This window comes from Ambystoma mexicanum, chromosome 7p (genome assembly GCF_040938575.1).
Source record: "Ambystoma mexicanum isolate Mex_15411 chromosome 7p, UKY_AmexF1_1, whole genome shotgun sequence".
Taxonomy (NCBI): Eukaryota; Metazoa; Chordata; class Amphibia; order Caudata; family Ambystomatidae; genus Ambystoma; species Ambystoma mexicanum.
This window is the reverse complement of record NC_090939.1, coordinates 795,217,839-795,362,017: the sequence shown is the minus strand read 5'-3', so window position 1 is coordinate 795,362,017 and position 144,179 is coordinate 795,217,839.

The following is a 144,179-nucleotide window of genomic DNA, read 5'->3' as shown; positions in this document are numbered from 1 at the left end:
CCTAACAAGCTCTTTAGACTTTTCAAATTAGTGAGATCTTATGGTTTCTGAATTGCTTCCACATATTTCTTTTGCGGATTTAACCACTGTTCTGTCACTTCATGGTTTAGAAAATGTTCCCTTTTGCTGCATCACTGTGCTTTTTGGAAAGATACTTTTGCCACAGCCTTCTGTAGCTGACTGAGCCCATGTCTAATTTCATTGAAATTACTTTTCAAATCTTCATTGTTGATTAAACATCATCCACATACACTGTGGTTCCTCTCTCAGCTGCATCTGGGAGTGCCTTGCTCAGGAATATCCCAAACTCGCTTCCACTATAGACATAATCAAAACGGGTCCGGGAACATGCATATTGTGATTTGTGAAAGGGAAATGCAAATACATTTTGCATGTCTTGAGCTAGTGGCACACAACTGTACCCAGCTGTGAGACTCAAAGTGGTAAACAAACACCTTTGATCCATGAACCCGTGCAAGGCCCTGATCAATAAATGGAAGTGGCCATCGTGAAACAGGAAACCTCTTTTTCAATTCTCTTAAATGTGCACACAAACGCCATTGGCCAATGGGTTTTAGCACACCTAATATCGGAGTATTTGATGTGCTATGAATACGCCTAATGATGCCTCTAGATTCCAAATGTTTAATTATTTCAGCCAGTGACTCCAGACATGCCAGGGGTAACCTATGTTGTCACAAAAATACTAGTTCCCTACCATATCCTTCAGGTAGCGTGCAACATATAAATCGGTCAGCCTACAGTCAAAGGCATCTTTGGCAAAAACCTGTTTGAACTCCATAAATATTTTCCTCAACTGGTCTTTTTCTTCTTCATTTGTGTAAGCATTTACGCTTTGAATCTACTCTACCCTTTTATAAAATTCTGGGAAATCCTCCAAAGGAGGGACCTCTGTACTTTCTTTTAACCATGTGGCAGTGTCTCTTTGGAGAGTAGCTACCCTCAACTATTTTGGACTATTGACCTCCACTTCAATATGCTGTTTTTTTCTTTTCAGATTCAACAAATTCTAAAAGGACACAATTATTCTGATGACAGCATCTCACTTCATTTGGCTCAATAGCGTATACAGACTCAATCCTAAAAAATCCCTTTGGTTTAGAACCCAATTATGCTAGCAATTTGCCCTGTGCCACCACATAGTTTTCAGGGATATTCCCGATCACTGGGTTACTGAAATAAGCAGTGTAGTAAGATCCCTGTACTGCAATTCCTAACGCTGTGATTTCTTCAAAATGAAAGTTCTTACTACATTTATTGTCCACCAGGATTCAAATGGGTCCATCCCCAATCTCTACCAATGGTGTATATTTGCATTCTAGCCCTTGCTGTTTGATGGATTCATTAAGGCACACAGATGCATCAGGGTCTTCCATCTGTTGTCCCTTCCTATAGTTTAATGCTAATGTAAATTGTCTGTTAAATGCAGGGATGGTAGCATCCTTTTTCACTTGAAGTTCAATTGCATATGGCACCATTTGGTCACAATGGTAAGCCTGTCTCTTGTTTTCAAATTCAGGTGCAGCTCCACCCAATCTGGACCAGATCTTTTGATTTAGAAAGTCTAACACCATACACATTCTGTGCATGATGCCATTTCTCAAATAGAATGTATTTTGTGTTGTGCTCACAATCCAGACAAAGTGATGAATGCTCTTAGAGCCAATTTTAATCTTTATCGTGCATCTTCCCACAATTCTACGTCCCAATTCAGGGCCATATAGGCCAAAGATGTGTTGATTTTTTATTATAAAATGTGGGATCTCCTCTCTGTCAAGTATTTGCCTAAATACCTTTCCATTAATGAAACTCCTTTCCTGATTAAGTGCCAATGTGGCTTCACTCATTTCAGAATGCCCATTCTCATGCATAGGGATCCATGCTTTCCCTTATCCTGTGTGTATTTCTGCAATTGTTGAAATGCATTTTTCCTGATCTGACTCTGGAGTCATCTATTTCTGTTTGCCAGTTTTTCTCAGGGTCCAAATAAATCTACAAATATTGCCTCTCTTTTTCACCTCACATGCTATCCTGACACATGAGAATGGCAGTGGCACTAGGCACACATCCATTCTGAAGATATACTTCCACTACACTTTCAGATTTAGCAATGATGTTGCATTCATTTATGAAGTTGCTTTGGGTCGATATGTTCTTAGCTTTCAATGTTTTTTTGGCTAAGGACCACAGTAGCCCATTTATTCCATCAATGCGGGGCAGCAGTCTCCTCGGGCAATTTTTCCGCATGAGGAGTGGTATTTCATTAATGGGTGTGACCAACACTTCCTGTCTTTTCCTATGCTTCCCTATCGTTATATCAACCTCAGTGACACCTTCGATAGATAGTTCTTCCCCATTGAAATTGTGCACGGGCCTTCACTTTGCCTCACCTTTACATAGTTTTGTGGGGATCTCCCCTCATTGATGCTTTACATTAGTTCCTTTGACATAATTCTTGCTTGGGCACCTGTGACAATCATTGCCAATACATTACGGTTCTCTTGAACAGTGATGGGAGCATAGTATATGTCCTGAAATTCTTCTAGAACGCATAGAAATTGTGAATTGTTATGGATTTCAGGACTTACTTTCCTCAGATCAGCCTGGCTAGGGGCATATGAAATGACATTTTATTCTCCATTTTGACCATTTGATTTTGAATTTCTTTGTCTATTTTTCTGTCTGGACTCAGAATCCATTTGAAGTTTAGCCACTGACTGCCCATCCGATTTGGGACCAGCAGTGTTCACACCCCAATCTCTCATTGGTCTTTGCCCGTTGTCTGATGTTCTCTACTTACCTCCACTCTGGAACCTATTGGCTGTGTATTTTCACAATGTCATGTGTCAGCATATCAGTTGTTGGTATGTGACACTTATCTGCATTTTGCATAGTGCCTATCATTTCTGTGGTTTACAATACTCCTCAGGTGATTGACCTGCATCTTCCTTTTGGGGAACTTTCATTCCTGTGGGGGTATAAATAGTATTTCGATCATCAAGGATAAACTGTTGATTCTGACTCTTCATTTTGTGTTTCATTTTCATATGACATATTCTTTTTAAATCTATCTGTGATCTTTAGGTTTTTCTTTTTCATTTTCCTCTTTTTGTTTATCATTTTCAAACACCTGAATGGTCTTGTTCAAGTCCAAGTTAAACCACACTCCTTTTTCTTGTGTGTAATTGTTCCCAGTCTCACTTTCATTCATTTGTTTTCTTGTTTTTAAATTGGTAAGCGATTCAGTGTTTTTATTCAAGGGTGATTCATGGGCATCAGTGTTCTCATCATGGCAGAGGTGACTAGTTAGTCACTTGTTGTGGCTACATGCAAGATCACTCGTATGACCTTCTGCACCTTCACTTGATTGTTGCCTTTGAACTGCATATAATTTCCCTGTTTGCTCAGATAACATTTTAACCTGGGACTCTAAGCACTGAAACTTCCCCATGTCTCTGAATTCCTCTCATTGTTGTCTGGGCCATTAATTGTTAAATTCACCCTGATAGACCTGTTCTGGTGCCTTTCAGGACATTGAGTTCTGTTTGTATTTCCCCAGAATTCTTGTCACACAGGAGGTGGGGAATGAGGGGTGACCATTCTGTCACCATGGCCAACCTGTGGTGGGGACTGACTAAATTGGTGAGGTACATCATTCATATTTTGCCTTTCATTTGGTGGGAACTGTTCCCTATGCTGATTTCTATTTTCAATTACTCTATCTACTTTCTTGATGGCCATATAACATTGTGTTTGGGTCAAATCTATTCTGGACCCCTAATGTCTGGTATGGACCATTGCACATCTGATGTTGATTGTTATTTAGGCCTGGAATAGCATAGTGAAACCCCACTCTGGGAGCATTACCAAGGTAACAAGGACCAATGTAAGAATTTCTGTAACTGGAATCAATGGATTGGAAAATAGGAGAGTAGTCCTCTCTCCCACCTCTAACTTGGCAGAGAACACTATGCAACTACCCTGAGGCACTTTGCCCTGAGAGCGGTAACTTCTATTCTTTGCAATAATTATTTTTGGCAACTGATTCTGCACAGAGAAATGCACTTCACTTCAATAGAATGGGGGAACTCACAGACTTTGGGATGACTCATAGGTAGAAACCCATGCAAAACCGTTATCTACAATTGTGGTTTTAAAACTACACACACCTCAATTATATTTTTCATGCTCACTGAGAGGATGTCTGGTTCAGCATGTGCCCAGACACAGCAAGGTTGGGATTCCCTGTCAGATCAGCTATTGTGAAACACGCCAATGGCAGCCCTATGGAAGGTGCTTGCACTGGCTCTTCCTTTAATCTGCCTTCTCCCCTTCATGCTTAGGACAGTTCAGCTGACACTTCTCTGAGAGATAGCCTGCACACCACCAGTAAGTGCCCCAAACTCCAAACGACAGCCTAGGAAGAACAACCCCTTTGACATAACTGCACAACACTTTAAAACCAACCCCCGGGATCTGCCGCCTGATGTATGTTCCTTTAAAGAATATGTATAAAAAGCCTGCCTCTGATAGTGACATCATGTGCTCATCAAAATTCACCTCCCTTTGGAAAGTTCCAAAGAAACACATGTTGTGTCTGCCACCTTTGACCATGATCCAGGCTGCAGCAACTGATGCAAAAAGCTACATTTCTGCCCTGCTTTCCTGCTCTGACAGTATTTTAAACAACAAACTAGTTTTGAGCAAAACGGATTTCACATTCCACAATTCTGACTTGTCATGTCTTCATTCAAACACAGCACAGCCTTAATTCTGCACGTTTTGTTTCTTGCATTTCCAAGCTATCCTTGCAAAGCCCAAATGTCTTGCGCATTCAGTTCATCAATCTGCACCAAGTTCATATAAAAGTCATGAAATGACTTTCTCTGAATATTAGTAGGGGATATCACTCTGTCCTCATCCTACTCAATCTCTCCTCTGCCTTCAACACGGTCAACCATACCGTCCTGCTCAACCGTCTCTGTGATAACCTGGGTATCACCGATCAGGCTCTGACCTGGCTGACCTCTTTCCTCTCTGATTGACCCTCCCAGGTCCAACTTGGGTCCTTCCTATCATCTGTCTTCCTCTCCACCTGTGGCGTTCCCCAGGGGTCTAACCTATTGCTGTGGCTTTTCAACCAATACCTAGCAACTCTCGCCCACTGTATTGCCATTTTCTGCTCAAACTTCCAGTGCTACGCGGATGACACTCATCTTCAGGCTGCCCTCGGCCACCTCTCCACCTCTCTCATCACTGATTGCCCAACTGCCATTCAAGATTGGTGTGCCGCCAACGATCTTTGCCTGAATGCCAGCAAGACTGAGATCCTCCTCATCGGAACACCATCACCTTCCTTTCCCCTCTCTCTCTGGCCAGCCTCCCTTGTCCCTCCTCCTATCCCCACCTGTGAGACCAAGAACCTTGGTGTCACCTTTGATTAAACACTCTCCTTCCCCGCCCACATCACTGATCTATCAAAAAAGACAAACTTCCTACTGGACCTCCTCAGAGGTACTCTTCCTTTCCTCTCATTCACCCGAAGCTCGCTGTCTCCCAAGCTCTGGTTCTCTCCAAGTTGGATTAGTGCAACAGATTCTTTCTTAATCTACCTACCTCTAAACTCCACCCTTTGCAGCTTATCCAGAACAGGACTGCAAGACATGTCCTTGGCCACAAGCCCTGGGATCGTGTCTCTCCAGCTCTGAAATCTATCCATTGGCTCACAGTGGATGCACGGATTAAATTCAAAACCCTCTGCCTTGTCCACAAGGCTTTCTGGGGCCTGGGTCCAACATACCTTCAGCTATCCCTCTGCAAATACCTCCCATCTCGAGCACTCCGCTCCTCTGCCTCTAACTCCCTCAGGGTCAGTCGTTTCTTAAAGAAATGAGCTGGGGGAAGATCTCTGTCTTCGGCTGGGGCCTCCCTCTGGAACAGCCTCCCTGCAACTCTAAAACTTGAGGAGAACAATCTCCGGTTCAGGAAACACCTCAAGACCTAACTCTTTGCTTCTGCCTTCGCCCCCTCTCTCCCCTGCTGAGTGTACTCTCCCTTGGCACCATGCACCTGGCCACCCTCTTTCCTCTGGGCCCAGGTACCTTCTCCTTTTGCTACCCGCACACACTGCCTCCAGGGCACCCCTTGCACTGGGATCTGTATCTGTACCCATACAGCCCCCACCCTTTTTTTGTTCTTCCTGCACTTATCAGACCTACCTAGCCTGCTGCCTTAAACCCAGCACTTGCCACTTGCTGGCTGCACTCCCCCTGTTTGTTGCCTTTTTATTTATTAATTTATTATTATTTATGTTATTTTCACAGTGACAACATCATGTCATGCAATGCCAAATTTAAACTTTTTTTTTCTGGCATGTGTTCTGTGCATTCACAATATATTGATATTGATATTTTCATTTTTTGTTTGTATTGTGCTCATAAACAAGTGTTTAAGAGCGCGACGAGTCAAGGAAGGGGATCAAGGGGGAACAAAAACAACAATCTTACTAGGCCCAGTGACATTGAGAACACACAAGTGCATGAGAGAGGGAAAGGAGAGAGTGCATGGGGGGAGTGGAAAGTGCTGAGCAGAGGAATACAAAATAATAAATACATATATAAATAAATAATAAAAGCACCAAACAGTGGTAGTGCAGCCAGCAAGTGGCAAGGGCTAGGTTTAAGGCAACAGACCGGGTGTGTCAGATAAGTGCGGAAAAAAATGGCGGGAGGCTGTAGGATTACAGATGCAGATCCTAGTGCCAAGGGATTGCCAGGAGGCAGTGCGGGTCGGTAGCAGGGTGAGCAGGTACCTGGGCCTCAATGTCAGAGGGTAAACACGTGCACAATGCCAAGATAGAACAGATCCGCAGGGGAGAGGAGGAGCGAAGGCAGAAGCAAAGATAAAGGTCTTAAGGTGCTTCCAGAACTGGAGATGGTTCTCCTCAAGTTTTAGAGTGGCATGGAGGCTATTCCAGATGAAGGCCCGAGCCAAAGACAGAGATCTATCCCCAGCTTGTTTCTTTGAAAAACGAATGACCCAGAGGGAGTTATGATATGATATGATCAGATATGGCATTTATATTGTGCCTATACACAAGTGTTTCAAGACGCGACGAGGCAAGGGAGAGGGAACAAAGGGAAGACAGACAGCGATCCTACTAGGCCAGTTGTCATTCAGATTGCACAAGTGCATGGGAAAATAGAAAGTGCGTGGGGGAAGGGAGAGGGGAAATGGCAGTACATGGAATATTAGAATAAATGAGATAAATAAAACGACCAGTTGGTGGCAGGTGCAAGGTAAGTGCAGACAAGTGCTGGTAGGGGGACTGTAGGGATACAGAAAACAGTCCCCAGGTTCAGGGGTTGCCAGGGAGGTAGTGGCCAGGGAGGCAGTGGGCAACTGGTGGGACCTGGGCCCGAGATCACAAAGGGTGACCAGGTAAACAGTGCAGTTTCTGTGAGGAATACAGCAGTGGAGAGGGGGAGAGAAAGCAGAAGCAAAGAGTAAGGTTTTGAGGTGCTTCCGGAACCGGAGATTGTTCTCCTCGAGTTTCAGGGAGGCAGGAAGGCTGTTCCAGAGGGAGGCCCCTGCCAAAGAGAGAGATCTATCACCAACTCGTTGCTTGGAGAAGCGACTGACCCTGAGGGAATTGGAGGCGGATGAGCGAAGAACTCGAGAAGGAAGATATTTAGGAAGAGAGAGTTGAAGGTATTGCAGCCCCATATCTCAGAAAGCCTTGTGGATATGCAAAGTGTATTGCATTTAATCCTTGCAGCCACTGGGAGCCAGTGGAGAGATTTTAGGGCTGGAGAGATATGATCCCACGGCTTGAGTCCAAGGACCAGTCTCGCAGACCATGTTCTGGATAAGTTGCAAAGGGCGGAGAGTAGAAGCAGGTAGATTTAGAAAGAGGTTGTTGCAATAATCCAACCTAGAGAGAACTAGGACTTGAGAGACAGTGAGCTTCTGGGGGAAGGAGAGGGAAGGCAGAATACCTCTGAGGAGGTGCAGTAAGAAGTTTGACTTTTTAGAGACATCAGAGATGTGGGCAAAGAAGGAAAGCGTGGAGTCAAAGGTGACCCCGAGGATCTTAGCCACGCTGATGGAGGGTGAAGGTGTGCCAATGAGGAGGATCTCCATCTTGCTGGCATTCAGGCAGAGATCGTTGGCCGCACACCAATCCTGAAGGGCAGCTAGGCAATCAGAGATGAGGGAAGGAGAAGAGGTGGTGGAGGGAAGCCTGAAAATGAGTTGAGTGTCATCAGCATAGCACTGAAAATTGGAGCAGAATATGGCAATGCGGTGGGTGAGAGATGCCAGGTATTGGTTGAAGAGCCAGGATAAGAGGTTAGACCTCTGTGGAACACCGCAGCTAGAAAGGGAGATAAATGAAAGGAAGGACCCAAGTTGTACCTGGGAGGATTGATCAGAGAGGAAAGAGGTCAGCCAGGCCAGAGACTGATGGGTGATACCCAGGTTGTCACAGAGAAGGTTGAGCAGGATGGTATGGTTTACTGTGTCAAAGGTAGAAGAGAGATCAAGTAGGATGAGGACTGTAACGCTCACCTGAATCCCTCGGAGGCGCAGGTCTGGGCTGGGGGTTCTCGGAGTCTTCTAGGGTCACGCGCAGGCCTCGAATGCCACCCTGGAAAGGCCCTCTCCTTACTGAGATCTTGATCTGAAGGGTGAGGTGTCTGCAATTGTGAGAGCAAGGGGTTAATAGGATATATAAGCCTGACTGGGCAAGCTGACTCCCCTTCCTGGTACTCCCCACGTAGTTCGTAGGCTAAATGTGCTCACCTTATATAGGTGAAAGCGGAGCTCTCCATCCTGCGTCTGTGCAGGGGCGCCGAAGCCAGTTACTTCACTGGTTAATTGTCCAGCCTCTTGGTTGCAGAGGATGAAGATTTGGAGCTAGGCCGTCGTTAGCAGCACGAACGGCGGTTGCTTGAATGGAGAGCGATGGAAAGGCGAAGGTATTGCAGGCAAGTAAGTAAAAAATGTCAATTCGAAGTTTAAAGCACTTCTTAATGTCTCTTTTCCTTTTTCAGGTTGCAGAAGCAGCTGGGTAGAAAAATAGATGTCGAGGAATGCGCCGAGGAGTGAGAAAGATGAGAGCTGCCCAAAACACGTGCGTATGGATGGAGTTTTGTACTTCTTAATGATGTCCTTTTGTTTTGCAGATGCGAGTAGCAGCGTCGGCGGAGGCGAGAAGAATGCAGCGCAGGTAGGAAAAGTTTCACGATGGTTACTAACCAATGTCCTTGCTTCCACAGGGTGCTGAAAAATGGAGAGCTGCAGCCCGTGGCTTGAGATGCACCGATGGATTGGGTAAGTGCTGCGCTGGTTGTTATCTCATGCAAACCTGGTGTTCTTTTCCTTTCTCAGATGCTGCAGAGGATGAAGATGGTATTTCAGAAGGTAAGATTACGGATTTCTCTTCCCTAGATGCAGAAGTTGAAGATTCTCTGGAGCTGACACGGTGAGCGTCTTGCTGCTATTGCAGAATAACGCGAAGCACGTTGCTCTGATCGGGCGTGGTTTAAATAGTCCTACTGGAGTGCTTAGGTGTCTCCTTCCACAGCAGCCTCGCCCAAGTAAGAAGTCCCAGCTTCCAGAATAGTTCCAGTATCCAGTCCCAGGGAGTGGTGCTGGCCACACCCAGAAGGTAAAGTAGTTCCAGCCATGGATGGATGAGGATTTCATCCTGCAGGGGAGTGAGCAGCATGGTCTGCAGCCGGTAGGTCCACCCAAGCACCATTCCTTACATCATGAGCCCGGCACGTCCTGTGCCGGGACTGGGTCCCCTTATGAGCCTGGCACCACTGGCGCCAGGACAACGTCCATAAGGCCCCTATGGGAGCCGATGGGTGCCTGAAAATAAAGTTGTGACCCAGCTTCCGAGGCAGTTGGGCTAAACCTGACTCCTTGGAGGCTGTGGTCATGACAGTACCCCCCCTCAAGGCCCCTGACAAGCTTGTCTTTTCCGGAGGTTTTGGCTTGTTGGGAAAAGCCCAATGAAATTTTCGGACTAAACGAGGTGCATGTACGTATTCTGAGGGTTCCCAAGATCTCTCCTGGGGTCCATATCCCTTCCAATCAATCAGGTAGTATAGTTTTGATTTGGAAATTTTGGAGTCCAAGATGTCTCGAATTTCAAATTCGGATTCTCCGTCAACTTGGATTGGCTCAGGAGGTTTAGTCAAACGGGTTCCGGGTTGCACAGGTTTCAGGAGAGAAACATGGAAGACAGGCTGTATCTTCATTCGAGTAGGTAATTCTAGTTTGACAGCCACTGGGTTAATCACGGCAGTGATCGAGTAGGGTCCTAAATATCTTGGGTTGAAGGTGCATGGCCCTTTTAAAGATAAATGTTTAGTGGACAGCCAGACTTGATCTCCTTTTTGATATTGAGGAGCCTCTTTTCGATGTTGGTCCGCTCCTTTTTTGTATGATTCTTTAGCTCGTTGAAGATGAGCTGTGGCTTCTTTAAATGCTTGAGTTATCGCCGAATGCAGATGGTCAACAGCAGGTGTTCCGAGAGCTTGAGGTGGGTCCAGATTTGAGGTTTCGAGGATGACTTCCATACAGCAGGAAAAAAGGGGTTTTTCCTGTCCCAGAATGGATTGAATTATTGTAAGCGTATTCAGCAATCCAAAGGACATCCTTCCAAGTACCCTCGGATTGATGCAACATGCAGCGCAGATATTGTTCTAGAGTTTGGTTAGTTCTCTCAGTCTGCCCATCGGTTTGAGGATGATGGCTGGTGGAAAGTCGTACATCAATCTGTGCTAAACGACAACAACTCCGCCAAAAATGGGAAATGAATTGGCTCCCTCGGTCAGAGATTAGTACTGAAGGGAAACCGTGCAACCGGACAATGTTTTCAAGGAATTCTCGGGCTAGAATGGAAGCTGTAGGTAAACCCTTCAGTGGGATAAAATGAGCCATTTTTGAAAAAAGGTCCACGATCACTAGAATTGTGTTGTATCCGGAGCAAGGGGGTAAATCCGTGATAAAATCCATCGAGAGCGTGTGCCAAGGGCCTGGTGGAATGTCTATTGGACGTAATAATCCTGCTGGTTTTTCCTTCTGACTCTTGTTTTGTGCGCAGATACCGCAAGAAGCCACAAACTCCTTAATATCTTTCCTCCAAGATGGCCACCAAAAATGCATTTTAATTTTCTCTGAGGTTTTGGCAACTCCAGGATGTCCTTCCATTAGAGAATCATGGTAGCAGGTGATGACCTGTTTTTGTAAGTCAGCGCAGGGTAAGAATAGTCTTCCTTGGAAATACAATGGGTTCTGATCTATTGTAAAATCCTTCCCTTTCAATTGCCAATTCGATGAATCTTCGGGAGTTATGAGTTGATTGACCCTTGCTTTAATCTCTTCGAGGGATGAGGTGTTGATTACTCCTAGTATCTTTTGTTCAGGAATTATTGGCACCGGCTCCGGATTAGCTGTAAGTTCGTCTACCCCTATCCGGGAAAGGGCGTCTGCTTTTCCGTTCCTAACGCCTGGTCGAAATGTGATTACAAAATCGAATTCTGCAAAGAATAAAGCCCAGCGTAGTTGCCTCGAAGATTGAGCTTTAGCTGACTTCAGGTACTGGAGGTTACGGTGATTCGTGATTACAGTTACTGTGTGCCGGGCTCCCAAAAGATAATGCCGCCAGGCCTTAAAGGCGGACTTAATTGCCAAGAGTTCTTTGTCCGTGATTGTGTAGTTGATTTCAGGAGCCGAAAATTTGCGAGACCAAAAGGCTACAGGGTGCAACTGGTGCGTGTCGGGGTCTCTTTGTGACAGCACCGCCCCCATTGCAAGACTGGAAGCGTCTGTCTCGACGATGTAGGGAAGTTCTGGACGGGGATGCCTTAAGACTGGAGCAGAGATAAATTTGGTTTTTAATTCTTGGAAGGCTTGTTCGGCTTCTGGAGTCCACTCGAATTTTTTATTCTTTTTCCGAAGAGCCGTGATAGGTTGGACTACCCGAGAGAATTCAGGAATGAACCTTCGGTAAAAATTAGCGAAGCCCAGCATGCTCTGTACACCTTTCACGGAAGTTGGGGAAGGCCATTTGGTGATAGCATCCACTTTTCTTGAGTCCATGTGAACTCCGTTGGGTGATAAGATGAACCCTAAAAATTCCACTTCCTTTGCGTGAAAGGTGCACTTCTCCAGTTTAGCAAACAAGCGGTGTTGGCGAAGTCTCTGTAAAACCGCTGTGTTGTGTCTACGATGATCACTTTCTGAGGCTGAGTATACCAGGATGTCGTCAATATAAACGACTACGCACACATCAATAAGTTCTCTGAGGACATCATTCATGAAAAACTGGAAAGCGGCCGGGGCGTTACATAGTCCGAAGGGCATTACTTGATACTCAAATAATCCATATTTAGTGCGAAAGGCCGTCTTCCATTCGTCGCCCTCCTTAATGCGTACCAAATGGTAAGCTCCTCTGAGGTCTAACTTTGTGTATATGCAGGCACCTTTTACCTGGTCCAATAATTCAGGAATCAAGGGCAACGGGTATCGGTTTTTTACTGTAATCTGGTTCAGGGCGCGATAATCGATACACGTTCTTAGGTCACCTTCCTTTTTCGGGACGAAGAACAAAGCTGAGGAAGCCGGGGATTTCGAGGGGCGGATGAATCCATTAGCCAAGTACTGGTCCAAGTATTGCCTGAGATGGAGGTTTTCTGGTTCAGTGAGGGCATATATTCCACTGCACGGAGGGGTGGACCCAGGTATCAGGTCTATCTGGCAGTCGTATGACCGATGTGGAGGCAGGGTGTTGGCTTGATCTTTCTGAAAGACGTCGCTGAACTCTTGGTATTCCAGAGGTAATCGGGGGTCCTCGGAAGTGATGGCTGCTAGCTTGATTTCGGGCTGAGGATAACAGGTTGAAGCGCATTCTGGAAACCGAATCACCTTGGCTCGCCAGTTTATCTGAGGATTGTGCTTTTCCAACCAAGGCATTCCCAGAATCACCTGAAACTGCGGGGCCTTGATTACATCAAACACGATCTTCTCCCGATGTCCGCCTTGACATAACAACGTTACCTCCACGGTGGTATGAGAAACTGGTCCGGAAGCTATTTCAGTACCATCCACTGTAGTGATTACGTCCTTTACCATCTTGGGACGTAGGGGAAGATCCATCCTGGTAGCCAAGTCGTGGTCCACATAATTACCGATTGCTCCGCTATCGATGTATACTTTGATAGCATGCATGCAATCTGGTCTATTGGGACATATGAGGACCATAGGCATTACCAAATGCGAGGTCAAGGAACTGGTTCTAACGCTCGGCAAGCGGACCTCTACGCTTGTCGGGCGAGGTCGTTTCCCAATTCCAGTTTCTCAGCAGTTTTATCAGAAGCTCCTACGGTCTTCTTGACCGGTTTCACTGAGCAATCACGAAGGAAATGTCCAGAATTCCCACAGTATAGGCACAGCTGTAATTGCCTTCTTCTTTCCCGTTCTTTCTGGGTTAATGGTCCTTTTACTACGCCTATTTGCATTGGTTCCACGGAGTCATTCCCTTTAGCGGAGCTCTGAGGTCTTGAAAGTACCCGGGTTTCAAATCTGGATCGATCGGTCTTCCTGTTCTGTAGCCGATGATCTAATTGGACCACTAGGTCGATATAATCTGAACAGTCTTGCGGCGGATTCACCACCTGAGCTAAAACGTCTTTAAGTTCCCCACGTAGACCTCTGTAGAAGAGCGTGATTCTCTTATCTTCAGGCCATCTGGTCTCAACCACCAGTCTATTAAAGGACGCTATGTAAGCCAGGAGATCCTGATTACCTTGTCTGAGTGACAGGAGTTCATTGTCCGAGGCCTGCCCCTGCAAATGTCTTGCGAACAACTTTTCCATACTGGTCTGAAAGTCTTCAAAGTTATAGAGGAGCGGGTCATCCTGTGTCACGAGAGGAATGGACCAGTCTGCAGCACTACCGCTAAGATAGGAAAGTACAAACGCTACCTTGGCTTGGTCCGTTGGGAATGCGGCGGGTCTACACAGAAAGTGCAAGCGGCATCGATTGATGAATACTGCATATCGCTTTGGATCACCGGAAAAACGTTCGGGCGGGGCCAAAGGCACATTCCCTGGCAGATTAATTTGCACCGGATTACTTGAGGTTGTAGGCGTGCCGCCCCCTCCATAGAGAGGCAGTGGCGTCTGTCCCGCTTGAGCCTGTAGCAACTGTCTGGCCAGATCATCAGTCCGTTCCTTGGCCAAGATCAATTCCCTTCGTAAAGCGTTTGTTTCTTGGCGAGATGCGTGTACTTCTGCCCTTAGTTCCCCAAGCAATTGAGCCAGTTGATCTGTGTCCGAGGTTTCCATTGCGCCTGGGTGGGAATATTGCGGTAGGCTTCGCGTTCTGTAACGCTCACCTGAATCCCTCGGAGGCGCAGGTCTGGGCTGGGGGTTCTCGGAGTCTTCTAGGGTCACGCGCAGGCCTCGAATGCCACCCTGGAAAGGCCCTCTCCTCACTGAGATCTTGATCTGAAGGGTGAGGTGTCTGCAATTGTGAGAGCAAGGGGTTAATAGGATATATAAGCCTGACTGGGCAAGCTGACTCTCCTTCCTGGTACTCCCCACGTAGTTCGTGGGCTAAATGTGCTCACCTTATATAGGTGAAAGCGGAGCTCTCCATCCTTCGTCTGTGCAGGGGCGCCGAAGCCAGTTACTTCACTGGTTAATTGTCCAGCCTCTTGGTTGCAGAGGATGAAGATTTGGAGCTAGGCCGTCGTTAGCAGCACGAACGGCGGTTGCTTGAATGGAGAGCGATGGAAAGGCGAAGGTATTGCAGGCAAGTAAGTAAAAAATGTCAATTCGAAGTTTAAAGCACTTCTTAATGTCTCTTTTCCTTTTTCAGGTTGCAGAAGCAGCTGGGTAGAAAAATAGATGTCGAGGAATGCGCCGAGGAGTGAGAAAGATGAGAGCTGCCCAAAACACGTGCGTATGGATGGAGTTTTGTATTTCTTAATGATGTCCTTTTGTTTTGCAGATGCGAGTAGCAGCGTCGGCGGAGGCGAGAAGAATGCAGCGCAGGTAGGAAAAGTTTCACGATGGTTACTAACCAATGTCCTTGCTTCCACAGGGTGCCGAAAAATGGAGAGCTGCAGCCCGTGGCTTGAGATGCACCGATGGATTGGGTAAGTGCTGCGCTGGTTGTTATCTCGTGCAAACCTGGTGTTCTTTTCCCTTCTCAGATACTGCAGAAGATGAAGATGGTATTTCAGAAGGTAAGATTACGGATTTCTCTTCCCTAGGTGCAGAAGTTGAAGATTCTCTGGAGCTGACACGGTGAGCGTCTTGCTGCTATTGCAGAATAACGCGAAGCACGTTGCTCTGATCGGGCGTGGTTTAAATAGTCCTACTGGAGTGCTTAGGTGTCTCCTTCCACAGCAGCCTCGCCCAAGTAAGAAGTCCCAGCTTCCAGAATAGTTCCAGTATCCAGTCCCAGGGAGTGGTGCTGGCCACACCCAGAAGGTAAAGTAGTTCCAGCCATGGATGGATGAGGATTTCATCCTGCAGGGGAGTGAGCAGCATGGTCTGCAGCCGGTAGGTCCACCCAAGCACCATTCCTTACATCATGAGCCCGGCACGTCCTGTGCCGGGGCTGGGTCCCCTTATGAGCCTGGCGCCACTGGCGCCAGGACAAGGTCCACAAGGCCCCTATGGGAGCCGATGGGTGCTTGAAAATAAAGTTGTGACCCAGCTTCCGAGGCAGTTGGGCTAAACCTGACTCCTTGGAGGCTGCGGTCATGACAAGGACAGAGGGGATGTTAGAGTCAAGGTTGTAGAGCAATTCTACGGGGATGTTCAGGAGAGCAGTTTCCATGCTTCAGACAGCTCTAAAGCCAGACTGATGGTCATGGAGACAACCAACAGAATTAGAGTGAAGGTTAAGCTGCGAGATGGCCAGTTTCTCTAGGAGTTTGCCCAGAAAAGGAGTGATGGAGATTGGGCTATAATTAGCCAAGCAAGAAGTGTCAGCCGTGGGCTTCTTGAGAAGAGGGTGCACAAGAGAGTGCTTCAAAGGGGAGGGGAAGGCCCCCAGGTGATGAAGAGGTTGCAGAAGTCAGCCAGGGCAGCAGCGATTGTGGCAATGTGGTCCTTGATGGTTTTGAATGAACAGAGAAGAACCTGTTTGATGAGACTTTCATAGATCGGACTTGTCTAGGGACCTTGTCAGGGGAGAAAAGAGGAAAGGATGAGAAAGAAGCTTGGGGGTGGCAGTTTTGGGAGAACAGGTATAAACCAATACTGACAATACTGACATCAACTAAATTCAACCCGAGTCTAAAACATGAGTCTCCACCTATCAGTCTTTGTCCGTCCACATGGGCAGTCTAGCACCGAAATGCTATGGCAATTCTCTTCTGAACAAGAGTACCAACAGCAACCCCATACATGTGTTTCAGCCTTGTTGGGCCTCATCAGTGAGGTGGAGCTGTGGTTTAGTCACCTTAAGTTTCCTAGGGTCATCCAGATGTGAACCTCTTGCTCACTGTGCTCAGAGAGGCACAGTCCACTTCACTGATGAGGCCCAACAAGGCTGAAACACGTGTATAGGGTTGTTGTTGGTACTCTTGTTCAGAAGAGAATTGCCATAGCATTTCGGTGCTAGACTGCCCATGTGGGCGGGACAAAGACTGATATGCAAATGGGTATTTCCCATCTGTGAAAGGTACAATGAGCTAAAGTGTGGCTGCAGACTCTCGAGTGGGTACCATCCCAAAAGACAGGTCATGGGCCATGTTTCTTCTTGCAGAGTGGCGCCTATGGACTATTTTTTGATTATTTAAGGGACTTAGGTTTAGTCACCCTAACTTTCCTAGTGTCATCCAGACATGGTCCCCTTGCTTACTGTGCTCAGAGGCACAGCTCCACCTCACTGATGAGGCCCAACAAGTCTGAAACATGTGTATAGGGTTGCTGTTGGTACTCTTGTTCAGAAGGGAATTGCCATAGCATTTTGATGCTGGACTGCCCATGTGGGCGGGACAAAGACTGATATGCAAATGGATATTTCCCATCCGTGAAAGGTACAGTGAGCTAAAGTGTGGGTGCAGACTCTCGAGTGGGGACCTTCCCAAAGGACAGGTCAATGGGCCATGTTCATTATCGCAGAGGGGCGCCTATGGACTATTTTTTTTATTACAAAGTGAATTACACAACTTGAATGCATTCTTAATGGTGAAAAGAGGAGGTATGTTATAGAGCAGGTTCTTAAATCCCATTGCATGGATATCCGTTTCTCATTTTGAGAACAAACCAGCATCACGTAAACCTGCATAATTTGCCCACGGCCTCACCCTCCCCCCCCCCCTATTACCTCCCACACCCCTCAGGAACGAGTTTGCCATGTATGCAAAAATATCCGAGAGAGTTATTCTTGCTTGCATGGCTAAAGTACAGTGTCCATGAAAGTGTGTGTTGAAATTTCTCAAAATGTTCTTGAATGCACATTTTTCCAATTAAAACAATGGTACCAGGTGTGCGGTGAGGATGCACATTTATCACTTACAGCCCTTTAAATTGTTGTAAGCAAATGGTAGTGAACCTTGTTCACTGCAAATGATTTCTAAATGCTTTGGAAATGAATATGGATATTAGGCTGATCAAGTGTGTAATTGCTTTACAATGCAGTAAACCTTACTGCCCCAACGCAATTGGTAAGGATTTTGACTTGCAAATAAAAAGTTATTTCATGGCCACTTACTTTCACAGTCCTATGAAAGCTTATGATGGAGTATTACTTGCATCAAACACTTTTGGTGTTAACCTGTCTCGTAATGACCAATAGCAAAATAGAACTTTTGCTGTTGTTGTTTTAATGGGTTTAAAACGCAAGTAGTGATCGAAGGAATCTCAAAGTAAACGCCCAAACCTTCACTTGGCCACCATCCCAGCTAGATTCCTCAAAGTAAAAAAGCTGCTTAAACCTTGCGTAAAACAACATGCCGTTTTCATTCCGGTTTAAAACTAATGTATTCTTATGATTTCCATTGTATATTTCGTCTGCGTTGCACACCTGACAGGCAGCATTCACGCTGTTTCCGAAACGAAATGCAATAAAAGACTTTCAGGCAATTTAATCCTTTCTGACACCGTTTTTTGGTTGTTTATCTTGCAAATGTGGAACAATGCTTGCAGTCGGTCTCAGCGTATGTAAGTGCAAACTTTGGTTGTACACGTTATGCAATTACCACTTTTACCAAAATGTTGGTTTTGATTTTCTCGGGTGTCAAAAAAGTGTCAAAGCTTTACACCTGCATTGTCAACTGTTTTTTCACTACAGAGCATGCTTATTTTTTGGCAGGCAGAGTGGGGACATGGGATAGAATTACTGTGTCCACCTGCCCTGTATGCTCTGCCTGTCATTCTGAAGCTAGTCTGAATGCATAGGATTCTGGATCTGCTTGCTTTGCTCGATGTTTTACAAACATGTTTTTACATGGAAAAGTCACATGAAAACGTTTTTTGTAAATCGATCCCTTTATCTGCAAGGTTTAACACACATTTCTTGCACTTCATAGTGCAAATCAAGAGAATTGCACAGGGAGGACGAAAGTGCATTACAATGCCCATGTTGACTGACCTGCTCTGTGCAGTTACCTGTCACGCCTCAGGGAACCTGGCGGCTTTGGAAGAAGTGGAAGCTGCGCCCGTCATAGCGGGTTCCATCACGTGTTTTTTTTGGGCGTGCTGTACAGGTCTAGTTGTCGTTGCGACGTTCCTGACACCGGTATTTAATCCTTTCACTTCCGGGGTCAGGTGCGTTGCAACGTACAGTGTTTTCGTCCTGTTTCCAGCGCCGCTGAAATTTATCGTGAAGTTTCCTTTTTTCCCTCCGTGGCCCTCTTTTCTTTTCCTCCTCCCGTTCTTTCGCTCCGTACCTTTATCTAGTTTATTTTCCTCGTCTTCTTGTCCTTCCTCCCTTGCCTGTTCCGTTCCCATCTATTGTCCTTCCTCCCATCCGTCTTGAGCTTTTTCTCTCTATTTTTTTCCGTCTATTCTTGTCTTCTTCCTGTATGGTAATAACCACTCTTGGTCCTCCTCTTTGTCCTCCTCTGTTCTATCTGTGATCTCCCGGTGTACCGACCTCAGCCTGTCTTGTGGATTGCCTCGTCCAGCCCTCACCTGCTTATCCAGTATCGGAATTACTTCCTGTTGATATCCCGTGTACCGACCTCTGCCTGTCTAGTGGATTCCTCGCCTAGCCCTCTACTGTCTATTGGTTCTGGAACTTCCATTGATCTGGTCTCATACCCGATTCTTCCTGGGATTCCTTCTATATCTGGACCGTGTTCATCAGATTCCTCTCCTTCTACTGCTGCCTCCGGAGTGTGAAACTACTACCTCACTACGTTTGAAGATCCTAATCTTCCGGGGTTTTTTGTGCCATTGGCTTTTTCCCCATTGAACAGCGACCGAGGAGGGTTGCCACAGATCACCCAAAGGGTGTCACTGTGGCGCCCTACCTTGGTCGTCCCTATCTTCAAAAAAAAGGAGTGAAGGCTCGAACAAGGGACAATCCTACGCTAACTCAACGCCGGAGACTTCAAGGTGAGGAGGAAGGGGAGGAGGGGGAGTCTGGGGTATCTCAGGAAGAAGAGGAGATTACAGACCTTCCTGACAGTTTGCAACGCCACGAATTCGACATGGCCACTCCGCAGCAGGTACAGGAACTAGTAGCAGCCGTCCAAAACTTGAGCCTGGAAGTCCAGAATCTAAAGGGCGCGAACGCAGTGCTACAACAGAGGATAGCAGAGCGGGAACTACCGACTACAGATTTGCCTCCCCTACCGTTGGTCTCTGGGAAGTTTGATGGGACGCCCAAAAGGCTAAAGGAGTTCTTGGATGCGTGTCACTTGCATTTCTCATTTCATCCACAGGCCTTTACTTCTGGTCATACCAAGGTTGGGTTTATGATAACCCACATGTCAGGTAATGCCTTGGCTTGGGCCACCCCTTTAGTCAATAGAACTGATCCTGTGCTTCAGGATTATGAGGCCTTCAAGACCTTGATGAAGCAAACCTTCCTTCGAACCGAGAGCACCTTTCTGGCCTCCGAAGATCTGTTGGACATCAGACAAGGAAATTCAGACTTAATGTCCTATATCACCTCATTTAAACAGATCGCCGCGGAAGCTGGTTGGCAAGAACAAGCACAGTATGCCATCTTTCGGAGGGGTCTGCGAGAAGAGTTAAAAGATGAACTTGCACGTATCGAACGCCCCTTAACCTTTGCTGATCTAATCACTGCAACACTTCGGATCGATTTCCGGCTGTCTGAACGGCGAGCTGAACGACGTAAGATTAAAAGCGGTCTTCCGATGCCCCCAGTACCTTCTCCTTCTGCACCACCTCCCTCTACTCGTCTCTCGCGTGAAGAGCCTATGCAGATCGGCATCACCCGTTCCCCTCTCTCGGCTGAAGAACGCAGGAGGAGGCGAGAAGGAAATCTATGCATGTACTGTGGATCTTCAACTCACCATCTTCGAGATTGTCCTGATGTGCCTCCCAGACGCTTGGGAAACGAGCACCCTCGGTAAATTTAGGGACATATTACCGAGGGAAGGATTCCAGTCCCTTTGTTACCCTCTCAGTCACCACTTTGGAGTGTTCTGACAATGATCGACTTATGGTGATGACAGTCACTCTTCTGAGCGGCCAGACCTCAATCCAGACTCAGGCCCTTCTGGATTGTGGAGCCGCAGGAAATTTCATTGATACCCACTGGGCAGAGAGTCAAGGACTGACTCGGATAGCTAAGACCGAGGACCAAACGGTGGAGGGAGTAGATGGCGAACCTTTGAGCTCAGGCCTTATTACCCATTCTACTGAAGTTCTCACCATGCGAATCATGCAGCATACTGAACGCCTTTCCTTTGATATTATCAGAGCTGCTCACTTCCCTTTGATTCTAGGCATTGGATGGTTGCGTCGGCATAACCCTACCATTGACTGGTCCAAAAACCTGTTAAGTTTTCATTCAACCTTCTGCAAAGCAAGCTGTTTGCCGAAACCCACCTTTTCTATGATGCAAACTTCCTGTGGGATAGAATCTAAGTCCATACATTGCTTACCATCCTATTTGAGTGGTTACACTGAAGTGGTGACAGAGAAGATCCCGTTAGAGCTCCCTCCTCACAGACCCGAAGATTGCTGCATTGAATTGCACCCAGATGCCTTGGTCCCATTTGGTCGTATGTATCCCTTGACTATGCAAGAAAGACATTATCTGAGAGACTACCTAGACAAAAACGTAGCCAACGAGTTGATCAGACCATCCAAATCTCCTGCTGGTGCCTCTTTATTTTTCATTCCCAAGAAAGACACGCAAGAGCTACGCCCCTGTATTGATTACAGAGGATTAAACAAAGTAACCATCAAGGACAGATATCCTATGCCTCTCATCTCTGAAATCATTCATGCTGTGCAGTCGGCCACTGTGTTTACAAAACTAGACTTACGCAACGCTTACCATTTGCTTAGGATCCAAACCGGAGATGAGTGGAAGACTGCCTTTAGGACCCCTTTTGGTTTATATGAGTATCAAGTGATGCCCTTTGGCCTTGTAAATGCTCCATCGATAGTCCAACGTTTCATGGACAGACTTTTTTCGGATCTTCTGGGACACTCTGTCATCATTTATCTTGATGACATATTGGTCTTCTCCCACACACAAGTAGAGCATAACACTCATGTCAAGGAGGTATTTCACAGACTCAAAGACAATCATCTCTCTGTCAAATTGGAAAAGTGTGTGTTTTCGGCAACGTCCATATCATATTTGGGATACATTCTTTCCTCTGAGGGAATTGCCATGGACCCTCAGAAGGTCAATGCTATTCTAGATTGGCCGTCTCCCAAGTCTGTTAAAGACATCCAAAGATTCCTTGGTTTATCGAATTTCTACCGGAAATTTATACCCAACTTCTCTCAACAGGTACTCCCGATGACCACTCTCCTTAAGAAATCTTCCTCTCCTTTCCAATGGTCTTCTCAGGCCGAAGAGAGTTTCCAACAACTCAAACAGGCTTTCTGTTCAGCTCCCATATTAAGGCAACCTGACCAGCTCCGTCCTTTTATAGTGGAAGCTGACGCATCTTCTGCTGCTATCGGGGCAGTATTACTGCAAGAGTATGAGGGGAAGGAACATCCAGTGTCCTACTATTCCAAAACACTGAACCCCAGCCAATGTAACTACTCTGTGATAGAGAGGGAATTGCTGGCCATGAAATTAGCCTGCACAGAGTGGCGACACCTCCTCCAAGGTGGAGAACACCCTTTTACCCTCCGAACGGATCATAAGAATTTGCAGGTATTACGTCAATTTGAATGTTACAACACAAGACAGGCAAGGTGGGCACATTTTTTCGCCCAATTTGATTTTAACATTACTTACATTCCGGGTGACCAAAACTTAGTGGCTGATGCCCTGTCTCGACGTAGTGACTACCTGTCTGAACAAGAAACGACTACAGAACTGATGTTTGCAAGATCTCAGAGGATAGGAGTGGTGTCCACGTTCCTGCAACAGGTCAAGGACGATTCTGGAGGGAGATTTGAAGCAGAAAGACATAGCGATAAGACCGATTATGTAATCAAGGATGGGTTATATATGGTTAAGGACAAGTTGTATCTGCCAACTCCGTTGTTAAGGAAGACAGCATTATCCTGGTGCCATGATACCAAGATTGCGGGTCATCGTGGTATTCGGAATACTCAAGAACTCTTATCGAGATATTTTTTTTGGCCTGGGATGAAGGAAGAGACCAGACAATACGTTCAGTCTTGTGTTACCTGTCTTCGCAACAAGTATTCCACACAAAAACCTCTGGGATTGTTGGAATCAGGTGCCATTCCCACAGGTCCATGGACCCCCATATCGACCGACTTCATCGTAGAGTTGCCAGAGTCTCTGGGTTGTACCTGTATAATGGTGGTCATCGATTCATTCACTAAAATGGCACATTTTTCACCTCTACCTGGGGTACCTTCTGCATCTCGCATGGCTGAGGTCTTCTTGAGAGACATATTTAAGCTACATGGTATGCCTACTAAGATCATCTCAGACCGTGGCAGCCAGTACACCTCTCATTTCTGGTCTGCCTTATGCAAGAGATTAGGCATTGAAAGGGCCTTGACCTCGGGATTCCATCCACAATCAAATGGACAAACCGAACGTCTTAATGGTACGTTGGAGCAGTATCTCCGGTGTTTTGTCAACCAACAACAGGAGGATTGGGTCCAGTTACTCCCGACGGCCGAATTCTCATATAACAACACTTGCCACTCAGCCTTAGGTTCCAGCCCTTTTTTTTGTACGTACGGTTATCATCCCCGTACCTTTCTTCCCTTGGCCAACATTGAGTCTTCGGTGCCCTCTGTGGAAGCTTCGTTAGCAACTATTCGAGAAGCCCAAAACAAGGCTAGAATGGGACTCATAGAGGCTCAAGAAAAGAATAGATCCCAAGCTAATAAACACAGGAGACCAGTGCCCAATTGGGAAGTTGGATCCAAGGTACTTCTGTCCACAAAATTTTTACCACGTTGGGTACACCCATCTAAGCTGTCCCCTAGATAGCTTGGACCATACAAGATAACACATGTAATAAACCCTGTAGCCTTTCGCTTACAGCTGCCTGCTCGATTAAGTCGTGTACATCCGGTGTTTCACACCTCTCAATTGAAGACTTTCATGGAAGATAAGTGGTCCCGAAGACGGAAGAACACTCCGGTCCCACCAGACCCCACTGAAGACGTCTATGAGGTATCCCAAATTTGTGACTCTTGATACCATAAGGGACGTTTAGAGTACTTAGTCCACTGGAAAGGATACCTGAGGTCTGAAGACACATGGGAACCCAGAGCACATTTAAATACACCTCTCCTGTTGCGTAGGTTCCATTTCAGACACCCCAATAAACCTGGTGGGGTGGACCTTCGGAGGGGGCATACTGTCACGCCTCAGGGAACCTGGCGGCTTTGGAAGAAGTGGAAGCTGCGCCCGCCATAGCGGGTTCCATCACGTGTTTTTTTTGAGCGTGCTGTACAGGTCTAGTTGTCGTTGCGACGTTCCTGACACCGGTATTTAATCCTTTCACTTCCGGGGTCAGGTGCGTTGCAACGTACAGTGTTTTTGTCCTGTTTCCAGCGCCGCTGAAATTTATCGTGAAGTTTCCTTTTTTCCCTCCGTGGCCCTCTTTTCTTTTCCTCCTCCCGTTCTTTCGCTCCGTACCTTTATCTAGTTTATTTTCCTCGTCTTCTTGTCCTTCCTCCCTTGCCTGTTCCGTTCCCATCTATTGTCCTTCCTCCCATCCGTCTTGAGCTTTTTCTCTCTATTTTTTTTCCGTCTATTCTTGTCTTCTTCCTGTATGGTAATAACCACTCTTGGTCCTCCTCTTTGTCCTCCTCTGTTCTATCTGTGATCTCCCGGTGTACCGACCTAAGCCTGTCTTGTGGATTGCCTCGTCCAGCCCTCACCTGCTTATCCAGTATCGGAATTACTTCCTGTTGATATCCCGTGTACCGACCTCTGCCTGTCTAGTGGATTCCTCGCCTAGCCCTCTACTGTCTATTGGTTCTGGAACTTCCATTGATCTGGTCTCATACCCGATTCTTCCTGGAATTCCTTCTATATCTGGACCGTGTTCATCAGATTCCTCTCCTTCTACTGCTGCCTCCGGAGTGTGAAACTACTACCTCACTACGTTTGAAGATCCTAATCTTCCGGGGTTTTTTGTGCCATTGGCTTTTTCCCCATTGAACAGCGACCGAGGAGGGTTGCCACAGATCACCCAAAGGGTGTCACTGTGGCGCCCTACCTTGGTCGTCCCTATCTTCAAAAAAAAGGAGTGAAGGCTCGAACAAGGGACAATCCTACGCTAACTCAACGCCGGAGACTTCAAGGTGAGGAGGAAGGGGAGGAGGGGGAGTCTGGGGTATCTCAGGAAGAAGAGGAGATTACAGACCTTCCTGACATTACCACTTTCCCAAAAATTGCACCAGCTGTTCTTTTGTATGCTGGGTTCTCTTTTACTACAAGGCAATGAATACACTGCTCTCAGTGAAATGGACTGAAGCACTGGTCAAAGCGTGAGCAGTCTAAGCACAGAGGAGATTTATGAGACTTATGCGAGTCTTCTCAGACCATGCATGCTCAGCACCAACCACCAACCACCAACGACCATCCACTGTGGGGTCCCTGAAGGATCCTGTACTGCACCCACACTCTACATCATCTTTACCCTACCTCTCTTCAACGACTTGGATGATCGCAGTGTAGCATACACAAACTATGCCAACGACACTCAAGTCCTACTCCCTCTCACAGAATCCTATGAACAAGACACAGCAACACTAGCCAATATATATGCAGCCATACAAGCATGGAGGCCAGCTAATGGTCTATGTCTCAAAGGAGATAAAACAGAGATCCTCCTGGTAGGCACCAAAGACACTCTCAAAAGGCTTGACCCTCAATACAAGACCTTTAACATTGATAATACTTCTCTTACTGTGTCATCAGATCAGAAGTCAAAACATTAGGGGTCTTCATTGAATCCTCTCTGTCTTTGGTGCGTCAAGTTAGCAACATTACTTCCTCTGCAGCACACACCACCAAAATCAACAGTGCTGTCAAAACCTACACGCCAACCAAAAACTGCCCACAATAGCCAGGGCTACCATTGGAGCCAAACTGGACTAATATAATGCCCTGTTCATGGGCACATCCATCAAAAACCTCAACAGGTTATAAGTCACTCAAAATTATGCCCTCAGAGCTGTGCTGAGCATTCCTAAAAGGGAACATCTCTCGCAGGCTAGAAGAGATTAGCACTGGCTGCCATTGAAAGAGCGCATTTTATTTAAAACCATGGCCATCACACATAAGTGCCTCTCATGCACTGCCCCCCATACTTATCGGAAAAAATAATACCAGTCACCTCCTCTCGACCCATTCAAGCTCACCTCTCCAACCAGATCTACGTCCCCACTTTCAAAAGAGCTAAAGTGGGAGGCTCCAGCTTCCAACATTTAGCACCAAAAAACTGGAATGCCGTGCCCACAGCACTCAGAAATGAAGCCTCATATACCCTCTTCTGTAACACTCTTAACACCAAACCTCTTCAATTGATACATGCACGATAGTCCATCATCAATAGACTCTCCCTCATTCCTCCTGAATTCCTTTCTCAAATACCTGACAATTGCCCTTGTGTCTAATTTAGGTTCCCTGAAAACCATTGATCTGTTATTCCAAGCATCCTACCTATTTCACTGTAATTAAAATGTCATTGTTTTTCTATGCTTCTTCTCCATGCATTGAAGTCTAAAGCCACCATGATCTGATTCCACTGTAACCAAGGAACAGCTGGTTAACCCCACCTCTAATTTTAACTCTCACTGTACCTTTAACCATGTTTTGTGTGTCATCATTATCTTTATTCTGTATTCCTCTCGCAACTAAGTAAGCCTACTCTAAGAGCGCCACGATGCCTAAGGGCCGTAATCTTTATAAATGTAATACATAAATAAATAAATAAATAAATAAATAAATAAATAAATAGGGTTGTTCGCAAAAATAAACTGAAAAATGCCCTGGTGTACTCAATTGATTTCCCTGACAGTGTTTGTATCTAAAAACAGCAATAACATATAGGGCACTCCTTCTATGGAGCAGGAGATCATATTAATAACACAGTGTAACTATACAAATTTAAAGACAAAATATGCTGTGTTCAGCAGTTACTCTGGTTACCACCAGGTAACCAAACCCACCCATGTCTGCAATAATAATCATGCTTTAGTTGTGCTGTCGAAAGAGGGCAAGATATCTACTAAAATTCCACCATTGGAATCCCTGTAGATGTTTCAGTTCCAATCACAGACTAAGTAGTAGAGTATGGGTAGCAAGCATTTAATCAGTTGCTAAAAACTCAACTTACTAACAACCTACACATACTTTTTCTTTCACAAAGTAAGAAGCAATTAGCAAACTTGAATGAGACACCTACATTACTGTACTAGTTCCTGGTGCCCATTATTGAATGTATTTATAAATTGTTTACATTTGTTGCCGCAAAATTAACCCTTGGGTATCTAGGCACTAGTTACATTGTGAGAAATACAAATACAGAGAAATACAGAATGGGGTGACATAAAAACAGAATAGAGTGAATACAGTAGACATATGCAAGCACAACAGAGTAGGAGGGGTTTTATAGTGTCTTAGAGTCTTGGTTCGAGGAGTAAGGCGGGAGGATGGGGAGACAAGTATTCGAATGTCTTAGTCTGTTAGCTCGGGAAGCTTTTAGGTGAAAAGTCAGGTTTTTGAGTTTTTTCTGAATGTCCGGTAGGAGGTTTCTTTTTTCAGGGTGAAGGGTAGATTGTTCCAGAGCTTGGCGCCCATGATGGAAAAGCACTGTCGTCCTGCAGTCTTTCTGGAGAAGGTGGACACTCTGAGGAGATGGCTGTTCGTGGATCTTAGATGGCTTGGGGGGGCATATTTCTTCCCCCGGTGTGAGAGGTAGGCCAGGGCAGTGTTTGTGATGCATTTGTGTGCAATGGGTAGGGTATTTTCCCGGATTGGGAGCAAGTGGCCATATTTTATAGCATTTGTGACGTGTTCATGCTTGGAAAAACCTAGGGCTGCTTGGAGGGAATTGTTTTGGATCGTTTGCATCTCGCACGAGTTACATTTGGAGGTTCCTGCAAAGAGAGCATTACAGTAATCCAGTTTAGCACCATTGATGTCTCTGGCTATCGTAAGGCGGTTGGTTGTGGTGAGGAATTGCTTGCTGGCGTTCAGTTGTTTTGCAGTGTGGGCAGCAGAGGAGGCAATAGCGTTGACCTGGTAGGAGAGGTCAAGGGTGGCATCTAGGTAGATGCCTAAGGTTTTAGCTGCAGAAGATGTTTGGATCCAGTTGCCGTCAATGTCAAATGTTTTGTAAACTGGGTCTAATCTGCAGAGGGTGGAGTGAGAGCCTACAATGAGGATCTCAGTGCTGTCATGGTTGAGGCATAACTGGTGTGTTTCCATTCAATCCTGGACAATGTCATTGATGGTTGAGAAGTCAAGGTGATACGAGCCAGAGAGAGGGAGAGGATTTGGGTGTCGTCAGCATAATTTGTGTAGGATATACAGAGGGCATCCAGACAATCAAAAAGGGGTTTAGTGTAATTGTTATAGCAGTGGGGAGGATAGCGATTTATAGAGCAGGGCCTGCTGCAGGGTAGAGCCATGTTTCAAATATGGTAAGCAGGTTGAGATCATTGGAGGTGAGTAGGACGTGAATTTCGGGGGTGTGTGCAAGGACTGATCTGGCATTGTTCAGGGTGCATTTAAGGGGTTTGCTGGGAAGGGTCACTGTGGGGGGATGATGGTGAGCGGGCACAGTGTTTGGGGGGGTGATGGGGTTCTGGAGGGCCTGGTTTGCAGACAAAGGAGCTTGTTTCTGGTGTGGATGGAGGGTGGATCTGAGTGGGGCAGCATGGACTGATTGTGTGTGTGGGGTCTTCTGGTGCAGTGGTAGAGGTGCCAATTACTGATCAATATTGGGGGAGGCAGGCAAGTGGGGGCCATGGCATCTGCAGATTTAGAGGGGTTTTTTGTAGGAGGTGGCGGGACTGTGCTGGTTGCAACTCAGGTCATGACATGCGGGGACCTGATGCAGGTAGTGCAAATTGCACTTGCCTTGTGCAGCACGAAGCAGGCCTGGGTGGGAGTTGGGGTGAAGCTTGGGGTATAAGATGCAGGGCCTAGATTTAAGTGGCACGATTGCACTTGACTAGTCCAGCGCAAAATGTGCCTGGGCGGGAGTCGGGCGCAGTTCGGGGAACAAGAAGTGGGGCCTACATGCAAATGGCGCAGCTGTGCATACCTGATGGATGGGGTATTGGGGCACCATATCACCTGCAGCGCATGACACTGTGCCCTTGGCCTGCACAGGCTTTGCCCCAGAGGGTTTGGTAGGCCGGTTTCCAATGCTGGAAGGCGTTAAGCATAGAGTGCGTGATGTAGACGTAGTGGAGGTCGATCGGGCAGCATAACCTGTGGACCTGCGGCGCACAAAACTGCACCCTTGGCCTCTGCTGGCTTGGTCACAGAGTGTTCAGTTGGCTGGTATTAAATGATGGAAGGTGTCAAGCATAGGGTGCATGGTGGAGACATAGCAGACTTTGATCGGGCCGCGTAACCTGCAAATCTCTGTCGCACAACATTGTGCCCTTGGCTTATGGGGGCTTTGCCACAGAGGGTTCAGTAGGCTGGTTTTAAATGCTGGAAGGCATCAAGTGTAGTGTGCGCGACATAGACGTAGTGCACATCGATCAGATAGCATAACCTGCAGACCTGCGGCGCACAACACTCCACCCTTAGCCTGCGCTGGCTTTGCACCAGAGGGCTCAGTTGGCTGGTTTTAAATGCTGCATGGCGTCAAGCATAGAGTGTGTGGTGTAGACGTAGCAGACATCGATCGGAAAGCATAACCTGTGGACCTGCAGCACACAACACTGCACCTTGGGCCAGTGCTGGCTTTGCTGCAGTGGGTTTTGTAGGCTGGTTTTAAATGCTGGAAGGCCACAAGCATAGGGTGTGTTTCGTAGACATAGTGGATGTTGATCAGGCAGCGTAACCTGCAAATCTGCATTGCACAACACCGTGCCCTTGGCTTGCACAGACTTTGCCAAAGAGCATTCAGTAGGCCAGTTTTAAATGCTGCAAGGCATAAAGCGTAGTGAGTGTGGTGTAGATGTAGAGCACATCAATCTGGCAGTGAATCCTGTGGACCTGCGGTGGACAACACTACATCATGGCCTGTGCTGGCTTTGCAGCAGAGGGTTTGGTAGGCTGGTTTTAAATGATGGAAGACGTCAAGCAGTGGGTGCCTGGGGGTAAATGTAGCTGACATCGATTGGACAGCGTAACCTGCAAACGTGCGGTGCACAACACTGCACCCTTGGACTGAGCAGGCTTTGCCGCAGAGGGTTAGGTAGGCCAGTTTTAAATTCTGGAAGGCGTCAAGCATAGGGCGTGTGGTGCAGATGTAGAAGACGTCGATCGGGAAGCAGAAGCAACAGACATGCAGTGCACAACACTGCACCCTTGGCCCACATGGGATTTGCCACAGAGGGTTTGGTAGGCCGGTTTCAAATACTGGAAGGCATCAAGAATAGGGTGCATGTCATAGATATAGCAGACATTGATTGGGCAGCTTAACTTGCAGACCTGTGGCGCACAACACTGCGTCCTTGGCCTGCACAAAGTGTACGGTAGGCCAGTTTTAAATGCTGGAAGTCATCAAATGTAGTGTGCGTGGTGTAGACGTAGTGGACGCCAATAGGGCAGCCTAACCTGCCTAACCTGTGGACCTGTGGTGCACAACACTGTGCCAATGGCCTGCGCTGGCTTTGCAGCATAGGGTTCGGTAGCCCTGTTTTAAATTCTGGAAGACGTCAAGCATAGGATGCATCGTGTAAGCATAGCGGATGTTGATCGGGCAACATAACCTGCAAAACTGCGATGCACACTGCACCCTTGGCCTGTGCAGGATTTTTGGATGAGGGTTTAGTAGGCCGGTTTTAAATGCTGGAAGGAGTCATTTGTACCATGCATGGTGTAGATGTAGCGGACATCGATCAGACAGTGTAACCTGTGGATTTGCGGTGCACAACACTGTGCCCTTGGCCTGTGCAGGCTTTGCTGCAGAGGGTACAGTAGGCCAGTTTTAAATGCTGGAAGGCATCAAATGTAGGGTACTTGGCATAGACGCAGCAAACTTCAATGGGGCAGCATAACCAATGGCACACAACACCGTGAGCTTGGCCAGAGATTGTTCGGTAGGCCAGTTTTAAATGCTGGAAGGCTTCAAGTGTAGGGTACATGGCATAGACGTAGCAGACATCAATCAGGCAGCGTAACCTGTGGACCTGCATCACACTGCACAGTGACCTTGGCCTGTGGGGGCTTTGCCACAGTGGGCTAGGTTAGCATGTTTAAATGGAAGGCATCAAGTGTAGGGTGCATGGCGTGGGTGTAGCAGAAGTCGATCAGGCAGCGTAACCTGCAGACCTGCGGTGCACAACACTCTGCCCTTGACATGCACGGGCTTTGCCGCAGAGGGTTCAGTAGGCCGGCTGTTAAATGCTGGAAGGCATCAAGTATAGGGTGTGTGGCATGGACGTAGCAGATGTTGAATGAGCAGCCTAACCTGCGGCGTAAAACACTGCCCCCTTGCCCTGCGCGGGCGTTGCCACAGATAGTTTGGTAGGCCATTTTTAAATGCTGGAAGGCGTCAAGCATAGAGTGTGTGGTGTATCCGTAGTGGATGTCGATCAGGCAGCATAACCTTCGGACCTGTGGCACACAACACTGCACCCTTGGTCTGCATAATGAGGTCAAATGCACCTGCATAAGCACCTAACATGTCCAGGAATGCATAGGGCCCGAATTCCTATCCAACACCATCCTTTCCCACACACTGGAGAAGCAGACTGTACTAGTGATGCTGACATCAAATCAGTGTGTTGGATTATATCAGCACCTTGGGAATTCTTCTATCAGTAGAACCTTCTGATGGCTTTAACATGCAATCTGGCAATCTTAAAAAGAATGAAACACATAAATATATACGAAGGGAAATTACATGAGGAGGTAGGAAACAGGGATGACATGAGATGGAGCCAGGCACTTTCAGCCAGGAGAGATATTTATGGATGATCGAGTTGCAGTCAGGATCGGCCCACCAAGAAGGTTACACCCAGGATGCTCTTCAGGACATCCTTGTTCACACGTCTACACTGGGACACCCTCTGACCAATTGGGTGTGAGAAGGGAGCACTGCACACGATCTAACATATGGGCACTACATATAGCATAAGCACCTTGAGCCAACAAACCTCTGTTTTTCTCGGAGGGTGGTTGGTGGTGTGGCACACTTGCCTTGTGGAGGGCAACACATGCCCTATATCTCGTTGCTCTGAATTCTACCCCAGATGGAGGCTGGGTGAGCACTTTTGAAGGATCTGGTGCATTGGTTAGTGCCACAGCCACCAAGGGCAGTGGGGTTTCTGCTGCCCTACTTACCTGGGCCATAGCTCTTCCAAAACAGAGCACGACTCACCACAGGAGATGATCATAGAACAGTGCCCAAGACAGAGGTGCATTTGCTGCAGACCACAAAAGTGGAAGATATGTCTAGGTATCTAAAAAGGTCGTGGAATGCATCACATCTACCTTACAGTTTAAAAAGAAATTTCAAATTTTCCGTTCATGATACCTTCTTAGCTCTAGCTGCAAGCCTTTCTCAGTACCATGCCAATTTTACAACAACGCAGGCAGCAGCGTGCTGTGCAAATATATCAACCAATTAAGGGGAATGCACTTGATCGGGGCTTGGACCTCTTCAGGCAGCTTCTGGCAGTTGTTATGTAATGGCTGCCACATTCAGTCTCTCTGGTCATCATCCACTGCCAAATACTCAGATGTGGCTGGATAATAGCACTGTTCTGAAGCAGCTGACCATCCGCTAACAAAACAATACCTGTTGCAATGAATTGCAGTGCTGCAGAGGGAAATCATTCATTCGATAGAGAAAAAAACCCAGGCAGCTTAAGATTGGCTGGAAATCAGCATCACAATTTTCCTGATCAATTAAGACGCTGGAGGATCGAGTTGACTCTAATGTACGTGCAGCATTACGGTTTAGGACGTGTAAAATTATATCACTGGGTCTAAAAGGGTACTAGATGAATCCAGTCAAGCCCAAGAACTGGCTCTGGACAGACTGGAGACCTGGGAAATCATCATTGATTGGAGAAACTTAGTGTAAGAAGACTGAATGAGGGAAATTAGGGTTCAGATCTTGAAGGATGCAATGCCTTATCTTTGTCCTGGGTGGCACAAAGAAATATTTCCTCAATCTGGCAGTGGAAGTGTGTAAAGATGTATGTTGTTGAATTGTGAGCATAGGGCAAGGCCACTTAGACATGTGCCTCAGTGGCCCCCTCCCCAGAGAGATATTGTTTTGTTTGACGTACATACTATGAAAGAGGGGGTCACCTGATGGGTGGGGACTCACACATGGATTGCGTGCAGCTGGCCCACTTGGTTTTGTTCTTTGCTGCGGACCCATCTGCAATCACATTGATATCTAATTTGGGTGAGGAGCTGCTCTGGCACCATGCTGCTGAATGTTGTGTCTGTGCAAGCCTGAACTAATGGAGCTGAGGAAGATTGCTGCACGTCCCACACTACGTTAGAGACAGTGTCAACCTGTAGTGGAGTGCAGTGAGGACATGTGCCACCAAAGAGACTGCATGCACGTGAGGGTGAAGCAACGATCTGCCGAATCTGTGGTAACATGGGGACGGAGAGGTGATACTTGTGCTTTTCTGCTTCTTTGGAGAATGGCGGCAGTTGTCTGGATCTCCACCTCAAGTAGAATAGGCATTGGAGGACTGAAGGCTGGTAATGGAGGGGGTCACCTTACCTCTTGGGAGGATAGCGTGTGTCGTGTGTTGCTTGGAGCCAGAAACAAATAATAGTGAACAGTGAGCCTTATACGAATTGCATCTGTGCCTCTTTGCCACCAAGATGGAATGCAATTAAGGAACAGCAGGAATCTGCAATGTGTTAATATTGGGGTGAGGTTGGTGGAGGTATATGCACTAAATCCAAGGTGAAGTGGGCCTCATGTGCCAAGTGAGGAGTGTAACATTGGTCAGTCACAGGCCAACACTACTAGTACACACAGATTTAAAAGGAATATCTAAATGTTTAAGTGCCAAAAATCCCAAAATGGTAGCCCCTAAATTACATAGTTTGCTTTTGGAGCAGTGGAGATATTGAAAAGCACACACACAAAGCAGGATGAGATGGGTGATCTACCAGAGAAGGATGTCTTCTAAAAAAAGATAGTGGAAGAAGAGAAATGAACTATGACAAGCATTCCTTGAAAATAACTGGGGTGGCAGGGATAGTTGATAATATTTAAACTAGCTACAGAAATGGAGGCTTGCATCGACCTGGCAGAGGCTGTGCCTATCAAAATCAATAAGGACTTGAATCAGGTTGCACACGATACCAAACTGCTGGCGGATAAGGTAGAAGATCTGTAAGGAATTTCACAAGGCTGCAATGTTTTAATTTTTGGTTTGCGAGAAGGAAACATATGCTTGGAAACTATGCAGAGTCACTGCTTCAGAAGATTTGACAAGAATGCATCTTCTCTAAAATGTTTGTGGTGGAATGCACCCATAGATCACTTGGGTCACCACCTAAAATAGGAGCTCCTCCATGCACATGAACTCTGAAATCTTTATCTACACAGACAGAGATACTATGCTTTGAATTGCCAGGGACACAAGAACAAACAACCTTCCAGATGTTGGGCCAATGGTTCAATGTGCCATTAGAGAATTCAATGCAACAAAAAATGTTTTAAGATTGAAGGAAGTACACTATGGTGCATGCAGTGCTACTCCCAGTAATACATGAAGGGAGAACCCACGCATACACAGATCCAACGCAGGCAGCTCAGTTTGCTAAATCAGTCCTAGTGAACACATAGAGGCAAAAAGATTCTTACAGTTGCTAAGAGAGCAGAACTCAGCACAAAGTATACACAAGGAGATCCAATGGGGTTAATATAGTATACATTCATGAATACTGCTAGTAATGGTACATAGTTAATGATTGCTGCTACTGAATACTTGTAAGTAATATGAGATTAACAATAACAATGATGGGGGCGTGGCTAAGCGCCGAAGAAGATGGCCGCCTGACTGCGCTACTCTGCCTCATAATTATAAAAAAAAAAGCATTAGGTATATTATATAAAAATAAAACTTACCTTTTCTTCCGCGTTACATCCCGCGAAGAAGCTGGGAACAGGAACGGGTGATTTTCGGCACCACACTGAACAGCTGGAGGTGCCGCTCGGCTGCCGCATCACGCAACGTAAGAAGACTCCGTGAAAGTGTGGGAGGAGCGCTGCCCCGCATGAAGAGAAGCTCGGCGTCGCACTTCACGTGACGTGCCGGCCTGGGCCTAACATTACGGGCGCCTAAGAAGACGCTGCCACCTGGTGGGCACATATAAAAAAAAATATAAAAAAAAAAAAAAAGGAGAAAGCAATATTTAAAGTCAACAAAGGTTTGTTGAGGACAGACTGATATCAAAAAGGAGGAACAAAGTAAAAAGAAATGAAAAGGTGAGGAGTGGAGGAGGTAGGGAATATATAGAGGGGTGAAGGTAATAAGTTGAAGTATATAGTCAAAGAATTATCACAAATAACAACAGAAATCACGATTTTTTGCCACAATCCCTTCAACAACCCTTATCTGCAAGCGCCACGGCCTTGTCTTTTGTTCCCCAACCTCAAACTCCTCACGTCCATAACTAGACTAGCAGAATCCTCTTCGAATTATACATTGCACTGAAGGATTGCTTCTGGACTCATTTATTTTACCAATTATACCTGCTAGACATTTTCAAAACTTTAATTTTCTGTAGTATACGCCTTATTGTTCTGCTGTGTTTCCATTTTGGTCTCTTTACACAAGAGTAACATAGCACCAACAATATGGATGTAATAATTGCATACTACAGGCCGTCATAAACAATATTCATAAAGAGGTTTTGCTAAACGCCTTCAAATCAACAAATCAACAAACCTCTCTATCTTTTTATAATAAGGAGATAATATAACTGAATGCAAACTATCCACTGAGCTGACATATTCAAACTCATCTACAACTCTACACAGCAGTCAAGGCTCTAATCACAAGGTTTACTTTACATTCTACAATTATGGCAGCAAATCAAGCTAACTAAAAAAAAAATGCATCCTCTGCTAAAGACATCACCTATTTCACAACGAACCTGAAAAGACCTAAAAGTGAATCACCACCCCCACTAGGAATTTCTGATCCTGCCATTGAAGTCATACTAGCGGAAATTAGGGCACTTAAACCCTTCATTGAAAATACCAACATTAAGCTACAGCAACTAGACGAAAAGTGGATGGGTGTTAATAACAGAGTGGAAGAAGTAGAGAAAAGAGTCGGTGTACTTGAAGATATATCCCCTAAAGCAGCACAGTTAGAAACATATATTAAAGACCTCCAAAGGCCCAACGAAGACTTAGAAAATTGCAGTAGGCGCAAAAATCTACGCATTTCAGGTTTAACAGAAGGAGCTGAGGGATCTGACCCTATTACCTTCATACAAAAATTCTTATCAGCTATTCTACATTTGCCCTTGGACACAAAATTCAACATACAACAGGCTCATAGAATAGGTCAACCTTCAGCTTCCTCCACATCTCGTCAGCTGCCTAGAACAATGATATTCTATCTATTGGAATATTCATAACTACAACTCATTGTTTAAATAGCAAGGGAGCGTAAATCACTTATCTGGCATGGCAGTAAACTATATATCTCGCAGGATGTGGCCAGAAGCACGGCTCAGAGAATAAAGGTCTTTCTATCCTTCCGCCCTGCTCTAAAACAATTAAATATCCGATATGGCTTATACCACCCATGCTCCTTTAAGATAACACATGAATGTCGCACAGCCATATTTGATGATCCAGCTGACTTGAGATCCTTCATACAATCTCTAAAATGTGATGGTATGGATACCTCCAATCCGCCTAGTACCTCAACATCAAGCACTACATGAATTCTTGGTCTCAATTACTTATAAAGGTGTTTTATTATATATTTGTTTATACTTGCAATTACCTAATGCAGATATAACCTAATTACACGATTTTAATGAGGCGAGTACCGTTCAGGTGTCCCTCTTCCACTGATGGTCGCTCTTTTCCCTTTGGCGACCCAGTTGGCGTTACCTATCCCTGGTATCTCTTTTCTCCCGAATCCTTCTCCCATGACCTGTTTGATCTCTATTACCTTTTGTATTACATTGTCTGAATTCTCCCAAAATATGATCAAACCCCTTTCTCCCCTTCCTCACCCTCAGTGCTCTTTCCTTATGTATCACTGCTTGGGTATATACGTTTTTATCTACACTACTAAAGATCTGATTCTATTTCGTACCACAGTGTTCTCTTAGTAGAATTAAGGATAAATCATTGACAGGTTGAGTGAGTGTGGGTAAGTAGTTGCACACTGCCTATTAAACGAACCGATATACAACAGACAGCATGCTACACACATGCTGGATTTGGGGACATAGGTCGGATGATGCTACATTATTCAAAATGTAGGCATAATGTTTGAGTTAGCAATGTACAAGTTCCAAACAATCAACAGAAGACTCCATGGTATTGGCGATTACCAAAGGACACATGATCATCATTGTATGCCTTCGAGAAACACGCCTTTGCACTTATAGCACAAATGACATTGGCCAAACTGGGGTGACAATAAGTACACTCTTGTTAATCCTCATATTCTAGCGGCACAACAATTCTGATACATAAAGACCACAACTTTATCTGTAAAAGAGTAACATCAGACCCAGAAGTAAGATATGCACACGTGTCGACACAATTAGAAATCATTGAATACAAATACTTAATGTATATGTGCGAATATTGATACATCCATTTTCTTTGTTGAAGGATTATCTAAATACAGTTGGGATTTCAATACAATTTGAGACCCACTGACTAACAAAATCACAGACATAACTATGCCCAAAAACTAAATTAGCACACACAATTGAGGGATGTTACAGTACAATAATTTGGAGGACATCTGGAGACAACACAATTCCTTACTGAATGGATTCACATATTAGTCTGTCTCCCATTACTCCTCAGCCAGTAATTATTGCATTTGTCTCCTGAAAGAATCCGTATTGTGGATAAAGGAATGTGTATAACGCTCCCGGATCATAATCCATTAGTGATTGTGCTTGGGCTCCCAAATTAATCTCTTAAACAGAGACAATGGGCACTTAAACCAAACTCTTTACGAGTCCAAATCTTCAGAGCAGTGATTCAGTTGGCTATATTTGAATACTTTGATAACAATATGGGAACGAGAGATAGTATGCATGCCACATAGGTGGCATTTAAGATATACGTAAGACTTATTAGAGTAGCACAGGAGGTACTGTGTCTCAAGGATATACGAAATATGCTCAAGAGGTTAGAAACAGAACTGAAAGTGACACAACTGAAAATACAGGCATCACCCCTCACCAACAACAAAACACCAAGTATGTGAAAAACGACAAGAATTTGCTGAAGCAGAGGACTCAGAAATTCAGAACATAAACAGATCATTGATTGCCAGAAATGATGGGCAGAAAGACAGGCCTAATAAGGCACCGGCATGGATAGTTAATAGAGTAAAAGCCTTGCTGTGGAGGCCAGCTATTGAACCAAATACAGACGTAAGATCTTGAAACCCTTTAAAGATAAACAAAGCATGTTAAATCTTTTGTAAATGGTTATACACATCCACAGTGAGTTACTCAGACGGACAAATAGAGTACTACTTGAACACAATAGGACTTCCTGCACGCTCCCCATCACAAGTGGGTAAAGTAGACATTACACTGTTGCTACAGGAAATTAAGGATGCCATACAAAGTGTTCCTTACACCAGGATAGTATGGGCTCCCTGCACATTTTTATATTGAATATGTGCATATTTTGATCCTTTTTTCATTAAAGATTATCTGAGACAGGACATTTGCCAGAATCCCTATTGAATGTGGACATCATTATTTTCATAAAGTTTGTCAAACCTGTGCAAAGCTGTGAACCACATCATCCATTATCAATGCTCAAGATATAAAATCCCTGCTAGGATCCTAATGAAGCACATATTTCAATACATGCCAAATATGAATCATCTAGATCCATCTGGCTTCATACTAGGCAGGGCCACGCAATTAAGAATGTGCAGAACATTTTCCACAGTGGTGGCGCTGACTCAATCACACAACACTGCTCTGCTGCTCCTAGATGTGAGGAAAGCTTTTGATTCAGCGGCATTACGGTTCGTCTGGACAGTAGTGGCTTGGTTTGGTATCCCAGCGACTTCTGTGCATTGAATACTACTCCTATACAAGTCCCCAGCATCTACGGTTATTAGGAATACAAATATATCTCAAGTATTTGAACCCTCTAAAGGAACCAGGCAGGGATGCCTGCTATCTCCAATATGGTTTACATGAACCATGGAACCTTTGTCAGACCCATATTAAGAGGTTCCCTGATGAAAATGATTTGTTATTTGTATTTTGCTTTCACAGAGCCATATATAACATATTTTACATACAGTTACAATTATTACCCACCTGAAGCTGGTACTGATTTATGGACCTCTGAAGGATGAAAGGCTGAGTTGGCATTGCCAGGATTCGAACCTGCAGCCTGCAGATCACACACAGATTCCAGCAGTGAGTGGTCAACTTGTTGAGCTAGTTTACCTGCTATCACTATATGTTTATGATGTGCTGCTGTATGTATCAGACCCTTTTGAGAATGGTTCTACGTTATTTTGCCGAATGAAATTTAATCGTGGGACTTTTCATCGGCGACACTTTCATCGCCAACATTTAAAAAAAAAAAAATTATTTAGGGGGGGCGGCACCCGCCCTAACCCCCCCTTACTTAAATAATTATACCCCAACCCGCACAAACACCCCCCTCAAAATAATTTCGAAAAATAAAATGTTGGCGATGAAAGGGTCGGCGATGAAAAGTCCCACGATGAAAAAGTGGTTGACGAAATGCGTGTATACCCTGAGAATACACCCCACATTATTATGGACATAACACTATAAGGGTGATTTGCGGGACTACAGATGCATTGGAGTAAATAGGAAATAACGCCACTGATAGAGATGGTTAGCCATCACCTTATGCAAGAAGATATGAAAATGCACCCGGGATTAGTTAAGTACCTAGGGCTATGTGTAACATCCAGGAAAGGGGCCTTATATAAATATAATTTCCAGCCAATCCTTTAAAAGATCCAGAACAGAGTTAGCAGATTAGCAGATGGACTCCTCCCACTTTTGCTAATTGGTAGGCTAGCAGCACCGAAAGTGGTAATACTCCCAAAGCTCCCATACATGTCCAAGTGATAGCAATATATTTAACAAATGTTTTTTTTATTTTTTTATTATCAACTCAATGCCTTGTTTAGTAAGGTTATATATTTATTTGTTTATTTGTTTATTACGATTCATATACATATAGCCGAATGGCTTTTCATATACAACATAATCACAAACATGACAATTATCGCAATTTTAAGTTATACATCATAAGATAAAACTTATCAATAATAAAAAAAAATACATCATATAAATTAGTCATCATCATTAACAATACCAAAACTGTTGATTCAGGTGGCATAACATTGAGCCGCCCAGCCGTAAATGAGCCTGCAAAGTTAAAAAATGTGCAACATCAGCAAAGCAATTGATTGGTATAAATGAAGCACAACACAGCCAGAATCAGTGTATGTCTAAATCTCAACCTAAACAAGAATAACTAAAATCGAGTGTTTCAATAGGATAATATGTCATTCATCTCAACCCATTTCAAATAACATTTTACTAAGTAGAAAATCAGATTGTGGTCACACCCTTTCATAAAAACAGACCACGTTAAAAGTTTGCCATCACAGTATTCACCACTACGATCTGAGTTAAGATAACTGCATCGTAATTTTTGTAGACTTTCACAGGTAGTCAACAGGTGCTCAATAGTTTCAAGCTCAGTATTGCCACACAGACGAAAACATCTAGTGTTCCGAGGGATTCCAAGTTGAACCCCTTGGGTAATCAGGGCATTACTAATGTTACATTTTAGCCTCATATATTGCCTGCCAATCATGCATCAGGGTAGGCAGTTAGGTACGTCAATTTACTACTGCGTTCTACAATATAGTCACAAAGTCCTGTAGCATTACACATTCACTAGTTGCCCTTTTTTACAAATTCCTTGCATTTTTTATTTTAAACACTACTTTATCGTTTACACAGACCAATTAGTGGTTGAACCAAGACATCCTTCACTCCTTCAGTCCATTTTGCATGTTTGGAAATCAACATCCCAAGGGTCCCCATTGAGAGGAAATTATCAACTTTCAGAAACACGCCTAAAACATCCCCATCATAGTATTTTTCATTAGTTTAAAGAAGTTGTCACCGAACATTATCTTCTTCACTATGGAATCAGCAACTATATTGCTGAGCTCACATTCTAAATAGAGGTATTCAATTGGGAGGGATTTTGGCAGATACAGCAAATGATGAAATATGGCTGCTTCAAAGCCTTTTAGTTTTTCACCACATTTGTTTCCCCAAATCTCTATGCCATACATCATAAATGTGCAGATTTTGGTTTGGTACAACAGAACGATGGTCACTATAGATATGCCGGCTTTCTGGCCTATACATTGACGTAATGAAAAATTGTGAAGTGGGTAAGCACACCAAGTTATCAAACTGATATTTAAGTTCTTAGGGTATGTTGAGCTATAACATTCTTAGGGTATGTTGCGCTATAGATTAGCTCATAGAAATTTGATTTGACTTGAGGGTGCGAGGAATAGATAACTGACTCGGTTATCGAAAGTCAATAACATAGATGAGAATTAAGCAAAATTTCCATATTTTATGGGCACTCCCATCCCTTGCACACCTATCATTACTGAAACCAATTTTCAGTCAATGTTCTAAAGAGTTTATGTCCGATGTTGTTTCTCATCGAGAAAGAAATCTTTGACAATATTTGTAGTTTTACTTCTCAATAGAGTTTACTCAAGATGTCTACCTCTAGACATCAATTTATATGATAATGTGCATCCAACATGCAGTAAATAATACATTGACAATTTCTCACATCATGTTTAAATTGAACATTTGTTCACGCAACATATACATTGTTTGCTAGTGTTCTTTACAAAAACAAATAAACGGAAGCTTGACACATTTCGAGATTTAAATCTCTTCTTCAGGAGCAAAATTATCTTAGTCTTCAATTTTCATATTGAGATCATATTTCTATAAGGCAAATTACAAAAATGCACACGTTAGTCTATATTCTGTCTTTCTGGTTGTTGATGAACTATTCTCAATACTTGATGATCATAATGGGTACATCACCTCAAGTGGTTCCTTTTAAGGATCGCTGATATACATTTTAGAGATCACTGATATTATTTTCAATGTTTAAGGGTGACCTGTAAAGCATATATTTACAGATCGTTACTGATGGGGTTACTGATGGGGTCTTTTATTCATATATAATCTTTTACCTTAATGGTTTCTTGTATTTGGTTAGGGGTGGTGCTCCTTTACCATGTACTTCCGCTGTAGAGTCGAACTGCTTATGTTGACTGTATATGGTACATACAGTTGGTTACCCATAGGGGAGGTCATAATGTTCAGTACTAATGGTCTTGTAACTCTGTAGTTCTATTTCTGCTTTAAATTATCTTAACATGAGTCATAATTCTTGATACTCACCGACATGCTACGGTGACAGTGTAGTGCTGAAGCCTCTTTTTCTGGGTTTCATGCGTTATGCCCTCCTAAAAAATCGAGCACATAACGTATTACGAATGCGTTCTTTATAAATTGAAACAACTCATGGGTATTACAAATCATTTACAGTCTATGTGTATACTCACCCCCAACACATTTGGGTGAGAATCTTTGCACTTCTAATGTTAATGCCGCCAACTCAGATTGTGTCTCGTTACCATAGTCACTTGTTTTGATTAGCGGTCCGTTGCATGTCCCTAGGGGCAAGGGCCGTGATGTTTTTAGTGAAGATTTGATTTGTAATAAGCAGCATATAAACTAGGTTTATGTTCTTGACCTTATGCTCTTACCTAATTTCGGTTGCAATATCATTCAATGAAGTTTCCCGTCCAAACACGTATTCACTGCGGTCGTTCTTTGATAGGAGTCATTCTTTTTGTTCAACGTGTTGGTGCATAGCGTTCTCACGTTCTAACCGATAAGCTTTCTGGGATATTGAGGGCATCTTTATTGGACCTGTCCTCACTGTTATGTCACCAATTCTTTACTCCTTTGGATATTACATGTTGTTTAACATTAAGTATTTCTCATACAGTTGTTGCATTCATTAGAAATCGTTCCTAAGCGATGCTTTCTGATTATTCAACATGTGAGTGTGTAGTATTATCACGTTCTGACAGATAAACCTTCTGGGATATTAAATGCATGTATATTATAACTTTCCTAACAGTTGTGACTGTTATATCATACAATTGTTCTCTGTCTATGGCTGGGGCCTCCCTCTGGAACAGCCTACCTGCCAATCTAAAACTTAAGGAGAACCATCTCCGGTTCCGGAAGCAAGTCAAGACCTTCCTCTTTGCTTCTGCCTTTGCTCCCTCTCTCCCCTATTGATATGCTCTCTATTGGCACTATGCACCTTGCCACACTCTGTCCCCTGGCCCAGGTACCTGCTCACCCTGCCACCCTCCTGCACTGCCTCCTGGCCACCCCTTGCACTGGGGACTGTATCTGTACCCACACAGTCCCCTGCACCCTCCTTTTCCTTCTTTTCCATCACTTATCAACTCACCCAGTCTGCTGCTGTAAACACAGCATTTGCCACTTGCTGGCTACACTACCTCTGCTTATTGTCTCTATCATCTATTTATTTATATTTATTATTATTTATCTGTTTCTCCACTGCTCCACACTTTCCACTCTACCCCTTCCATGCACTTTTCCTCTTTCCCTCTCCCATGCACTTGTGTGTTCTATATGTCACTGGACCTAGTAAGATTGTTGTTTTGTTCCAAACTGTTCCCCTCCCTTGCCTTGTCATGCTCTGTTACACTAATTATATGCAGTACCCTTTGGGAACACCACACACAATTAAGACTACAAGTGACATTACAATTTCACCTTTGGTACAAGCCTGTACTACACAGTAAAGTGGTAGCAATGGCTGAGCAGCCAGACTTATCTTAAGAGTAAAGTGAGCAGTATCAATAGTTACACAAAGGACAGCAATTACTATGATTCACACAAACACTCGTTCAAGGTTTCTGAGTAAAATAATATAGATTTATTTACACATCAGTTATAAAACATTTCACTATTATCAAGCAGTTGAAAAATCATGATCTTAATACACAACACCACACCCAATAGATTCTGGACAAGTTAAGCTCAAAATGAAGTTGAGCAAAATGGCACTCCAGTAATTAAAAAGGGAGGGAAAGACAAAGTTAGACAGAAGTTGAGCAGCACCAAAAAGTAAGTAAGCAGGGCAATCTAGAAAAAGGAACTACAGTGAGGAAATCAAATCAAGGGGCCTGGCCCAAAGTCAATGGACCAAAGTCTTTGCAGAGGATCACACAGTTCAGGGTAGCTCGCAGTTAAGTCTTTGCCAAGAGTTCACATTGAAGCTGGTCGGACGAAAAGTTACTTTACAGAATAGAGAAGGACAAGCCCTCGGATTAGCGAAAGATTTCACACACTTTCACCGTGGCTAGACAAAACGAACAACCGGATTAGCACAGTACCTTTAGAGCAGAAGAATGCTGTAGCTGAGGCAGACGTTCCTGGCAGGTCCTGCAGGCTCACGGTTCCTGAAGCGACTGTCGGACTGACAAGAAGAAGGAAGACTGGTGGGTCCTGCACTGCCCAGGGAAGAAACCAGCGACGGAGCAAAGAGATGAATAAAAGGTGCGCTCCTTAAAACCCAAGCAGGGTCCGATCCTCCTGGCTATCCGGTTCACTGTAGCTGTGCACAGCAAATTCAACCAGAGGAGGGAGGCCTGGCTTGCAGTTTGGTGAACTGGTTGTTCCCACCAGCTCAAGGGGAGAAGATTCCTTGCAGATCTTCCCTGTCGTCGAAGTTTGGAGATTCAGACTCGCAGCAGGGCTTCACCTGTAGGTTCGGTCGTGGTAGAGGTCCTCTTCTGTCACCTTCTCTTCGATTCTCTTGATCCAGTGGAGACTCTACCTTCTCAGTCCCAGGGGCCTGCCTTTTATGCAGTGTTTCCCCATTCACACAGCCTGGCTGTCAATCAAACAGCAGGGCGGTTGTCCTGGTGAGACAGTCACCTAGCCAATCAAACAGGAGTGTGACTTGGGTTACCAAGGGAACCCATGGCATGGGTACTAAAACCCCTCCCTCACATCCTGCCTACCCAGACTTTCAGGTGCCTAAGGAGGGCTTCTGTGCAGAAGCCCGCCAAAGGTTGGCGAACAAAGGGACCAAACCTGCCTGGAATAGCCTTAGCACAGCCTGTGCCGTAACAGTCCTCATAGGTATTGCTTCAGGATACCTAGTAGCATGGTCTACAAGAACCATGATAAACCTGCTTCCTGAAGATGTGGCAGGGTCAAGGGGACCAACAATGTCGATGCTCACCCTCTCAAAAGGAACTCCCACCACTGGGAGAGGCACCAGGGGTGCCACATTCTTGACTCCACTCTTGCCAGAGGTTTGGCAAGTGTGACAGCTCTTACATAATTTGTCAACTTCTGAAACCATATTAGGCCAGTAGAAGTATAAGAAGAGCCTTTCCTTGGTCTTTTTGAAGCTCAAATGACCAGCCAAAGGATCTCATGGGCCAACTGTAGGAACTGGAGTTTGTTTTCTAGGGGCACTACACGTCTTTTGCAGTCCCCATGGATAGAGCAGTCGGTTCACTGTAGAAGAGGCGATCTTCCCAGCTCAACCTATGCTTCCCAATGTCTTGCCCATCAAGTTGAGAAGCTGGCTGTTGTTGAAGATCTTCAAGAGTAGGACACTCTCTTTGTCCTCCACTGAAGTCTGCCTTGTTGGGTCCACCTTCTGCCAGTGAAGATGCAGCTCAGGATGGTCAACAGGGTCAAGCTCTCCAACTAAAACAATGTCTTCCTCCAGATCTGATTCTTCAGAAACTGGATCAACCACGCAGGGTTGTACCTCACACTCTGCCTCAGCAGGAGGAGGAGTCACAGGGGTGATTTTGGACAGTCTTGGGTATGCCCTTGTTGGTAGCAAAGGGGAGCTATCTGTCTTTTTCTTGGAGGTCGTGGGTTTCCCTTTTGCATCTTTCTTTCCAGAAATAGCATTGAGCAACTCCTGTGGAGTGGGAGTGATAGCTTCCTCTATCAACTCCTCTGGAGAGCCTCTCAAGGTCCTCTCCCTTGCAGGCCTAGCAAGCTGCTGTTTCCTTTTACTGGGAGGCCTGGGGGTACTAGACACAACTCCAAGAGATTTCAGGTCATTACCCAACAGGACTCTCGCAGGCACTTCACTCTGCACACTAACAGGAATTTTGACAGTCATATCATTACAATGGATGAGAGCTAACTGGGGAAGCATTTGCACAGGGCCTCCAGCTAACTTGCCTAGGTGTTTGGGTGCCTTAGCAACATCCTCCACCTTGAAAAATTATTCCTCAACCACAGTTATGCTGGCTCCGGTGTCTGTGATGGCAGGAGTCTCTTGGCCATTTACAAGAACACTATCTTTATAATACTATTTAGTATTATCTGTGATGGAATTATATACATCTAAATTCTGTTGTTCCCACAAGCCCAGAGACACTAAAGAAACACTAGCTGAGACTCTCATGGGTTCATCAACCAGTAGGTGAAAGTTTCCACTTGCCATAGGGACTTCTTCTTTTGAGTAGAAGGCTAAGGAGACAGTGTGGACCCCTGAAGGTTTACCCTTACATCTGAGATCCCCTTTCACATGGTCAGTTGACCCACAAACATAACATTTCCCAAATGTCTTGATGAATGGGGATTTGTTCTGACCTCCATCTGGTTTGGGTCCAGATGGTGCACTAGCCTGATTTGGTGTCCCTTGTGGTTTACCCTTATGTTGCTGTTTGGGGCCCTCTTTTGGAGTGGAGCTATTTGAATTATCTGTGTTATCTTTCTTTGGCTGCTTTCCCTCATCCTTCTTCTGAGTTGCCCCAGAATCCTTGTGAGTAGCCCTGTTGGCAACCCACAAGTCAGCATCCTTGGGTAAATTCTTTGGTTCTATCTCCTTAGAAGCAGCCACGTGCTGTCTGAGCTCAGGAGAGCAGGCATCATAAATTGACTCCAACATAACAAGATTTCTCATACCTTCATAAGTGTTTACTCTGTAACCCTTACCCCAACCATCACAGTTTTCCAAACATTCACATACCAGGTAGCCCAAGGGGTACCAGTTTGCTTTTTGAGGGTCCTAAACCTCTTAAGGTACTGGGAAGGGGTCTTCCCAAATCTAGCAATTAAAGCTAGCTTCACACACTCGTAATCCATCTTATCCACCTCCCCAACTCCATCACAACATCAGATGCAACAGTGGGTAGCCTATAGAAGAGCCAAGGAAGCAACTGATTCCCTGTAATGTCTTGAATCCCATGGCACCTAATGAGGGCTTCTGTGCAGAAGAAGAAGACAGTGAATAAAGGAACCAAACTGGGTTTGGCGCGTAAAGACAAACAAGAGAAAGACTTTTCCAAAAAGAAATGGAGACTAAACCCAGCCAGAACAATATTCAAAACAATATGGTCAAGCGGGTTTAAGTTTGAGGCTACCAAGATAGCCTAAAACAATACCATGGTTATTTAAGATAACCGAGGTAGAAAAAATAGAGTAGTTACCACTGCCACCAGCCAATTCTTAATGGAAAGAGAGCAAAACAATGCTCCAAGAGAGGCAGACAAAAAGGGATAAGTAGTAACCCTTTCCAGTCTTCCATGTAAGATGGTTTGCACTGGGTCTGTGGATTTAAAAGAGACTAGTAAAGTTAATTGCAACTTTACATGTTCTGGGGACAGTAGTCAGCCCCAGAAAATGGAGTCTGAGTTGGGAAGTCTAAAAAGACAACCCTGTGTCACTGCACTGAAGGTGCTGTGTAACACACAGTAAGAAGACGATACCTATGGAGTAGGAGAGGCTCCACAGTCTATAAACACACAAATGTTAAACACACACAGCAAAACACATGTAAGAGTGGGGAAAAAAGGCTCACACTCTTACCAGGTGAAAAAAATAAATCCTAGAAATCCAGCAAAGCTGCTGAGGGACTCAGTGGGTAAGGGAAAATATCCATCTTGGAGAATTCGCCCTAACATGAACGAGCGTGATACAAATAAAATATCATATCATATCACATCATAAACATTTCAACAAAGACATTTTCCAAACAACAAATAGATCTCCTGAGTCTAGGACTATCGTTTGTTCCTACAAACAATTCAAGCTTGTTCAACAAAGAAATCAACATAGCTAAGCTAATAAGGAAAATTAAACTCAAACTATTCTTTGATTCAATACCTCAACACAGTAAAGATCAATAACATTTGACACTTTAGAAATTAAAGCCAAAAGTACATTTAATTCAACGGTAAGGAATTCAGCTTTGGAACTATTTGAAACCAAGATGCAGAAAGATCTTAAATCAATCAAATTCACAGACTCTAAACATCACAATCTTCATAAACATCAACACAAGTTGCTTAAACAACTTGCAGATAGAATGATCGAAATAAAACCAGCAGACAAGGGTGGAGCTACTGTCATTATGGATAGTGTGCTATTACAGGACAAGGACATATACATAACTCTAGACCATGATTCAACTAACGAAATTCAAAAAATAATGGAGATAGTCCTCAATAAAGCACACTCAGAAAAATGGATTACAGACATACCAAAGATTTCTTACTCATCATAATTCCAATAACGTTGTTTTTTATGGACCCCATACAGTACATAAAAACAGTACCAACCCACTTTTCAGACCAATTGTGGCAGCTACAGACAGCATTTTTGATCCGCTATCTAAATATCTGGGCAAATTGCTACAGCCTTTAATTAAAAAAAATATCCACATACTTACGGGAGACTACTCACTTCTTGAATACACTCAAAGAAATTGAAAATATGAAAAACCACTGGACACTATTCTCCCTAGATGTCCAAAGATTTTACACATCAATACCACATGGAGAGGGCCTGGAAGCATTAGAATGGCTACTCCTGAAAGAAGAATACTTTCCTTCAAACAAAGTGTTTGCAATTGAATTAACTAAAATCATCCTAAATCACAATTTCGTCAGATTTCAAGAACAATTTTATCTTCAAATATTGGGCACTTCTCTGGGCTCAGCGATGGCACCAGCCTACACAAATACCTTCATTTTCATTTCGAGTCACAATACATCCTGGAACACCCCACATGATCAAACAAATTGGCCATGTGGAAAAGATACATAGACGATATCTTTGGAATATGGAAAGGACCAGCAGAAGAACTACAAGGTTTCCTGAACAACTTGAACAGATGTAATGCAAAAATCCAATTCACTTTAGAAATTGGCACTCCAAATGTACATTTTCTTGATGTGAAGATCACACCAAAAGACAATAAACTACATACCACAATTTTTAGCAAACCGACTGATGTAAACAACAGTTTTCATTACACGAGTCACCATCCACAACATTGAAAAAATAATCTGCCTTTGAGTCAATTATTGAGAATAAGACAAATTGTATTGGATGATGACACATACAATGGTATTGCAATGTGCTATTGCTAGGTACCTCCATATCCAATCTCACCAAACTGCAACTCATGCAAAACAAAGTCCTAAGGGCAGCATTGGGGATAGAAAGTTTGATCATATCACGATTAGAAAAGATGCCTACTGGCTACCCATCAAAACTAGCTTTATCTTTAAACACTCTGCACCACCCGCAAATGTCTTGCTAAAAAAAAAAACCTTTACCTCAAAAAAGCCATACAGAAAAAAGAATCCATTAGAACACTGAGATCTAACGACAATCTCCTCCTGATGCCTCCACGCTACAAAACCACCAAAGCGGGTGGCAGCAGCTTCCCGGTATTAGCACCTAAACAGTGGAACACCCTCCCCTTCCTCATCAAGAAAGAGGCCTTGCTCACTGGTTTTAAGAAGAAGTTAAACACATGGTTATTTAACCAATATTAGCAGCTCATCAGTCTATTCCTCTTTTCTACTCACTCGACTGTAAACTGTAACTTTGCTATGAATGTATTGCATGATCTTTCTAGCTCCTTATACAATGTTCACTGCATAAATGTATACTCAATGTTAATAGGCTATCTGTAACCACGCCATGATACCCCAAGGTCTGGGCGTGTAATAAATAAATAAAATAAATAAAATAAATAAATGAAGCTGCACAAGACCAAATCCAAAGATTCAAAGAAAGAGGCTTCCCAGATAAAATTCTAACTGAAGTCGCAACTAAATGCCAATCAAAAAATAGATCTAGCTTATAAGCCCCACAGATGAAACTCAAGGAAGATCCACCATTGATATACCTAACACAATTCTCACAATAAAGCAGGCAAGTATCATGAATCTTGAAGAAAAATTGGAAAATCACCAGACTAGATCCACAATTGAGCAGACTGTAAAAGCTAAAAGAGTGGAGAATAATGAAAAAATGGTTCCTCAGCAAATCCAAGAACGGTACCTTCACGTGCCTCTATTGCTGCCATTGCAACAATGTCCAAAAAGGGAATAATATTAGACATCCCTATACAGGCCAAAAGATTGAATTGCATGATTTCTCTACATGCAATAGTAAATATTTAATCTATGGACTCATCTACCCTTGTGGACAATATTATGTTGACCAATCCTTAAGAAAACTGAAGGAACGACCTTCAGAACATAAGTCGAATATAAAAGTGAGGAATGAGAAATCACCAGTAGCTCGACATTTTGAAGTAAAACATCACTCGATATCTCAACTGAAATTCATAATTCTAGAAACTATATCTAGACCATAAAGAGGAGGAAACATGCAAGACATTATGTCACGCAGAGAGATGTTCTGGGTCCACAAATTCAATGCAATAGAACCTTGTGGTATGAATGAAGAATTCTCTGTAGCTGTTTACCTATAATCACAAGTTGGTAAAACATTAAACTTTTGTGGAAGAAGCAGTGAAATCAATAAACATCTAACCAATTCATCACCTCGATTATTTATTTATTATGTATTATTTTATTTATTACATGTATTACTCACCCAGACCCGAAGGTATCATGGCGAATTGCAAGTATATTAACACATTTTATATGCAATGTTGTGGTCATAGTCATATAAAAACATTTCTTATATGCAAGTTACAAGCAGTCAGGCAATGTGATTACAGATAGAATCTATCAATAAATGCTGGCCGAGTAGTGCCCACTGGACCAACATATGGTCAATACATATGGACATACAAATGGGTTAGTATTTATTGAATAGCCAAGTTTTCCGCGCTTTTTTGAATCCTGGTAGGCTGTCCTCGTTTTTAATACTGATTGGTAATGTATTCCAATGCGACGGGGCTAGGACTTTGAAAATACTTCCTCCTGCTCTACTTAAAAGCCAAGAGTTTCCACTCAATAACTTAGAGTGGTCATCATTACAATAGCATAAATAATACAATAAATAGGAAAATCTATACAATTCTGCTAGGTAAGAGCATAATGTCAAGAACATAAACCTAGTTTATATGCTTCTTATGACAATTAAAATCTTCACTAAAAACATCACGGACGCTTGAACCCTAGGGACACACAACAGACCGCTAATCAAAACAAGTGACTATGGTAACGAGACACAATCTGAGTTGGCGGCATTAACTTAGAAGTGCAAAGATTCTCACCCAAATGTGTTGGGGGTGAGTAAACACATAGACTGGAAATGATCAGTAATACCCATGAGTTGTTTCAATATATACAGAATTAATTCGTAATACGTTATGCGCTCGATTTATTAACAGGGTATAACACATGCAAACCAGAAAAAGAGGCTTCAGCACTACAGTGACACTGTGGCATGTCGGTGAGTACCAAATGAAGACTCATGACTCATGATAAGATAATTCAAAGCAGAAATAGAAACTAGAAAGTTACAAGACCATTAGTTCTGAACATTATGACCTCCCCTATAGGTAACCAACTGTGCGTACCATATACAGTCAACATAAGCAGTTCAACTCTACACTGGAAGTACATGGTAAAGGAACACCACCCCTAACCAAATCCAAGAAACCATTAACATAATATGTTTTCTCTGACTTATCTGATTCACAGATTATATATGAATAATAGACCCCATCAGTAGCAATTTGTAAATATATGCTTTACAGGTCACCCTTAGGCATTGAAAATAATATCAGCAATCTCTAAAATGTATATCAGCGATCCCTAAAAAAAACCCACTTGAGGTGATGTAACCATTATGATCATCAAGTATTGAGAATAGTTCATCAACAACCAGAACGACAGAATATAGACTAACATGTGGATTTTTGTAATTTGCCTTATAGAAATATGATCTCAATATGAAAATTGAAGACTAAGATAATTTTGCTCCTGAAGAAGAGATTTCAATCTCAAAACGCGCCAAGCTTCCTTTTATTTGTTTTTGTAAAGAACACTTGCAAACAATGTATATGTTGAGTGGACAAATGTTAAATTTAAACATAATGATGTGAACAATTGTCAATGTATTATTTACTGCATGTTGTATGCACATTACCATATAAATTGATGTCTAGAGGAAGACATCTTGACTAAACTCTATTGAGAAGTAAAAATATAAATATTGTCAAAGCTTTCTTTCTTGATGAGCAACAACATTTACCTTGATTCTAAAATTGTGAACTTCAGACATAAACCCTTTAGAACATTGACTGAAAATTGGTTTCAGTAATTATAGGTGTACAAGGGATGGGAGTGCCCATAAAACGCTTTGCTTAATTCATATCTATAGATTGACGTAAAGCACCAGTGGCTCGGGTGCTTTTTACATTGGTTGCTAGCTAATGGGTTTCCCAGTTCAAAAACCTAGGTAGTTGTACGTGCTGACATTGGCTTGTGAAAGCCCAGTCATGGTACACGTGACTGTAGAGTTCTTAACTTTGACTGAGTACATTTCAATATTTTACTTTTATCCATGTTAATAGACAGCCCATTGATTTGGTGTAGATGGATTAAATCTAAAATGAATCTTTTCAGCTTTGTGGGAGTGTAATCAAGCAAGAGCAAATTGCCTGCTCTGGCTAACCAACTAATACAGTGTAAGCCTATTTTAAGAGGGCATAAAATGGGATTCAATAATGCAACACCTAAATCCTAACAGTTCAAATTAAATAAAGTAATTGCAACAGTGCAGCCCTGTTTGACTCCGCATCGGGTTGGCATAAAGGAAGATAGTCTACCGTCAGCGTCGAGGCTGGTCTTTACAGATGTGTTTGAATATAATAACATTAACATTTACAATAACCCTGTCTGTATGTTCCATTGTGCTAATTCAAACCACAATCTGTTGCTCAGCACAGAGTCAAATGCTGTAGAGAAATTGATAAAAGCAGCATAGACATGTGTCTCTCTGCGCTTCCATGCGTATTCAATAGAGTTGACTAGGATGACCAGGTTGTGAATGGTACTCAATTTCTTGATAAATCACATCTGATTTGGTGGCGGTATGTTATATGTTCCTATCCACTCATTTAATTCTGCAAGTAATATCTTGGCAAAGATCTTGGATGGAACATCCAACATGGCAAGCATGCAGTAGTTTGAAGTGAGGTTCCATGACCCTTTCATATGCACTGGCAAGATATGACTCTCTGACCAAGTCTTGGGAAACCACCATTCACTGTCGGTGGAGGCAATGTGCTCATGAATCTGGGGCAGTTTTCACAAGCATTGCATATACCGTCAGGTCCGGCAGTGTGCGAAGAGTTAAGTTGTTCAAAAATTATAGTGATATCCAAGATTGTGGCACTACAGGTCCATGTAGTATTAGGGAGTGGGAATTGATCATTGTCACACTAGTAAGGTAATTGGGGGAGTTCACAAACCAGAATCAGATGCAGCTTGTCCATAATGGTCGAAAGGGTATCAATACACCCCCATTATGATTGAGTCTGCCAGCACAGTGAAAACACTGAGTTATACCCCATCAATAGCTTGTAGGTGAGTAAGCACTCCTGAAGTGGTTTCAACTGAACTGTAAAAGGGAAACATGGTTGCTCTTTGACAGGCCTAAATGTGCAAGGGGGTGGTATTGAGGGGTGCAGGAATCAGGAAGCATTCTATGTTTTCTGTTTCCTGCTGATTGCTGGAGATCCTTCACGGGAGCAGCAGATAACGTGAGGCCAAGTCGACTGCAAATATGAAAATATGACAAGGTAAAGGGCAATATATAGAGCACCTTTTGTATTTTAATATTCTGACTGTCACTGAACAAAACCACCTGGCCTAGATATAAGTGGCCCAGATATGTGATGTCATTGTAATGTCATCTTTGATGTCCTGGGTGTTAGTCTTAGCAGTGCACAGTGGTGTTGCGAGTTATGGTTGTTTAGCTTACCATAACTGGTGCATTTCTGAGGTTTTTCGGTTTTACTTGTAACCATAACATCCCTTTAATAAAGTTGTTTTAGTGAATTTCATAGGTTTTTATTAGTGCAACTTAAATATAACATCCCTTTAATAAAGTTTAGTTCAGTGAATTTCATGAGTTTTTGCCAGCGCGTGCTATTTTCCTACAACTAACTAATATCATAATTACCCCAAAATAGCAACATTATTGTCCAATTTACAACGTTTCACCTTAGAACTCTGCCATTTCCCAGCTTCTAGCATCATTTTAACACTTCTTGCAACTTTTTCCACTATTTTTGCATCCGTCGATGCCACGTGACCATGAACGTTCGCGTTGCATGAAGACGTGTCTGCGAACGCATCTGCACTTTGCAATTGGGTCTGTGCTTCTTGTACAGTTCAGTACTGCATTTTCTACTGATCTATGAACTTTCAAGCTCAAAATGTAGCCTTGCACAGCTTCTACACCTAAAGTTACTCATTATCCATTAACAATCTAGTACAGATCACATACTTGGAAGAATATTAGCAAAATTGCTATTTATCTTAAAAATGGCATCAGCTATTGCCATCCCTCCTCCCCAACAGCCACCGCTAGCACCAGCTGGAGGATCTATACAACTAAAAAAGTGCAGAATTTCCAAAGACAATTAGGAGGAACAAGAACATGAGGTCAAGGAAGTGCCTACCTCTAGTACCCAGAGAGAATCATGGGTGTGGCAGTTCTTTACCACTGTTGGGAATGTACCAAAGGCTAAAGCTACCAAATTGAAATGCACTGAGTGTACTTTGTACTCAGTCACAGACTACCTGGACAGTACTGAACCACCTCCATGCACCTCCACACCAAATCCAACCACTACAATACTCTCTGAAAAGGTTATTCTTTTTCTGGCAAGTAGTAGGCTGTCTTCCTCCACCTCATCTTCCTCAACCAAACTGTAACCACACAGCCTACTTCTGTGGAAACAAAATCCCACCAGCTAGCTTCCAAGCAATAAAAGAGGCTGTTGATCCATATCTTTCGGAGAAAAGAGTCCTCTGTATGTACTGCAACACAACACTGCAGGGGGAAGCACTTTTGAAGAACCTTGGAAGCTGTAATCAAGGAGCATGAGAAACACTGACCCCTACCATAGAAGTAACAGACTCCCAACATCTTCCACTGTCCACCTGCCCTCCCTACCTTATTTTCTAATCTCTCCTGCAAAAACTAGAACTAAAAAAAATGTATAGACTCCAACTACTTTACATTTCTCAGTAAAGTGCATAGACTTAATAACATTTTCCAACATTTCCATTAGCATTTAGTGTTATCCTAAAGGAAAAATGGAGGTCTTAATCCCCCATTCTAGGGACTGGAATGGCCGATAAAGGCCGGGCAGCCCAAGTTATCAGCCCAAGCGAAGCGGGGGCGCACAATGAGGGCTCTGGACCATTATCTCCCGTTCCAGCCTCTGCAATGGGGGATGAAGGCCATTAGCAACCTGGGTTCCCAATACAGAAACCCGTTGTGCTTAAAAAGAAAAAAAGATTTTTCTTCGAACACCGGGATGCCTGTGGCATCCCGCTGTAGGAAGGAAAATCCTTTTCCAAGAGGGCCACCAGGGAAAGGGAAGGTGGGGCTCTGTACGGATGCCCTCCTCCCTTTCCATGGCTGCCTGCAGAAGGCAAAATGATAACCCTATGGCCATGTTACCACAAGAACTCTTTTTTCCCCTTTCAACCTTATCCCACTTTCGAATAACTTTACCACATAGCGGTCCCAGGTGGATGTGGGCACTTTAACCCTATTTGTCGTCCCTTGTGGTCATGGCCAGTAGCCAGATTGTCCAGGTCATAACCTTATTCCATGAGCTGGACAATCTGGCCACTTCCCATGGCCACAGGCTATACCTCAGTCACCAAAAGTATATCACTATTTATTTTTACCTACATTATGACACAAAACCATGCTTTAAGGTCCTTGCCAATGCTCCTTACATGAGTTTTCTGGACATTCGCCCATATTTTATTTTTTCAAAAGTGTCAAAATGTATGCACATACAATAGTCATGTATCTTAGCTCCCACTTGACAAAATCCATTCAGACTTTACACAAACATTCGAGGTTGGGTCTATAATCTTTCTGGGAACTTTTGTCCACATTCGTCAAAGGGCAACAAAGGTATAAGCCATTTAAGAATGTTGAGACCCCCCTCTAATTTAGCTACCTCTTGACAAATTCCCACAAAACTTTAGAAAAACATTTATATCTAGATCTGAAATGTTTTTTCAAATTTGTGTGTAGATTCGCCGAATCTACACATTTATAAGCCTTTACAATATTTTGGTACCCCCCCCTGTAAATTTGCCTCCTCTTGACAGAATCCCACCAAACTTTGCAGAACCACCATCCAGAATCAGGTCTAGAATAAAAGTAAAAAATTCCATGTAGGTTCATTGAGTGCCGCCAAAGTTATAAGTCATCCAAAAACTGCCTTTGCCCAATGCTGAAATAGGCATAGAAGCCCCAGACATCTGAAGTGTCCACGAAAATCACAGGACTGTCCCTGAACATTGCAGACTTTGGGGATAAAAACCACCTGTTTTTTGGCATTTTAAGGCCATATTCCATCCCATCTTCATCACCCCTCACCTTGACAAGTGCAATGTTGTGTTTTTAATATGTTTTTACCACGATGTCCGCGGACACCGCCTGTTGTCTGCAAATGCAACATGGCGGACATTTAGAGAAATCTGACACAATTCACACTTTTCACCATCGAATCAGTGGGCGTGTCCGATGTCGTAGACATCACGTCACCCTCTAGGCCAATCGGATACACGTCAGCGGACCGAACAGGGAAGTGAGTCCAAGGACCAAACCCAGATATCACTAATTTTTTGGCACCTGCTTTTAGCCCATTTTAAAGAAAACTACCCTATAAATTTGCCCCCCTCATGATGAGACCTCACCAAACTTGCCAGAAAAATTCAGATGTTGCCATATACTTTTTTTCTGTGCAAAGTTTGGTAAGGATTCGTGCAGGGGGAGCAAAGTTATAAGCCACCCAAAAAGTGTTTTTCCTATGAGTTGAGCAACTTAACCATAACTACAGGGCCCCAACCACAGGCCATGTAAAATATATATAATATATATATATATATAATTATGTTTAAGTTGCGCTACTAAAAACCCATGAAATTCAGTAAACAAACGTTGTTAAAGGGACGTTATGGTTCCAAGTAAAACCGAAAAACCCCTGAAATTTGCCAGTTATGGTAAGCTAAGCAACCATAACTCGTGCCACCACCGTGCACTGCTAAGACTAACACCTAGGACATCAAAGATGACATCACAAATGTCATTGATGACATCACTGATAACATCACATGTGCATTTACTTTTCATGAAAACTCTGTACAAGGGATTCCTATTATAATGTTGACAGAAAAAGTGTCAAGGATAATTGAAATAGATATCTTGAGCTATGTAGTGCATTAGGCAATGCATTGATATAAATAGCATTCTATTATGAAGTTCTTTACAGTATACTAAGCTACTCAAGTATAAATATAAGCATTGAATGCATCCTACATGATGGAGGTGCAATATTCATAATCTTACCATGTTCAATAGTGAAATGATAAATGCTTTCTTATTAGAGTTTTGTGTACTGTGCACCATGTAATAAGTAGTTAATAAAACCACTTACTACATAATTTCATTATTACATACAAAACACAAACACACAACAACACATACAAATATGAGTATATATAGGGAAAGTGAAGTATGCAAAAAAGCAGCAGTAGAAGCAGAAAGTGTTCACAACCTAACTGGTTATCTTTATGCACAGAAAGGATTGCTCTGCTTCAAACCTACTACTTCCCTATGTACAAATATCACATTATGTGACTGCACCCTAAAGAAACTAATGTCAATACAAATATGAGCACATCCAGAGAAAGTACAGTAATAAAAAAACAGCAAAACAATAAGAAAGTGTTGATAACCTTACTGATTGTGTATTTTTCCTATGTATATGTTTTATATACTGTGAGTGGACTCTAAGTGAATTATTGTAAGAACATATTTAAAGTATAAGGGCCTCATTATAAGGCTGGCACTCCCAGGATTGAAGGGGGCCGGTACAGCACCGGCCCCCTTCATTCTGGGAGCGCCAACTATCTGGGCCCGCGAGGGGAAGAGGGAACCAATATCGGGCCAGATATAATCTGCCCGTTATTACCTCCCTCCCCATTCCCATTGAGCCCTATGGGGGCTCAAATGGGAATGTGGATGGATCCCTCAAGGAGGAATTACCGGGTCCTCCTATGTCGGGGTAACCCGCTAAGTCCCCATTGCAGGAACCCGGTAATGGAGCCCGGAACGGAGGCAGCCATGGAGCTAATAGCTGCATGGCTACCTCCATTCTTGTAATGAGGCCCTAAGTCTATAAATATACTAGTTTCTTGATTTTTTTGTTTTGTTCCTAACTATTACTGTCTAAGATATATCACTAAAGGAAAAAACAGCGAGTCAGACATGTGATGTTATCAGTGATGTTATCAATGACATTTGTGATGTCATCTTTGAAGTCCTGGGTTTTAGTCTTAGCAGTGCACGGTGGTGGCGCGAGTTATGGTTGCTTATCTTACCATAACTGGTGAATTTCAGGGGGTTTTCGGTTTTACTTGGAACCATAACGTCCCTTTAACAACGTTTGTTTACTGAATTTCATGGGTTTTTAGTAGCGCAACTTAAACATAATTATATATATATTATATATATTTTACAGGGCCTGTGGTTGGGGCCCTGTAGTTATGGTTAAGTTGCTCAACTCATAGGAAAAACACTTTTTGGGTGGCTTATAACTTTGCTCCCCCTGCACGAATCCTTACCAAACTTTGCACAGAAAAAAGTATATGGCAACATCTGAATTTTTCTGGCAAGTTTGGTGAGGTCTCTAGGTTTACTAGGATTCCCTTACTTTATACATGTAATAAAGAACATACTGAAACCCCTGCCAATGATTTTGATGTCCGCGAACGGATGCGGACAACATCAACACTATCCAAACACTCAGGGGGTATCTTAAATTGTACTAGCATGCCATATAAACAATGCACAAGTTCAAAAAGCAGCATATAAACACATTATATGTAATAATAAATAAGAAGTGGAACCCATATATCTAACACAGCAACCATCAATTTAAATACTACATGTACTAACATGGAATATACCAAAACAAAAAAGATATGCTTCCAACATAATGACCTCACAGAAACTGCACAGCTTGGAGCAACAGCAGACCTACACAACAGTAAGAATACAACTTACCAGAAACTAGTAAGTCAACTTTATTTTTCTTATATATTTCTAAACTTTTTGTATTAAGTACACTAAAATTAATATATTTTTGTTTTTTACACAGAAATGTCCAGTACTGGGGGCGCTGTTGCGCCGAAGTAAGATGGCCGCCTAACTGCGGAGCTCCGTGCTGGGAGAGCGTACTAACCCGAAAAAAGGACTCTTCTACTGCTGCTATCCTCCTGCGCACAGGCGGTGCTGCCTCCTGAGCACATCTGCGGCACTACTGCGGACTCCTGGCCCCCGCGGCCCCCCCTGGGGACCGCACTGCTACCCCCGACTCCGCCGGGATCGAGTGCGCCTGGCCGCCCGCCCACGGCTCCAACGTCCGCGGCTCTCCCCTCCACTTCAGAGCGTGGCGCTGTGGGCCGCCGTGGGGGAGGGGCGCCGGAGTCCTGGCCGGCTCCCGTGGGGGCTTGTGCTCCATCGACTGCCTCATCACCCTTCTTGGGGACCCCACACACCCTGTCTGGACCCGTGATCACCTGCATTTGCTGGCTCCCGTGGCGCTCGTGACGCCGCACCACCTGGCTTCCCAGTCTCGTGCCACGGAGTCGTCGCTGCAGGCCCCCGCTTCTCCGCACCACCTACCATCGGCGCCCCCCCTCCAGCAAGGAGAGGGGTTAGGGGGGCAAGATAGTGGGGTTCGGGGGGAGGGGGCCGCTTGGATTTCTCTCGCCTCCCACGGTCTGGGCCGCGGCTGAGCCTACGTGCCGTGCTAACCACGGTGCTGTCCCCTACCCGCTTCAGTGGACTCTGCCTGCAGCGATCTTGGACCCTGAGCCCCAGCTTACACCTGCTCTGGGGCACCGCAGCTCTCTCCGGCCCTCATCTTTGCCCCCCCCTAACTCTGGATCTGGACCCCTCACTGGGCAACCCTCGTGCAATACCCCTCTCAGAACTACCTCTAGCCCACGGACGATTGGCTTCCCTCACCTGTTACCAGCCGGCTCAACTGTGTGGGCTTCCAGCGCTTTCAGGCTTTTGCCAGTGGCCCGCCAACGCCCCTGGAGGAAGGGTCCTTGCCCCCCACAACTGCGGAGCCGCCCCTACACACCACAAGTAACCTTACTCCTGGCCTACCCCTCTGGTCTTTGTACCCGACGGTCTCGCTCTGTCTGCTCTGTCGTGGACCCCTGGTGCCTTCCCCGGCCTCGTCAGCTGTTTTCCACACCTTCCCTTCTCCCCACCTGGTCGCCCTGAGGTCCATCGATCGGGAGGCATCCCGCCATACCTGCACCTGATCCTGGACGCCGCACGCGCTCCGGCAACATGACCAAAGGAGCCGGGTCTAACAAGAGGCAGGCCTCGCTAAATATGTTTGCTAAAACTCCCTCCAGGCCGCTCACTAACCCCCCTGAGGAGTCGCCAGTCATCGCAACTCCCTCTACCTCCGACGACTCGCAAAAAATGTTGGAATACATGCGCGAGGGTTTTACCGCGCTCCACACTAAGCTGGACGATATGAATGGGACCATCTCATCCATAAAGGCCCATATCGAAAGGACGGACAGCAGGGTCGCTGAGATCGAGACAAGGGTTGGCACCGCAGAGGACGACCTGGTCTCCCTTCGCACGGCTGTGGCCACCCTGACCAGCCGGGTCTCTATGGTTGAAAAGAAAAATGACGACCTTGAATCCCGCTCTAGGCGGAATAACCTCCGCATTGTCGGCATTCCGGAGGACGATATCGGTGAGCCCATGGAGGACTATGTGGAGCGCACCCTCTTGACCCTCCTGGATAACCCCAAGCTTTCGGCACAATTTGCAGTGGAGCGTGCCCACCGCTCTCTGACCGCGAGACCCAGGCCGGGTGCCCCACCCCGCCCTATCATTGCTAGGATCCTTAATTTCCGTGATCGCGACGCCCTGCTCCGTGCGGCCAGGGCCAAGGGTGAGCTTCATCTTGGTGCGGCGAGGATACACTTGTACCCGGATTATTCTGTGGCTGTGCAGCAGGAGTGTAAGACCTTCCTCGCGGTGAAAAAGAGACTCCGGGACCTGGGGGTCAAGTACTCCATGCTCTTCCCCGCCAAACTGAGGATTGTACACTCTAATCAAACACACTTTTTCACTATCCCCGAAGAAGCCTCGAAATTTATAGATGAACACTTTCCTGGTTGATCTGGGCGGGGTTGACATTGGTGGTGTGGTTTCTCGATGACTGCTGTTGTAACTGGGCCGCGGTCGGGGACGCCACGGTGCTCCCCCCCGCGATTGCCCCTATTCATCGTACTTAATTGTGGCTCATGTTGCGGTGGTTGCTTCATCTCCTATCTGTGTGGGTGTATCTCGCACCCTGCTGTTACACCACTAACTGTTACGATCATCTCTTAAGGGTCCCTTCCCGGAGTCATCCGACATTTCATCCCAGTCACTCTGTTTGATTTGATCGCGGAACCCAGGTTCCATCTAGCTAAATATGCACCCATCTATGTTGCTACCGCATCTTATCACACGGCTGCACCCCGATCTCTGTTGGGCCCACTCTCCCGCGGATTTGGTCCTGGGGCAACTCGCATGCACTCTAAACCGCCTTGCCTAATCCTACTAAGTAGCATAACTCTCCTTACGCTCTCTCGGTCCGGCGCGCCATAGCCCGGCCGCAAGCAGACCCCCAGGCGTTGATGCCTAAAAGTTTATGTTTGTTGTGGTTGTGCTTGGGTTTCGTCCCTCTGATTGGGGGAGGGATGTGGGTGGGGGTAAATTGGGAATGTTATGGTTTGTAAAAGTCTTGACAGCCTCTAGAGGCGCCGCAGGCACCATGTGCAATCAATTCACACATATGGCCGGAGGGCCGCGTACCACACGGGCACACCCCGTTCACCTTACTGGAATCCACACTTATCTACTCCACCATCACCCCTTCAAATATGGCTGATACGGCTCTTACCTTTATGAGTTGGAACGTCAGGGGACTGGGCAACCATAGGAAGATGAGACAGATTCAGCTTCACGCTGAACGCCACGGAGTTAAGATCCTATGCCTGCAGGAGACCCACGCTCGCTCGGAGCATTGTGAGAGTTTTGCCAAACAATGGGGCCCCCAGAGGTATTATACTAACTACTCCACTCAGAGCCGTGGCACCCTCACCCTAATACATAAAAGCCTGAAGTTCACCTGTCAGCACTCCCACATAGACCCACTCGGTAGGTTTGTACTCATCACTGGTATATTACAGTTACAGGAGATAGCCATTCTGAACATATATGGCCCCAACATTGACTACCCTGACTTCTACCTCCACCTGGCCACTCTACTCGAGAGCTACCCCCTAATTCCCATTCTATGGGGCGGTGACTTTAACACGATACTAGATGTCAACCTGGATAGATCGGGTTCTCGTCCCCGCCAACTCTCTAAGGCAGCATACTCTATCCTTACCTCACTCCCCCGCCTGGCATTGGTGGACGCCTGGCGCCTGATGTATCCTGATGACCACACATACTCCTTCTACTCCTCAGTGCACGACTCCCATTCCAGGATAGATAGGTGGCTTGAAACACAGATATACTCGTTAGATGCATTACCCACTTAGCCATTCTTCCCAGGACACTATCGGACCACTCACCTGTACTACTCTCTTTGAACTGGGGACTAGATGCCAATAAAACTAGACAGTGGAGACTTAGCCCCCACTCACTCCTTGACCAAGTTTTTGTGCCTGAGCTCGAGACCTCTATTGAGGAATATTTCGAATTTAACTTACATTCTGTCCCAACATATGCGGTGCTCTGGGAGGCCTTTAAAGCACACACTAGAGGGGTTGCCATCTCCAAGAGCAGTGGCATACTTTGGGACATCCGTTCCGGTATTGCTGCCTGCGAATCGGCCCTGTCCGCCTATGAATCCCAATACGAGGCGGACCACTCCCCGTCCACACTGGCGCTCCTAGGCTCTGAGTTGGACAGGTTTCGTGGCCTGGCGGAGCGCGAGGTCAGGTTCCTAGATTCTCCTCAATCTGCGAGGAAATATGGCGAGGGTGAACGTCCCGGCAGAGTGCTGGCTAGACTGCTGCACCGCGAGTTTGGGGCCCCCCATATCCCGGCCATTTCTAGACCAAATGGCACACTTGCTACCTCCCCTCAGGACATCAATTCTGAGTTTCTCGCATTCTACACGTCCCTGTACTCGGAGGTAGACAGTTCCCAGATCTCCAACATCAACTCCTTCTTGGAGAGTCTCCCTCTATCGATCTTGTCAGACGACGCCAGCGCCTCCCTCGAGAGGCCTTTCGCCCTAGAGGAAATTGTGGAGGCCATTGAGTCCCTCGCATCCGGTAAAGCCCCCGGCCCCGATGGGATTCCAATGGACTTCTATAAGCTATTCAAGACCCAATTGGCACCGCATCTACTGATGCTTTGGGAAGAATCATGCGACAGTGGCAGACTTCCACCGTCCCTCCGGGAGGCGTTGATTAAAGTGCTCCTTAAATCAGGGAAAAACCCTACGCAGTGCAGCTCATACCGTCCCCTTTCTCTGATCAATAGCGACATTAAAATATTTGCCAAACTACTTGCTAACCGCTTGGCCCCGTACATGGCCCACATTATCCATCCGGATCAGGCCGGCTTCGTCCCCGGCAGGGCCACTTCCCTGAATTTGAGGAGACTTTTCAATGTAATCACCAGGATCGACCCTACCAATCAGGCAGTGGCGGCCGCATTGGACATGCAGAAAGCTTTTGACTCAGTCTCATGGAGATACCTATGGTGTGTTCTTGAGAAATGTAACTTCGGTCCTAATTTCCGTGCCTGGATAAAGCTCCTTTATACCACCCGTCTGCCAAAGTCCGCACAGAAGATAGGTGCTCTTCCCCCCTCCAGATTTTTAGAGGAACTTGCCAGGGATGCCCCCTCTCCCCGCTTATCTTTGCTATTTCCATGGAGCTCTTCGGCGACATGATTAGACAGTCACACTCGCATAGAGGGCTGCGCGCATCGGGCCAGACTGACATAATCTCCCTCTACGCCGATGACACTCTGCTCTATGTTCGATCCCCTGTAGACAACCTTCTGCCCATACTGATGGATGTGGCCTGTTTCTCAGTAGATGTTGATGATTTTAAGTTTTTCAAACACCCAAAAACACCACAAAAAGGCTCTTTTCAGAGCCACCACTTCCTCCCAGAGAAATGTGCATTGGTTTTGCTAGGACAGCACCATACAACTTTATATGTCCTAGAACTGTCCCAGGACTGATATAAATGCACAGGGCCCTGCAATGTTTATTTGCCACTTCTATTTTTAAACTGTGAAAGACGGCTCTGAAAAGAGCCTTTTTTATTTTTGTTCTTTTATATTTCTTTGATTTATTTACACAGGAAACACTAGGAGTGGAGGGGAATGGAGGGTAATGAAGGGACACCAACCACAGGGATAATAAAGGGCACGTGGATAGAGGAAGATGTAGGGTGGGCCTTACTTAGGTAGGTAGCAGATCTTCTGGTGACCGCAGTCTCGAAAGCACTTCGAAGACTCTCCCCCCTGCAGAGTACTGCGGCACAGTACATACACAGTATTGTGACCCTCGAAAGGTAACGGTCAACAGCATTGTGAATGGCCTGTGAGGCAGCTGGAGGGATGCACTCTACCACAGGAGTGTTTCTTGTGGTGAGAGGAGCGGAAATGAAGCGTGTGGTAGAGGAACTCAACCTACTATGTTAATCACAAGGTACAACCTTGTGGACGGCCCCACCGTGGAATGACTTCAGGTGTCGCTTCATGGATGTCGTACCAAATCTGCGTCTCCCATGACGCAGCACCATTTTGCACTGGTTGCAGGTGACCTTGTTTGCACGTGCTTTTGGTACATTACCATGAATGGTAAACAAACGCCACACCCAAGACTCCCGGTGAGTGCTGGTAGTAGGGGGTTCATCTACCTCATCCTCTTCATCCTCTTCATCCTCATCCTCTACATCCTCATGCCTGTTCCCCTCTGCAGGTCCTTGGGGAGGTGGTGGTGGTGGAGGGTTTGGGGGTGGTGCTTAGGCAGATGTAGCAACAGCAGCCATGGATGCCATCAGGGTTGATGAGATAATCTCAGCAAGAGCAGCAAAGGCAGCAAAAGTCAATCTGCAATAGCCAGAAGCACAATGAAGATCAGCTCTGGGGTGTGGCCTTTTGTAGGGGTGGAGGGGTGCGCTTCGCTGACAGTTGAAACACACCCAAAAAGATTCAAAAAGTTACATAAAGTATGTGGAAAGCCAGGGTCAATGTCTGGGACATGTGCAATTGTGAATTTTTACTGTACAATAATTTGGATTGTCTGAAAAAGTTATTTTAAAATGTTGGGGAACAGGGTCCGCAAATCAGGATACACGCTCTCTGTGGGTGTGGTCACATAATGATGTCGGGAACACGTGCGCGAAGGGAACGGGTGTCCGCAGGACACCAAATGCACGGGAATGGTCATGCGCATGCGCACGGGTCATCTACGGACAGTGTTTGTTGTCCTCAACAAATTACAAGTGTGACACAAGTGAGACGGACAGTTACGGACAGGTGCGATGTTCGCAAGACTTATGGGTGTGATGCGCATGTGTGTAGATGTTCTACAGACTGTACAGACAGGTATAGTGTCCTAATGACACCTCCATTTTGTTTCATTACGGACATCACATACACCGCGTGTGTTCTTAGGACAGTTTCAACTTGCCTGCAGACGGTACGGACAGGTATAGTGTACTTAGGACATCTCCATTTTGTTCACTTACGGACATTCCGGACACCAAGTGTGTTCAAAGAACAGTTCCATCTTGCTTGCGAAAAGTACGGACAGGTATAGTGTCCTTAGGACACCCCCATTTTGGCTGATTACGAACATTCTGGACAGGCATGCTGTCCATGGACCACCCCAACTGACTTTAAAAAAAAAAATAAGACACAAAGGATTGAATTAAAAGACACATCATATTTTTCTTTATTATATACAGATACACAATTTATGAAAGAGAGGGGGAAGCAGAAACTGATACAAATATAGGGGAATTAGGGGTTTGGAGAGGCAGGATGGGAGGAGATGAAGGGGTTGAAGTCTTATCAAAACGTTTTTCTTGGTGTTGAGGGTTTGGGGATAGTTGACTGGGACATGGAGAGGGTGAACAGGTACATGTGGGACAATGTTATTTAATTTTTTCATTTATGTGGTCCTCCACAAAATGTTTCAAAAGATTGAAATTTTCCATGAGCATGTCCATTTTTTGTTCCATGCGCTGCAGAGTATTTTCCAGTGTGACTTTTGGTGAATTATTTTCAATGTTTGTATGGTCTGTTAAAAAAATATATATATGTTAAGTGCACATAAAGTAATGATTATTAATTTGCTTATAAAGAGGAGTGTCTACCATTAGTATTACTGTCTGCAGACATTTCCTCACGTGGGAAATTTTCCTCAAGCCATTCCAAAGTACTGGACATTTCTTTTTTTTTTTTAAACTTCTTTTTTATTAGCTTGACAGCACAACAAACAAAAACAAGAGGGAGCCACATAGGACTAGTGCAGAAAGCACGCAATGAGAATTACAGGCAATACAATTTATATCAAAAGATGACGTTTTTGCAGAATGGAGAGTGCAAGTTATCAACGCATACATTTTAACAAGACATCCACTATGGAGGACCGCCTGGGGAGGCAGTGGCAGAGGTTGATGGCGAGGTCAGGACAGAGATATAGTCACGAAATCTCGGCCAGATATCCCTCGGCCTGGAGCGGGAACACTGCATCGCACTCCAGGACTGCTCGGTGTCGTGAGCCCATGTGACCGAGCAAAGCCATTGTGTGTAGGTAGGGGCTCTAGGGCGGAGCCAACATAATAATATGCAGCGAACTGCCAGCAGCATACAGAGACCCGCTAGTTTCTTAGAATCTCGAGGCAACTGAGGGAAGTCATGGAAAAAACAGTGCAGTGGGGTAGGGGTTATCGGGTGTTCCAGAATGTCAGACAATGTAAAGCAAATATCTAACCAAAACTGGGATAACCGGGGGCAGAGCCACAACATGTGCATATAGGAAGCCTGGTCTGCGCCACACCTGGGACAAGAGGGGGGGTTAGCGTCGGACATGCGATGAAGTCTCATAGGTGTATAATGATATCTGTGCAGGATTTTGAACTGGATGAGTTTGAATTCAGTGTTAAAGGAAACCTCGTGGGTGCGGGCGCACATCCGAGCCCACCTCTCATCAGCGATCTCTGAGTCAAGATCCCTCTCCCATTTGCGTCGAAGCTCGGTGAAGTGGGGAGCCGCTCTGGACTGTAGTAAGGAGTAGAGCCTCGACACTTTGCCTCTGAAGGAGAGATAGGAGCAGAGCTCCTCCACTATCGGTTCATCCGGGGGCAGGGCAGGGAAGTCTGAGTATCTGGCTTTGAGGTGTCCGCGGAGTGACGAGTACTGTAGCCACACCGAGGGTCGGCGCCTGAGCAGGGGGGGAAGGTCAGACCATTCTATGAAGTTTCCCTGCTCGAAGGCGTCACGCAGAGTCAGGAAGCCCGCGGTGGCCCAGCGGGTGACCACTGAGAGTGGAACGTGCGGGACACCGGGCAGGAAGTTCCACAATGGGAGATCCCCGTGGAACGGATAGGGAGCGTCGACCATGGACCAGAATTTGGACAAGGCCAGGGATGTGCTGGTCACTGGATTCGCAGAATTCGGGTCAGGGGGGATCGGCTGGAGGATCAGGGAGCCAATCACACGATCACATACGGACAGCCTCTCGAGGCGAACATGTGGGGGGGGTCAACAGTATTGAACCAAAATGCTGCAAACTGTGATTGGGCCACCACCCAGTACCTGACAAAATCGGGTGCACCAAAACCTCCCAATGCCTTAGGGGCGGATAGTGTAGAAAATTTGAGGCGAACAGCCCCGGAGTGCCACAGGAAAGTGTTACATATGCTGCGAAGCATTTGAAAAAAATTGTCCCCCGGCCAAAGAGGCAGATTGGTAAATCGGTACAGTAATTGGGGCAACACAATCATTTTGAGTATACCAATCCTGCCTGCAAGTGAGAGGGGAAGTTTAGACCAGCTGGTGGCCTTGGCCTGCAGGGTAGTTAGGTAGGTGTGGAAGTTATCATCGCGCAGCTGAGGTGTGTGCCGGGAGACCACCACCCCCAAGTAGGTAAAGCTGTAACTCCAAAAAAGTTTGCAATGCATTTTGTACATTTCTCAAAGAAATCTGATTGTCAGCATAAGTAAGATGGTCTCCATCTCTGCGAAAAATGTATGTGCTATGAAACATAATATTTTCATTGTGAAAAGAGGACATGCCAACATCTCTTAGAAAGGCACAAACAGCCTTATTGACATTGCCCCTCGCTTTCTCCATTTGTGGACCAAATGAAGAAGAACGCAGCCACATTTGTCTTTGCGCAATACGAGAAAAAATTACTTGGGAATTTGGAAACATGTCCATGATCTTCCCAAGTCCTTCTTTCATTGCAAATTGCAAAGAAATTCCAGACACATGCCCTAAACTGTTCCCTCCGCAATGAATTATAATTATGTCTAGATGATGCTCTGTCTCTAAAGTAGCACAGAGATGTACCAAGCCCAGCCACTTCATTCCACGCACTCCATGCCAGTGCACTTCTACATGAGGGAATCCAAGATCTGCAGCTACTCCACAGCATTCTGCATGCACCTCCAACCAATGTATCCATGAGTCTCTAAAAATCCAGATAATCTGTTTTCGGAAACACACAGCCATAGCTATCTGTTCTTCTCTCAGGAAAAAGACATTCTGACAAACTCTCTCCTTACACAACACACCCTGTAAACTTTACTGACCAATACCTAGCTCTGCTCATTCTCATTTGCATGCCCCTTCGCCCCAAAACCCCTGTTTGTAATATGCGCTGTCCGCAGACTACCACCTTGTCCGCAGACATATCGAAAACCTGAGCGTTGAGAATGTAAAATTAAATAGTGTTCCCCATTTCCCCTTTGAGGTTAGCTCTGAAACGAGCCATTTTTTTGTTTTTTTTTGCAGATGCTTGACAGACACCTTTTATTTTGTATTTTTTTTTCCTTCTTACTTTACTATTAAAATCTTGACATAACCTTCTCCAAAGCAACCCTTATACTCCAAAACAGCATAGCATTTCCCAAAAAAGATAAGGAAATGCCATCTTCTTTAAAATAAACACCATTATTGGAATCAATATTCTCATTATTACCGAAAACATACCAGCTCTAGGCATGAAAGCATACATGCCTCGGTTGATTGCACACCTACCAATGTTTTGCTGAGGACAAAAAACAGAACTATTGTCCAATATTGCCGTAGGTAGTAATCCAGAAAAAAATACTTTGGCATTGGAAGGATGTTCATTACTGCTTGAGCCAAGTGTTCCAAATCTGCCAACAAAGTAGGGGAACTGGCGTAGCCCAAATAGAAAGCACCATAGTGCAAAACTACCAAATTTGGACTATTCATCCTGCCCATATCTTCACAAACTTGTACAATTCCCTGTACATTGCAATCAGGCACAGTGTTCCACACCACCACCACTCCTTTAATTGTTTGCCACATGCCTGCTTGAGCATAGTGCTGTAAAGCATGCACAAACATATCTCCAAACACCAACACCCTGACTTTCTCCACCTCTGCAATCTTCACTACACACTGCCTCTTTCAATACAAATCCAGAACCTCAACATCTGATTGGCTGAACCCTACAGTCCCCTTTCCATGCTGGATTTGCTGGAAAACCCCAGACGTGGCACTGCCTGCCCGTGGACAGCCACAGTGTCCGCGGAGCGCGTAACTCTTAGCCAGCCCTTCTACACTTTCCACATCACTCTCGGTGCCATTCCCTCATTGGATACAGCTAAGCAGTCACACAACCATCCACCAATCACATCCAAGACCTCTACATCTAACTCCATCATCAGAGTTCCACACTTCAAATGTACTGTTGATCACTCTGAGTACAAGTCTCATATCATTGGAAAGCACCTACTACAAAAACTACTCTACAAGTCTCCAATATTTCTACTTACAGCTGCATGCATATCCACATGCATGAGTACAAACTACAGGTATGCACATTTTATTCACAGTACATGTACAACTCTTATGAATGCATGTAAACAGAGTAATGCCACTAAACCTGCATAAGCTATAAAATGTACTTATTGCATTTTTTCCCATCTACTGTAATCAACTGTCACTTACAAACCTGTCTGCTATCTATTGTAAATAAAATATAAAGGCTGCACATAGTCAAATGAAATGCATGCATACACTATGTTCAGATATCAAACAAGAACATTACTACAAAACATAAAAATCAAAGCGTAAATTAACATCAGTGCTATAAACACATAAAATTACTAACTTCTTTCTTTTACAATTTCAGTGAAGACCACGCTCCTGAAAATCAGCAGCATCTGAACTACAAACAACATATCTGAAGAAACCTGCTCATTCCACAAAAAAAGAGTAACTACAATACTGCCTCAATATTCTTACTGTTACTCAAACACACTCTGTAGTTCATTCATGTAATTTGCGCACCAAAAAGACAGAGATTTCTGAACCATTCTGCCCACAAATCCCAATTTATTAAACAGGGATTAGCAGGCAGAATGGCACACAAATCCCTGTTTTTTGGAACACAAATAACATAACTCAACCCCTAGAATGTTAGTATTACAAAACAAAGAACTGTTTTAATGTTATACCATTAGATTTAGGGCCTCATTACACGGAAGGCGGAGGACCAAGGTGCTACTAGCACCTTGGTCCATGCCGGTAAAATACTGGGACCGCCTTGGTGGAAAGGGGAATTACCGCCCCATTCCAAGGTTGGCGGGGCGCTAATTCCCCCTTCCACCACTGTCCTTCCCAATTCCCATTTTTTAATGGGAATGGGGAAGGTGCTAATTATGGCACCGCAATTTTGCCGTAATTAGCACCAAGGTCACTTAGCGGGTTGGTTTTTAATGCCTGCAAGAAGCAGGCATTAAAGCACCAACCCCCTAAGGGACCTCGTAGTAAGGCGGTAATGGTTAACGGTCACCGTTACCATTGACGGTGACCGTTAACCATTACCGCCTTCCGTGTAATAAGGCCCTTACTATTAGTGCTTCTCCTCACCACTAGCTCAGTTTCTACTGTCATCTGAACCGCAGTATAGTAACACACAAATAGAAGAATAGCCTTCCCAACTAATTGTAGCTGCCCAATGCACAATAACACACCACTACATACATCTTTACCATCATACTCAGACACTCATGCACACAGCTCCCATATATTGCAGAAAGGCCCAACCCATACCTTCTTTTTTTTTTCAACAGACCCAAAAGAATGCCTACCAAAAAGCAAGTCCGTAGAAAGCAACACAGAAATAGAGCAAACAAAAATAAAAGTGTCCAAAACAAGCATCCATCTCTAGCAGAGTTTGTACAAAAAACTCAAACAAAACAGCTAATACAGTCATTTAGGGAAACAAAACAAGCTTCCAGTACCGAAACGTTCCTCCTCTATCAAAATGTAAATGAAACAGAAAATGATTAATAAGAATTCAGCTACCACTACTGCTAAAACTGCTCCTATAAATCTTGATATACTAGCAAGTAACCATACCAAAAAAGTATTTTAATTTTAGCAAACATGTTCCGCCACAGAGTCCTTCAGAATCTTATAAAAACAGGAGACAAATCATGCACAACAGTTAAAACCTACCATAGAAAATTAATCTTGGAAGCTTTAATAGACAGTGCAATACTTCTCAAAAGAAAGTTATTTATTTTAGTGTTAAACAGAATCAAACCACTAACAAAACTAACTACTAAATTACAAAAAAGACTTCTCAATAAACAGAATGTCAACAAAAATAACTTCTTAAATATCTGTGGAGGTTAATGGAGTCATACCACGAGCACAGAACCATAGTTTAATGAAGAAACATACAAACAAAACCAAACAAACACAATTGCGATGCATAGCAGTGGACGAGGTTATGAAAAAAGTAATAATACCATAATGCAACAAGAAATACTGCTTACAAAAATATCTCCAGAAAACTCAGAATTACCTCTTCATTCGACTGAACCAGAACGTCCAGTATACAAATGGCCACGCACGTCAATGTGTAACATTCCCAAAAAATCTTTCAAATCTTTACACCAGTTCCTCAATCAGTATGTGAAAGGCAAAGACAAAATCGAAATGAAACTGCTGCAAAATATGGATACCTGTCTAGTGCGCAAATACACAGGACTATAAGGACATTCATTAGCCTGCATTTCAGGACCTATTTGCAAATGCACCTTCCATCATATCAAAATGATATCAACACATCATTCAACTATAAGAAATTTAGTCTATAAACTGTACTAGGCTAAAAGTCCTGCTTTAGCACTAGCCATTTTAAAGAACAATCTTCTACATGGTACAGCCAAAGACCTACTCGAAGAAATCGACCATATCCAGAAAAAATATGTTGGAAGTGAAAGCCACTTACAAAATGCAATAGCTTTACAACAGACTAGCAACAATTCTACACATGGCAACCCTCTACTACACACATACAAAAAAGAAACACTAAAATTTAAAAGTATCTCCGCTGAAGTACCAAATCATGTGCGTGTGTGTTGCCGCAGAACTTTTTATAAAAGTAACACAAAAACTATAGACGTAACATACAAAATAGAATACAATGAAGATTCCAAATGGTTTGAATTAGCTCTATACCTTATAGCAGAAAACAAATACGAAATAACTGACCCCTTAATAATTTGCAGTTACTGCACTACAAAACTTGACAACAACCAAACTCCTTCACTTGCTATCACAAATAACTTGGAATTATTCCCACTACCAAAACCCCTCCAACAACTCAATTTATATGAGAGCATCATAATTCAAACAATGCACCCATTTCAACGAATAATACGCCTTCAACCAAAAACAGCAAATTACCTCCCTCTGAATTGGTGAAAGGCATTTGTGGCAAAGTAGTTTATTTGCCATTAGAAAATGTGCACACTCTGGGAGTGCAACGTCCAATAGAGCATTCTTTAATTTTCTTAGTAAATGGTGTACCTACAAAAGACAAAAAAATTTGGCAACAACTCGTAGACTTACATAAAGTTAGAAAGCCTTGCAATATCGAAAAGACAATAATGAATACTACAAAGAAATTAATATAAAACTTAAGGGAAACAACTGAAATCTTTCAAGAGTCACCAGAAACAGATCAATTTGAACTTCTAGATCCTGCTAAAGTATCCAATATTTTAGACCATTATACAATTCATCCATTACACTCTAATGACACCATAGATGATGCACTAGAAACGTACCAAATGCGACAAACCAAAGGATCACCAATCAGCATATAGGAAAAAAGTAGAGAAGCACATGCATTTCCTCTACTCTTTCCAACTGGCAAAGGAGGAAGGTACAATGATACACCTATTCAGATAACAGCATCAGAATACCGCTCATAACAAATGTATTCTTAAGATCCAAGATTTAGACAAAATGTGGAATACATATTCAACCTACACTTTAAAAGTGAACTAGCAACTCTATGTTACGGAGTTGCACACACATTGAAATCAGGAACCCACTTTCAAAATATGTCAGCTACGCAATTAATACAAAAATTGCAAGAAAAAGATGAGGTTTTACAATCAAGAATTACAAATCTGTTAGCAAACATGCATTGTACGAAAGAGTACTGGTTCTGACGTCACGGAGATGTACGCTGTATGATAAGAAACCTTGGCTCACCCACTTGGTTTGTTATGTTAAGTTGTGCAGAATATGCATGGGAAGATTTACATGTTTTCCTACACATATCAAACAAAACCAAAACAAACATGATATACTAACACCTGCTCTCTAGATCCTTTTAATGTTTCAAGATATTTCCATCATCGTTTCATTGCTATGCTAAACTTGATTTGTAATAAAACTGTTCCTCCCCTCGGAGAAGTGCAATACTTCTTTTGGAGAAAATAATACCATACAACAGGAGCACCACATATCCACATGCTTTTATGGATTAAAGATGCTCCTAAATTTGGTCAAGAAAGTGATGCCACTGTTTTACAGTTTATCGAAAAATATGTCACTTGTGAAATTCCATCGAAAGCAACAAATAGTGATCTTCATGCACAAATTGTACAATTTCAAAGACAAAAATGTGGCAGATATTGTCGTTGCAAATACAAAAACAAAGGGAACTACTACACCAAATGCTGCTTTGGTATCCCTAGACCAGTTACAGAAAGAGGTGAAGTGAACAACTTAATGTCTTCAGTTAGACATAGTGTTAAAGCTAAATCACCTAAGAATACATATTACATAAAAAGAATAGAAGAAGCAAAATATATAAAATGATTTCAATGCAATCACTGCCCTCTTATGAAATGCAAACATAGATGTGCAGTACATTGCAGACTTTTCCACTGCAGTTGCACAATAGGTTACAGCCTACTTAACAAAAGCAGAAAAAACAGAGCTTCAAGACCTCTAGAATGACCTATCATCGGACAAAACACTATCTCAGAAATTGTACAGCTTAGGCATACAAATGCTCTCTCATAGAGAATGTGGCTCCTATGAAGCTGCAGATTGTTTAACCGGTATAGCTTTGTATGGAAAATCTGAAAATATAGTATGGCTAAGTCTTGGTCCTGCTAAATATAGAAAATGAGTTCTCCAATCATACAACGACATAGAAACAATAGCCAAAAATGATCCCAACAGCCATGACATTTTGAAAAACAATATACCAGACACATACTACCCAAACATGAGTACCACTTTGGAAACCATGTGTCTATACCACATAGCCCAAAACTTCACATACAAAAATAATATAACACCTGATGGAAAAAAAGGTAGATATAGAGTCACACATTGTGGAGGCAGCTTAGTGAAACTTACCAAACAGAGATTAAATAATCATATCAAATTGTCATTAAAAACTCCTCCGGATAAAGAACTATATTACATGTCCCTGCTACAACTTTTTAAACCATGGAGAAAAGAAGAAGAAATACTAGAAAACTGTGAATCCTATCAAGACGCTTTCAAAGCAAATGAAAGCACTATCACCTATGTAAACTTTACACAGTACAAAACAATGTTGCACAATGACCAGCAACACGAAGAAGAGCTCCAGGCCCAACTAGATAAGGACACTCCTGACAGTAGTCAACCTTCTGTAACAGGAAGCCAAGAACCACAGTGACAGCCACTAATAGCAAATGAGGCAGAATTAGCTATGACAGAAGTACAGAACACCATGGGCCTCATTACACGGTAGGCGGTAAGGATTAACGGTCACCGGTAATGGTACCGGTGACCGTTAACCCTTATCGCCTTACTACGAGGTCCCTTAGCGGGTTGGTACTTTAACGCCTGCTTTTAGCAGCCGTTAAAAACCAACCCGCTAAGGGACCTTGGTGCTAATTACGGCTTCGCAAATTTGCGGCACCGTAATTAGCACCTTCCCCATTCCCATTATGGCCTATGGGGCAAAAATGGGAATGGGGAAGGGCAATGGTGGAAGGGGGAATTACCGCCCTGCCAACCTTGGAATAGGGTGGTAATTCCCCTTTCCACCAAGGCGGAGCCGGTATTTTACCGGCATGGACCAAGGTGCTATTAGCACCTTGGTCCACCGCCTACCGTGTAGTGAGGACCCCTGTTTCACTATGAAGAAGATACAGAAGACTTAACTGTACTACAATCAAATTTGAACAAAGAGCAGTGTTCCATTTTTCAAGTAGTAACAAAACAAATTGCACATGGTGTACAACATGAAAATAAAGAATGTACCTGCCAAAATTACAAACCTTTACTACTATACGTCAGTCGTGAAGCTGGTTCAGGCAAAACATTCTTAATTAAAATCATCAGCAAGTTCCTTCAACAATTGACAAACAACAAACTGCCAGCTATTGTAACTTCCCCCAAAGGTTTAGCTGCCTACAACATAGGCGGTGTCACTTTAGACCGAATACTACTCCTTCCAGTAGTACACCAAAAACGTATACACACATTTCGTCGAAGTATTTTTCAACGTGGGACATTTCATCGCCAACCCTTTCAACATTTTTTTTTTTTTTTTTTTTAGGGGGGGTGTTTGTGCAGGTTGGGGTATGATTATTTAAGAAAGGGTGGGGTTTCCATAAATAAAATAAAAAATAAAAATAAAAATGTTGGCGATGAAAGTGTCGGCGATGAAAAGTCCCACGATGAAAAAGTGGTTGACGAAATAACGTAGAACCACCAAAACAAATTAGAATATTACAAACTTTCTACAGAAACTGCAATGGAACTATGCAGAGTGTTAAAACAAATGAAAATGCTACTAATAGATTAAGTGAGCATGGTCTCCAACCTAATGTTGGCTTTGATTCATCTCAGATTTCAAGCAGCATAGGAAATGTCAACCGTTGGCAACATTTCCAATACAAAGAATTAACAGAAAACATGTGCCAATCTGCAGACCTCACTTACGCCAACATTTTAAAAAGTATTAGAGTTGGTGTACTATCTCAATAAGCACAGGCAATATTAAAAACCCAGCACATCCATACACTTTATGGCCATAACTCATGTGCAGAGAAGGCGTGTCGGAAGGCCGGCACTAGAGAACTGATTACCCCTCACTACTATGATCCTAGAGAAAGGTTGAAATCCTTATGGTCACACACATGCAAGCCTACACAGTGACATTACATAGACAGTCAGCAATACAAATACCCACGTATATGGGCATACATGAGAACAAAAAATATTTTTTATTTATATAAGAGCACTTAAAAGGTCAATTTCATACATTTTAAGGGTAAAACAGACACAAAAGGAATGTTTCCTTTGTATCACAACACACAAAAAAAGGCTACCAAAAACAAAAACAAAAGAAACAAAGGAAACACAGGTAAATTAATACACCCTATAATCCTATTAAATAATTTTGAAAACACCTAAACTTAGACATTTATTGAGAAATGGGGTGTCGACATGTTTCGGCCAATATTTTCTCAAGTGTCCATACAAGAGTAAGTATCATGGCCATCTTCAGGACTGTTGATTTCTATACTGTAATCCTTATTGGTGGTTTGATGTTGACATCAAGGATTTATTAGCGCTGGATCGAGTGTGATCAATGTAAAGTCAGTCAATGGCTTATACCAATTGCAACTTGAGATTTCTTATTGGTAGATCTGTCACAGGGTGCATCAAAATATGCTCATCCAAATGAATGACCAGGTCACTATTATCAACACCTACGTTGTTGAGTATTGGGCAGTAGTTCATAATTTAGGGCGTTCCATGGTCAAATATGGAAATACATTTTAACAAAGTCACAAAAATGTCATACTCCGATGCTCAATGGCTGCCTCGAAATGCTAGGGAATAAGAGGAGCAGGCGTGAACAATCGTCGCCACAATATCCAGCGTGGGATTTAAAACATCATTCGCACTTCGCTTGATGTTTGTGGTTCCCGACAGGCCGTCTGGACGTAACTCCAGGGTAACTCCAGTAGTAGTGAGGGGTAATCAATTCTCTAGTACCGGCCTTCCGACACGCCTTCTCTTTATATGGTTATTTATCCCTTTTGAGAATTGTTCCCCCGAAAACAAAAATGTGGGATTTGGCCCTTTTTTCTAGTGCATAACTCATGTGCTACTGATGTCATGGGACAATTAGCACACACAAATGTCAACTCTTGCAAGCTGTTGCAAATTCAATGAAACAATGTTGAAAAAAGAAATGCAACCAATAATTGAAATTTGCTCCACATACAAACTGGACGTACATGGTATGACACTACCCATGTGTCTACAAACCACAACAAGACTAAATACCTTAGAAAATTCTATCTCCAACACAGCTGGTTTGGAGAAAATGTTAAAATTATCCTTAAACTGTAGAGTAATGCTTAAACGTAACCTTGATGTGGAGCAAGGACTAGTTAATGGAGCACTGGCTACAGTTGTTGGCTTTCAAACATGCCCACTTGACAACGACATTCAGTTTGTCAATATTCTCTTGGACAAACTTTCAGAAGTAAAAAGGATAGGGCGCTCAACAGCTTGATTCCTTCTTTTCAAAGACATGTATATACGCAGAGAACAATTTTCTCTAACTCTAGCATACACAGTGACCATTCACAAATCACAAGGTCTTACCCTAGATAAAGCATTGATAGATATTGGGAACACAGTCTTTAAAGAAGGCATGAGCTACGTAGCACAATCACGCTTATGTACACTTGACGCTCTATTTCTAATCAACTTGGATGCAAGTAAACGCTGATATTCCTTACATTTTAGAATACAATAGACTACGTTCACTATACACGCACCATCTAACAACATATCCTGTTCCACAAAAAGGAAAGCGTTGTAAAAGAAAACTAATTCAAACAGAAATGCAACAGGATCTCACTGCAAATCCTCCAAAGACAGCAAAAGAAGCTAATATTTCATCAATTACCACAACCAAAAAAGAATCTATTACTCAAAATAACTCAGGTACTTCTTCAAAGAAGCAACATACACTCTGAAAAAATGACTTGGACACAGAACTATCTGGTCCATTCAAAACCTTCAAATATAACTGGTGTAAATTGCTAGGCAAATGTAGCAATCAATATTCTATTTCAATTGCCACCCATTCTTGACAACATTTACTTACACAGTACAGACCAATTCTGTTTGCAAATGTTAGTCCTTCATAGAAATGCAACCAACATTCCTGACAACACAAATAGTGTTCATGGAATAAGACAAGAATTGGACTACTGTGCTGGAATGGTGAAATTCACTATAAAGTCACAAGAAGATCCACAAGAATTTCTAATGTACTTACTACAAGTACTGGAAAACAAAAACATACCTATAAATGAAATCTTCCAGATTTCATACATGTGGAAACATACATGCACTCTCTGCAACAATGTGGCAGAGCAACTAATCCCTAATCTGTGCTTCGTGTATTTATCCATACCTAATTGTGAATCTGTTCCATTTCAGCAACTTGTACAAACTGCAAACCATGGTAGATTATGTACTACCTGCAATTCAGATAATCTCTCCACCTTACTAATACAAACACATAGTAAATATGTAATACTAATGCCTACACGTTACAATGCAGATAGTACCAAAAACAACTGCAAGCTGACTGGATTTGCACATGGTCAAGTATCACGTGAAACTTTCACAACAATAGGTATAATCTACTATGCAAGAGCCACAAAGAATGCAGGTCACTACACTGCATATCCAAAAAAGAAATGTGGATGGTTCGAATATAATGATAGTGCCATTACTCTAAAGCAGAGATTACCAGCAAATCTGGCAAACGCTTATTTAATCCTCTTAAAACCAAAATGGAATAACTAATGTGTACTTAAACATTAACAAAACTTCAATTAGAAAACTATAAACAGTTAGAATACGCCAACAAGTATCTAACTGCTCCAAGATTTTTCAACAACCAAATAAATAAATCAATGCCACTAATAACTAATCTGTGCATAAACATTAATAAAACTCTAATTAAAAAAACTATAATCAGTTAGAATATGCCAACAGGTATCTAACTGCCCCAAGATTCTATAACAACGAAGCAGATAAATCAATACCACTAAATTATAACCAGAAGTAAACAGTTAGAATACGCCAACAGGAATCTAACTGCCTCAAGATTTTGCAACGACCAAATAGATAAATCAATACCACTGGAAAATAACAAGAAATAAACAGTTAGAATACGCCAATGGGTATCTAACTGCTCCAAGACTTTGCAACAACCAAACAAATAAATCAATACCACCAATAACTAATCTGTGCATAAACATTAATAAAACTTCAATTAGGAAACTATTAACAGCTGCAATACGCCAACAGGTATCTAACTGCCCCCAAATTCTGCAACAACCAAACAAATAAATCAATACCACTAAATTATAAAAAGAAATAAACAGTTAGAATACCCCAACATGCATCTAACTGCCCCAAGAATCTGCAACAACCCAATAGATATATTAGCAACTTGAGAATATAAATAAAAAAAACTATAACCAGTTAGAATTCAACAACAGGTATCTCACAATCTGCAAGAAGCCAACAGATAGAACATTAGCCAAAAACAACAAGTGAACACTGAAAACACACAAATATACTGTAGCATAACAAAAAAAGTTTTTTTTAATCCAACATGGATTTTTTTTCCCACATGCCCAATGATTTAAAAAACAAACACAGAAACTGAGCAAATTGCACAGTACACTGGTTTGTAAACTACTAAATATTAAGGTCGAAAAAAGCTGAAATGTCTATTTTGCAATGTAAATCTTTATAAAATACCTACACTAACATGATCTTTTCTTTTATCACAGAAATTGAAAAAGAATATCTGCTTCAGTTACCCAACTCATGAAAAAAATGTATCCAATAACAAAAAATCAAACAGTAAGTATATTCTAATAGAACGCATATATACTGCTACATAACAGAACCATTGAAGCAAACATCTTACCATACACCCCAATACAAAATGTTTACTTCCATGGATATATTATACTGCAGTGCTTGTTACCAAACTCTACAATCTTAATGACATGACATAGCCAAAACTTCACATACAAACTATACAAATCAAACAGTACACAAACTGTACATTTGCAAATATTTGGTAGATATTCGATTCTATGGGTGTGATCTATGGCTGTCATATGCTGTGTGGTTGTGGCCAGGGCCTAGACTCTTGGGTGCATGGCCTACAGACTACGGCCTTCGGCCATGCACCCAAGAGTCTAGGCCCTGGCCACAAGCACCGCAGCATATCACACCCATAGATTACACCCATAGAATCAAACATTTTAACTATGCCATATGGGCATTTTTATGTCCGCGGACACCGCGCGTGTACTTACACAGTTTCAACTTGCCTGCGGACAGCACGGACGTGAATAGTGTCCTTAGGGCACCCCTCATTTTGACTAATTACGGATGTCCTGGACAGCGCAGGCATGGCGAACACATCAAGGGCACCTGCCACCTAAAGAAATACAGTATTTGACCCATCTCTTACTCCCCAAACCTCCCCAAGCACTTTTGCACACCAACACACTCCCCAAAATTGCATTTTGCCTCTGTTTGCCACCAGGCAGTCAGCGGATCCAAGATGGCGGGTGAATCAGAACAATCTGAGGCACTTCACGCTCTTCACCATCCAATCAGCGAACACGACACATGTCCGAAGACATGACGCGAGCCGATCAGCCAGTCGGTTTCCTGTCCGCGGAGCGAACAGGGAAGTGTGTCCACAGGGCAGACATAGATATCAGTAATATTTATGACCTACTTTTTGATTGTTTAAAAAAAACGACTGGATGGATTTTCACCACATTTACAAAAGCACGCCCTACCGCAAATTTGGTGAAAATCCGTCCAGCGGTTTGGGCTGTAGGATTGCGCAAAGTTTTTTCCCCATTCAGTCTATCCGAAAAAAGACATATTGGGACCCCCCTTATAACTTTTCCCCCCTGAACCAAACCTCACCAAACTTTGCAAAACAATTCAGAGTGCACGATATACTTTTTTTGCAAAGTTTGGTGAGGATTCGTCCAGGGAGAGCGAAGTTATAAGCCACCCAAAAAGTGATCTTCCTATGGGATTAGTAACAGTTTATAACTCTGGTTTCCCTGGACGAATCCTCACCAAACTCTGCAAAAAAAGTATATGGGCGACTCTGAATATTCTTTCAAAGTTTGGTGATGTTTGGTCCAGGGGGAGGAAAGTTATAGGAGGGGTCCCAAAACATATTTTTTTCCCATAGACTGAATGGGGGAAAACTTTGTGCATGCCTACAGGCCAAACCGCTGGACGGATTTTCACCAAATTTGCCGCAGGGGCAGGAGCTTCAACTCGAAAGCGTGCTTTTGTAAATTTGGTGACAATCCTTCCAGTAATGTACTTCAAAATGACCAGAAAGTATGTCTGAAAAAATTAGTGATATCTATGTCCGCTCCGCGCTCACACTTCCCTGTTCGCTCTGCGGACAAGAAATTGATTGGCTAATCTGTAGTGTCATGTCCGCAGACATGTGACTCATTCACTGATTGGTTGTGGAACAGCGTGAAGTGCATCAGATTCTTTCTCTGCGCCCACCATTTTTTGTTCGTGTTTTGATGTACACCAACATCGGCGGTAACACATATAAAACAAGACACCATTGCACTTCTTTCACTTATGAAATACTGTTTCGGAAGGTGAGCGTTAATGAGACTGGGATGGGATGCAGAAGCAGGAATGCCAAAAAGTGGTGTTTTATTGTCACCAAAGCCATACGGTAAATTGGAATTTGATGCTCAATATACGGCGAAGAATTACTGCATCTGTGTTAAAATGTATTTAGAATACAATTACAGTCATACTGGCATCCTACAGTTTGAAATGTGAGGCAGCCACCTGCACTGTTTGATGGAAACAGGGTTCCTGCACGTGTATGGGAGTAGCGGTGCTCATGAATGGATTTTCATATGTTGTTGCAAAGTGAGAATGTATTTGCATTCTGGGTGAAGGTCACTTGATGTGCTTTTTTGGTTCCACTAAACCCACAAGGGTCAATAGTTTTTTGACCTTGAGCAAAAGGGAAAAATAAGCCACAATGCAGGGAATGAAAGTTTGCAAAAAAATACCACTTGATAAGGTTATGTTTTAAAAACGTCTGTAAGGCACATGAAATATCAGTTCACGCAGAATCTTTGGTGCAAGTACATTGCTGTCTGACTTTATCTAAAAGCAATGGAGGCGGTAAATATCATATAAGTTTAATTTTGAAGAACCTACACCGGACCGAGTTTAATTTGTTATTACCAGATCAATAATTTTGACAATATAACTGAAGTATTATCTCTCTGTGCAGTTGTCATTTTTTTTTTTCACTTACGAAGAGTGCAGATTCTCTGTATTTGCAGGCTATGACTAGACTTTCTCTTGTTCAACGCTACTATTTCTTCTTTAAAATGTCAGGTTTGACCACATTGCGTTGTGTATCACTATGCATGTTATTTTAGTCTTTTTTCAAGATGTATTTATTGTTACTTGAACATTCATTTTGGCTTTGTAACTGAAGTAACATCTTTCTGTGTAGGTGTCATTTTTTAAAAACGTATGTAGAGTGTAGATTCTCAGCGTTTGTAGCCTGTCACTAGATTTACCCATGTTCAACGCTAATATTTCCTTAAAATGTCATGTATGACCACTTTGATTTCTGTATTAGTTTCCACGTTCTTTTTTTCTGTTTTGAAATTGTTTGCTGAAGGCTGGGTATTTATACGTACTTTCGCTTACGTTTCCTGACCAGCTACATCCTGCCTCACTGTGCGTGTCATGGATTCCAGATGCCGAGTGATGGCTTCTTTGGACGCTAGATGCAACTGATCATGACCGGCTACCTGTCGGTCACAATTTTGTGGGATGATCGCACCGGTCCCTTTTCTCTGTACGCTGAAGTGGACATTAGGAGTAACATAACATGTTTTATGGTGATGTAGGCCAAAGGTCAATGCAATGTCTTGGAAATCACTGTGCGAGCAAAGGAGTTGCTTTATTGAAAACGCATACTTTGTGTATGGGAAAAGAACAACGTGTGACTCATCATTAACATTTTTAATGACGCACATAGAAACAATGTTACAATTTCATTGAAAATGGGCACAGTCCGATGGTCTCGGACAGTTTTTTTGTAAAATAAAACTACTTTACAAATTCTAAAATGTTAATGTTTTCTTTTAACAACCAGTGTATTATTTCAAAATGCAACGTGCTACGTTGTACGTCGCTGTATGTTCATTTTCAGGTTCTGCGTCACCGCACGTAGTTTTACTTTTTGCAGGCTGCCATGGAAAGCGAACAGAACCCATGTATGGAACAACCGCCTTTCCTTTCTATGGTGGCCATCTTGGAAAGGATTTAGTTTTTTAATCCGGCTCGCTTGTAACCAGAAATCCTATTTTTTAGTAGCACACGTTACTGCTTTGCAAATCTAGATTGTTAATGGCAAATGTTATTAGGTCCATGTCCATTACTGAGAAATATAAAGTAGATGCAGTGTATGCCATTTTTAAAAAAAATATGTTTACACTTTGAAAGGTGGTTCTTAAAGGAACATTTACTTTGTTTCCAGATGGCTTTTCATTTGGTAGGACAGCTAATAAGGAAATTTGCTAACGGAAATGAGGAAGGCGGCACCAAACAATTATATGGGGGAGGGGAGGTAGGTGGACTGCTAAAAATGTTGTGCGTTTGTTATTTGTAAGGTAGAGGCAGTGTTTCTCATGCTCCTTCATTACATCAGTGGGCTGTTTCTTTGGGAAGGAGGGATGGCCTTTGCTGATGTCGTTTTCAAATAAGTAGACCTTTTGATAAAAGTATGTAATGTGTACTACACTGGTAATGGCTAACTACCAATACGTGGTGGAGCTGTGCAAGAGAAATGTTGAAGGTGGACGTTGCTACATCAATATAAAATGTATTTCCACACTGTCCACGAGGCATACATCTTATTGTTAAGTGTGTACGGCTTCTCAGACACGTCACCATGCTGTACGCCAGCAGATGGTCATGAGCCATTCTCCGCAAGGTATTTAATTAAGTCAGAAGTTACTTTACATTATGGTTACGTGCCACTACTAAAAACTGATGACCTTTAGCAAAAAAGTTTCTTAAATGGACGTTATGGTTAAGTTGCCCTACTAAAAACCTGTGAAATTCAGTAAAAAAAACTTTGTTAAAGGGACGTTATGGTTAAGATGCACTAATAAAAACCTATGAAATTCAGTCAAAAACCGTTTTTAAAAGGACGTTATGGTTACAAGTAAAATCTGAAAACCTCTGAAATTCGCCAGTTATGCTAAGCTAAGCAACCATAACTCGCACCACCACTGTGCACTGCTAACACTAACACCCAGGACATCAAAGATGACATCAGAAATGTCATTGATGACATCACTGATGACATCACATGCACATTTACTTTGAATGAAAACTCTGTTGAAGGGATTCTTATTATAATGTTGACCAAAACGTGTCAAGGATCATTGGAATAACTATCAAGTGCTAATTAGTGCATTAAGAAATGCGTTGATATATGTAACATTCTATTATGAAGTTCTATGCAGTATACTAAGGTGCTCCTGTAGAAATATAAGCTTTGTGTGCAGCATACATGATGGAGGTGCAATATTTATAAGCTTGCCATGTTGAAGAGTGAATTGATAACTGTTTTCTTATTAGAGTTCTGGCTACCGTGAAACATGTGATAAGTAGGTAATGAAAACAACTTACTACATAATGCCATTATTATAGACACAACACAAAGAGACATCATCAGATACAAATATGAGTATCTACATAACATAAGTGTTCATAACCTAACTGATTATCTTTATGCAGAGAAATGATTGCTCTGTTTCAAAGGTGCTACTTACCCTATGCATATGTATCACACGATTTGACTGGACCCTAAGGGAATTACTGTAAGAACATACTTGAAGGATAAGTCTACATATATAGTACCTTTTCAATTTTTAATTCCTGACTGTTACTGAAGAAAACCATGTGGCCTATATATGTCAGTAAAGGAAAAAAGGGGGAGCCAGACATGTGATGTCATCAATGACATTTCTGATGTCATCTTTGATGTCCTGGGTGTTAGTGTTAGCAGTGCACAGTGGTGGCGCGAGTTATGGTTGCTTAGCTTACCCTAACTGGCGAATTTCAGGGGGTTTTTGGTTTTACTTGGAACCATAATGTCCCGTTAACAAAGTTTTTTTACTGAATATATATATATATATATATATATATATATATATATATATATATATATATACAGTGAAAAAACTTTGTTAAAGGGATGTTAACACAGTTTTTTTTTTACTGAATATATATATTACATGGCCACGGTAGTGGCCATGTGGTTATGGTTAAGTTGCTCTTTCCATAGGAAGAGCACTTTTTGGGCGGCTGATAACTTTGCTCTCCCTGGATGGATCCTCACCAAACTTTGCAAAAAAAGTATTTGCGTCACTCTAAATTATTTTGCAAAGTTTGGCAAGGATTCGTCCAGAGGGGGCAAAGTTATAGGGGGGTCCCAAAACTTTTTTTTCCCATTTAGACTGAATGTGAAAACATTTTTGCTCGCGTCTACAGCACAAACCGCTGGACGGATTTTCACCAAATTTGGACAAGGAGCAGCGGCTTGGTCCCGAAAGCATACTTTTGCAAATTTGGTGAAAATCCGTCCAGTAGTTTTTTTTAAAATGTCCTAAAAGTTGGTAAAAAAAAAATTAGTGATATCTGTGTTCGGTCCGCGGACATACTTCCCTGTTCGCCCCGCGGACAGTGTCCTGATTGGTCAATCAGCTTGCGTGATGTTCGCGGACATGCAACATGTTTGCTGATTGGACGGCGTGGAGCGTGAAGCGCGTCAGATTTTCGGTAGCGCCCGCCATCTTGGATTCGCGGTCGTCCGCGGACAGCGCGGTGAAACTTTGTTCAAAATCTGTATTTAGTAGAGTGTGTTGGTGTGTGTCCCTCCCCCACCCATGCTCATGCCCCGTGTCTCTCCCCTTCCCCCCACCCCCGCTCATGCCTCGTGTGTCTCTCTCCCTCCCCCCACCCCTGCTCATGCCCCATGTGTCTCTCTCCCTCCCCTGCACTCCCGCTCATGCCCCGTGTGTCTCTCTCCCTCTCCCCCACCTCCGCTCATGCCCCGTGTGTCTCTCTCCCTCCCCTCCACCCCCGCTCATGCCCTGTGTCTCTCTCCCCTTCCCCCCACCCCCGCTCATGCCCCGTGTGTCTCTCTCCCTCCCCTCCACCCCCGCTCATGCCCTGTGTGTCTCTCCCCCTCCCGCCCACCCCCCGCTCATGCCCCGTGTGTCTCTCTCACCTTTCCCCCACCCCCCGCTCATGCCCCGTGTGTCTCTCTCCCTCCCCTCCACCCCCGCTCATGCCCCGTGTGTCTCTCTCCCTCCACCCACCCCCGCTCATGCCCCGTGTGTCCATCCCCCTCCCGCCCCCACTCATGCCCCGTGTGTCTCTCTCCCTCCCCCGCCCCCACTCATGCCCCGTGTGTCTCTCCCCCTCCCGCCCACCCCCCGCTCATGCCCCGTGTGTCTCTCTCACCTTTCCCCCACCCCCCGCTCATGCCTCGTGTGTCTCTCTCCCTCCCCCAACCCCTGCTCATGCCCCGTGTGTCTCTCACCCTCCCGCCCACCCCTGCTCTTGCCCCGTGTGTCTTTCCCCACTCCCACCCACCCCCGCTCATGTCCCATGTGTCTCTCCCCCTCCCGCCCACCCCCCATTCATGCCCTGTGTGTCTCTCCCCTTCCCCCCACCCCCGCTCATGCCCCGTGTGTCTCTCTCCCTCCCCCCACTCCTGCCCCGTGTCTCTCCCCTTGCCCCCACCCCCCGCTCATGCATCGTGTGTCTCTCTCCCTCCCCCCACCCCCGCTCATGCCCCGTGTGTCTTTCTCCCTTCCCTCCACCGCCCGCTCATGCCCCGTGTGTCTCTCTCCCTCCCCCCACCCCCGCTCATGCCCTGTGTGTCTCTCCCCCTCCCGCCCACCCCCGCTCATGCCCCGTGGGTCTCTCTCCCCCACACCCCTGCTCATGCCCATAGTGTCTATCCCCCTCCGCCCACCCCCTGCTCATGCCCCGTGTGTCTCTCCCTCCCCCCACTCCTGCTCATGCCCCGTGTGTCTCTCTCCCTCCCCTCCACCCCCGCTCATGCTCCGTTTCTCTCTCCCCTTCCCTCCACCCCCCGATCATGCCTCGTGTGTCTCTCTCCCCTCCCCACCCCCGTTCATGCCCCGTGTGTCTTTCCCCCTCCTACCCACCGCCACTCATGCCACGTGTGTCTCTACCCCTCCCGCCCACCCCCCGCTCATGCCCTGTGTGTCTCTCCCCTTCCCCCTACCCCCGCTCATGCCCCGTGTGTCTCTCTCCCTCCCCCCACCCCTGCTCATGCCCCGTGTCTCTCCCGTTCCACCCATCCCCCGCTCATGCCTCATGTGTCTCTCTCCCTCCCCCCCACCCCCGCTCATGCCCCGTGTGTCTCTCTCCCTCCCCCCACCCCCGCTCCTGCCCCATGTGTCTCTCCCCCTCCCGCCCAACCCCCGCTCATGCCCCGTGTGTCTCTCCCCCTCCCGCCCACCTCCCACTCATGCCCGTGTGTCTTTCCCCCTCCCGCCCACCCCCCGCTCATGCCCCGTGTGTCTCTCTCAGTCCCCCGCACCCCCTGCTCATGCCCCGTGTGTCTCTCTCCCTCCCCCCACCCCCGCTCATGCCCTGAATGTCTCTCCCCTTCCCTCCACCCGCGCTCAAGCCCCGTGTGTCTCTCTCCCTCCCCCACCCCTGCTCATGCCTCGTGTCTCTCCCCTTCCCCCCTACCCCCTGCTCATGCCTTGTGTGTCTCTCAATGATCCCCCCACCCCCGCTCATGCCCCGTGTGTCTCCCTCCCTCCCACCCACCCCCGCTCCTGCCCCATGTGTCTCTCCCCCTCCCGCCCACCCCCCCGCTCATGCCCCGTGTGTCTCTCCCCCTCCCGCCCACCCCATGCTCAGGTCCCGTGTGTCTCTCCCCCTCCCGCCCACCCCCCGCTCATGCCCCGTGTGTCTCTCTCCTTCCCCTCACCCAAGCCCCGTGTGTCTCTCTCCCCTTCCCCCCACCAACCGCTCATGCCCGTGTGTCTCTCTCCCTCCCCCAACCCCCGCTCATGCCCGTGTGTCTCTCCCCTTCCCGCCTACCCCCTGCTCATGCTCCATGTGTCTCTCCCCCTCCCGCCCACCCCCCGCTCATGCCCCGTGTGTCTCTCTCCCTCCCCTCCACCCCCGCTCATGCCCCCAGTGTCTCTCTCCCTCCCCCCAACCCCTGCTTATGCCCTGTGTGTCTCTCTCCCTCCCCCCACCCCCGCTCATGCCCCGTGTGTCTCTTTCCTGTCTCCCCTACCCCCGCTCATGCCCCGTGTCTGTCTTCTGTTCCCCCCACTCGTGCCCCGTGTCTGTGTCCTTTTCCCCCACCCCCGCTCATGCCCCGTGTCTATCTCCTGTTGTCCCCCACCCCCGCTCATGCTCCGTGTCTGTCTCCTGTTCCCCCTACCCGCTCATGCCCATGTCTGTCTCCTGTTCCCCCACCAGCTCATGCCCCGTGTCTCTCTCTTGTTGCCCCCCACCCCCCCGCTCATGCCCCGTGTCTGTCTCCTGTTCTCCCCACCCCCAGCTCATGCCCCGTGTCTGTCTCCTGTTCCTCCCACCCCCGCTCATGCCCCGTGTCTGTCTCCTGTTGCCCCCCACCCCCCGCTCATGCCCTGTGTCTGTTCTCCCCACCCCCGCTCATGCCCCATGTCTGCTGTTCCCCCAACCCCTGCTCATGCCCCGTGTCTGTCTCCTGTTCCCCCCCACCCCTCGCTCATGCCCGTGTCTGTCTCCTGTTCTCCACCCCGCTCATGCCCCGTTTCTGTGTCCTGTTCCCCCCACCCCCTGCTCATGCCTTGTGTCTATCTCCTGTTGCCCCCCACCCCCCGCTCATGCCCCGTGTCTGTCTCCTGATCCCGCTACCCGCTCATGCCCCATGTCTGTCTCCTGTTCCCCCACCCGCTCATGCCCCGTGTCTCTCTCTTGTTGCCTCCCACCCCCCCGCTCATGCCCCGTGTCTGTCTCCTGTTCTCCCCACCCCCGCTCATGCCCCATGTCTGTTATTCCCCACACCCCCCGCTCATGCCCCATGTCTGTTATTCCACACACCCCCTGCTCATGCCCCGTGTCTGTCTCCTGTTGCCCCAACCCCTGCTCATGCTCCGTGTCTGTCTCCTGTTCCCCCCACCCCCCGCTCATACCCTGTGTCTGTCTCCTGTTGCCCCCCACCCCGCGCTCATCATGCCCCGTGTCTGTCTCCTGTTGCCCCCCACCCCCCGCTCATGCCCTGTGTCTGTCTCTGTTGTTCCCCCCACCCCCCGCTCATGCCGAGTGTCTGTCGCCTGTTCCCCCCACCCCCCTGCTCATGCCCTGTGTCTCTCTCCTGTTGCCCTCCACCCCCCGCTCATGCCCCATGTCTGTCTCCTGTAACCCCAACCCACCCCTCATGCCCCGTGTCTCTCTCCTGTTGCCCCCCGCTCATTCCCTGAGTCTGTCTCCTGTTCCTCCCCGCTCATGCCCTGTGTCTGTCTCCTGTTCCCCCACCCGCTCATGCCCCCTGTCTCTCCTGTTGCCCCCCACCCTCCGCTCATGCCCTCTGTCTCCTGTACCCCCCCACCCCCCTGCTCATGCCCCGTGTCTCTCTCCTGTTGCCCCACCCCCTGCTCATGCCCCGTGTCTGTCTCCTGTACCCCCCACCCCCTGCTCATGCCCCGTGTCTCTCTCCTGTTGACCCCCTCCCCCCGCTCATGCCCTGTATCTGTCTTCTGTTCCCCCCACCCCCGCTCATGCCCCGTGTCTGTCTCCTGTTCCCCCCACCCCCGCTCATGCCCTGTGTCTCTCTCCTGTTGACCCCCTCCCCCTGCTCATGCCCTGTATCTGTCTTCTGTTCCCCCCACCCCCGCTCATGCTCCATGTCTGTCTCCTGTTCCCCCACCCCCCGCTCATACCCTGTGTCTGTCTCCTGTTGCCCCCCGCTCATCATGCCCAGTGTCTGTCTCCTGTTGCCCCCCACTCGTGCCCTGTGTCTCTCTCCTGTTGCCCCCCCACTCATGCCCTGTGTTTGTCTCCTGTCCCCTCCGCTCATTCCCTGTGTCTGTCTCCTGTTCCCCCCACCCGCTCATTCCCTGTGTGTCTCCTGTTGCCCCCCACCCCCCGCTCATGCCATCTGTCTCCTGTACCCCCCACCCCCCTGCTCATACCCGTGTCTCTCTTCTGTTGCCCCACCCCCTGCTCATGCCCCGTGTCTGTCTCTGTTGTTCCCCCACCCCCCGCTCATGCCGAGTGTCTGTCGCCTGTTCCCCCCACCCCCCACTCATGCCCCGTGTCTCTCTCCTGTTGCCCCCCAGCCCCCGCTCATGCCCCGTGTCTGTCTGCTGTACCCCCCACACATCCCTCATGCCCTGTGTCTGTCTCCTGTTCCCCCCCACTCGTGCCCCGTGTCTCTCTCCTGTTGCCCCCCCGCTCATGCCCTGTGTTTGTCTCCTGTTCCCCCCGCTCATGCCCCGTGTCTGTCTCCTGTTCCCCCCACCCGCTCATGCCCCGTGTCTCTCCTGTTGCCCTCCACCCCCGCTCATGCCCTCTGTCTCCTGTACCCCCCACCCCCCTGCTCATGCCCCGTGTCTCTCTTCTGTTGCCCCCACCCCCTGCTCATGCCCTGTGTCTCTCTCCTGTTGCCCCCCCGCTCATGCCCCATGTCTGTCTTCTGTTCCCCCCACCCCCCTGCTCACACCCCATGTCTGTCTCCTGTTCCCCCCACGCCCCGCTCATGCCCCGTGTCTGTCTCCTGTTGCCCCCACCCATGCCCCGTGTCTGTCTCCTGTACCCCCCACTCCACGTTCATGCCCCGTGTCTCTCTCCTGTTGCCCCCCACCCCTCGCTCATGCCCCGTGTCTGTCTCCTGTTCCCCCCATCCCCCGCTCATGCCCCGTGTCTGTCCCCTGTTCTCCCCACCCCCCTGCTCATGCCCCGTGTCTGTCTCCTGTTCTCCCCACCCCCCGTTCATGGCCTGTGTCTCTCTTCTGTTGGCCCCAACCCCCGCTCATGCCCCGTGTCTGTCTCCTGTTGCCCTCCGCTCATGACCCGTGTCTCCCTCGTGTTCCCCCCACCACTCGCTCATGCCACCTTGTTTCGCTCGTGGTACCCCCTAACCCCCCGCTCATGCCCCATGTCTCCCTCGTGTTCCCCCCACCCCCCGCTCATGCCCCTTGTCTCTCTCCTTTTCCCCCCACCCCTTCTCATGTCCCGTGTGTGCCCTGTACCCCCCGCTCATACCCCGTGTCTCCCTCGTGTTCCTCCCCACCCCCCGCTCATACCCCGTGTCTCCCTCATGTTCCTCCCCACCCGCTGCTCATGCCTCGTGTCTCGTGTTCCCCCACCACTGCTCATGCCCCGTATTTCCTTCCTTTCCCCCCCACCCCCTGCTCATGCCCCGTTTGTACCCTGTTCCCTCTCACCCCCCGCTCATGCCCATGTGTCTCCCCGGTTCCCCCCCACCCCCGCTCATGCCCTGTTGTGTTCTTTACACACCCCGCCTTCCCTTTCCATGGTGGCCATCTTGGTAAAAGATTTTCCTTCCTACACCGGGACGCCGCAGGCGTCCCATGTAGGAAGGAAAATCTTTTTTGTTTTTTTTTACCACCCGGCGTTCCCACTTTGAGGACATAAGATGTTAGTGGTCTTCATCTAATGAAAAGGATGTTATGGTGACGTTGCACTAATAAAAACCTTTAAAATTTAGTTTAAAAAAAATGTTACAACGACGTTATGGTTAAGTTGCACTAATAAAAACCTATGAAATTCAATGAAAAAACTTTGTTTAAGGGACGTTATGGTTAAGTTGCGCTACTAAAGACCTATGAAATTCAGTGAAAAAACTTTGTTAAAGGGACGTTATGGTTCCAAGTAAAACCGAAAAAACCCTGAAATTCGCCAGTTATGGTAAGCTAAGCAACCATAACTCACACCTCCACTATGCACTGCTAAAACTAACCCCCACGACAAAGATGGCATCACAAATGTCATTGATGACATCACTGATGACATCACACGTGTATTTAGTTTTCATGAAATGTGTGTACAAGGGATTCTTATTCACTCTAGGACCCAAACAATGTCCGTAGAACACCAACGCGCATGCGCAAAATAGTTTCTGTGCATTTGGTGTCCTGCGGACACCCGCTCCCTTCGCGGACATGTTCGCGAAGCTATCTTGTGACCGTGCCCACGACCAGCTTATGTTCTCATTGCGAACACTGTTTGTGTCCCCGAAAAATGTAAAACTACATTTTCAAGTAATCTACAATATTTTCCAACAAGAACTCACCATAGAACAAGTCCCACAGAGTAATCCTGAGTTTCTACTTACTTTTGTGACATTTTGATCCCTTTTTTCTGTTCGATCTGTCTGCGGACCACGCACAAGCACCCCTATAAAAGACCACACCCTAGAGCTAATTCTTATTGTGTTTCTGGCTATCCTACAGAGCACAGCAAATTTTGCTGCCAATTTGCAGATTTCCATCGCGAACTTGATGGCATCCGTGGCTCCACTACTGTCACCTGGTGCTCTATCTGCCTCAGACCCCCCCCACCCCCTCTACCACCACCACCTCCCCGAGGGCCTGAAGAGGGCAACAGGAGTGAAGATGCACAGGAGGAAGAAGAGGATGATGAGAATGAGGTAGTGGAAGTCCCTACTACCAGCACTCGGCGTGAGTCTTGGGTGTGGCGGTTATTTACCATTTGTGGTAATGGTCCTAAGGCGCATGCAAACCAAGTCAAATGAGTGCAAAATGGTACTCAGTTGCGGGAGGCATGCTTCATACAGCTTTGGGACAACTACCATGAAGCGACACCTAAAGTCATTCCACTCGGGAGCCATTCGCAAAGTTGTACCTTGCGAGGAGCGTAGCAGGTTGACTTCCTCTACATCATTCTCTGTTTCCGATCCTGACACCACAAGGAACACTCCTGTGGGACAGCGTATTCCTCAGGCTGCCTCACAGGCCATACGCAATGCTGATGACCCTTACCTTTCAAGGGTCACAGTTGTGTGTATGTACTGCGACGCAGTACTGTGCAGGGGGGAGAGACTTTGTAGTGCTTTTGAGGCTATCGTTTCAGAGCACGAAAAAGTCTGCTCACTACCCAAGTGAAACCCACTCTACAGCTTCCTCTCAGCTCACACTTTCTTATCTTCGTGGTTGGTGTCCCCCCCTTACCCTCCTTTCCCCTCCACTCCTAGTGTGTCTTGTATAAAAAACAAAAAACAATTACCAAAAACAAAAATAAAAAAGGCTCTTTTCAGAGCCGCCTTTTACAGTTAAAAAATAAAAGTGAAAATAAATGAAGCAGGACTCTGTGTCTTTTTTAGAAGTCCGCGGACAGTCCGTGGACATCTAAAATGTTGGGGTGCTACCCTATCATAACCATTACAGTTTTATCTGGGAGGAAATGGTGGCTCTGAAAAGACCCTTTTGGTGGTGTTTATTTGTGTTTGAAAAATTTGAAATGCTCAACACCTACTATAAAATGGATGACTGTAATTCCAAAAAAGGTTGCAATGCATTTTGTACATTTCTCAAAAAAAACTGATTGCCAGCATAAGTAAGATGGACTCCATCTCTGCGAAAAAATGTATGTAGTACGAAACATAATATTTTCATTGTGAAAATAGGACATGCCAAAATATCTTAGAAAGGCACAAACAGCCATATTGACATTGCGCCTTGCTTTCTCCATTTGTGGACCAAATGAAGAAGAACAAAGCCACATTTGTCTCTGCGCAATCTGTGAAAAAATTACTTGAGAATTTGGAAACATGTCCAAAGATCCATGACCTTCCATGATATTGCAAAGAAATTCCAGACACATGTCCTAAACGGTTCCCTCCACAATGAATTACAATTATGTCTGGATGTTGCTCTGTCTCCAAAGTAGCACAGAGAGGTAGCAAGTCCAACCACTTCATTCCACGTACTCCATGCCAGTGCACTTCCACATGTGGGAATCCAAGATCTACAGCTACTCCACAGCTTTCTGCATGCACCTTCAACCAATGTATCCACAAGTCTCCCAAAATCCAAACAATCTGTTTTTTGAAACACACAGCCATAGCTATCTGTTCTTCTGTCAGCAAAAAAAGTATCTGAGAAACTCTCTCCTGGCACAACACACCGACTAATCTTTCCTGACCAATCCCTTTCTCTGCTCATTCTCATATGCATGGCTCCCCAACCCAAAAAACCCCGGATGTAACACCCGATGTCCGCGGACTACCGCAATGTCTGCTGACATATCGTAACATGAACAGTCCCTCTACCATTTCCTTTTCACTTTCTGTGCCATTGCCTCATTGGATATAGCTAAGAAGTCACATGAACATCCTCCAATCACATCCAAGACCCCTACATCTAACTGCATCATCATAGATCAGCAGTTTAAATGTACTGTGAATCTCTCTGAGTACAAGTATCATATCATTGGAAAGCACCTTCTACCAGAAATACTGTACAAGTCTCCAAGGTTCCTACTTGCAGCTGCATGCATATCCATATGCATGAACACAAACTACAGGTATGCATATTTTCTATATAGTACATGCACAATTTTTATAGATTCAGATAAACAGATTAACTGACTTTTAGCTTGTATAATGTATAAAAATTAATTTACTGTAATTTTTTCCATCTCCTAAATTCAACTGTCACTTCCAAACCTATCTGCTATTTAATTTCTTTTTACACACACATTTTCAAAGCATGTTGAACTAACATATTTAAAGTACAATATGAAGAGTTAACATACTCAAACAAAATTGCATGCACACAGTGGGCCTCATTAGAAGGTTGGAGGTAACCATGCCGCTTTTAGCGGCATGATTGCCTCCATACCGCAATCCGGGCCCGGGTTCCTCGAATGAGGAATTACCGGGCCATCGCAACCTTGGTGGACCCGGTAATTCCCCGTCCGAGGAACCCGGACCCGGTCCATCCCCTTTCCCATTCGAGCCCCCATAGGGCTCAATGGGAATGGGGATGGGGCTAACAACGGGCCCATTAATGACGGGACAGTTGTTAGCTCCCTGGTCCCCTCGCGGGACCCGATAAGGACGCCTGGTTTTTCCAGGCGCCCATTGCAGGTCCCGCGAGGAGACCTCATAATAGGGCGGAGCGGGTTTACCGGCACCGGCACCTTTACCGGTGCCTGTAAACCCATTCCGCCAACCTTATAGTGATGGCCATTATGTTCAAAAATCAAACAACAAAAAAATGTAAACATGTATTTACTTATATTTATATAATGCGCAATCAGCCCATGGCATTGAGGCGCTGTTACTTACAAGAGCTTAGTTACAGAAATAGTGGTATTCAGTGGTACATTATGAATTCCAAAAGGCATACAAATGATATTTTGGTTGATACAGTTAGTCATTACAATACAGTTTATGCATTAGGAACATATGATATGTATTCAACTGGTGTAACACATCTTATGTGAATAAGATAGTTTTCATGATTTTGAGGAAGGCGCTGAGGGTCAATGTCAATTAAAAAAATCAATGTCTAAATTAAAAACAATGCTATATACAAACAAAATTCCTTATTTGTTTCCTTTACAATTTGCAGTTAAGACCATTCTCCTAAAAAGAAGCAGCCGAATTTGAAGTACAAAGAACAACTAAGAAGAAACCTGATCATTTCAGAAAAAAAAGTAAGTTGAATACCACAATATTATTTGTACTATTATTCAAACACACTGTAAGTTTAATTCATGCTATTTCTGTGTCTAAAAATAGAGATTGTGCACAATTCTGTTTACAAATCCCCATTTGTTAAACAGAGATTTACAGGCAGAATAACACACAATTTCTTAGTTTTCGACACACAAATAACCCAACTCAACCCCTAGAATTTTGATATTATAGAACAAACTGTTTTAAATGTATGCCATTAGATTTATAATTTCTACTTCTCCACACCACCAGCTTACTTTCTACTATCATGTGAACCCCAGTTTAGTAGCACATAAATTCCAGAATAGCCATCCCAACTAGTTGTAGTTGCCCAATGCACAATAACACACCATTACATACATCTTTATTATCTTACTCACACCCTCATGCAAACAGCACACATACATTAAGAACACCCCAACCCATACCTCCTTTATTTTTTTCAACAGAACCTAAAGAATGCCTACCAAAAATCAAGTCGGTAGAAAGCAACGCAGAAACAGAGCAAATGAAAATAGAAGTGTCCAAAACAAGCATCCATCTCTAGCAGAATTTGTAAAAAAAAGTTAAAACAAAACAGCTAATACAGTCATTTAGCGAAACAAAACAAGCTTCAAGTACAGAAACGTTGCCTCCTCTATCAAAATGTAAAACAAAATACAAAACAATTAACAAAAAATCAGCTAACGCTACAGATAAAACTGCTCCTATAAATCTTGATATAGTGCAAACTAAACATACCAAAAAAAGTATTTTAGCAAAAATGTTCCATCACAGAGTCCTGCAAATTCTTATAAAAACAGGAGAGAAATCAAAGTTAATCCTTAAAACCTATCATAGGAAATTAATCTTAGAAGCGTTGATAGACAGTGCAATCCTTCTGAAATGAAAGTTATTTATTTTAGTGTTAAACAAAATGAAACCACTAACAAAACTAATGACTAAATTACAAAAAAGAATTCTCAATAAACAAAACGTCAACAGAAATAACTTCTTAAGTATCTGTGGAGCTGAATGGAATCACACTACGAGCACAGAACCATACTTAATGAAGAAGCATACAAACAAAAGCAAACAAATACAATTGCCATACATTGCAGTGGACGAGGTTATGAAAAAGTTAATAATACCATAATGGAACAAGAAATACTGCTTACAAAAATATCCCCAGAATTACCTCTCCATTCAACTGAATCAGAACATCTAGTATACAAATGACCATGCACGTCAATGTGTAACAGTCCCAAAGAATCTTTCAAGTCTTTACACCAATTCCTCAATCAATATGTGAAAGGCAAAGACAAAATGAAAATGAAACTACTGCAAAATATGGATACCTGTCCAGTGTACAAGTACGCAGGACTACAAGGCCAGTCATTGGCTTGCATTTCAGGACCTACTTGCAAAACTATCTTCCATTATATCAAAATGATATCAGCACATCATTCAACTATGAGAAATCTAGTCTGTAAACTGTACTATGTTAAAAGTCCTGCTTTAGCATTAGCCAATTTAAATAACAGACTTCTACATGGTACTGCAAAAGACCTACTAGAAGAAATCGACTATATCCAGAAAAAATATTTTGCAAGTGAAAGCCACTTAAAGATTGAAATAGCTTTAAAGCAAATTAGCAACAATTCTATGCATGGCAACCTTCTACTACACACATACAAAAAAGAAATACTGAAATGTAAAAGTACATCTGCTGAAATACCAAACCATGTGTGTGTATGTTGCCATAGGACTTTCTACAAAAGTAACACAAAAACTGTAGACCTAACATATAAAATAGAAAACAATGAAGATTCTAAATGGTTTGAATTAGCTCTCTACCTTATAGCAGAAAACAAATACAAAACTTGACAACAACCAAACCTCTTCACGTGCTATCACAAATAATTTGGCACCCCTTTCAAGCAATAATACACCTTCAACCAAAAATAGCAAAATTACCTCCCTCTGAATTAGTGAAAGGTATTTGTGGAAAAGTAGTGTATTTACCATTAGATCTAAAAGAAAATGTGCACACTCTAGGAGTGCAACGTCCAATGGAGCAATCTTTAATTATCTTAGTAAATGGTGTACCTACAAAAGACAAGACAATTTGGCAACAACTGGTAGATTTACATAAAGTTAGACAAGCTTTGCAATATCTAAAAGACAATAATGAATACTACAAAGAAATTAATATTGAAGAAAACGTGAAGGATACCACTGAAATAATTCAAGAGATACAAGAAGCTAGTCAATTTGAGCTCCTAGATCCTGCTACACTATCCAATACTGTAGACCATTATACAATTCACCCATTGCATTCTAATGACGCCGTAGAAGATGCATTAGAAACGTACCAAATGTGTCAAACAAAAGGATCACCAATCAGCATCTGGGAAAAAAGTATGGAAGCATGTGCTTTTCCTCTACTTTTTCCTACTGGCAAAGGAGGAATGTACGATGATAGACCTATTCAAATAACAGCATCGGAATATCGCTCATTATGGATGTATTCGGAAGATCCCAGATTTAGACAAAATGTGGAATACATATTCCACCTACTCTTTGAAAGTGAACTAGCAACGTAGGGGTCGATTCATGGAATTAATGTGCGCTGAAAATTCCCGCGCAGAGGTGCCAAAACGTGCGATTCTCAGTAAAAGTGCGAAAATCGCAGTGCAAGTGCGAAAATCGCAGGGAAACCAGCGCACATCGATTCATGGAAGTCCATGCGCGAGAAAAACATTGGATGTGCGCTGAAAAAGTGCGCCGTGCACGTCGGCGCACAGGTCATCCAACAGCCTGCGCCACGGCCACTGCGAAATCGCACATAGCGCGGCGCACATCACAAAAGTAGGCAGAACACGGGGCGTAACACTCAGAATGAGGAACAACGCGTGAAAACATGGGCGTTACGGGGGAAGTACAGCAGGCAAGTGCGCGGAACGCCCACACGCTCGCCTACAACCCGTATTCAAGGAATCGAATAGGGCAAACCAGCGCATGGTGAAAGACACGCATAGGGCCAAACAGGTACGCCACAATAAAGCTGGCGGTAGCGTCCCTGCGCCTGAAATAAATGTGCGCTAACAAAAAGCACCCATATACAGCCATGATGAATGGTCCATACAGTGGCCCTCTAGGACAAATGAGGTGCAAAGGGGTACCGACAAACACGGACACCCGCTTCGGGGTGCGCGGGAAGTTCCACAAGTGTTTGGCCTGGGTACGTGTACTTCGGGATGTGTGGGAAGTTCCACACGTGATTAGCCTGGGTACGTGTACTTCGGGTGCACGGGAATTTCCACACGCGATTGGCCTGGGTACGTGTATTCCGAGGTGCGCGGGAAGATTCACATGCGATTTCAGCAGGGTACGTGTATTTCGGTGGTGCCGGGGAATGCTACACGTGGTTTGGCCGTGTGGGTCCTCTGAGGTGTTCGCTCTACACCCTCCACGGCCCCTGCAGGCAGCCCACACCACAGGGGACTACCCTGCATCCCTGCTCATGTCCCACAGGCAACCCATCCACCATGGCCATGCCCCCCAGCCAACCCACATGTCACCTTGCACTACTGATCACCAACACATGTCTCCCAGCACCCCCACCCCCGAGCATCCAGGGGCACCCTCCACCAGGCCCCCATTAATTTCACCCATCACCCCCACCCCCACCCCCCCAGCAGTGCAGGGCACCCTCCACCAGGCCCCCACACATGTCTCCCACCACTCCCAACCCCAGCAGTGCAGGGGCACCCTCCACCAGGCCCCCACTCATGTCTCCCATCACCCCCACCCCCCAGCAGTGCAGGGCACCCTCCACCAGGCCCCCACACATGTCTCCCATCACCCCAGCCACCAGCAGTGCAGGGGCACCCTTCACCAGGCCCCCACACATGTCCCCCTGCACCCCCACCCCCCAGCATCCAGGGGCACCCTCCACCAGGCCCCCACTCATGTCCCCCTGCACCCCCACCCCCCAACATCCAGGGGCACCCTCCACCAGGCCCTCACACATGTCTCCCACCACCCCCAACCCCCAGCAGTGCAGGGGCACCCTCCACCAGGCCCCCACTCATGTCCCCCTGCACCCCCACCCCCCAGCAGTGCAGGGCACCCTCCACCAGGCCCCCATACATGTCTCCCACCACCCCCACCCCCCAGCAGTGCAGGGACAGACTCCACCCACCAGGTCCCCACTCATGTCCCCCAGAACCCCCACCAACCAGCAGTGCAGGGCACCCTCCACCAGGCCCCCATACATGTCTCCCACCACCCCAACCCCCCAGCAGTGCAGGGCACCCTCCACCAGGCCCCCACACATGTCCCCCTGAACCCACACCCCCCAGCATCCAGGGGCACCCTCCACCAGGCCCCCACTCATGTCTCCTACCACCCCCACCCCCCAGGAGTGCAGGGCACCCTCCACCAGGCCCCCACACATGTCCCCCTGCACCCCCACCCCCCAGCATCCAGGGGCACCCTCCACCAGGCCCCCACTCATGTCTACCACCACCCCCACCCCCCAGCAGTGCAGGGGCAGCCTCCACCAGGCACCCACTCATGTCTCCCATCACCCCCACCCCCCAGCAGTGCAGGGCACCCTCCCCCAGGTCCCCACACATGTCTCCCATCACCCCCACACCCCAGCAGTGCAGGGGCACCCTCCACCAGGCCCCCACTCATGTCCCCCTGCACCCCCACCCCCCAGCAGTGCAGGCACCCTCCACCAGGCCCACACTCATGTCTCCCACCACCCCCACCCCCCAGCATCCAGGGGCACCCTCCAGCAGGCCCCCACTCATGTCCCCCTGCACCCCCACCCCCAAGCATCCAGGGGCACCCTCTACCAGGCCCCCACTCATGTCTCCCATCACCCCCACCCCCCAGCAGTGCAGGGCACCCTCCACCAGGCCCCCACTCATGTCTCCCACCACCCCCAACCCCCAGCATCCAGGGGCACCCTCCACCAGGCCCCGACTAATGTCTCCCATCACCCACAACCCCCAGCAGTGCAGGGCAACCTCCACCAGGCCCCCACACATGTCTCCCACCACCCCCACCACCCAGCATCCAGGGGCACCCTCCACCAGGCCCCGACTCATGTCTCCCATCACCCCAACCCCCAGCAGTGCAGGGCACCCTCCACCAGGCCCCCACACATGTCCCCCTGCACCCCCACCCCCCAGCATCCAGGGGCACCCTCCACCAGGCCCCCACTCATGTCTCCCACCACCCCCACCCACCAGCAGTGCAGGGGCAGCCTCCACCAGGCCCCCACTCATGTCTCCCATCACCCCCACCCCCCAGCATCCAGGGGCACCCTCCACCAGGCCCCCATCCATGTCTCCCATCACCCACACCCCCAGCAGTGCAGGGACAGCCTCCACCAGGCCCCCACACATGTCTCCCACCACCCCCACCCCCCAGCATCCAGGGGCACCCTCCACCAGGCCCCCACTCATGTCCAACTCATGTCCCCCTGCACCCCCACCCACCAGCATCCAGGGGCATCTGCCGCCAGGCCCCCACTCATGTCTTCCACCACCCCCACCCCCCCAGCATCCAGGGGCACTCTCCACCAGGCCACCACTCATGTCCAACTCATGTCCCCCAGCACGCCCACGCACCAGCATCCAGGGGCACCCTCCACCAGGCCTCCACTCATGTCTCCCAGCACCCCCACCACCCAGCATCCAGGGGCAGCCTCCACCTGGCCCCCACTCATGTCCCCCTGCACCCCCACCCCCCAGCATCCAGGTGCATCCTCCACCAGGCCACCACTCATGTCTCCCACCACCCCCACCCCCCAGCATCCAGGGGCACCCTCCACTAGGCCCCCACACATGTCTCCCACCACCCCCACCCCCAGCATCCAGGGGCTCCCTCCACCAGGCCCCCACTCATGTCCAACTCATGTCCTTCAGCACCACCACCCACCAGCATCCAGGGGTACCCTCCACCAGGCCCCCACTCATGTCTCCCACCACCCCCACCCCCCAGCAGTGCAGGGCACCCTCCAACAGGCCGCCACACATGTCACCCTGCACCCCCAGCATCCAGGGGCACCCTCCACTAGGCCCCCACACATGTCTCCCACCACCCCCACCCCCAGAATCCAGGGGCACCCTCCACCAGGCCCCCACTCATGTCCTCCTGCACCCCCACCCCCCATCAGTACAGGGCACCCTCCACCAGGCCCCCACACATGTCCCCCTGCACCCCCCAACATCCAGAGGCACCCTCCACCAGGCCCCCACTCATGTCTCCCACCACCCCACGCCCCAGCAGTGCAGGGGCAGCCACCACCAGGCCCCCACTCATGTCCAACGCATGTCCCCCAGCACCCCCACCCACCAGCAGTGCAGGGACAGCATCCACCCACCAGGTCCCCACTCATGTCCCCCAGAACCCCCACCAACCAGCAGTGCAGGGCACCCTCCACCAGGCCCCCACATATGTCTCCCACCACCCCCACCCCCCAGCAGTGCAGGGCACCCTCCACCAGGCCCCCACACATGTCCCCCTGAACCCACACCCCCCAGAATCCAGGGGCACCCTCCACCAGGCCCCCACTCATGTCCCCCTGCACCCCCACCCCCCAGCATCCAGGGGCACCCTCCACCAGGCCCCCACTCATGTCTCCCACCACCCCCACCCCCCAGCAGTGCAGGGGGAGCCTCCACCAGGCACCCACTCATGTCTCCCATCACCCCCACCCCCCAGCAGTGCAGGGCACCCTCCCCCAGGTCCCCACACATGTCTCCCATCACCCCCACACCCCAGCAGTGCAGGGGCACCCTCCACCAGGCCCCCACTCATGTCCCCCTGCACCCCCACCCCCCAGCAGTGCAGGCACCCTCCACCAGGCCCACACTCATGTCTCCCACCACCCCCACCCCCCAGCATCCAGGGGCACCCTCCACCAGGCCCCCACTCATGTCCCCCTGCACCCCCACCCCCAAGCATCCAGGGGCACCCTCCACCAGGACCCCACTCATGTCTCCCATCACCCCCACCCCCCAGCAGTGCAGGGCACCCTCCACCAGGCCCGCACTCATGTCTCCCACCACCCCCACCCCCCAGCATCCAGGGGCACCCTCCACCAGGCCCCGACTCATGTCTCCCATCACCCCCACCCCCCAGCAGTGCAGGGCAACCTCCACCAGGCCCCCACACATGTCTCCCACCACCCCCACCACCCAGCAGTGCAGGGCACCCTCCACCAGGCCCCCACACATGTCCCCCTGCACCCCCACCCCCCAGCATCCAGGGGCACCCTATACCAGGCCCCCACTCATGTCTCCCACCACCCCCACCCACCAGCAGTGCAGGGGCAGCCTCCACCAGGCCCCCACTATTGTCTCCCATCACCCCCACCCCCCAGCATCCAGGGGCACCCTCCACCAGGTCCCCATCCATGTCTCCCATCATCCACACCCCCAGCAGTGCAGGGACAGCCTCCACCAGGCCCCCGCACATGTCTCCCACCACCCCCCAGCATCCAGGGGCACCCTCCACCAGGCCCCCACTCATGTCCAACTCATGTCTCCCAGCACCCCCACCCACCAGCATCCAGGGGCATCTGCCACCAGGCCCCCACTCATGTCTTCCACCACCCCCATCCCCCCCCAGCATCCAGGGGCACTCTCCACCAGGCCACCACTCATGTCCAACTCATGTCCCCCAGCACCCCCACGCACCAGCATCCAGGGGCACCCTCCACCAGGCCTCCACTCATGTCTCCCAGCACCCCCACCACCCAGCATCCAGGGGCAGCCTCCACCTGGCCCCCACTCATGTCCCCTTGCACCCCCACCCCCAGCATCCAGGGGCACCCTCCACCAGGCCACCACTCATGTCTCCCACCACCCCCACCCCCCAGCATCCAGGGGCACCCTCCACTAGGCCCCCACACATGTCTCCCACCACCCCCACCCCCAGCATCCACGGGCACCCTCCACCAGGCCCCCACTCATGTCCAACTCATGTCCTTCAGCACCACCACCCACCAGCATCCAGGGGTACCCTCCACCAGGCCCCCACTCATGTCTCCCACCACCCCCACCCCCCAGCAGTGCAGGGCACCCTCCAACAGGCCGCCACACATGTCACCCTGCACCCCCAGCATCCAGGGGCACCCTCCACTAGGCCCCCACACATGTCTCCCACCACCCCCACCCCCAGCATCCAGGGGCACCCTCCACCAGGCCCCCACTCATGTCCTCCTGCACCCCCACCCCCCATCAGTGCAGGGCACCCTCCACCAGGCCCCCACACATGTCCCCCTGCACCCCCACCCCCCAACATCCAGAGGCACCCTCCACCAGGCCCCCACTCATGTCTCCCACCACCCCACGCCCCAGCAGTGCAGGGGCAGCCACCACCAGGCCCCCACTCATGTCCAACTCATGTCCCCCAGCACCCCCACCCACCAGCAGTGCAGAGCACCCTCCACCAGGCCCCCACTCATGTCTCCCACCACCCCCACCTCTCAGGAGTGCAAGGCACCCTCCACCAGGCCCTCACACATGTCCCCCTGAACCCCCACCGCCCAGCATCCAGGGGCACCCTCCACCAGGCCCCCACTCATGTCTCCCACCACCCCCACCCTCAGCAGTGCAGGGGCAGCCTCCACCAGGCCCCCATTCATGTCTCCCATCACCCCCACCCCCCAGCAGTGCAGGGCACCCTCCACCAGGCCCCCACACATGCCACCCTGCACCCCCAGCATCCAGGGGCACACTCCACCTGGCCCCCACTCATGTCTCCCACCATCCCCACCCCCAGCATCCAGGGGCACCCTCCACCAGGCCCCCACTCATGTCTCCCACCATCCACGCCCCCAGCATCCAGGGGCACCCTCCACCAGGCCCCCACTCAGTTCACCCATCACCCCTAAACCCCAGCAGTGCAGGGCACCCTCCACCAGGCCCCCACTCATGTCTCCCATCACCCCCACCCCCCAGCATCCAGGGGCACCCTCCACCAGGCCCCCACTCATGTCTCCCACCACCCCCCAGGAGTGCAGGGCACCCTCCACCAGGCCCCCACACATGTCCCCCTATACCCCCACCCCCCAGCATCCAGGGGCACCCTCCACCAGGCCCCCACTCATGTCTCCCATCACCCCCACCCCCCAGCAGTGCAGGGCACCCTCCACCAGGCCCCCACACATGTCCCCCTGCACCCCCACCCCCTAGCATCCAGGGGCACCCTCCACCAGGCCCCCACTCATGTCTCCCACCACTCCCACTCCCCAGCATCCAGGGGCACCCTCCACCAGGCCCCCACTCATGTCCAACTCATGTCCCCCAGCACCCCCACCCACCAGCATCCAGGGGCACCCTCCACCAGGCCCCCACTCATGTCTCCCACCATCCCCACCCCCAGCATCCAGGGGCACCCTCCACCAGGCCCCCACTCATTTCACCCATCACCCCTAAACCCCAGCAGTGCAGGGCACCCTCCACCAGGCCCCCACTCATGTCTCCCATCACCCCCACCCCCCAGCATCCAGGGGCACCCTCCACCAGGCCCCCACTCATGTCTCCCACCACCCCCCAGGAGTGCAGGGCACCCTCCACCAGGCCCCCACACATGTCCCCCTATACCCCCACCCCCCAGCATCCAGGGGCACCCTCCACCAGGCCCCCACTCATGTCTCCCACCACCCCCACCGCCCAGCAGTGCAGGGGGCAGCCTCCACCAGGCACCCACTCATGTCTCCCATCACCCCCACCCCCAGCAGTGCAGGGCACCCTCCCCCAGGTCCCCACACATGTCTCCCATCACCACCACCCCCCAGCAGTGCAAGGGAACCCTCCACCAGGCCCCCACTCATGTCCCCCTGCACCCCCACCCCCCAGCAGTGCAGGGCACCCTCCACCAGGCCCACACTCATGTCTCCCACCACCCCCACACCCCAGCATCCAGGGGCACCCTCCACCAGGCGCCCACTCATGTCCCCCTGCACCCCCACCCCCCCAGCATCCAGGGGCAACCTCCACCAGGCCCCCACTCATGTCTCCCATCACCCCCGCCCCCCAGCAGTGCAGGGCACTCTCCACCAGGCCCCCACTCATGTCTCCCACCACCCCCACCCCCCAGCATCCAGGGGCACCCTCCACCAGGCCCCGACTCATGTCTCCCATCACCCCCACCCCCCAGCAGTGCAGGGCAACCTCCACCAGTCCCCCACACATGTCTCCCACCACCCCCACCACCCAGCAGTGCAGGGCACCCTCCACCAGGCCCCCACACATGTCCCCCTGCACCCCCACCCCCCAGCATCCAGGGGCACCCTCCACCAGGCCCCCACTCATGTCTCCCACCACCCCCACCCCCCAGCATCCAGGGGCACTCTCCACCAGGCCCCCACTCATGTCTCCCATCACTCCCACCCCCCAGCAGTGCAGGGCACCCTCCACTAAGGCCCCCACTCATGTCTCCCACCACCCCCACCCCCAGCAGTGCAGGGGCAGCCTCCACCAGGCCCCCACTCATGTCTCCCATCACCCCCACCCCCCAGCAGTGCAGGGCACCCTCCACCAGGCCCCCACACATGTCCCCCTGCACCCCCACCTCCTAGCATCCAGGGGCACCCTCTGCCGGGCCCCCACTCATGTCTCCCACCACTCCTACCCCCCAGCAGTGCAGGGGCAGCCTCCACCATGCCCCCACTCATGTCTCCCATCACCCCCACCCCCCAGCAGTGCAGGGCACCCTCCCCCAGGTCCCCACACATGTCTCCCATCACCCCGACCCCCCAGCAGTGCAGGGGCACCCTCCACCAGGCCCCCACTCATGTCCCCCTGCACCCCCACCCCCCAGCAGTGCAGGGCACCCTCCACCAGGCCCACACTCATGTTTCCCACCACCCCCACCCCCGTGCAGGGCACCCTCCACCAGGCCCCCACACATGTCCCCCTGCACCCCACCTCCCAGCATCCAGGGGCACCCTCCACCAGACCCCCACTCATGTCACCCATCACCCCCACCCCCCAGCAGTGCAGGGGGCAGCCTCCACCAGGCACCCACTCATGTCTTCCATCACCCCCACCCCCCAGCAGTGCAGGGCACCCTCCCCCAGGTCCCCACACATGTCTCCCATCACCCCGACCCCCCAGCAGTGCAGGGGCACCCTCCACCAGGCCCCCACTCATGTCCCCCTGCACCCCCACCCCCCAGCAGTGCAGGGCAACCTCCACCAGTCCCCCACACATGTCTCCCACCACCCCCACCACCCAGCAGTGCAGGGCACCCTCCACCAGGCCCCCACAGATGTCCCCCTGCACCCCCACCCCCCAGCATCCAGGGGCACCCTCCACCAGGCCCCCACTCATGTCTCCCACCACCCCCACCCACCAGCAGTGCAGGGGCAGCCTCCACCAGGCCCCCACTCATGTCCCCCTGCACCCCCACCCCCCAGCAGTGCATGGCACCCTCCACCAGGCCCCCACTCATGTCTCCCACCACCCCCACCCCCCAGCGTCCAGTGGCACCCTCCACCAGGCCCCCACTCATGTCTCCCACCACCCCCACCCCCCAGGAGTGCAGGGCACCCTCCACCAGGCCCCCACACATGTCCCCCTGCACCCCCACCCCAGCATCCAGGGGCACCCTCCACCAGGCACCCACTCATGTCTCCCACCACCCCCAACCCCAGTAGTGCAGGGGCACCCTCCACCACACCCCTACTCATGTCTCCCATCACCCCCACGCCCCAGCAGTGCAGGGCACCCTCCACCAGGCCCCCACACATGTCTCCCATCACCCCACCCACCAGCAGTGCAGGGGCACCCTCCACCAGGCCCCCATACATGTCCCCCTGCACCACCACCCCCGAGCATCCAAGGGCACCCTCCACCAGGCCCCCACTCATGTCCCCCTGCACCCCCACCCCCCAGCATCCAGGGGCACCCTCCACCAGGCCCCCACACATGTCTCCCACCACCCCCACCCCCCAGCAGTGCAGGGGCACCCTCCACCAGGCCCCCACTCATGTCCCCCTGCACCCCCACCCCCCAGCAGTGCAGGGCACCCTCCACCAGGCCCCCACACATGTCTCCCACCACCCCCACCCCCAGCATCCAGGGGCACCCTCCACCAGGCCCCCACTCATGTCCAACTCATGTCCTTCAGCACCACCACCCACCAGCATCCAGGGGTACCCTCCACCAGGCCCCCACTCATGTCTCCCACCACCCCCACCCCCAGCAGTGCAGGGCACCCTCCAACAGGCCGCCACACATGTCCCCCTGCACCCCCACCCCCCAGTATCCAGGGGCACCCTCCACTAGGCCCCCACACATGTCTCCCACCACCCCCACCCCCAGCATCCAGGGGCACCCTCCACCAGGGCCCCACCCATGTCCCCCTGCACCCCACCCCCCAGCAGTGCAGGGCACCCTCCGCCAGGCCCCCACCCATGTCCCCCTGCACCCCCACCCCCCAACATCCAGAGGCACCCTCCACCAGGCCCCCACTCATGTCTCCCACCACCCCCACACCCCAGCAGTGCAGGGGCAGCCACCACCAGGCCCCCACTCATGTCCAACTCATGTCCCCCAGCACCCCCACCCACCAGCAGTGCAGAGCACCCTCCACCAGGCCCCCACTCATGTCTCCCACCACCCCCACCCCTCAGGAGTGCAAGGCACCCTCCACCAGGCCCCCACACATGTCCCCCTGCACTCCCACCGCCCAGCATCCAGGGGCACCCTCCACCAGGCCCCCACTCATGTCTCCCACCACCCCCACCCCCAGCAGTGCAGGGGCAGCCTCCACCAGGCCCCCACTCATGTCTCCCATCACCCCCACCCCCCAGAAGTGCAGGGCACCCTCCACCAGGCCCCCACACATGTCTCCCGCCACCCCCACCCCCCAGCAGTGCAGGGCACCCTCCAACAGGCCCCCACACATGTCCCCCTGCACCCCCACCCCCCAGCATCCAGGGGCACCCTCCACCAGGCCCCCACTCATGCGTCCCACCACCCCCACCCCCCAGCAGTGCAGGGGCAGCCTCCACCAGGCCCCCACTCATGACCAACTCATGTCCCCCAGCACCCCCACCCACCAGCATCCAGGGGCACCCTCCACCAGGCCCCCACTCATGTCTCCCACCACCCCCACCCCCCAGCATCCAGGGGCACCCTCCACCAGGCCGCCACCCATGTCACCCATCACCCCCACCCCCCAGCAGTGCAGGGCACCCTCCACCAGGCCTCCACTCATGTCTCCCACCACCCCCACCCCCCAGCATCCAGGGGCACCCTCCACCAGGCCCCCACTCATGTCCCCCTGCACCGCAACCCCCCAGCCTACAGGGGCACCCTCCACCATGCCCCCACTCATGTCTCCCATCACCCCCACCCCCCAGCAGTGCAGGGAACCCTCGACCAGGCCCCCACTCATGTCTCCCACCACCCCCACCCCCCAGCATCCAGGGGCAGCCTCCACCATGCCCCCACTCATGTCTCCCATCACCCCCACCCCCCAGCAGTGCAGGGCACCCTCCACGAGGCCCCCACTCATGTCTCCCACCACCCCCACCCCCCAGCAGTGCAGGGGCAGCCTCCACCAGGCCCCCACTCATGTCTCCCATCGCCCCCATCCCCCAGCAGTGCAGGGCACCCTCCACCAGGCCCCCACACATGTCCCCCTGCACCCCCACCCCCTAGCATCCAGGGGCACCCTCCACCAGGCCTCCACACATGTCTCCCACCACTCCCACCCCCCAGCAGTGCAGGGGCAGCCTCCACCAGTCCCCCACTCATGTCCAACTCATGTCCCCCAGCACCCCCACCCACCAGCATCCAGGGGCACCCTCCACCAGGCCCCCACTCATGTCTCCCACCACCCCCCAGGAGTGCAGGGCACCATCCACCAGGCCCACACTCATGTCTCCCACCACCCCCAACCCCAGCATCCAGGGGCACCCTCCACTAGGCCCCCACTCATGTCCCCCTGCACCCCCACCCCCCAGCATCCAGGGGCACCCTCCACCAGGCCCCCACTCATGTCTCCCATCACCGCCACCCCCCAGCATCCAGGGGCACCCTCCACCAGGCCCCAACTCATGTCTCCCATCACCCCCACCCCCCAGCAGTGCAGGGCAACCTCGACCAGTCCCCCACATATGTCTCCCACCACCCCCACCACCCAGCAGTGCAGGGCACCCTCCACCAGGCCCCCACACATGTCCCCCTGCACCCCCACCCCCCAGCATCCAGGGGCACCCTCCACCAGGCCCCCACTCATGTCTCCCACCACCCCCACCCCCCAGCATCCAGGGGCACCCTCCACCAGGCCCCCACTCATGTCTCCCATCACCCCCACACCCCAGCAGTGCAGGGCACCCTCCACCAGGCCCCCACTCATGTCTCCCACCACCCCCACCTCCTAGCATCCAGGGGCACCCTCCACCAAGCCCCCACTCATGTCTCCCATCACCCCCACCCCCCAGCAGTGCAGGGGCAGCCTCCACCAGGCCCCCACTCATGTCCAACTCATGTCCCCCAGCACCCCCACCCACCAGCATCCAGGGGCACCCTCCACCAGGCCCCCACTCATGTCTCCCACCATCCCCACCCCCAGCATCCAGGGGCACCCTCCACCAGGCCCCCACTCATGTCACCCATCACCCCCACCCCCCAGCAGTGCAGGGCACCCTCCACCAGGCCCCCACTCATGTCTCCCATCACCCCCACCCCCCAGCATCCAGGGGCACCCTCCACCAGGCACCCACTCATGTCTCCCACCAGCCCCCAGGAGTGCAGGGCACCCTCCACCAGGCCCCCACACTGTCCCCCTATACCTCCACCTCCCAGCATCCAGGGGCACCCTCCACCAGGCCCCCACTCATGTCTCCCACCACCCCCACCCCCCAGCAGTGCAGGGGGCAGCCTCCACCAGGCACCCACTCATGTCTGCCATCACCCCCAACCCCCAGCAGTGCAGGGCACCCTCCCCCAGGTCCCCACACATGTCCCCCATCACCCCCACCCCCCAGCAGTGCAGGGGCACCCTCCACCAGGCCCCCACTCATGTCCCCCTGCACCCCCACCCCCCAGCAGTGCAGGGCACCCTCCACCAGGCCCACACTCATGTCTCCCACCACCCCACCCCCCGTGCAGGGCACCCTCCACCAGGACCCCACACATGTCCCCCTGCACCCCCACCTCCCAGCATCCAGGGACACCCTCCACCAGGCCCCCACTCATGTCTTCCACCACCCCCACCCACCAGCAGTGCAGGGGCAGCCTCTACCAGGCCCCCACTCATGTCCCCCTGCACCCCCACCCCCCAGCAGTGCAGGGCACCCTCCACCAGTCCCCACTCATGTCTCCCACCACCCCACCCCCCAGCATCCAGGGGCACCCCCCACCAGGCCCCCACTCATTTCACCCATCACCCCTAAACCCCAGCAGTGCAGGGCACCCTCCACCAGGCCCCCACTCATGTCTCCCATCACCCCCACCCCCCAGCATCCAGGGGCACCCTCCACCAGGCCCCCACTCATGTCTCCCACCACCCCCCAGGAGTGCAGGGCACCCTCCACCAGGCCCCCACACATGTCCCCCTATACCCCCACCCCCCAGCATCCAGGGGCACCCTCCACCAGGCCCCCACTCATGTCTCCCACCACCCCCACCGCCCAGCAGTGCAGGGGGCAGCCTCCACCAGGCACCCACTCATGTCTCCCATCACCCCCACCCCCAGCAGTGCAGGGCACCCTCCCCCAGGTCCCCACACATGTCTCCCATCACCACCACCCCCCAGCAGTGCAAGGGAACCCTCCACCAGGCCCCCACTCATGTCCCCCTGCACCCCCACCCCCCAGCAGTGCAGGGCACCCTCCACCAGGCCCACACTCATGTCTCCCACCACCCCCACACCCCAGCATCCAGGGGCACCCTCCACCAGGCGCCCACTCATGTCCCCCTGCACCCCCACCCCCCCAGCATCCAGGGGCAACCTCCACCAGGCCCCCACTCATGTCTCCCATCACCCCCGCCCCCCAGCAGTGCAGGGCACTCTCCACCAGGCCCCCACTCATGTCTCCCACCACCCCCACCCCCCAGCATCCAGGGGCACCCTCCACCAGGCCCCGACTCATGTCTCCCATCACCCCCACCCCCCAGCAGTGCAGGGCAACCTCCACCAGTCCCCCACACATGTCTCCCACCACCCCCACCACCCAGCAGTGCAGGGCACCCTCCACCAGGCCCCCACACATGTCCCCCTGCACCCCCACCCCCCAGCATCCAGGGGCACCCTCCACCAGGCCCCCACTCATGTCTCCCACCACCCCCACCCCCCAGCATCCAGGGGCACTCTCCACCAGGCCCCCACTCATGTCTCCCATCACTCCCACCCCCCAGCAGTGCAGGGCACCCTCCACTAAGGCCCCCACTCATGTCTCCCACCACCCCCACCCCCAGCAGTGCAGGGGCAGCCTCCACCAGGCCCCCACTCATGTCTCCCATCACCCCCACCCCCCAGCAGTGCAGGGCACCCTCCACCAGGCCCCCACACATGTCCCCCTGCACCCCCACCTCCTAGCATCCAGGGGCACCCTCTGCCGGGCCCCCACTCATGTCTCCCACCACTCCTACCCCCCAGCAGTGCAGGGGCAGCCTCCACCATGCCCCCACTCATGTCTCCCATCACCCCCACCCCCCAGCAGTGCAGGGCACCCTCCCCCAGGTCCCCACACATGTCTCCCATCACCCCGACCCCCCAGCAGTGCAGGGGCACCCTCCACCAGGCCCCCACTCATGTCCCCCTGCACCCCCACCCCCCAGCAGTGCAGGGCACCCTCCACCAGGCCCACACTCATGTTTCCCACCACCCCCACCCCCGTGCAGGGCACCCTCCACCAGGCCCCCACACATGTCCCCCTGCACCCCACCTCCCAGCATCCAGGGGCACCCTCCACCAGACCCCCACTCATGTCACCCATCACCCCCACCCCCCAGCAGTGCAGGGGGCAGCCTCCACCAGGCACCCACTCATGTCTTCCATCACCCCCACCCCCCAGCAGTGCAGGGCACCCTCCCCCAGGTCCCCACACATGTCTCCCATCACCCCGACCCCCCAGCAGTGCAGGGGCACCCTCCACCAGGCCCCCACTCATGTCCCCCTGCACCCCCACCCCCCAGCAGTGCAGGGCAACCTCCACCAGTCCCCCACACATGTCTCCCACCACCCCCACCACCCAGCAGTGCAGGGCACCCTCCACCAGGCCCCCACAGATGTCCCCCTGCACCCCCACCCCCCAGCATCCAGGGGCACCCTCCACCAGGCCCCCACGCATGTCTCCCACCACCCCCACCCACCAGCAGTGCAGGGGCAGCCTCCACCAGGCCCCCACTCATGTCCCCCTGCACCCCCACCCCCCAGCAGTGCATGGCACCCTCCACCAGGCCCCCACTCATGTCTCCCACCACCCCCACCCCCCAGCGTCCAGTGGCACCCTCCACCAGGCCCCCACTCATGTCTCCCACCACCCCCACCCCCCAGGAGTGCAGGGCACCCTCCACCAGGCCCCCACACATGTCCCCCTGCACCCCCACCCCAGCATCCAGGGGCACCCTCCACCAGGCACCCACTCATGTCTCCCACCACCCCCAACCCCAGTAGTGCAGGGGCACCCTCCACCACACCCCCACTCATGTCTCCCATCACCCCCACGCCCCAGCAGTGCAGGGCACCCTCCACCAGGCCCCCACACATGTCTCCCATCACCCCACCCACCAGCAGTGCAGGGGCACCCTCCACCAGGCCCCCATACATGTCCCCCTGCACCACCACCCCCGAGCATCCAAGGGCACCCTCCACCAGGCCCCCACTCATGTCCCCCTGCACCCCCACCCCCCAGCATCCAGGGGCACCCTCCACCAGGCCCCCACACATGTCTCCCACCACCCCCACCCCCCAGCAGTGCAGGGGCACCCTCCACCAGGCCCCCACTCATGTCCCCCTGCACCCCCACCCCCCAGCAGTGCAGGGCACCCTCCACCAGGCCCCCACACATGTCTCCCACCACCCCCACCCCCAGCATCCAGGGGCACCCTCCACCAGGCCCCCACTCATGTCCAACTCATGTCCTTCAGCACCACCACCCACCAGCATCCAGGGGTACCCTCCACCAGGCCCCCACTCATGTCTCCCACCACCCCCACCCCCAGCAGTGCAGGGCACCCTCCAACAGGCCGCCACACATGTCCCCCTGCACCCCCACCCCCCAGTATCCAGGGGCACCCTCCACTAGGCCCCCACACATGTCTCCCACCACCCCCACCCCCAGCATCCAGGGGCACCCTCCACCAGGGCCCCACCCATGTCCCCCTGCACCCCACCCCCCAGCAGTGCAGGGCACCCTCCGCCAGGCCCCCACCCATGTCCCCCTGCACCCCCACCCCCCAACATCCAGAGGCACCCTCCACCAGGCCCCCACTCATGTCTCCCACCACCCCCACACCCCAGCAGTGCAGGGGCAGCCACCACCAGGCCCCCACTCATGTCCAACTCATGTCCCCCAGCACCCCCACCCACCAGCAGTGCAGAGCACCCTCCACCAGGCCCCCACTCATGTCTCCCACCACCCCCACCCCTCAGGAGTGCAAGGCACCCTCCACCAGGCCCCCACACATGTCCCCCTGCACTCCCACCGCCCAGCATCCAGGGGCACCCTCCACCAGGCCCCCACTCATGTCTCCCACCACCCCCACCCCCAGCAGTGCAGGGGCAGCCTCCACCAGGCCCCCACTCATGTCTCCCATCACCCCCACCCCCCAGAAGTGCAGGGCACCCTCCACCAGGCCCCCACACATGTCTCCCGCCACCCCCACCCCCCAGCAGTGCAGGGCACCCTCCAACAGGCCCCCACACATGTCCCCCTGCACCCCCACCCCCCAGCATCCAGGGGCACCCTCCACCAGGCCCCCACTCATGCGTCCCACCACCCCCACCCCCCAGCAGTGCAGGGGCAGCCTCCACCAGGCCCCCACTCATGACCAACTCATGTCCCCCAGCACCCCCACCCACCAGCATCCAGGGGCACCCTCCACCAGGCCCCCACTCATGTCTCCCACCACCCCCACCCCCCAGCATCCAGGGGCACCCTCCACCAGGCCGCCACCCATGTCACCCATCACCCCCACCCCCCAGCAGTGCAGGGCACCCTCCACCAGGCCTCCACTCATGTCTCCCACCACCCCCACCCCCCAGCATCCAGGGGCACCCTCCACCAGGCCCCCACTCATGTCCCCCTGCACCGCAACCCCCCAGCCTACAGGGGCACCCTCCACCATGCCCCCACTCATGTCTCCCATCACCCCCACCCCCCAGCAGTGCAGGGAACCCTCGACCAGGCCCCCACTCATGTCTCCCACCACCCCCACCCCCCAGCATCCAGGGGCAGCCTCCACCATGCCCCCACTCATGTCTCCCATCACCCCCACCCCCCAGCAGTGCAGGGCACCCTCCACGAGGCCCCCACTCATGTCTCCCACCACCCCCACCCCCCAGCAGTGCAGGGGCAGCCTCCACCAGGCCCCCACTCATGTCTCCCATCGCCCCCATCCCCCAGCAGTGCAGGGCACCCTCCACCAGGCCCCCACACATGTCCCCCTGCACCCCCACCCCCTAGCATCCAGGGGCACCCTCCACCAGGCCTCCACACATGTCTCCCACCACTCCCACCCCCCAGCAGTGCAGGGGCAGCCTCCACCAGTCCCCCACTCATGTCCAACTCATGTCCCCCAGCACCCCCACCCACCAGCATCCAGGGGCACCCTCCACCAGGCCCCCACTCATGTCTCCCACCACCCCCCAGGAGTGCAGGGCACCATCCACCAGGCCCACACTCATGTCTCCCACCACCCCCAACCCCAGCATCCAGGGGCACCCTCCACTAGGCCCCCACTCATGTCCCCCTGCACCCCCACCCCCCAGCATCCAGGGGCACCCTCCACCAGGCCCCCACTCATGTCTCCCATCACCGCCACCCCCCAGCATCCAGGGGCACCCTCCACCAGGCCCCAACTCATGTCTCCCATCACCCCCACCCCCCAGCAGTGCAGGGCAACCTCGACCAGTCCCCCACATATGTCTCCCACCACCCCCACCACCCAGCAGTGCAGGGCACCCTCCACCAGGCCCCCACACATGTCCCCCTGCACCCCCACCCCCCAGCATCCAGGGGCACCCTCCACCAGGCCCCCACTCATGTCTCCCACCACCCCCACCCCCCAGCATCCAGGGGCACCCTCCACCAGGCCCCCACTCATGTCTCCCATCACCCCCACACCCCAGCAGTGCAGGGCAGCCTCCACCAGGCACCCACTCATGTCTGCCATCACCCCCAACCCCCAGCAGTGCAGGGCACCCTCCCCCAGGTCCCCACACATGTCCCCCATCACCCCCACCCCCCAGCAGTGCAGGGGCACCCTCCACCAGGCCCCCACTCATGTCCCCCTGCACCCCCACCCCCCAGCAGTGCAGGGCACCCTCCACCAGGCCCACACTCATGTCTCCCACCACCCCACCCCCCGTGCAGGGCACCCTCCACCAGGACCCCACACATGTCCCCCTGCACCCCCACCTCCCAGCATCCAGGGACACCCTCCACCAGGCCCCTACTCATGTCTTCCACCACCCCCACCGACCAGCAGTGCAGGGGCAGCCTCTACCAGGCCCCCACTCATGTCCCCCTGCACCCCCACCCCCCAGCAGTGCAGGGCACCCTCCACCAGTCCCCACTCATGTCTCCCACCACCCCACCCCCCAGCATCCAGGGGCACCCCCCACCAGGCCCCCACTCATTTCACCCATCACCCCTAAACCCCAGCAGTGCAGGGCACCCTCCACCAGGCCCCCACTCATGTCTCCCATCACCCCCACCCCCCAGCATCCAGGGGCACCCTCCACCAGGCCCCCACTCATGTCTCCCACCACCCCCCAGGAGCGCAGGGCACCCTCCACCAGGCCCCCACACATGTCCCCCTATACCCCCACCCCCCAGCATCCAGGGGCACCCTCCACCAGGCCCCCACTCATGTCTCCCACCACCCCCACCGCCCAGCAGTGCAGGGGGCAGCCTCCACCAGGCACCCACTCATGTCTCCCATCACCCCCACCCCCAGCAGTGCAGGGCACCCTCCCCCAGGTCCCCACACATGTCTCCCATCACCACCACCCCCCAGCAGTGCAAGGGAACCCTCCACCAGGCCCCCACTCATGTCCCCCTGCACCCCCACCCCCCAGCAGTGCAGGGCACCCTCCACCAGGCCCACACTCATGTCTCCCACCACCCCCACACCCCAGCATCCAGGGGCACCCTCCACCAGGCGCCCACTCATGTCCCCCTGCACCCCCACCCCCCCAGCATCCAGGGGCAACCTCCACCAGGCCCCCACTCATGTCTCCCATCACCCCCGCCCCCCAGCAGTGCAGGGCACTCTCCACCAGGCCCCCACTCATGTCTCCCACCACCCCCACCCCCCAGCATCCAGGGGCACCCTCCACCAGGCCCCGACTCATGTCTCCCATCACCCCCACCCCCCAGCAGTGCAGGGCAACCTCCACCAGTCCCCCACACATGTCTCCCACCACCCCCACCACCCAGCAGTGCAGGGCACCCTCCACCAGGCCCCCACACATGTCCCCCTGCACCCCCACCCCCCAGCATCCAGGGGCACCCTCCACCAGGCCCCCACTCATGTCTCCCACCACCCCCACCCCCCAGCATCCAGGGGCACTCTCCACCAGGCCCCCACTCATGTCTCCCATCACTCCCACCCCCCAGCAGTGCAGGGCACCCTCCACTAAGGCCCCCACTCATGTCTCCCACCACCCCCACCCCCAGCAGTGCAGGGGCAGCCTCCACCAGGCCCCCACTCATGTCTCCCATCACCCCCACCCCCCAGCAGTGCAGGGCACCCTCCACCAGGCCCCCACACATGTCCCCCTGCACCCCCACCTCCTAGCATCCAGGGGCACCCTCTGCCGGGCCCCCACTCATGTCTCCCACCACTCCTACCCCCCAGCAGTGCAGGGGCAGCCTCCACCATGCCCCCACTCATGTCTCCCATCACCCCCACCCCCCAGCAGTGCAGGGCACCCTCCCCCAGGTCCCCACACATGTCTCCCATCACCCCGACCCCCCAGCAGTGCAGGGGCACCCTCCACCAGGCCCCCACTCATGTCCCCCTGCACCCCCACCCCCCAGCAGTGCAGGGCACCCTCCACCAGGCCCACACTCATGTTTCCCACCACCCCCACCCCCGTGCAGGGCACCCTCCACCAGGCCCCCACACATGTCCCCCTGCACCCCACCTCCCAGCATCCAGGGGCACCCTCCACCAGACCCCCACTCATGTCACCCATCACCCCCACCCCCCAGCAGTGCAGGGGGCAGCCTCCACCAGGCACCCACTCATGTCTTCCATCACCCCCACCCCCCAGCAGTGCAGGGCACCCTCCCCCAGGTCCCCACACATGTCTCCCATCACCCCGACCCCCCAGCAGTGCAGGGGCACCCTCCACCAGGCCCCCACTCATGTCCCCCTGCACCCCCACCCCCCAGCAGTGCAGGGCAACCTCCACCAGTCCCCCACACATGTCTCCCACCACCCCCACCACCCAGCAGTGCAGGGCACCCTCCACCAGGCCCCCACAGATGTCCCCCTGCACCCCCACCCCCCAGCATCCAGGGGCACCCTCCACCAGGCCCCCACGCATGTCTCCCACCACCCCCACCCACCAGCAGTGCAGGGGCAGCCTCCACCAGGCCCCCACTCATGTCCCCCTGCACCCCCACCCCCCAGCAGTGCATGGCACCCTCCACCAGGCCCCCACTCATGTCTCCCACCACCCCCACCCCCCAGCGTCCAGTGGCACCCTCCACCAGGCCCCCACTCATGTCTCCCACCACCCCCACCCCCCAGGAGTGCAGGGCACCCTCCACCAGGCCCCCACACATGTCCCCCTGCACCCCCACCCCAGCATCCAGGGGCACCCTCCACCAGGCACCCACTCATGTCTCCCACCACCCCCAACCCCAGTAGTGCAGGGGCACCCTCCACCACACCCCCACTCATGTCTCCCATCACCCCCACGCCCCAGCAGTGCAGGGCAGCCTCCACCAGGCCCCCACACATGTCTCCCATCACCCCACCCACCAGCAGTGCAGGGGCACCCTCCACCAGGCCCCCATACATGTCCCCCTGCACCACCACCCCCGAGCATCCAAGGGCACCCTCCACCAGGCCCCCACTCATGTCCCCCTGCACCCCCACCCCCCAGCATCCAGGGGCACCCTCCACCAGGCCCCCACACATGTCTCCCACCACCCCCACCCCCCAGCAGTGCAGGGGCACCCTCCACCAGGCCCCCACTCATGTCCCCCTGCACCCCCACCCCCCAGCAGTGCAGGGCACCCTCCACCAGGCCCCCACACATGTCTCCCACCACCCCCACCCCCAGCATCCAGGGGCACCCTCCACCAGGCCCCCACTCATGTCCAACTCATGTCCTTCAGCACCACCACCCACCAGCATCCAGGGGTACCCTCCACCAGGCCCCCACTCATGTCTCCCACCACCCCCACCCCCAGCAGTGCAGGGCACCCTCCAACAGGCCGCCACACATGTCCCCCTGCACCCCCACCCCCCAGTATCCAGGGGCACCCTCCACTAGGCCCCCACACATGTCTCCCACCACCCCCACCCCCAGCATCCAGGGGCACCCTCCACCAGGGCCCCACCCATGTCCCCCTGCACCCCACCCCCCAGCAGTGCAGGGCACCCTCCGCCAGGCCCCCACCCATGTCCCCCTGCACCCCCACCCCCCAACATCCAGAGGCACCCTCCACCAGGCCCCCACTCATGTCTCCCACCACCCCCACACCCCAGCAGTGCAGGGGCAGCCACCACCAGGCCCCCACTCATGTCCAACTCATGTCCCCCAGCACCCCCACCCACCAGCAGTGCAGAGCACCCTCCACCAGGCCCCCACTCATGTCTCCCACCACCCCCACCCCTCAGGAGTGCAAGGCACCCTCCACCAGGCCCCCACACATGTCCCCCTGCACTCCCACCGCCCAGCATCCAGGGGCACCCTCCACCAGGCCCCCACTCATGTCTCCCACCACCCCCACCCCCAGCAGTGCAGGGGCAGCCTCCACCAGGCCCCCACTCATGTCTCCCATCACCCCCACCCCCCAGAAGTGCAGGGCACCCTCCACCAGGCCCCCACACATGTCTCCCGCCACCCCCACCCCCCAGCAGTGCAGGGCACCCTCCAACAGGCCCCCACACATGTCCCCCTGCACCCCCACCCCCCAGCATCCAGGGGCACCCTCCACCAGGCCCCCACTCATGCGTCCCACCACCCCCACCCCCCAGCAGTGCAGGGGCAGCCTCCACCAGGCCCCCACTCATGACCAACTCATGTCCCCCAGCACCCCCACCCACCAGCATCCAGGGGCACCCTCCACCAGGCCCCCACTCATGTCTCCCACCACCCCCACCCCCCAGCATCCAGGGGCACCCTCCACCAGGCCGCCACCCATGTCACCCATCACCCCCACCCCCCAGCAGTGCAGGGCACCCTCCACCAGGCCTCCACTCATGTCTCCCACCACCCCCACCCCCCAGCATCCAGGGGCACCCTCCACCAGGCCCCCACTCATGTCCCCCTGCACCGCAACCCCCCAGCCTACAGGGGCACCCTCCACCATGCCCCCACTCATGTCTCCCATCACCCCCACCCCCCAGCAGTGCAGGGAACCCTCGACCAGGCCCCCACTCATGTCTCCCACCACCCCCACCCCCCAGCATCCAGGGGCAGCCTCCACCATGCCCCCACTCATGTCTCCCATCACCCCCACCCCCCAGCAGTGCAGGGCACCCTCCACGAGGCCCCCACTCATGTCTCCCACCACCCCCACCCCCCAGCAGTGCAGGGGCAGCCTCCACCAGGCCCCCACTCATGTCTCCCATCGCCCCCATCCCCCAGCAGTGCAGGGCACCCTCCACCAGGCCCCCACACATGTCCCCCTGCACCCCCACCCCCTAGCATCCAGGGGCACCCTCCACCAGGCCTCCACACATGTCTCCCACCACTCCCACCCCCCAGCAGTGCAGGGGCAGCCTCCACCAGTCCCCCACTCATGTCCAACTCATGTCCCCCAGCACCCCCACCCACCAGCATCCAGGGGCACCCTCCACCAGGCCCCCACTCATGTCTCCCACCACCCCCCAGGAGTGCAGGGCACCATCCACCAGGCCCACACTCATGTCTCCCACCACCCCCAACCCCAGCATCCAGGGGCACCCTCCACTAGGCCCCCACTCATGTCCCCCTGCACCCCCACCCCCCAGCATCCAGGGGCACCCTCCACCAGGCCCCCACTCATGTCTCCCATCACCGCCACCCCCCAGCATCCAGGGGCACCCTCCACCAGGCCCCAACTCATGTCTCCCATCACCCCCACCCCCCAGCAGTGCAGGGCAACCTCGACCAGTCCCCCACATATGTCTCCCACCACCCCCACCACCCAGCAGTGCAGGGCACCCTCCACCAGGCCCCCACACATGTCCCCCTGCACCCCCACCCCCCAGCATCCAGGGGCACCCTCCACCAGGCCCCCACTCATGTCTCCCACCACCCCCACCCCCCAGCATCCAGGGGCACCCTCCACCAGGCCCCCACTCATGTCTCCCATCACCCCCACACCCCAGCAGTGCAGGGCACCCTCCACCAGGCCCCCACTCATGTCTCCCACCACCCCCACCTCCTAGCATCCAGGGGCACCCTCCACCAAGCCCCCACTCATGTCTCCCATCACCCCCACCCCCCAGCAGTGCAGGGGCAGCCTCCACCAGGCCCCCACTCATGTCCAACTCATGTCCCCCAGCACCCCCACCCACCAGCATCCAGGGGCACCCTCCACCAGGCCCCCACTCATGTCTCCCACCATCCCCACCCCCAGCATCCAGGGGCACCCTCCACCAGGCCCCCACTCATGTCACCCATCACCCCCACCCCCCAGCAGTGCAGGGCACCCTCCACCAGGCCCCCACTCATGTCTCCCATCACCCCCACCCCCCAGCATCCAGGGGCACCCTCCACCAGGCACCCACTCATGTCTCCCACCAGCCCCCAGGAGTGCAGGGCACCCTCCACCAGGCCCCCACACTGTCCCCCTATACCTCCACCTCCCAGCATCCAGGGGCACCCTCCACCAGGCCCCCACTCATGTCTCCCACCACCCCCACCCCCCAGCAGTGCAGGGGGCAGCCTCCACCAGGCACCCACTCATGTCTGCCATCACCCCCAACCCCCAGCAGTGCAGGGCACCCTCCCCCAGGTCCCCACACATGTCCCCCATCACCCCCACCCCCCAGCAGTGCAGGGGCACCCTCCACCAGGCCCCCACTCATGTCCCCCTGCACCCCCACCCCCCAGCAGTGCAGGGCACCCTCCACCAGGCCCACACTCATGTCTCCCACCACCCCACCCCCCGTGCAGGGCACCCTCCACCAGGACCCCACACATGTCCCCCTGCACCCCCACCTCCCAGCATCCAGGGACACCCTCCACCAGGCCCCCACTCATGTCTTCCACCACCCCCACCCACCAGCAGTGCAGGGGCAGCCTCTACCAGGCCCCCACTCATGTCCCCCTGCACCCCCACCCCCCAGCAGTGCAGGGCACCCTCCACCAGTCCCCACTCATGTCTCCCACCACCCCACCCCCCAGCATCCAGGGGCACCCCCCACCAGGCCCCCACTCATGTCTCCCACCACCCCCACCCCCCAGCAGTGCAGGGCAACCTCCACCAGTCCCCCACACATGTCTCCCAGCACCCCCACCACCCAGCAGTGCAGGGCACCCTCCACCAGGCCCCCACACATGTCCCCCTGAACCCCCACCCCAGCATCCAGGGGCACCCTCCACCAGGCCCCCACTCATGTCTCCCACCACCCCCAACCCCAGCAGTGCAGGGGCACCCTCCACCAGGCCCCCACTCATGTCTCCCATCACCCCCACGCCCCAGCAGTGCAGGGCACCCTCCACCAGGCCCCCACACATGTCTCCCATCACCCCACCCACCAGCAGTGCAGGGGCAGCCTCCACCAGGCCCCCACTCATTTCCCCCTGCACCCCCACCCCCCAGCAGTGCAGGGCACCCTCCACCAGGCCCCCACTCATGTCTCCCACCACCCCCACCCCCCAGCGTCCAGTGGCACCCTCCACCAGGCCCCCACTCATGTCTCCCACCACCCCCACCCCCCAGCAGTGCAGGGCACCCTCCACCAGGCCCCCACACATGTCCCCCTGCACCCCCACCCCAGCATCCAGGGGCACCCTCCACCAGGCCCCCACTCATATCTCCCACCACCCCCAACCCCAGCAGTGCAGGGGCACCCTCCACCAGGCCCCCACTCATGTCTCCCATCACCCCCACGCCCCAGCAGTGCAGGGCACCCTCCACCAGGCCCCCACACATGTCTCCCATCACCCCACCCACCAGCAGTGCAGGGGCACCCTCCACCAGGACCCCACACATGTCCCCCTGCACCCCCACCCCCGAGCATCCAAGGGCACCCTCCACCAGGCCCCCACTCATGTCCCCCTGCACCCCCACCACACAGCATCCAGGGGCACCCTCCACCAGGCCCCCACACATGTCTCCCACCACCCCCACCCCCCAGCAGTGCAGGGGCACCCTCCACCAGGCCCCCACACATGTCTCCCACCACCCCCACCCCCCAGCGTCCAGTGGCACCCTCCACCAGGCCCCCACTCATGTCTCCCACCACCCCCACCCCCCAGGAGTGCAGGGCACCCTGCACCAGGCCCCCACACATGTCCCCCTGCACCCCCACCCCAGCATCCAGGGGCACCCTCCACCAGGCCCCCACTCATGTCTCCCACCACCCCCAACCCCAGCAGTGCAGAGGCACCCTCCACCAGGCCCCCACTCATGTCTCCCATCACCCCCACGCCCCAGCAGTGCAGGGCACCCTCCACCAGGCCCCCACACATGTCTCCCATCACCCCACCCACCAGCAGTGCAGGGGCACCCTCCACCAGGCCCCCACACATGTCCCCCTGCACCCCCACCCCCGAGCATACAAGGGCACCCTCCACTAGGCCCATACTCATGTCCCCCTGCACCCCCACCCCCCAGCATCCAGGGGCACCCTCTACCAGGCCCCCACACATGTCTCCCACCACCCCCACCCCCCAGCAGTGCAGGGGCACCCTCCACCAGGCCCCCATTCATGTCCCCCTGCACCCCCACCCCCCAGCAGTGCAGGGCACCCTCCACCAGGCCCCCACACATGTCTCCCACCACCACCACCCCCGAGCATCCAAGGGCACCCTCCACCAGGCCCCCACTCATGTCCCCCTGCACCCCCACCCCCAGCATCCAGGGGCACCCTCCACCAGGCCCCCACACATGTCCCCCTGCACCTCCACCCACCAGCAGTGCAGGGGCACCCTCCACCAGGCCCCCACACATGTCCCCCTGCACCCCCACCCCGAGCATCCAAGGGCACCCTCCACCAGGCCCCCACTCATGTCCCCCTGCACCCCCACCCCCCAGCATCCAGGGGCACCCTCCACCAGGCCCCCACACATGTCTCCCACCACCCCCACCCCCCAGCAGTGCAGGGGCACCCTCCACCAGACCCCCACTCATGTCCCCCTGCACCCCCACCCCCCAGCAGTGCAGGGACAGCCTCCACCAGGACCCCACTCATGTCCCCCAGCACCCCCACCCACCAGCAGTGCAGGGCACCCTCCACCAGGCCCCAACACATGTCTCCCACCACCCCCACCCCCCAGCAGTGCAGGGCACCCTCCACCAGGCCCCCACACATGTCCCCCTGAACCCACACCCCCCAGCATCCAGGGGCACCCTCCACCAGGCCCCCACTCATGTCTCCCACCACCCCACCCCCCAGCAGTGCAGGGGCAGCCTCCACCAGGCCCCAACTCATGTCCAACTCATGTCCCAAAGCACCCCCACCCACCAGCATCCAGGGGCACCCTCCACCAGGCCCCCACTCATGTCTCCCACCATCCCCACCCCCAGCATCCAGGGGCACCCTCCACCAGGCCCCCACTCATGTCACCCTTCACCCCCCCAGCAGTGCAGGGAACCCTCCACCAGGCCCCCACTAATGTCTCCCGCCACCCCCACCCCCCAGCATCCAGGGGCACCCTCCACCAGGCCCCCACTCATGTCTCCCACCACCCCCCAGGAGTCAGGGCACCCTCCACCAGGCCCCCACACATGTCCCCTTATACCCCCACCCCCCAGCATCCAGGGGCACCCTCCCCCAGGTCCCCACACATGTCTCCCATCACCCCCACCCCCCAGAAGTGCAGGGGCACCCTCCACCAGGCCCCCACTCATGTCCCCCTGCACCCCCACCCCCCAGCAGTGCAGGGCACCCTCCACCAGGCCCACACTCATGTCTCCCACCACCCCACCCCCCAGCATCCAGGGGCACCCTCCACCAGGCCCCCACTCATGCCCCCCTGCACCCCCACCCCCCAGCATCCAGGGGCATCCTCCACCAGGCCCCCACTCATGTCTCCCAAAACCCCCACCCCCCAGCATCCAGGGGCACCCTCCACCAGGCCCCGACTCATGTCTCCCATCACCCCCACCCCCAGCAGTGCAGGGCAACCTCCACCAGTCCCCCACACATGTCTCCCACCACCCCCACCACCCAGCAGTGCAGGGCACCCTCCACCAGACCCCCACACATGTCCTCCTGCACCCCCACCCCCCCAGCATCCAGGGGCACCCTCCGCCAGGCCCCCACACATGTCTACCACCCACTAGCCGTGCAGGGGCAGCCTCCACCAGGCCCCCACTCATGTCCCCCTGCACCCCCACCCCCCAGCAGTGCAGGGCACCCTCCACCAGGCCCCCACTCATTTCTCCCACCATCCCCACCCCCCAGCATCCAGGGGCACCCTCCACCAGGCCCCCACTCATGTCTCCCACCACCCCCATCCCCCAGGAGTGCAGGGCACCCTCCACCAGGCCCCCACACATGTCCCCCTGCACCCCCACCCCAGCATCCAGGGGCACCCTCTACCAGGGCCCCACTCATGTCTCCCACCACCCCCACCCCCCAGCAGTGCAGGGGCAGCCTCCACCAGGCACCCACTCATGTCTCTCATCACCCCCACCCCCCAGCAGTGCAGGGCACCCTCCCCCAGGTGCCCACACATGTCTCCCATCACCCCCACCCCCCAGCAGTGCAGGGGCACCCTCAACCAGGTGCCCACACATGTCTCCCATCACCCCCACCCCCAGCAGTGCAGGGGCACCCTCAACCAGGCCCCCACTCATGTCCCCCTGCACCCCCACCCCCAGCAGTGCAGGGCACCCTCCACCAGGCCCACACTCATGTCTCCCATCACCGCCACCCCCCAGCATCCAGGGGCACCCTCCACCAGGTCCCCACTCATGTCTCCCATCACCCCCACCCCCAGCAGTGCAGGGCAACCTCCACCAGTCCCCCACACATGTCTCCCACCACCCCCACCACCCAGCAGTGCAGGGCACCCTCCACCAGACCCCCACACATGTCCTCCTGCACCCCCACCCCCCAGCATCCAGGGGCACCCTCCGCCAGGCCCCCACACATGTCTACCACCCACTAGCAGTGCAGGGGCAGCCTCCACCAGGCCCCCACTCATGTCCCCCTGCACCCCCACCCCCCAGCAGTGCAGGGCACCCTCCACCAGGCCCCCACACATGTCTCCCACCACCACCACCCCCGAGCATCCAAGGGCACCCTCCACCAGGCCCCCACTCATGTCCCCCTGCACCCCCACCCCCAGCATCCAGGGGCACCCTCCACCAGGCCCCCACACATGTCCCCCTGCACCTCCACCCACCAGCAGTGCAGGGGCACCCTCCACCAGGCCCCCACACATGTCCCCCTGCACCCCCACCCCGAGCATCCAAGGGCACCCTCCACCAGGCCCCCACTCATGTCCCCCTGCACCCCCACCCCCCAGCATCCAGGGGCACCCTCCACCAGGCCCCCACACATGTCTCCCACCACCCCCACCCCCCAGCAGTGCAGGGGCACCCTCCACCAGACCCCCACTCATGTCCCCCTGCACCCCCACCCCCCAGCAGTGCAGGGACAGCCTCCACCAGGACCCCACTCATGTCCCCCAGCACCCCCACCCACCAGCAGTGCAGGGCACCCTCCACCAGGCCCCAACACATGTCTCCCACCACCCCCACCCCCCAGCAGTGCAGGGCACCCTCCACCAGGCCCCCACACATGTCCCCCTGAACCCACACCCCCCAGCATCCAGGGGCACCCTCCACCAGGCCCCCACTCATGTCTCCCACCACCCCCACCCCCCAGCAGTGCAGGGGCAGCCTCCACCAGGCCCCAACTCATGTCCAACTCATGTCCCAAAGCACCCCCACCCACCAGCATCCAGGGGCACCCTCCACCAGGCCCCCACTCATGTCTCCCACCATCCCCACCCCCAGCATCCAGGGGCACCCTCCACCAGGCCCCCACTCATGTCACCCTTCACCCCCCCAGCAGTGCAGGGAACCCTCCACCAGGCCCCCACTCATGTCTCCCGCCACCCCCACCCCCCAGCATCCAGGGGCACCCTCCACCAGGCCCCCACTCATGTCTCCCACCACCCCCCAGGAGTCAGGGCACCCTCCACCAGGCCCCCACACATGTCCCCTTATACCCCCACCCCCCAGCATCCAGGGGCACCCTCCCCCAGGTCCCCACACATGTCTCCCATCACCCCCACCCCCCAGCAGTGCAGGGGCACCCTCCACCAGGCCCCCACTCATGTCCCCCTGCACCCCCACCCCCCAGCATCCAGGGGCACCCTCCACCAGGCCCCCACTCATGCCCCCCTGCACCCCCACCCCCCAGCATCCAGGGGCATCCTCCACCAGGCCCCCACTCATGTCTCCCAAAACCCCCACCCCCCAGCATCCAGGGGCACCCTCCACCAGGCCCCGACTCATGTCTCCCATCACCCCCACCCCCAGCAGTGCAGGGCAACCTCCACCAGTCCCCCACACATGTCTCCCACCACCCCCACCACCCAGCAGTGCAGGGCACCCTCCACCAGACCCCCACACATGTCCTCCTGCACCCCCACCCCCCCAGCATCCAGGGGCACCCTCCGCCAGGCCCCCACACATGTCTACCACCCACTAGCAGTGCAGGGGCAGCCTCCACCAGGCCCCCACTCATGTCCCCCTGCACCCCCACCCCCCAGCAGTGCAGGGCACCCTCCACCAGGCCCCCACTCATTTCTCCCACCACCCCCACCCCCCAGCATCCAGGGGCACCCTCCACCAGGCCCCCACTCATGTCTCCCACCACCCCCATCCCCCAGGAGTGCAGGGCACCCTCCACCAGGCCCCCACACATGTCCCCCTGCACCCCCACCCCAGCATCCAGGGGCACCCTCTACCAGGGCCCCACTCATGTCTCCCACCACCCCCACCCCCCAGCAGTGCAGGGGCAGCCTCCACCAGGCACCCACTCATGTCTCTCATCACCCCCACCCCCCAGCAGTGCAGGGCACCCTCCCCCAGGTGCCCACACATGTCTCCCATCACCCCCACCCCCCAGCAGTGCAGGGGCACCCTCAACCAGGTGCCCACACATGTCTCCCATCACCCCCACCCCCCAGCAGTGCAGGGGCACCCTCAACCAGGCCCCCACTCATGTCCCCCTGCACCCCCACCCCCAGCAGTGCAGGGCACCCTCCACCAGGCCCACACTCATGTCTCCCATCACCGCCACCCCCCAGCATCCAGGGGCACCCTCCACCAGGTCCCCACTCATGTCTCCCATCACCCCCACCCCCAGCAGTGCAGGGCAACCTCCACCAGTCCCCCACACATGTCTCCCACCACCCCCACCACCCAGCAGTGCAGGGCACCCTCCACCAGACCCCCACACATGTCCTCCTGCACCCCCACCCCCCAGCATCCAGGGGCACCCTCCGCCAGGCCCCCACACATGTCTACCACCCACTAGCAGTGCAGGGGCAGCCTCCACCAGGCCCCCACTCATGTCCCCCTGCACCCCCACCCCCCAGCAGTGCAGGGCACCCTCCACCAGGCCCCCACTCATTTCTCCCACCACCCCCACCCCCCAGCATCCAGGGGCACCCTCCACCAGGCCCCCACTCATGTCTCCCACCACCCCCATCCCCCAGGAGTGCAGGGCACCCTCCACCAGGGCCCCACTCATGTCTCCCACCACCCCCACCCCCCAGCATCCAGGGGCACCCTCCACCAGGCACCCACTCATGTCTCTCATCACCCCCACCCCCCAGCAGTGCAGGGCACCCTCCCCCAGGTTCCCACACATGTCTCCCATCACCCCCACCCCCCAGCAGTGCAGGGCAACCTCCACCAGTCCCCCACACATGTCTCCCACCACCCCCACCACCCAGCAGTGTAGGGCACCCTCCACCAGGCCCCCACACTTGTCCCCCTGCACCCCACCCCCCAGCATCCAGGGGTACCATCCACCAGGCCCCCACTCATGTCTCCCACCACCCCCACCCACCAGCAGTGCAGGGGCAGCCTCCACCAGGCCCCCACTCATGTCTCCCATCACCCACACCCCCAGCAGTGCAGGGGCAGCCTCCACCAGGCCCTCACTCATGTCTCCCACCACCTCCACCCCCCAGCATCCAGGGGAACCCTCCACCAGGCCCCCACTCATGTCCAACTCATGTCCCCTAGCACCCCCACCCACCAGCATCCAGGTGCACCCTCCACCAAGCCCCCACTCATGTCTCCCACCACCCCCACCACCCAGCACCCAGGGGCACCCTCCACCTGGCCCCCACTCATGTTCCCCTGCACCCCCACCCCCCAGCATCCAGGGGCACCCTCCACCAGGCCACCACTCATGTCTCCCACCACCCCCACCCCCCAGCATCCAGGGGCACCCTCCACTAGGCCCCCACACATGTCTCCCACCACCCCACCTCCAGCATCCAGGGGCACCGTCCACCAGGCCCCCACTCATGTCCAACTCATGTCCTTCAGCACCCCCACCCACCAGCATCCAGGGGCACCCTCCACCAGGCCCCCACTCATGTCTCCCACCACCCCCACCCCCCAGCAGTGCAGGGCACCCTCCACCAGGCCCCCACACATGTCCCCCTGCACCCCCACCCCCCAGCATCCAGGGGCACCCTCCACCAGGCCCCCACACATGTCTCCCACCACCCCCACCCCCAGCATCCAGGGGCACCCTCCACCAGGCCCCCACTCATGTCCCCCTGCACCCCCACCCCCCAGCAGTGCAGGGCACCCTCCACCAGGCCCCCACACATGTCCCCCTGCACCCCCACCCCCCAGCATCCAGGGGCACCCTCCACCAGGCCCCCACTCATGTCTCCCACCACCCCCACCCCCCAGCAGTGCAGGGGCAGCCTCCACCAGGCCCCCACTCATGTCCAACTCATGTCCCCCAGCACCCCCACACACCAGCAGTGCAGAGCACCCTCCACCATGCCCCCACTCATGTCTCCCACCCCCCCCACCCCCCAGGAGTGCAAGGCACCCTCCACCAGGCCCCCACACATGTCCCCCTGCACCCCCACCCCCCAGCATCCAGGGGCACCCTCCACCAGGCCCCCACTCATGTCTCCCACCACCCCCACCCCCAGCAGTGCAGGGGCAGCCTCCACCAGGCCCCCACTCATGTCTCCCATCACCCCCACCTCCCAGCAGTGCAGGGCACCCTCCACCAGGCCCCCACACATGTCTCCCATCACCCCCACCCCCCAGCATCCAGGGGCACCCTCCACCAGGCCCCCACTCATGTCTCCCATCACCCCCACCTCCCAGCAGTGCAGGACACCCTCCACCAGGCCCCCACACATGTCTCCCACCACCCCCACCCCCAGCATCCAGGGGCACCCTCCACCAGGCCCCCACTCATGTCTCCCAACCCCCCCACCCCCCAACAGTGCAGGGGCAGCCTCCACCAGGCCCCCACTCATGTCCAACTCATGTCCCCCAGCACCCCCACCCACCAGCATCCAGGGGCACCCTCCACCAGGCCCCCACTCATGTCTCCCAGCACCCCCACCCCCCAGCATCCAGGGGCACCCTCCACCAGGCCCCCACTCATGTCACCCATCACCCCCACCCCTCAGCAGTGCAGGGCACCCTCCACCAGGCCCCCACTCATGTCTCCCACCACCCCGACCCCCCAGCATCCAGGGGCACCCGCCACCAGGCCCCCACTCATGTCCCCCTGCACCCCAACCCCCCAGCATCCAGTGGCACCCTCCACCAGGCCCCAACTCATGTCTCCCATCGCCCCCACCCCCCAGCAGTGCAGGGCACCGACCACCAGGCCCCCACTCATGTCTCCCACCACCCCCACCCCCCAGCAGTGCAGGGGCAGCCTCCACCAGGCCCCCACTCATGTGTCCCATCACCCCCACCCCCCAGCAGTGCAGGCCACCCTCCACCAGGCCCCCACACATGTCCCCCTGCACCCTCACCCCCTAGCATCCAGGGGCACCCTCCACCAGGCCCCCACTCATGTCTCCTACCACCCCCACCCCCCATCAGTGCAGGCCATCCTCCACCAGGCCCCCACACATGTCCCCCTGCACCCTCACCCCCTAGCATCCAGGGGCACCCTCCACCAGGCCCCCACTCATGTCTCCTACCACCCCCACCCCCCAGCAGTGCAGGGCACCCTCCACCAGGCCCCACTCATGTCTCCCACCACCCCCATCCCCCAGCAGTGCAGGGCACCCTCCACCAGACCTCCACACATGTCCCCCTGCACCCCCACCCCCTAGCATCCAGGGGCACCCTCCACCAGGTCCGCACTCATGTCTCCCAACCCCCCACCCCCCAGCAGTGCAGGGGCAGCCTCCACCAGGCCCCCACTCATGTCTCCCATCACCCCCACACCCCAGCAGTGCAGGGCACCCTCCACCAGGCCCCCACACATGTCTCCCATCACCCCCACCCACCAGCAGTGCAGGGGCACCGTCCACCAGGCCCCCACTCATGTCCCCCAGCACCCCCACCCACCAGCAGTGCAGGGCACCCTCCACCAGGCCCCCACACATGTCTCCCACCCCCCCACCCCCCAGCAGTGCAGGGCACCCTCCACCAGGCCCCCACTCATGTCTCCCACCACCCCAACCCCCCAGCCATGCAATTTGCCTGGGTACGTGTATTCCTGGGGTGCGCGGGTAGTCTCCCATGCGATACCATCAGGGTACGTGTATTATGGGTCCGCGTGAACTTCCACACGCGATACCAGCAGGCTACGTGTATTACGGGGTTCATGGGAAGTTCCACACGCGATTGCCCTGGGTACGTGTATTTCGGGGTGCGTGTGAAGTTTCACATGCGATTTTGCAGGGTACGTGTATTTCGGTGTGCGTGTGAACTTCCACATGCGACTGGGCCTGTGAGAGTGGGGTATGTGTATTCCAGGGGTGGGCGGGAATATTTACTCGCGACTGGGCCTGGGCAAGCGTGTTACTTGTGTTCCTGGGGTGGGCCGGAAGATTCACACGTTCGCCTACAATGCACCGAAAAATAAATGGTCCAATCTTGAAACACGTACGCCAGCATGAAGCAGGCGTACGTTGACCCGCGCAGCATAAAAGTGCGCACAAGCAACAAACAAGCTCAGACGCCAGGATGAATATACCGTTCCTAGCAGCAGTGGCAGTGGGTTACCAAAGGAGGAGGAGGAGGATAGTGAGGGCCCGAATTTTCACACCCAGAACCAGCCTTTTTGGGATGCCTGATGACCAGGTGTATGGGAGGTACAGGTTTCCACCACACATAATACTGGACCTGGTCAGTGAGTGGGAGGATGACCTCACATCACCCACCCTCTGCTCCCAAGCACTCAGCCCCCTGGAGAAGGTCCTCAATCTACTGCACTTCTTGGCCACAGGATCATTTCAGCGGACAAGTGCCATAGTGGGTGGGGTGTCACAGGCCACGCAGTCACGCTGCCTACACCAGGTCATGAACATCATCACTGCACGCCCATCAGTCCGCAGGCACATATACCTGCCCAGGACACCTGCAGAAAGGCAGGCTGCCGCCCTTGATTTCTACGGTGTGGCACAATTCCCCAAAGTGCTAGGTGCCATTGACTGCACCCATGTGGCACTACGTCTCCCCAGGGCATCTGAGCACATCTATAGGAACCGCAAGCACTGGCATTCCATCAACGTGCAGGTAGTATGTAATGCCAAGGGAATCATCACCTCAGTATATGCCAACTATCCAGGGTCCACCCAAGACAGCTTCATTTACTGAATGTCGATCCTAAGCCGGGACCTAGAAGCTGGGCGGCATGGCGATACATGGCTGCTTGGTGAGTATGAATGCCACTGCACATGCATGCATGTCAGATGCAGAGGTATGTCACTACCCCACTAATGATACCCATCACCTCCTCACCAGGGGACAGTGCCTACCCTCTGAGCACCCACATTATGACGCCAATTCGGAACCCCATCACGCCTCCCGAGGTAAGATACAACACAGCCCATATTGCAACTCGGGGCATAGTGGAGCGCACATTTGGAGTGCTCAAGTCACACTTTCGCTCCCTTGACCGTTCTGGCAGGCAGCTGTTATATGCGCCCCCAGTAGTGTGCAGGATCATAGTGGCAGCATGTGTACTGCACAATGTTGCAACACGCTGTGGCGTGGCTGTGGACATGGTGGTGCCCCCACATCCCCAACCACATGCACGCCCGCTGCGCATGGGAGGGGAAAGGGCACGGGGTGAGGCAGCCCGTACGCAGCTGGTGGCTAATTACTTCACATAGAAATCACACCACTGTGGAGTGCACACAGCCCTGGCACATACCATCTGATAAGCAATTATGACTCGACCTGACAATTATGACGAACAAAGGGACAGTCAACTGTCAGAACCATGGCAGCCTGAGATTGTTCATGTGGAAGTGTCACAATGTGTGCATCCCTACCTACACAAACAGCACCAATGCAGTGTCATTAAAAGACACACTTCCATGCTGCAGAAATGAATACCCACTTGCAAAATACTACATGAGAACAATGCCATGTCACCCAACCCCTCCCCGGCACGGCCACACAACACACCATGGCATGTCATGCAATGTGAGAGCAAACAAATTAATCCCCACAACATGCCCCAAGTGTCACCAACTACAGTGTCCCTAATGGAAACATGGCCACACATGGAATGCTCACAGTAATGCAGGACCTAAAACACACATTACCAAATACTTACCAAGAATACCAATCACCTACACAACCTCCAACCTACCTTTAACATTACATTAAAGACTTAAAAAATTGGTAGCCTCACTACCTGATAATGCCAGCACTTCGAACACTTCCAAGTATACAGTGTTAGCGCCACGCAAGAGTGTAGGTGCACTGCTTACAACATGGACTCCAGTTCCAAGGTGGACCGCCTTGTGAAGACATGAGAAATGGACCTGCAAATTAGGAGGATGAGATGGATGCAGAGGCACATATCAATACACCATGCAGTGTACAATACAACAACAATATGCACTATGAATGTATACACAGTATTGACTACAGACTGCCCACACATCGAATGGGAGTCCAACGTCACCATGTATGTCAATGTCACTTGGGCACACCCTTTGCAAGCCCATGGAAACGGGAAGTAGGAGGGGTGTGTGTCACACAAACCCAAGCATCTGAACCAAATTCATGACAAGCCTGCATGTGCCCAGCCACAATACAGCGTATGCCCACGGGAGCCACACAAGGCAACACACTGTCCAAAAAAAAATAATTAAAAAAAAAAAATGGCCATTAATGGGCCCGGGGTGGGGGGGGGTGTGATGGAGGCCACCCAGGAGGAACGAGGACAGGGTGCACACCAAAACCCACCTGTGTGAATCTTGCAGAAAAAAAACACCTCCATGGGCTCATGGCCTACACGGCTACCCTATTGTGAGAGAATCACTGCTGTCGCTCTCCTCACCCTCTGCAGCTGCATCAGGAGGTGGTGGCACTATGGGAGGCAGCCCACGCAAAGCCCTAGTCTGTTCCTCCATGGCAGCAAGCATGCGGGTGTGGTAGGTCTCGTTCTGGAGGATAATTGTGCGTAGGTCCTCATGCAACAACTCACGGGATGCCCGGACCTCCTCACGTGTTGCCTGCATCTCAGCTGAGAGGGTACGTGTGAGACGCTCAAGCTGCTGTTCTGTCCTTGTGTTTGTTGAAGCCTCAAGCTCAACAAGAGTCGTCCTGAGGTGAAGGAGTTCCACCCTAAGGGCTTCCCTGTGGCCCTGGGACTCTATGGAAATGGCTTCCCGCAGAGTCGCCAGTGCCGCCCGCCTGTCCCTGTCGGACGCCAACATGTCCTCCTTGTGTGACTGGCAGATGGAGTCTGTTGCCTGCTGTAGTCGCTCCATCAGCCTTTCGGGGGGGACAATGGAAGTGGCCACCCTATCCATGGCCTGAGCCATCATCTCTGATGATGCTGCCTGTTGGGTTGCCATACCGTATATGGATTGCTCCCATGCGGTATTGCCAGGTGGCGTACGGCCACCACGTCGGCGGGCACCACACCTGTCTGGGGCAAGGAGAACTGCGCCTTGCTGTGCCGGCACTGCCTGAGGCTGCAGGACTGCATTCCCCCTCTGATCTGCTGGCCCAGGAACAGGATCAGATGTTGCGGAGTGTGACCCTGCATCCGTAACCACCAAAGGCGTACCTGCCAACACTGACATCCCCATTGAGGGTTCTAACCCTGGTGCAGGTGGGTCGGACAGAACAGAATCCCTCCCAGGAACACTCACCTGCGACGGCACATAGGTCTCATCATCCGAATCGACACCTGAATACAGCTCGGGGGAGGTGCAGCCAGAGACACCCCTTGAGAGCACGACCTGCAGCAGTTGTGGGTTCTCACCCACCACCACACCACGTCATTCACTGGTGGTCGGTCGGGCCTGAGACCCCTGCTGGGCCTGCACCATCTACACAACCCCAGCAGTATCAAGTGCGTCATCCCCTGCAAAGACATAAAAGAAAACAAATGGAAACAGGCATTAGCACTATGGCACACAATTAGGGCTGAGAAGCTACAGAAACGGTACTTGATTGACACATGTCCCACATGACTAAAACCCTCCCATGCATGCACCGTCACTGCGTGTGAAGGGTAGGCAGATGGCACACATTGATGACACCAAGATGGAAGATGAACACATTTGCTGCATGCTGCCTAGCAGTGGCATCACACATTGGCCAGTGATTGGCAGGACAAATACACATGCCATCAAACAGATGGCATGTACCCTAGCCATAAAGTGAAGAGGGAGAGGAGGGCACCAATTGTTCATTCAGTCCAGTTTGCTCATGAAATTGATTTTTTCATTGAAATGGTTCAAATGTTTAACCTGGAGCTGCCAGTCCAAAATGGTCCTATAGCACAGGGACATGTCTAAACAAATCATGTCCAGGAAACAAAGCCAGTCCACTGTACCATAGCCATGTCAGACATGTGACAATAGGACTGAGAAATGCCAAGTAAAAGTGGTGTTATGCAAACAATCTGCCTGAATAAACAGAGAAAAATAAGCAACAATGTTGTGGCAAGATGACACTTCAAGTGCAACTGGCGTGGTGTTGGGCTCGATGTCTAATGTTGGCAGAAGGGATACTGCTATACCCAAATGCTGGTGCGCAGAATGTATTGGATGAGGCACATGGGTGACCCAAACCACTCAGGCACACACACCCTCACCTGGCACCCAAACAGAAGCCCTCCCACACACACCATGCACATGGATGACACACACATGCATGTGCACTCACGGGACAATGCCTCGTAATCTGCCAGTTCTCCCACGCCTTGGATCTGTTCCTCCGTGACGTAGGTCCCAGCAACCTGCTTATGTGGAGTGAGTTCTATGTCCTCTGCTGGAGACCCACCTCCAGTCACTAGAGTTGCGGCATGACTTGAGGCCAGCTTATTCTTTGCCCTGCGCTTCAGGTCATTCCAGCGCTTGTAGCATTCAGTAGCTGTGCGCCTCACGATTCCAAGGGCACTTATGATGTCCGCGATGGTCTGCCAGTGTGCCTGACGTTGTGAAGGTGTGGTCTTGGATCCTGCAACAATCACCATTTCGTGTTCATGTGCGGACACATACTCTACAAGTGCATTCAGTTCGGCCTCATTGAAGCTGGGCTTCCTTGACGGGCCAGACTGTGGAGCCGTGTCTGGGGCATCAGCCTCTACTGGACGAGCACTCTTCCTCTTCCGCTTGGAAGGTGGTGGGGATCCTGAGTGTCCTACGGCGCTCTGGACACTAGGGGCAGGAGCCCCGGTGGACTCTGTACTAGGAGTGTGGGATTGCACACTCAGCATGGGAGTTGGTGCAGGCATTAGCTCAAGTGTGATGGTGTCAGGGGGAATGTCAGCATGATGGACTTGGACCAACACTGTCCTGGCTGGGTGTGTGAGAGGTGGGGTGGATGGAGCTGCAGCTGCCCCTGCAGCCTCCCCAGCCTGCCTAGGCAGGGCAGCAGATGACCTAGATGCCCCTGATCCATGTGGCCTGATGACACCAACGTGCACCGGCGCACGTGGCCTAGACCTGCTGACCTGGAAGTCAGCCATGGAGTCACCCTGTGCCAGGTCTGGTTCCGCAGTGGGCTGGTCCAACAAGGGCTGAGCATGGATGGTGTCAGCCACGTTACCCTCAACCAGGGGGGGGCATGGGTGTCCCTGACTGCTCCTCCACACATGGGGGGCTAGGGGCACCCTGCAAGTCACGGCCACGTCCCCTACCGGATCCACCACGGCCACCACTTGGGGCTTGGCCACCTTTGCCACCCTTACGGCTTGTTCGCCTCCCAGCCATGGCACTAATGTTATTGTGCGTATGGGAGTCGATGTGAACTATTGTCCTGGGCAATTGGGGATCAAAGGGGTTGGGTACCAGATGGTAATCGTACCCTAGTGCTCTAGCAAGGCTGTATGTCACCCCTGGGGAAAGATGACGGGTCACGCAACGCACAGGCACCCCAAATAAGGGAAGTAAGGTGCACGCAACCCCTCCTAGACCACGTGTGTGGAAAAATAAACCTTCACTACGCTGTGGCACCCAGAAACACAAGAATGAACGTATGCGTGTCACACGCAGCCTAGAATGACCTCTGAAGGGGTATGCGACACACGGGGCAAGCACAGATGTTAAATACGTGCGCAACTCACCGTCTGCCAGGAACAAAAGCGTGAAAAAAATGCACGTGTGCGCGTTGGCAAAACCCCCGCCGAAAGAAGAATTGTACGCTGTCTGAGGAGACAGGACAACAGTAGAAGGGAACGCTGTTTGAGGAAACAGGCCCAGGAAAAAGAGGAAAAGAGAAAAAGCTGTCAGAGGTAACAGGGAGTACGAACTTGAAACGCTGTGAAGTAAATCCCGTGTGAACCGACAAGAAGTACAGATTTCACCCACTCGCTCTCCACGAAAAGCACGTACAAGGAAATGGCGTTCTACACGTACCTTTTATACACACGTCACAGACGCGCATACGCGATGAGGCCATTTCCACCAATTACACGCTTTGACACTCGGACGTGTATCTTTTTTTTTACACGCGCCATTCTCTATGGCCATGCGCGTGACATCATAGCTGCGCCTGGGGGCATTTGGGCCAATGAAATCGTGTATGCTGGTCCAACAAGGGCTGAGCATGGATGGTGTCAGCCACGTTACCCTCAACCAGGGGGGCATGGGTGTCCCTGACTGCTCCTCCACACATTGGGGGCTAGGAGCACCCTGCAAGTCACGGCCACGTCCCCTACCGGATCCACCACGGCCACCACTTGGGGCTTGGCCACCTTTGCCACCCTTACGGCTTGTTCGCCTCCCAGCCATGGCACTAATGTTATTGTGCGTATGGGAGTCGATGTGAACTATTGTCCTGGGCAATTGGGGATCAAAGGGGTTGGGTACCAGATGGTAATCGTACCCTAGTGCTCTAGCAAGGCTGTATGTCACCCCTGGGGAAAGATGACGGGTCACGCAACGCACAGGCACCCCAAAAAATGGAAGTAAGGTGCACGCAACCCCTCCTAGACCACGTGTGTGGAAAAATAAACCTTCACTACGCTGTGTCATCCAGAAACACAAGAATGAACGTATGCGTGTCACACGCAGCCTAGAATGACCTCTGAAGGGGTATGCGACACACGGGGCAAGCACAGATGTTAAATACGTGCACGACTCACTGTCTGCCAGGAACAAAAGCGTGAAAAAAATGCACGTGTGCGCGTTGGCAAAACCCCTGCCGAAAGAAGAATTGTACGCTGTCTGAGGAGACAGGACAACAGTAGAAGGGAACGCTGTTTGAGGAAACAGGCCCAGGAAAAAGAGGAAAAGAGAAAAAGCTGTCAGAGGTAACATGGAGTACGAACTTGAAACGCTGTGAAGTAAATCGCGTGTGAACCGACAAGAAGTACAGATTTCACCCACTCGCTCTCCAGGAAAAGCACGCACAAGGAAATGGCGTTCTACACGTACCTTTTATACACACGTCACAGACGCGCATACGCAATGAGGCCATTTCCACCAATTACACGCTTTGACACTCGGACGTGTATCTTTTTTTTTACACGCGCCATTCTCTATGGCCATGCGCGTGACATCATAGCTGCGCCTGGGGGCCTTTGGGCCAATGAAATCGTGTATGCGTGCAGACGCGGTTACGCGCTAAGGGCCTTTCCTTGAATTACACGCAGACGTGCAGGATTTTCACGTGCCAAATCACTCCGTATCAAGCTGGCCACGCGTAAGCACACGGAAGACCACGCTCCTGCCCAGAAAGCCAATTTACTGCCCCCCAGAGCCCCGAGCACGCTCCCACCTGCCATCTGCTGCTGCCTGACTGCCTCCTGCCCACATGCCCTGCCATTTGCTGCCTGCACATCAGCCAGGGGTGCTGTTGCTGTGACCACCCCTGCTGGAACCGAAGACTCCCGATTGGGATTCCATCGCTCCACAGCCCAGCCCCAGGACCCAGTTGCCCACCCACTCCTGCCTCTGGGGTTGTCATGTTGGGCACTGCAACATCTGGCACCACTGACAACCCCCGGCCAGAGAGGCAGAGGGGCACCAGCTTCAGTACCAGGGAAGTTGGTGTCCTGGTGGAGCAAGACCTGGGGCAGTATGATGCCCTCTTCGGAAGTGTGCACGCCGACAAGGAAGGACGGACTTAGATCTGGACGGACATCGTGACTGCCATCAACGCGGAGGGGGTGGCAGTCCGCGACTTCCAACATGTCAAGAAGCGCTGGGAGGAATTCAGGTCCAGGACCCTGAACAAGGCCCAGCGCCTCTTGAAGGCAGCGGATGCTAAGGGGCACCGGGGCCACTTGTGGGAAGATCAGATGAGGGTCCTGGAACGCATATCCCCAGCGCTCCACGTCCAGGTCCTTGAGAGGCAGACCCGTCTGGAGTCGAGCGGTAAGTGTACATGCATCATGATTGTAAGTTGTGTGTGTGGTGATGTGCCAGTAGTGTGCCTGTTGCACATCTGTTTGTATGGGGCCGAGAATGGGTGGGTGTGTACAGGGCCATGAGGCTAACACATGCGAGGGCTGTCATGTGTGAGACATGGATGGTGCTTGTGTGTGTAGGCTTGCATGCCAAATGCAGTTGTGTGGGCACACATGTTTGGATGAATGTGTATGTAAGTAGGCAGTTTCGTGATGTCACGCATGTATGTTGTTTTCAGCTGCATGTATCAGCACTGTGTACATGTGCATGTGTGTATTTGACAAGGGTGCAACAGTGATGCAACATGGATGCATGTGACAGCGGGATGTGGAAGCCTGATTGGCAGATGTGACATGGATGCCCATCTGAGGGCGTTCTTGGGGGTGTAACTGGCGCTGCTGCAGGGTCGCTGCGCCACTCTGCACCACAGCTGGTTTCGGAGGCTAAAATCCATGAATACCTTGTGCGATGAAAAGGATTTTTTCGCACGCGGCTGGCGCAGTGTATCGCATGGGGACACTTTGCGACAGCCGCGTGCGCCACTTTTGTCGAATTTCTATGAATTACCCTCTTAATGTTACAGAGTTGCACACACATTAAAATCAGGATCCCACTTTCAAAATATGTCAGCTACACAATTATTACAAAAAGTGCAACAAAAAGATGAGGTTTTACAATCAAATATTACAACTCTATTAGCAAATATGCGTGGTATTAAAGAATACTGGTTTCAACGTCACGGAGATGTACGTTGTATGAAAAGAAACCTTGGCCCACCCACTTGGTTTGTTACATTAAGTTGTGCAGAATATGCATGGGAAGATTTACATGATTTCCTACGCATATCAAACAAAAAACAAAACAAACAGACATACAAACACCTGGAGAACTTTGTTCTCTAGATCCTGTTAATGTTTCAAGATATTTTCACCATCGCTTCATTGCTATGCTACACTTTATTTGTAATACAACTGCTCCTCCCCTTGGAGAAGTGCAACACTTCTTTTGGAGAAAAGAATACCAAGCCAGAGGAGCACCACATATCCACATGCTTTTATGGATTACAGTTTATTGAAAAATATGTCACTGTCAAATTCCATCAGAAGCAACAAATAGTGATCTTCAAGCACAAATTTTACAATTTCAAAGACAAAAATGTGGCAAATATTGTTGTCGCAAATACAAAAACAAAGGGAAATTCTACCCCAAATTCCGCTTTGGGTTCCCTAGACCGGTTACAAAAACAGGTCAAGTGAACAACTTCATGTCTTCAGTTAGACACAGTGTTAAAGGCAAATCACCTAAAAATACATATTACATAAAATGAACAGAAGAAGAATAATATATTTATGATTACAATGCAATCATTGCCCACTTATGGAATGCAAACATAGATGTGCAATACATTGCAGACAATTCCAGCATACTTAACCAAAACAGAAAAAACAGAGCTACAAGACCTCTGGAATGACCTGTCATCAGACAAAAAACTGTCTCAAAAATTATACAGCTTGGGCATAAAAATGCTCTCCCATAGAGAATGTGGCTCCTATGAAGCAGCAGATTGTTTAACTTTTACTGCTTTGTATGGAAAATCTGAAAATATAGTATGGCTAAGTCTTGGTCCTGCTAAATCTAGAACAAGAGTTCTAAAATCATATGAAGATATAGAAACAATAGCCGAACATGATCCCAACAGCCAAGACATTTTAAAAACAATTTGCTGGACACATACTACCCAAACAGAAGTACCACTTTGGAAACCATGTGTCTATACCACATAGCCCAAAACTTCACATAAAAAAATAATATAAAACCTGATGAAAAAAAAAGTAGATATAGAGTGACAAATTGTGAAGGCAGCTTAGTAAAACTCACCAAACCAAATGTAATTAATCATATCAAATTGTCATTAAAGATTCCTTAACATAAAGAACTATATTACATGTCCCTGCTACAACTCTTTAAACCATGGAGAAAAGAAGAAGAAATACTAGATAACTATATATAACTCCTATGAAGACGCTTTCAAAGCAAATTAAAGCACTATAACTGATGTAAATGTTACACAGTACAAAAAATGTTGCACAATGAACAGCAACACGAAGAAGAACTGCAGGCCCAACTAGATACAGACACTCCTGACAGTAGTCAACCTTCTGTAACAGGAAGCCAAAAACCACTGGGAGAGCCACTAATAACAAATGAGGCAGAATTAGCTATGACAGATAAAGAAGACTTAACTATACTACAATCAAAACTAAAGAATGAACAACAATGAAGAAGTAACAAAAGAAATTGCACATGATGTACAACATGAAAACAAAGAATGCACCTGCCAAAATTA